We start from the raw sequence: 144,179 nt of genomic DNA on the forward strand, positions 1-144,179 counted from the left end.
CGAAATAAAAAAGTTGTTTGTAAATAGTTAAAGCCATATCTAAGCTACTTTTAAAACCGTGTATTTATTATATTCTGCAAGTTCGAAATTCAAAATTAGCTAAAATGGTAACTTTTAGCAGTAATTAAATCTGTAACTTGCTGCAAATATCTAATGAATTCAAACAAATTATTTTAAAAAATAGCTTCGATACATATTATACATTTTTCAAACCACTTTTTTAATTTCGGTCTATAACAAAAGTAATCAAGAAAAAATATGGTGGCGCTGGTTAGCTAGGGTACAACCCTTAATAATATTAAGCACATATGTTATTCCTTCTAAGTTCAATGAGCACTATAGAGTGTGAGTCACGTTAAAGTGTACATATGAAAATAGATGAAACTAGACCTATTTTTATCGACAAAAAAGAGGTCAAGAGGTTAGAAGAGGTTTTTTTTAATTTTTTATAGAATTTTTTTTCTTCCAATTACTTATTGTAAAGAAAACGTAATAACTTTTAAACTAAGCGGTATATCCTGATAAAATAAAAACAGTAATAATGCTAAATAACAGGCGATACTAAAAAATACATAAAATACACAAAAAAGGCCAACAAATAATAAAAAAATTATACTTTTTTTAAAAATCTGCTTTTAAATTCGTGTTTTTTTTTGGTTATATGATAAATTTCTCCAAAAAATGCCCCTATAACCGGTGGTTTTTATTACTTTGTATTATTTTCTATCATATTATCTTCGTAAAACCAAAAATCGCATGTCTCTATCCCGATCACAACGTTTGCAATGATCGTTTGAACTAAGCCTCTCCGGGCGCGCCATTCAACGCTTCGTTAACAACAAAACTGAAAATGGCTCTAGATTTGTAATTTTGATAAAGATAAGTTAGATTTCAAATAAAAACAAAAGATTTCGAAGTAAAATAAGCATTTTAGTTAAAATTAAAATTGTCTCTACCTGTAGCGGAGAATAATGTTGTGGCAGGCCTTTGTTCAAACGATCATAGCAAATGTTGTGATAGGGATAGAGACATGCGATTTTTGGTTTTACAAAGATGATACGATAGAGAATAATACAAAGTAATAAAAACCGCCTGTTATAGGGGAATTTTTTGGAGAAATTTATCAAATAACCAAAAAAACATGAATTTAAAAGCAGATTTTTTTCAAAAAGTATCATTTTTTATTATTTGTTGGCATTTTTTGTGTATTTTATGTATTTTTTAGGGTTCCGTACCTCAAAAGGAAAAAACGGAACCCTTATAGGATCACTTTGTTGTCCGTCCGTCCGTCTGTCAAGACCCTTTATCTCAAGAACGCGTGAACGTATCAAGCTGAAATTCACATGAAATACTCAGGTCTATTGTCCCTTTAAGCTGTGAAAATATCAAACTTCTAAGCCAAGCCAATCAAAAGATACAGCCGATTATGTCGATATTTTCAACAAATTTTCGACACTCGCAAAGGAATCAAAACCTACAGGATACTTCCCGTAAACTCAGAATCTTGAAATTTGGCATAAAGCATTGTCATATAATGCAAATATAGGAAAAATTGCGAAAATTACATTTTTTTAGTTATATAATATAATAAAAATATTTTAATAAAATGAAACTTACTACCTTATTTCTCACGAACGAATAAAGGTATCAAATTGAAATTTATACCAAATACCTAGATCTATTGTCCCTTTAAGAAGTAAAAAAATCAAACTTCTAAGTTAACGCGATCAAAAGATACAGCAGTTTATACCGACACCTTAGACGAATTTCCGTCACACGCTAGGGAATCAAAACCTACAAGGTACTTCCTGTGGACTCAGAATCTTGAAATTCGGCACGAAGCAACGTTATATAGTATAGATAAAGGAAAAATTGCGAAAATGATAAATTTGAAGTTATATAAAATTTAAAATATTATTTTTGCTTACATGACATAAAATATTTTTTTAATAATTATAAACTTACTACCTACCCTTTTTCACATGAACGCGTAGAGATATTAAAGTTGAAATTCATATCAAACACTTCTTAAATCTAATTGCCTCTAAACTGTGAGAAATTCTAAATCAACGCAAAAATTCAAAACGCTGAGGTAGGTACCTACCTATAATGCAAATATAGGAAAAATAAATAAATAAAAAATAATCATACCGCATATTTTGAAATTCGCCACTACTCGCAACGGAATCAAGTAAGTAATTTGATTTAATACGTCATAAATTGTAAACCGCTACGTTTGTACGGCGGAACCCTCGGTGTGCGAGCCCGACTCGCACTTGGCCGGTTTTTTAGTATCACCTGTTATTTAGCATTATTACTGTTTTTATTTTATCAGGATATACCGCTTAGTTTAAAAGTTATTACGTTTTCTTTACAATAAGTAATTGGAAGAAAAAAAATTCTGTAAAAAATTAAAAAAAAATCTCAAAAAAATTTTGACCTCTTTTTTGTCGATAAAAATAGGTCCTAGTTTCACCTATTTTCATATGTACACTTTAACGTGACTCACACTGTATATATTTTAAGACAATATTTACTCTCAATTGACAAATAAATACTTTAATACTTGTTATTATTGTTTATTGTTATACACCTAGTGTTACATAATAAAGCTGAGCTATTTAAGAAAATCAAACTTCCTGTGGGTTTCAAGCAATTGCTTCTCTTTAATGTATTTTCCTTCTGAAGCAGTGCGCGGTAGTTTATTTTGACTTTCAACAAATAAGGTGAATAGTGTACCTGAAGTTCATTCAATATAATATTTAAACTTTAAAATATTTATAATTAAAATAAAGGGCGGCGGATTTCCGGACGGCCCCGGGCGGCGAAAAGCCACGCTACGCCACTGGAAATATTAATGAAGGCTTGAGGTGACAAAGAAGACATTCAGCAATTTAGAGTAGTGCGTTTATTTTCGAATGTTTTCGTCCTAATTGTGATTCGACCCAAAAAATACTGCAGCCGGAGTCTATTTCGATGCGCATTTGTATAAGAATCTCCGGATTTAAACCTATTATCAAGCTTCGAGGCAGCGAGCCAACATTCGTGTGCATTCTGTGTGAACGCTCTAATAATTGTCGCGTTATGTCGTCAACAAACGCTTTACATCTGATCGATGGTCGTTGACCGACCGCAAATATGTGTGCCTAATCTTGGGGATATGATTATTAAGGAGGACATTATTTTGGAAGTGAATTTGCACTATTATGTGTTACACTTTCATAAATCATTATGGGTTGTAATATCAATTAAAGTCCTCTTCAGATCATCAAGGTCGTCAGTTGACAAAGTTATACAAATGTAAACAAACTTTGAGATATTAAGGAAAATCCTGAAAAAGTTTCATGGCAGTCACTGCCGTCATAACGTAAAAACATTTTATAGAGCTTGATAGCTTGCAAACACTCTTATTTGTTTTATCCACCTTACTAATAAAGCGTATTTGCCAGCTCTAATTTATTTATTTATTTATTTATGGTAAAATTAAAATCAAAATCCATGGAGTGCCTAAGTTTTTGCGTGAAAAATATCCATCCTCAAACTATTGCGGTTATAATGTGTATCGATATTAGTTATGGTAATTTAATGTCTAAGTTGGCATGTGAGTTACCTACTATAAAACTTTGACGGGAAAATTATACTTTAGGAAATAACAAAACGTTCCTTGTGCCTTTATTTATCAAAGTTGCAGATTAGGTTCAAAGCCAAACGCGTTTTATAGAGCTTTTTTCACAAACGAAAAACGTTCTTGTCTTATGTGAGTACATAAGAGTACAGTACATTTCTTAACGTCATACAAAACAAACAATTAATTAACAAAACATCGGCATAAGTGCACATTTGTGACGTTATAATAACCTAAATTCGTTATCAATTCTTTGAAGTACAGCTGCTAGTATAGGGACGAATCGCTCGTTAATTTGTTAAGACAATAGAATAGGCATATTTAAAATCAATGTGGAATTACAACGGTTTTCGTATTTACGTTATTATTTTCCTTAATAATTCTATACCTTTCAAACTTGCAGACAAAAGAGTTCGAGTTCTACAGTTTAGGATCCTTTGTCCAAAAAGTTGAAAACACAACCTTATACCAATTGCATCAAAGACGTGTTACGAACTTTTTAGCTACTTTGGGTGTCACGAACTAATTGACGCTGACTGTACTAAAAACGTTGAGCCTAGGTATAATTAAGGATCCTTAGTAGATCTAAATCAGTCTTTCCCAAAGTGGGCGATAACGCCCCCTTGTGGGCGCTGCAGGTTTAAAGACGGGGCGGTAAGAGACCCAGAAAAAAAAATCGGGACGTTGTGTAGAGGCTTGGGAGGCGTCATCTACTAGACAACTCTTAGACATCGACTCTTGACTACAAAAATGGGGGGCACTAAAAATAATTTATTCTCTAAGTGGGCAGTAGACTAAATAAGTTTGGGAACCACTGATCTAAATGATGCTACTTAACAACAAAAATTAGCAGCTTTTGCACGGTCTTAAGTAAGTCTAAGGAATTAATCTGGGGGCACGGCAGTGCCCCCGCCAAGTCGAGCGCGAAGCAAACACTGCCGTACCATCCTTTACTGGAACCAGTTCGCCGCATTTTCAGGCCCCTATTTGAGAACCTCTGGATAAGATTAGAACGCAGAAATTTTCGTCATCTAGTAAGCTATAATCACATACTTAAAATCCAAAATTTCAAGTCTGTAGGTCATTTAGTTCCGAAGTTAAGCGAAAGCAAAGTTTCGCATTTATGACACTCACTCACTCACTCACTGATGATCATCAAAATAGAACTAGTACTTCCCATAAACTCAGAGAGCTGAAATTTGGTACAGAGTTAGGGTTTAATGGCCAAATAAAGGGAAAACTATAAAAACTAGGAAAATCGAAGATCTGGAGTAACACCATATTCATTATCAATACTACTAGCGCCACACCGGCACCGTGGTGTTCACCTGTACCGCTCACCGCTAGATGGCGCTAGCACTTTGAGCGTCGATTTGCTGCACCGCGGTGTCCAGATTTTTTTTCCTTTCTAGACCCCCCCGTCCATTAAGTTGAATGTTGTGTAATTTGAATTTTGTTGATTGCGTTTATTATATCGTGACGTGAGGTTCGCTAAGGTTAAGTTATTATTAAAACAATTCTGATTCGTTGTCCGATTTAAAGGTCGCTGTGTTTAATATCGTAAAAAAAATGTCGATAATATTACAGGACGACGACGTTAAAGAATTATGCCACATTCTACAAAAAGAAGTGAAATCCCACCAAAAACATTCTGTAAAAAACTAGCCAAGTCTCGATGGAGCTGCTTGTTTATCTCTAAAAAGTAATGAAATCTAGACAAAGTCGTGCCAAGTCTATGGTTCTTTACTGCGATTTCTTTATTATTATAGTTAATGTTGTGTGTTAATACTATTACTCTTATCTCCTCGATACTGAATACTTGTATTAGGTACAATGGACAGCATCAGACTATAATTTTATTGCAATATAACCCCAATTGCATTAACATAAGATACACAATGTTTAGTTTGACATGGCCGTCTTGTATACCCGCATCTTTGTTAGCCCATACATTATCAGCGGTGATAAGGACATTCCCGCGGCCATTGTCCATTAAGGAATTAACTAACTCGATGTTAATTTATGTGTTATGTTAAACATATTAGTGGTGATTGCTATTAATTATGGAAACCGATGTATCTCAAATCTTATCTTTAGATTCGACTTTAAACAAAGATGAAGATGAAATTAATGTTTACTGGTTCATCCATTTAAATTAATTTGATCAAAACTTTGATGTTTTGGTAGATAGAATAGAACAGACTTTATTGTACACTACATAAGACAAGAAAAGAAACGACTACACAAAAGAAACGGCACAATTCAGGTCTTATCGCTATAAAGTGACCTCTTCCAGACAACCTACAGGACAGTTGTTTAGACTAGAAAGGAATTTGATCTTAAACTTCTCGATACTTAGGGAAAAACATTGTTATTATTCTGTATAGAACCATAATGTGCTATAAAGATGGCAGCTATCTGTAATGCAATATGTGCGTGAGTTTATATTTGTACAAAAACGAATGGGTGACTGATAAAAATATTCCTTTGCCGTCCACGATGAATGAAATTTAATGTAACCCCGATTTCTAGTAGATATCCAATCTAAGATTCTTAATTAACTCCATGGGAATTGATTATACTGTAAGATAGAGCTCAATTGTATACAATAAAGGAAAAGAAAAGAGTAGATATCAACTTTTTATACTCAGGTATCCTTCAAAGGTACACATCAACCACATCAAAATGTATGTAGGCAAGACTTTAAAACTTACAAAACAGTTATGGCAGGTATTGCTGAATTTAAATTTAAGGTAAAAGTTTCAAATTAATCAATGTCCTGTCATAGGTACTTCGAGCTGGCATTATGTAGGTAGAGCAAGTTCTCCTATGCATGCATGCATATATTACTGCATATTCTAAAAACATGAAAAGTATCAAAGAAAGATTATTATTTCTTATTAGATCTTTATTTTAAATTAGGTAAATTATTTCGAAAATTTTGCTTTTCAACATTAAAAAAAATCCCATATTTTTCATTCACTGGCTTAAAAGTTAAAACAGTATTTTGGCGTTTAAGAGTTCAAAGTAAGCAACAAAACTTTTTTTACATAGACAAGCAGGTAATATTTCTGAAACTTTCGTCTACAGTCTGCTTTAAAGCGACTCCCGCATTTCGCATTCTAGTCAAAACAATGTTCCAACGAAAAAGTCCCAAAACTCCACACAATCGGGAGCGTAGTTCAAATCGGCAGTGTAGTGTGCCTCCAGCCAACATGTGGACGTGCGCAGGAGTTCTGGCGCTACTTGCGAGCGCGGCGGCGATCACGCGCGACCAGTTTTACCCGTACGGACATGGATTGGACCAGAGATTGCCCCGGGGCGATCAGGTGGCCTCCCCGGAATTGCCCCTGAATGTACCCGTCGTGTTCTACGGGGAAACGTACGAGTCTGTCTTTGTGAGTAGCTGTGTTTTCCTTTGTAACAAATGCATGTGGTTACGCTAAGTTTTGGTTTAAAACCCTTCTTAAAGGATTTTTAATTGTGTTGTGATCATACTCATTATTCCCTGAGTGGCACATACTACGCTACATTTAATTTCCCGGAAATATAATTTCAAAGAGATCCTTGAGATTAATTTCTTAGACGAGTAAAAGTTCACAAAAGCTCACATTGCAAATGCAAAAGTGTATTTCTAAGGGTTTCTTATAATTTCTTCGGTCAGAAATTGTGTTCCACGCATTTCTCTCTATAATTCTTTATTGGCTGGACTATAACACAATACTTTGAAAATGTAGTTATTGTTTTCTAAAAACTGAAACCCAAACTATTCTAAAGCTATTCGAATATTAGTTAATAATGATTTAGCCTTAATTATAAATTATTTAGTTGACATTTACTTGTACTATTTAAAATAAATACATTTATCAGCAAGACTACATACTTTGTTAATAACTTATTTAAGGAAAACATATTTGATTTTGCGTCTGTAGAAAATGTAACATACGATTACAAGTTTCGAACTCGCGATCGCTACGCCAAGTTACCGAAATTTAATGAACTGTAACCGACATGACATATTAGTCATTGAAAAACGGAATTTTAAAAATTGCATTGTTGTCCTGTAAACACGTAAACACCAATCACATTTTCTATTTATTAGCCAAGGGTTAAAAGCTAAACGAAAGCTCTCATGAAACTTCAGGGATTCCATCTTCGACCCGAATAGATCGCGCTTATTTCGTGATAAGTAGTTTTAAAACATTAACAGAGTTCCTTGAGCTCTTTTTATCTCCACAAAACGATATACTTACCTATCCCGAATTGATAGAGCCGTTATAGCAAGCTATATTTACCTAACTATAATGCAAATTATAACTAAATAAGCCCTGAAAGGGCTTACAGGCCGTAAGAAATTAATTAAAATTAGACGCCGATAAGCGACATGACACTTTCCTGGTAATTATGAATGAATAGAATACTTTTAAAGTTTCTAATCTTTTTCCCGAAAATACTGTGTATAAAGTGGGCATAATGTGCTTACAAAGAGACACTATAATTTTTCTCATATACAAAAATATTTTTGCTTAGTAACTACATAGTACCTACTCATATACCTAAAATGTATTTAAACTGCCCAATCATTGCATGCATAATATATTATTTCAACTATTCCTTTTTTTACTTTTCAGGAAGTATTGTATAACTTTCGCATAGTTTTGCACAGTGAATAGATAATAATTTAACATTGTAATCAAATGAATGTCAATATATTCAACCCGAAACCGATAGGCATTAGAGAAACAATAGTATGTTGTTTTACATATTATTTTGTATTGTTTCCATGTTGTTACAGTAACCTATATTGCCACATTTTATTGTAGTGCTTAATTTGAAATATTGTAATTTTAAATGAGTTAGAACTTGAACTGTGTATATTAGAATGAAGTTGTAAATAAATTCAAGGTTAAGTTCACACAGTACCTATTTACGAGTAGGTACGTACATACTAGTACTTGCAATGACGATTTCACTTTTTAAACCTTTACTTTTAATACAGCGTCACTAAGCAACTATAACGATATTTAAAACCAAGTTATTAAAATACAAACCTTTTTCAAACTTTTTGAACCTGGTTCTAGACTAGTGAGCATTACAGAAGATCGATCCTAGTACAAAATATGTGTGTGTGCTTTCCTACCTGTAACATGTGCCATGAATTATTTTATAGCTTTCGGTTTGTATAGTCTGGGTGTCTTCTGTACTTATTCATATAATAAACTAGCTGACCCGGCGAACTTTGTTCCGCCTTAATGGCAATAAATAAGCAGACTTTTTTTTATTTCGAACGGGATAAAAAGTATCCTATGTCCTTCTCCTGGCTCTAAACTACCTCCCTGACAATTTTCAGCTAAATCGGTTCAGCCGTTCTTGAGTTATAAGTGGAGTAACTAACACGACTTTCTTTTATATATATAGATATGTATTTAAAGAACATGTAGGTCTTGTAGGTAATCCGTGGTTTGGTAGTTAGAAGCTTTGCTTAGGTACTTTCTGACGGCGCTCTGGTGCGGATCCATTTTATGCTATCAAAGATACGGCTACATAGGGAGAAAATTATACCCATCAAACTGTTTTAATACCAGAAGGCTTAAATACCCAACAAAGAACTAACTAGCTAGCCCTTTCAGAACTGCCCTTTGAAAGTTCGTTTTAATTTATTGCGTCCGAACCTCTACATCTAAATATATGTATATAACTCAAAGGTGACTGACTGACTGACATAGTGATATATCAACGCACAGCCCAAACCACTGGACGGATCGGAAATTTGGCATGCAGGTAGATGTTATGACGTAGGCATCCGCTAAGAAAAGATTTTACGAAACTCCACCCCTAAGGGGGTAAAACGGGATCCACGCGAACGAAGTCGCGGGCGGCCGCTAGTTAACTCATAATTCTAATCCTTTGTTAATGTCAAAGGTTAATGCCATACATGTTTTCGACGTTTTATTTGTTTTGTGTCCCAAAAGCTGCATATTCGCGAACGGCAGATAGCGCGGCGGAAGCGCGGGCGCAGTGGGCGGACGGACGGTCACTGCACTGCGCCTGCGGTTACGCTGAAATGCGCTGGACGCATGCGCTGTGTTGCGAAATTACTTTAGGTAACTCATTGCTCAGTGTTACTAATGTAAGTAAGGTGGACAGGAAATTATGAATGGCCCATTTAGATGTAAACTGAAGCTTTGAGGTAAAGTAAAGGTATATGACTATGACTATGACTATTTAAAGTTCATTGTAGTCAGCGTCAAATAGTTCGTGACACCCAAAGTAACCAAAGAGTTCGAAACACTTCTTAACAAGTTTTTTTTTTTCAACTTTTTGGCCACTTTGGGTGTCACTATTTGACGCTGACTGTGCAAAGAAGATAAAAGAGAAATTAGGTAGTATTCAAAATTGTAACAATAAACGAAAAACGCAAACATTGGTTAGTCCAACATTGATAAATTAAACCTAGGTTTGAAAGAATCATGTGATGATCATGTTTCAGATTGAATCGAGTGTTAAAATTTTAAACACATCCGGTTTCATGTCTTACAGCATGTAGCTATATTATGTCATGCTTAGATGATGCTAATGATAGACAGTAACTCAGAACTAAAATAAATCTGAGCATGGTACTGAAACATGAACATTAAACCGTTTCAGATGCTCATTGCGGCTCATAAAGTTTCAGACATCAGGTTGATCCCGATTCAATACCCATACGAAAAAAACAGTGTGCTTACCATGAGTTTACGTTAGGTGTACTCGCTAGCGAGTAAAAGTAGCAAAAAAATGAAGAAAACATTAATCAATTAAGAATCATTATGTACTCGAAAGTCTTCCCTTATTAGTCGTGCAATAATTTCTAATCATGTAGGTAGGTACGCGTTCGAAAGTAAACTCAATATCGCATGCGAAACGAAGGGGCCTTAAAAACTTTGGGACCTTATCGTATGGTTAGACAAGAGTCGGGACCTTTCGGAAGACATTATCATGGCCGGGTCACACGCAAGTTTACATAACTTAATCACGCCGATACGGGCTATTGTTTAAAATAGCGACCCACTATCGCCAGCAATAGATATTCTAATAGTTTGTCACGTCTATTAGATTTAGAAGGAAAAAATTTGGTAAATATCTGCGGTCGGTATACGCGGCCGCCCGCGAATTCGTACGCGTGGACTCGTGGTTGCATTTAGCAAAACCGTCTTAATGATCACCTACGTTCTAAAAGGAACCCCCATGCAAAAGCACTTGTAGTGTCTGAGATGTCGTGATGAGTGAGTGAGCCAGTCAGTCAGTCAATCAGTCAGTGACCTTTCGCTTTTAAAGATAAATATGTTTAACATCACCTACCTACCTTGAGGTGGGCCAAATTCCAAGGTCATTAAACATTAAACTTTCGGTGAACACTGCACTATATTTTCACTACACGTAAACGATCACAGTTAAAAAAACACATTTATTAAAGGAGTTTAATAAAAATCAATGGGTTTTAGATCCGAAAATCCCGAAATAAATCGAAATCCATCGCGCGTCCGCGGCACGGTGCCGTGCACCAAGACATTTGACTGATACTATTATGCAAAAATAATAACTACCTCCCAAAAATTTATAACGTGCAAATCATGTAGGAATTAATTGTATCGATGTGATGCGATGTAACGAAACACCGAATTAACGGTATTTTCTAAATAGCAAATTAATGATGGCCTACAATTTCAATGAATGTCTGTGACGTGACAGAAGCAGTAAAAGCGCTGTTTCTTTACTCTTCACAGAGGATTTATGAAAATAGGCCTTACGTTTGACGTCACTATAAGATTTCTATTTCAAAGTCAATCCATTAGGAATTGAAATCGAATAAAAAAGTCCGCTGATTGATTCAAAGGTTAACTGTTCATTCCTATTTATTACAATAACTGCACGTGTAATATACTTATAGCCTGGCCAGGAACATAAAAACCCTCGCCATGTTGCGGAAAACTAATGGTACTAATTTCTTTTAATGGCAACAGTAACTGAAAACTTCATTGATATGTCACCTTGCATGTCAGTCTATTGCTGTCAAAGTGTAAACAAACTTTATATTAAATGTGCGCAATTGATTTTGTGAATTAAATTGCTAAAATCTTTTTATAGTCGTGAAAGAAAAGTGGTTCACAATGTGTTAAAGTATTTGTCGAAGAGAAATACTAAGGATTCGGAGAATATTTTCATTGATTAATGTTTCCGACAAAGGTTGTCAAATTGACTGACATGTTTATTGTATAGTACAGTCCACTATGAAAATTTGCTGTGGTTTGTTTCAACTACCTATTTTAAAATTTTTTGTCACTTACTAAGTGTTGAATTTTATGGAATTGGGAAAGAAGTACCGAGTTTGAAGTGTTCATGAGCAGACATTGCAGTTGAATATTCAAGTTCTGAATTTGATTATTGATGAATAATAAAATAAATCCTACTAGCTCGATTGATGGTTTCATTTAATTTATTTAAACCAGGTTACCTATAATAATATTTTTTCGTTAATTTATGAAAATATAAAATTAGCCCGTAATCCTGAATCCTGATACATAAAGTTAGCCTATTAATTTAACACAGGTACGACTGTACTCAGTGTTGCACTATCAAATGCAATTGACGCGCCTCTATGCCAGGGTTTTTATGTTCCTGGTCAGGCTATACTTAGATAAATCGACTTTTATTATGATGGTATGACATAATTACACAGACAGCCGTGTGGTGACGGCAGAGTAGAATACATTTGTCACCAACCCCTACTCTTCCCGCGGGTGTCGTAAGAGGCGACTTAGGGACTACACATCAAACAGAGAATGGGCAGCAGCGCTCTCTGAAAAACATCAATCTTTTAAACTGCGATCTCCAACCCGCCTGCCAAGCGTGGAGATTATGGCAAAACCCTCCACCATAGTGGAGGAGGCTCATAGTCCAGCAGTGGACTGTAAAGGGCTGTTGATGATGACATAATTATACGCGATAAGACTCATTGAACTCCTTTGCTGCAGGTTAGATCACAGTCGGGTCAATTTAGAAAACTATCTTCTGTTTAATTGACTGCATAACATACAGTATATGCCTGATCTTAGTTGAACCCGGTGGTCTGCGTACTAACTATGCTTTAGGTTTTATTTACCTAAATAATTTACTGTATTCATTAAGATCTATTTATGTCAATCCGTAATCTAAGTAGTTGCAATAGCACTCTATGTGCATAGTTTACGGGATTAGTTGCAGGACTTTTAAAAATATTGTTTCTTTTTTACAGGTAAACAACTTCGGCGTCCTATCATTCAGAGCTGACATCCCTCAGTTCCTCAACTCGGAGTTCCCGCTGCCATACCCGTCAATAGCAGCGTTCTACACCAACGTTGACACCACCGAGTCTGGTGCCGTCTACTACAGAGAGACCAACGAGACCTACGTCCTCGTCAAGGCCGAAGAGAGCGTCCAGAACAACTTCCACGATTACTTCGACTTCAAACCGAGCAGCGTCTTCATAGCCACTTGGGTCGACGTTACTTACAGCTCCCCCCAAAAACACAACCGCAAGAACACCTTCCAAATCGCCATCATCAGCAATGGGACAGAGAGCTTCGTTGAATTACTGTATCCTGAAAGGGAGATACAGTGGATACAAAGGGACACGCAAATATCAAGCCTTCCTGATGCGAAGGCACAGGCTGGTTTCAATGCTGAAGATGGAAGAGTATTTACTCTAAGAGGCTCTGGCAGTCATCAAATCCGGAATATAGTGACGTAAGTTACATTCAAAAGCATTTTTCCGTGTTTTGTATTTCGATATTTTAATATGAGTCTACTAACAAATCAAATATCAGTATCAATTACCTGACTTTGTTTGTATTTGTAATATACATTAATATGACGTTATTTTCATAATGCGATCCGACGATTTTAGCATGTTCATTTTTCAATACATTAGGTCTCGTATCTCAAAGGGGCCTACAGTCTCCTATAGGTACTTAATTATTTATAGAACTAAGTAGTAAAACAGGACTGCGTTTGTTTATTTCATGGATTAATTCACTTACTTCTAGATGGTCGAACATCCACGAGCCTGGAAAATACGTGTTCCGTGTGGGGAACATACCGTACGAGGGCAACATCGCAGTGCCCGACCAGTACAACCAGAACGAGGTGGAAGTGGAAGAGGAGTCGAAGACCTGCGCGCAGACCGGGCCCAGCGTGTGCCACGTGCAGGCGCGCTGCGTCGACTACCAGGCCGGCATCTGCTGCAAGTGTATCGAAGGCTTCTACGGAAACGGCAAGTCCTGCATAAAAAACGACGTGCCTCTCAGGGTACACGGCAAAATTAACGGCATCATCAACACCGTACACCTAAACGACGTCGACATACAAGCTTACGTCGTCGTATCAGACGGAAGATCATACACGGCACTCTCCCTGGCTCCTCCTAATCTCGGCAGCAGTCTGCAGTTGCTCAATGTCCTCGGTGGCGTCATAGGCTGGCTTTTCGCCAAACCTTCAGGCACAGCTAAAAACGGCTATGAACTGACCGGATCACTATTTAATCATACCGCTGATATATTCTTCCCTGCCACGGGAGACAGAGTTGTGATAAACCAAGAGTTTTTGGGGCACGATGTATTCGATCAAATTGCATTAGACTCTGACATTCGGGGTACAGTGCCATTTTTAGTGACTGGAACAAAACTTGAAATATCAGAATTCCAAGAAACCTTATCTTTTGTAGAGGCAGGTGTTATCCGGTCAGAATCCACACGTACGTTTGTCAATAAGGCCACTGGCGAGAAATACGAACAAGTTGTAAGGCAAACATTCATGTTTAACCCTTGTCGGTATGCCCCCAGATCAGAGGAAGAAGCTGCTCCTGTAACATTGAAAGTGTCAAAGAACTACTTGGGTTATGAGACCAAAGATAACATCGTAAGATATGGATCTAGTAACAAAGTCGCGCCACTGGGTCAAGATAACCCCTGTGTAGAGGGGCGCAACACTTGCGGCCCGTATAGCACGTGTGTTGTTGAAGGTAGTTCTTTTTCGTGCGTGTGCCAAACAGGATTCACCAGCATCTACCACAACGACGCGTCCATTTGCGTAGACATAGACGAGTGTGCTGCCGGGACACACAACTGTGACAACAATGCCGAATGTCTCAACAACGAAGGAGGATTCGATTGTAGATGCAGGCCCGGATTCGCTGGCAATGGAATAAGCTGTCGTAATTTAATTGTCGGATGCAGAAGTGATACCTGTGACCCTAACGCACAATGTATAGAATCAAATACTAATACTGAACCGAATTGTATTTGTAATCCTGGTTTTACGGGCAATGGGAAACAATGCGTGGAAGACTATTCTAGGGAAAATGATAAATATAAAAGATGCTCAGAGTGTTCTCCTTATGCTTCTTGCATGTATTCAGATCAGCAAGCTAGATATGTGTGTGAATGTCTACAGGGATTCGTAGGTGATGGATATCAGTGTGTGCAGGGAACGCCAGCAACAGAGAGACAAAGCACTGATGTTGCTTCGGACTTTTATAAACAGCCGGGTTCTTACCCACCATACTACTCAAATACTCCTTCTACTTACGTCCCACCCGTATCATCGACCCCGTACTACCCACCAGTCACCTCCACTGAGAGTACCACAAGCGAAGCAGAGTACAATGAGACATACGTATTGCCACAATGCGACGACGCATACGGTTGTGTTTGCCCTCCTGGATACTCAAGCTATAGAGATGAAAGAAATAACGATTTGTGCCGTTACGATGGTTTTGTTTTTGCAGCTCCAGCTCAAGATAATAATGATACTTTAAGTGAGAAGCTTTTATTTATGCAATACAATAACTGAATAAATTATGTAGCTCTGAACTTAAAAATAATTTGTCCTTTTTCTTTTTTCAGTTAGATGTTACAGCGACTCCGATTGCCCTCCTAATGCCATCTGCACGGTCACAGAACCACAACCACATCTGTATTATCATCGTCAGCAAGGAAACTGCGTTTGTCCAGAAGGTTACGAAGGAGATGCGTTTGAATGCATCGAACGAACAGGGCTCGAATGCTCCTGTGGCGCTAACGCTCACTGCATTGACACAGCAGCGGCTGAGGTCATCTGCGTATGTGATTCAGGATATCACGGCGACGGTTACGTTTGCCGACCCAACTTCAGTTGTACGAACAACTCAGACTGCGAATACAATGCTGAATGCAGGCTCGACCCTGGCCGCAACGAATACGTATGTCAATGTATAGAAGGATACATAAAGGATGAAAATGACGCATGCATTTTTGACGGTCAGCTGTGTAACGGAGCAGTTTGCGCCGACCATGCGTCGTGCCTATACGATGAGACTGAGCAGGTCAGCTACTGCCAATGTGACCCGAACTTTGAAGGGGACGGCATTTTGCAGTGTGTACCACAAGGACGCACTTGTGACGTGACTCACGACTGCAGCGTCGACGCTTTGTGCCAGCCTTACGATAACACGTATCAGTGCATTTGCAAAGAAGGGTTCACTGGTGATGGTTACACTTGCAAGCCAGAGGTGAACTGTAGAACGAACCCGTATATGTGCGACGCGCACGCGTCTTGTCTGAAACGAAGCGATGGATTCGTCTGCGAGTGCAACACCGGGTACAATGGCAATGGAAGCTACTGCGATCTCAATCCCAGAAGGGCTGGCAACTTCTTAGTGGCCAGTGACGGTGCGTCCGTATACCGCGTGCCCTTCAGAACGACTCCTTGGGAATTCGCCACGCCTTTAAACAGTGCCGTTTACCAGATTGCAGTGGGAATTGATGTAGACTGTCTTACAGGAAGAATTTACTGGGGTGATGTCGTTGGAAACGGGATCAAGAGGGCTGCTTATGACGGATCTGCGTTTGAACAATTCCTATCAAATGGTTAGTATTCAAGATATACCATACCTCTTGATTCATTCAATAGTTAAATCTAATCTAAACCTATTTTTTGCAGATGTAAAATCACCTGAAGGCTTAGCAGTGGACTGGGCGGGACGAAACGTATTTTGGACTGATTCGAAGAAATTCACAATCGAAGTAGCCAATATCGACACGAAAGTCAGAAAAGTTTTGTTTCAAGGCAACGGAATTCAGAATCCTAGGGGTATCGCAGTTCATCCACAGAGAGGGTGAGTAGAGGCACATACTCTTCCATCAAAGAAACTCTTACCTTTGAGTCATCATCACATAATGGCAGTATAGATATAAGAATTATAAATGTGTATACGCCTGAAAGGGTAGGATCAAGTGATACTCTGTAATTAATTTAAGATCTTTCTGTAACCTTGTTTCTATACACAACTAGCTTTCCGCCCGCGGCTTCGCCCGCGTGGAATTTCGTTTGTTAAATTTTCCTGAATTTTCTTTGCTATAAACCTAACGGAGCCCGAGACCTTTCCAACGAATGCAAAACCGTGGAAATCGGTTCGTGCGTTCTGGAGTTATAGCGTCAGGGAGGAAAACCCGACTTATTTATATATAGTAGATAAAGAACTTACTTACTTACTTACAGTGAGATCATAAGATTTTTCAAACAACTCCAAGATGACTGCCTTGCATTTTACTTCTTCGTCATCGTTCTTCAATCATTCGCTACCGCTATCGTACCGTAAGTAATACTCAACTTATCCTTTCAGGAAAATCTTCTGGTCGGACTGGAACCGCAACGGTCCGAAGATCGAATGGGCGAACATGGACGGCTCACAGCGCGGGGTCTTCCTAGACGATTCCGACGTCCAGCTGCCCAACTCGCTGGCCATCGACTGGGCGCGCGACCGCCTGTGCTACGCCGACGCTGGCTTGCACAGCATCAAGTGCGTCAGCATCGACACCCAGGATCGGGAGACCATCGCTGCTAACTGCTCCCATCCGTTTGGCCTCGCTATCAACGGCGATAGGTTCTACTGGTCGGATTGGAAAACGTGAGTTTTTTAACGCTCTGTTTTGTCATCCAGATTTATATCATCATCATCATCATTTCAGCCACAGGACGTCCACTGCTGAACATAGGCCTCCCCCAATGCTTTCCATGTTGATCGATTGGTAGCGGCCTGCGTCCAGCGCTTCCCTGCTACCTTTACGATGTCGTCGGTCCACCTTGTAGGTGGACGTCCCACGCTGCATTTTCCGGTACGCGGCCTCCATTCCAGAACCTTTCTGCCCCATCGGCCGTCAGTTCTGCGTACTATGTGCCCTGCCCATTGCCACTTCAGCTTGCTAATCCGTCGGGCTATGTCAGCGACTTTGGTTCGTTTACGGATCTCCTCGGAGATTTATATCGTACTCCTTTTACTGTAAATTGGTTGTTTGGTTTCAAAGTTTCTTCAAAATTAATATTAAATTATACCTCATAAAGGTAGCAAGGAAGGCACTGGATTCAGGTCGCTATCAACCGGTCAAAATGGACATCATTTGGGGGAGGCCTATGTCCAGTGGACGCCCTATGGCTGAAATGATGATGAGTAAGAGTATGTCAGAGGTATCTTTTCTCGGGGACTAACCTGTTCTTTACTGGTTGCGATTTTAAACGCTACATTCCTGATACTGCCTAACAACAATAACATCAGCATAGTAACCTAGCTGTGTCCTTCCAGGCTGAAGATCGAGTACATAGACACGGTTTCGAAACAGCAAGGCCAGGTGCCAGTGTCGACGGCTTCCCGCCGGTTATACGGGGTGACGGTGGCCCCGGACGGTTGTCCGGCACTTAACAACGTGTGCGAGTACCGGAATGGCAACTGCGGTACCGCGCAGTTATGTCTGCCGGACGGCCGCGGCGGCCGGACGTGTGTGGACGGCGTTAGCGGATACTGAGCGTGAACTGAGAGACACGACGAAGCGCAAAGCAGAACTTGACTTTATATGGCTCAAGATATTGCCACCACAATTTGAACGTTATTCATTCAAAAGTTTGTCACACTAGATCCGTTATGTGGTCTGTGGTCAGGTCAAAGTGAACGCAGCCATAATCATAGAACGCGTCCAATGTGACAAATATTTGTCAAAAGGTCAAAAAGCAATGAAACTTTTTAACATGCCGTGCACTTTATAGGATTAAGATAAAATAATGTTTCTGCTTACAACTGCGTCGTTTTCATTCAGTTCACGCAACCCTAGTGGGTGTAGGTTAGGTTAAGACTGGGTGCAGTTTGCTGTGTACAGTTCACATTGGTAATGGATCCGAATATCTGAGGCATGTCTGTGTTTAACTTGTTCTGAATACTGTGAATATCCGTTTTTTGGGAAATGTATATAAATAATATTGCCTACAGCACAGCTAGAATATAATTGAAATAAGTTAATATAAGAGTATTTCTCAAAAAAAATGTACGTAACGAAACGGTAGTAACGAAATAGTAAGGCCATAAGGCTTGTTATACATTGGCGAAATATTGTGAATGCTCTTCATTTATTCAATTCGAAATATTTGTAAGTATGCACCCAAATACGGGGTAATATTAAGGGGTTAGAAATAAAATAAGGGAGTAATCATTCATACTATTTTAATAAAATTATTTTTGTTCCATCATGTTTATCCATTTTGAGTCGTTCTCTGTAAGCTTTTTGCCTTTCGGCATTGGTTTTTGGCGGCATTCCTAAAAAAACAAAAGAAGTAATCACATAAAAACGTAATCTAAATGATTTAATAATTTTTTGCTGGCGGCACTTCTGTAAAGCAGATAGTATCCAATCCTTTTCAACCGACTTCAAAAAAGGAGGAGGTTCTCAATTCAACCCGTATGTTTTTTTTTTTTTTCTATGTTTGTTACGCGATAACTCCGCCAATTATGAACCGATTTGAACAAATCTTTTTTCGGCGTATAGGTAATACCTCAAGGGTGGTCCCATTTAAATTTAATAATAGAAAAAACAACCCCCAAGGGTGGAAAATTGGGGATGAACTTTTTTATACGCAATATCTCCGCCGATTATAAATCAATTTGAACGATTATTTTTTTGTTGAATAGGTATTATCAAAAGGGTGGTTTAATGCGAATTTGAAGAAAATATTTCACCCCCAAGGGTGGAAAATTGGGGATGAACTTTTTTATACGCAATATTTTTAATTTTTAGTTTTTTTTTGTGTTCACGCATTTGAAGTCGGTTTTATTTTTTTAAAAAGTTAATTATGTTATTAACGCTCTATATTTTTTGAAATAAATTAAGTAGTGAATATTACTATGCTTAGTCAGGTAATAACAGTATACACTCAGCATTATGTTGTACTTTTTCGTAACGTAACGAAATTCGTAAAAAACGTAACGAAATATTAGACAAAATGAGATCAGAAACAAGTATTTTTTTGATAAAATTTGTTACAGCAAATATAAAAGCTTACTAAATGTTCGTACCACACGTATTACAAAAAATGGTTAAATGAAAACTTACCGTTCTATATAAAATCGCTGATTTTACTGCCTGTTACGAAAAAGTAATCCCACAAAACACACACGTTTTCACTAATTTTCGCGATAGATGTTATGGCGGAGACGTCAGGCCAACAGCCATTCAGAGTGCAGCTATTGTTGTCCGTGTAAAATAAATACGGAATTGTTCAGAAACCATGGGAAAGTAGAAATAAATCGTAACTAAAGAGTAAATAACGAAATAGTAAATGAGAGCGACTCATTTTGTTTTTTTGCTTTAAATTGCCAATTCATTATGACACCCCATAGAAAATCAATTTGATACAGAAACTGCGATTACTGTAGAACGATAATACAAAGAAATTTACAATAATTTAGTTACGTATCGCATTTTATGAAACAAAAATACATGAAAAAGCTAGGGTGGCAAACAGGTTTTTGTATGAAAGGTAAAAAAGGACTATTTTTAAAATATCTAAATATTTGGTAATAAGTAGGATTATAGCTATAATTCTTCGTTATCTTAAAGATTAATATTCATCCTTCAAAATTGTGTGTGTGTTTTTTTTGTGTGATGATTTATAAATATAAAACTTTTGACCTGTTTCAAAGCACACTTTTTTTTTTCAAAATGTACATTTTTTTTGAGAAATACACATAAGTTACTACAACCAAAGCAAATATCCAAAGACTCTGTCTTTCAATCAATGTAATTTATTGATACCAAAATAATAAAGTTATTTATTTCTACATCGTTAATTTTAATTCCTATGGAATATTAAAGAATGTTAAAACAATACTAATATAAAAGTGAATAATATTTGATAGTATAAATTATAATATACTTGTAATAAACAATACATTAATATGATTAATACTTAAATAAAATCATTTATATACAAAATACTTTACCCAATTCCTCTCCCAAAATTTTTGTCAAAGAAAAAAGATCTTTATAATAATTCAGTGTTATATTTTGAGATTTACTAGTGAAACTATAATAACAATAAATCATGAAACTATTTATAAGTAATATTATAAGAAAATTACTTTCAACAAAATTGGTTTAGCGAACCAACTCAATATTTGGCTAATGTATAAAATGATGCATATTTAAAATATCAGCGATGTTTGTATCATTCTTCTTGCAAGCAAAAATCTTTTATCATATTTTACAATTTTTTTACTATAAAAAGGGCACTATCTAGCCTCCCATTCAAACCTTACATCCAATATCATTAACTATTTTGAAATAATAACATTACTTTAAAATAAAAGTGTAGCTAATGATGACATGTTAAATAATGGTTATTGTGACCAATAAAATGGTGTCTTACTTTATAAGCCTTATCTATCTATAAACAGGCCTGATTCTGAAATTTTCTGTACCTCTGCAACTTGGTTACGTATTTCTCCATTATGAGTTTACTGGTTGAAGAATCAAAATATATTTTAACCATAACAATGGAGAAAGCAATATACAAATGTATATTTAGTTTATAGTACGATCGTAGTCATGAGTATTGTGTTGTAGAAAATAAAAAAGAATAGAAAAAAAATAAGAAAAAAAGTTATACTAACTTCATGCTGAATCAGGCCCATTATTTACTTAGTATAATCAATTGATCTCTAGCCCCAGAGATCCTCAGTGCGGGCAAACTTGAAGATCAAAGATCCAGCAAATATGAGTGCGTTTTGCAGGAACAGGCAGACACCTGGCCAGGTCTCGTTGTCTCCTTTAGCTGAAATTTTAATTAGAATTAAAATTACAAAACTGCAGACAAATACAGATAAGATTCAATGTAAACAAACAATCTTCTTTGTCTTAAAACTTTCTAGATGACCTAGTTAATAATTCCAAGACTTATTATTGTATAATAGTGGCTTTCAATTTACCATTGACATAATTGGCGAACAGAATCCAGCATGACGCAATAAGGGATCCAAATCCGATGACGAAACCGAAGAACAACCAGAGGCGAGCTCCACGGGGTCCCATGCAGCCCCCAGTGTATGTCTCACCACGGACCTGTAATTACATAAAGTTTTTCATGTACCTTTCTTACATTAGATGCTCAAAGATGTTACCGCCTGAAAATCTCAACTTGTCTAATATTGGAGGTCCTCTAAGCATTCAATTCTAAGGACCAAGTAGCTGGTAAGTCAGAGATACTAATAAATCAAATAATATAGAGTTCATAAAGTACCTGAGCGTTAGAGACTGAGTTGATCATGATCAGTGATAAAGTCGCCATCACGCCACACACGTGAGCCGCCTTCAAATGGTTGGGCCTCGTCACCTCTGCGTCGATCATAAACCACCATCCTGCGAAGAACTGGATACACGAAACTACATCAATATTCACGTTAACCCCTGAAGTTTCAAGCCAAGTTTGACACAGACACTTAAACAATGGCACACAGTCTTAAGACAGTAAGATTACACCTATGACGGAAATAAAACAATGAAATAATATGACCTTAAGGCCCATGATTGAGGATTTTATGAGGCAAATATATACGTCAAATTCATACCAAAACCCTTAAATATTTCATCCATCATGTAGACTGATATAATAAAAGCCATAAATAAACAATAAAGCTAGTTTTTTGGATTCGTAAACAATGATTCATCGACACTTACAAGTAACCCAGCGAATATGGATGCGATGATGTTCTGCTTCTCTCCACTCTCGAACCACACGCAACTGGGCATCGTGATATTTTGGCAGCAATTCATCGTGGATTGGGAATTTTAATGCGGATTCTAATGTGATAATTATAAGAATTAATAAGAAAGTATTTTGTTTTTACAAGCAAATATTGAAAATCACGAAGACAGCTGACAAATTTGACAGGTGACACTTGTCAGTTATCAATATTTTTTTTGGTTTGATTCTTTCAAAAATGACAAAAGCATTATGCTATACAGCCAAGTTTTCAGTTTTTTTTTTAGAAACTTTTGCAAACTACCCGCAATTTTCGCGACGTGTAAATGCAACATTTTCTTTCTTAAAATAAAAGTGCTTTTTAAAAGCCTACATGCAAAAGTTTAATATAGTTCCAAAATACTGAACTGTCCTATCGATGACATTGACAGCGGGGCGCCACCGTCAATACCGAATCGCTGGTTCCGATTTTTGCCATGTTGGAAACCATAAAGTTGAACGATGGTAGCGCCCCCCTGTCATTGAGTTTGGCGGGACAGTTCAGCGTGGGTCATCTATAACAGGAGTTTTAATGAGTGAGTTTTTTAATTCACTGGTGTAATAATACAGGGTGGAGGAGGAGATTACAGGGTTTAAGAATTACCTAACAGTAGGCAGTGGGTTTTTACTTATCCTTGGAGCCATCGCGGCATCAGTATTCAAACTTATTGAACTGTTAAGGCTATTTAAATACGACGTCAAAAAATAGTCTTGCTTGTTCTAACTTTCATAAATATTCATTAGCCTTTTTACGATACTTTGTTAAAAAATACGATTCATTTAATACCTGCACCTGGCGGGAATCTTCTTCAGCTAACTAAGGTTCCAGGTCGATAAATGAGCAAGACTTATTGAAGTTTAAAACGATTTATTACAAAAAATATGATTTATGAGTTGGCTATGTATTTACTTGCGCAGCGTTTTGAGGAGAGTGGGGCTGAGGGCGTTTTCGTCGAGAAACCAGTTTCTAGCGCCGTTCACAGTACCTTAAAATATGGATAAAGAGGTAACACATAAAAATACATTTGCGTACTTTTTAATCATTTTATTTATCAATAAAAGTATTTATTGCAAAACATCACATTTAAATTGGAACGTATAAGTTTTATATCTAGTAACTTACATAATATCTAATTAATAGAAGTGCACCAAATTGACAAAATACATTTAATAGTACAAGCTTAGCGTAATCAATCACAGTGACATAATTTGCTTAAGAATACTATTTTGTTGTTCCGGGCGGCGCAGGACCGTTCGTTATGGCAATCCATAAGGGAGGCCTTTGTCCAGCAGTGGACGTTATTTGGCTGAAACGAACTATTTTGTTGTACCTAAAGTCTGTTCGCCGAGAGTTGATAAATATTATGAAATGTCTTGCAATAGCGACTGTCTTCTGTATGGCGGGCGTCGTTTGTCACAACGCGCACTGAGTACCATGGTACGAGCCACGCAGCTGTCGTCAAGCGCTCGGGCCGGCGGGCCGCAATGTGTGAAACGCAATGTGTGAAACGGAATAGATTTATTTTACATAAGACCGAAATGAATGGTATGACAGTGGGTAGGGCTTTGCCCAGCATTGGGATACACTATAAGCCACTTGATAGTAATGAAATACTTTTTATCCAACACATGGACGCCACGTGTTTGATCCGTATCCCCACGTATGCCCTAACCGGAATAATTCCCGTAAATTTAAAAGATAATCTACCAACTTTTTCATTATATCGACAAAAATAATTAGCGGGCCGCAATTTACAATGAGTTTAGAACCTCTGATATTTAATTTTTTTTATCAACTCTCGGCGAACAGACTTTAGGTATAATACCTGGGCAAGTAATGATCGAGGCAAAAGAGTATTTTCATGTAGCATTAATGAACCTTCTACTTACTTCAATTTAATTAAAGTATCGTCGTCCGCTGTCAACTGTTCCAAGCCATAAGTAAAAGAAAAAGAAAACATGTTTGTTCATTTGAGTCAATAAAAAACTCTACGTGGACTTCTAGAAAAGCCCCGTTGCTGTTGCCTCTAGCCCGGGCGAACGCAGACGAATCTGGTGAGGCTAGCGTTGAGATTACGAGTAACAGTACCCCTCGTTTTGGTAGCACCATTCGGGTTGCAGGGACTCCGCCTGGATGCCCATACGGACTAAGCGCTCCCTGGAAAAGTAGAATAACATATTATTCGTTGCAGATTGAAAGACAAGCTATCCCTCGGTACTACTGAATCTTCACTTGTTGGATATTATTGGAGAACTGTTATGTTAGGTCTTGTTTTTTAATGAGTTAGTAATTTGTTTCACAAATTAGTATCTTAGCAATAGTGTGAACGAAAGGTGTATTTTTTAAGTCTCGCTAACCGTCGCGGTAAGCTTAATAAATGCTTTACGAGTAGTTTCATCAAAATAGACCAGGGATGGCGGGGTCGAATCAGCGTTCCTCAGATCTCGAGTCCGACCGACGCTTTCACTATTGGCACAGAATAATAATAAGTATTGGGCTGTCGTGACTTTATTGGTCCCGTTTAGTGAGGTTACCATAAGCCTACGTTGCCTTATTAAAATTCCTTAGCGATTAGAGTCTCTTCAAAAACTACATTTTAAACAAACATCTTGAAAATATCGAACTGCCTAATTTTTTTTTTTATGTGACAGGAGGCAAACGAGCAGACGGATCACCTGATGGTAAGTGATTACCGTCGCCCATAGACACCCGCAGACCCAGGGGCGTTACAGGTGCGTTGCCGGCCTTTAAGGTGAAGATACGCTCTCTTCTTGAAAGCTTGCAGGTCGTATCTGTCCGGAAACACCGCAGACGACAGTCCATTCCACAGTTTGGTTGTACGGGGCAGGAAGTTTTCTAATGCGGGAATCGAACCCACGACCTTTCGCTTGCCGGGCGACTGCTCTTCCAACTGAGCTACTTAGCTGGATGAACCCGTTGTCGTCGAGGGTTCGATATTTAAAACCTAGGTTACCTGATGTGCAGCATGCGGTACTCGGCGTCCTGCCACGAGGTGGCGGGTTCGGCCCACAGCCGCTCGGCCAGCGCGGCGGCGCGCGGCCACAGCCGCCCGTCCAGGGTCGACGTGTCTGACTGCTCTGACCATAGCGCTGCTTCACCACCTAGGTAGAGGAAGACATTGGCAGTTATACATAATAGCATGCATATAGTTCCAAAATACTGAACTGTCCTATCCATGACATTGACAGTGGGGCGCCACCGTCAATACCGGATCGCTGCTTCCGATTTTTGCCATGTTGGAAACCATATAGTTAAACGATGGTAGCGCCCCCCTGTCATTGAGTTTGGTGGGACAGTTCAGCGTGGGTCATCTATAATAGGGTATTTGACACCACCAATCAATTGACGTACTTTTTAAAACTGTCAAAACGACACTCTCCCATAGATTTTGTAAAAAAGTTCTTTCTCTTTATCTTTTTAAAAAAGTTGTGCTTTAGAATTATTGGGAAATGGTGTCAAATACCCAATTGCCACGCGCTGGCCATATGAAAGACCGAGGGCTTAGTGTGAGTTTACATCAAACGTCGTCACTGGCGAGCGAGCGCGTTAAAAAATATAAATGAAGATTTTAGTTCTTGAAAGTTTCCGCTAGTGGCGCTGTAAAATCCGTCATACATTTAATGTCACTTCCAGTCGACATCGAATGCGTTTGACGTATACCTACTCACACTACACCCCCTGATGTTCGCACATTTCACAATGATTTAGCTTCTTACGACATCAACGACAGTGGAAATGGTATTATAAAAATCTCTTCAATATGTTTTAAGGGCAACTTAGTAGGGCAACCTAGCCCCTTTTAATGTATGCCAAAGTTCATATAATATGGCATATAACTTTTACTGACCTAAAACCTGATCTCTGTGTTCAAGAGCGATAACTGCTGGACTGTTGTCATATACTTTCTGCCATCCGATGTAAGGAGAACACCAGTTGTTACCTGAGACAAAAATAAACATCATGTTTAAACACCAATAGATAATTAATACTAATCCAAAAACACTAATGTGTGACAGACATGGTTCTTTCTTTACAGTCTGCATTTGCTGAAGGTACTGCTGATGTACAACAGACATAGTCCTATACACCCTGTATAAAGGTAAAGTACTAATGTGCGACAGACATGGCCCTTTACTTACACCCTGTATAAGCTAAAAGTATTGCTGACTTACCAGCGCCGACCCACGCTCCGTAGCCGCAGTCGAAGTAAAGCGCATCGTAGTTGGACATGATGAGTCGGTAGCCCTTTTCCAGGAGACCTTTGATTTGAGGATCGACGCCGGTGGTCCATACCTGCAAGCAAACAATATGTCATAATCAGTATAACTTACTTTAATTCGAATGCTGTGCCTATGTTGTACCAGGGAGGAATAGTCCCAAGCAATAAGCTCTACCGTATTTGCCCAGATCAATAAGTTGAAGTCACTGGCTTGTGACAGAAAGACCGTACTTACTCGCTAAATGGCGTCAACTGGTGAGTACAAAATAATAACTCTCTATAACTTTCTATTACGTCATTTTGAAACGTAGGTAATCCTGACACTACTGTTTTGGATCGAAAGGATTCAATGCGAAAATTACTCACTTGGATAATGTAGTCGTCCTTGTTCAAGTAATCGTCAATGTGCTTATAGTTTGTCAAAGTGCTAGTCCACAGGATGAGAGGAAGTTTCTTCCCAAATGCCTGAAAAAAATCACAACTTTATTCAAAAACTGCCAATCAGAAAAAATATTTGGACTGGTAGTAAGTCATATTACAGACTTAAACTCTGATTGCTAGAGAATAGAACACATTTTACCTTATAAGCCTTATCCTGTGCCTTCTGCTGGAAGTAGTTCCAGAGCTTGAGGAAGCTCTCCTTGTCGAGGTCCCAGCGGTTTTGCATCATGAAGTTCTGGATGGATTCCGAGGAATTCCAGCACGCTTCGCTCACCTCGTCACCTCCCATGTGGAAAATGTCGGTGGTATCGAACACCTCTGCAAGAATATGGTCATGATAAGTATCAAACTATATGTTTAACTACCTACATACACCGACATAATAATATTATTATCTGTGCCCCGACTAAGTTTTTGTTTTTATTGTTTGAAACTGCCAGACATAAAAACAAAACGATGTCGTCAAGATAAGAAAAAAGTCGAAAGTTTTTCCGATTTTCAAATGTTTTGGAAAACAATCGAGCTCTCTTTCGTCACTTACCAGCCATATCAGAGTAGATGTCCTCCAGATACTGGTAGAGCTCGTCTTTGGTGGGGTTGAGCTGACCGCATGGGGGCTCCACGCAGTATGACTTCCATGGTTCGGCCTGTGAAATTAATTTATAAACTTAGTACGAGTAGTCTCGTTAACCCCTCAATGCTTGTGGAATTCAGAAGCTGATAAAGGTGACTGAGTTTCAGTACCAGCGATATGTTGTCATGAAGACCATTTCGGGACAACATATTGCTATTGCTACTACCAAATAGGCCAAGCAATAATTTGGGCCGTGGCTGTGTGAATTATCAGCATAATATCTAAAACATAAGCCTAGCCACAGCTACAGACAGACTTTTTATCGGCCGATATTGGCAGTATGGACAATATGAACATGTCATTATGTCGACATTCGGCATCCAAAAGTTGCTGGATTGAGGCGTAGGTTTCTGCCTGTAAAAAGTAAAAGGTGTATGTTTGTACTACACCTACGAGCACCAGGTACAAAGCCTAGCCACATACTAACAGACTTTTTGTCCGCCGATATTTGCAGTGCAGATCTTAACATCAGGTGCGATTGTGGTCAAATGCCTGCCTTGTTATGCATATAAAAAAAAAGTATGGACATGTCATTCAATCGCTGGATGGAAGCGTAGTTTGCCTGTAAAAAGTTTCTCGCCAGTCATCTCGGGGCTCGTACCTTGAAGCAGACGGTGAGGTCGGTGTCCTGCCATCCCTCGCCCACGTGCGCCGGCGCATCGAACTCGGGCAGCACGCGCACGCCGCGCTCGAGCCCGAAGCGGACCACCTCGCGAATGGCTGCCTTGGTGTACACCTGGGCAAACAAAGTGGACGTCAGATCAGAGGGCTGAGTGTAGGTACTTTAGGTAGGTACTTTAGTAGGTAGGTACTTAAATCTTTTTTAGACAATTTCACACATCGCCAGCTAGCCCCAAAGTAAGCAACTTAATGCTTGTGTTATGGGTGCTAGCTTAACGGATATACTACTTATATACTTTTTTTTTTTAAATACATACATTATACATAGTAACACCCAGACCCGTCACAGAAATTAAAATTCATCATTTCAATTTCTGCCCGGCCGGGAATCGAACCCGGGACCTCTTGGCATAGTAGCACGTTCTGAACCACTACACCAAACGGCCGACAGTGTGGGTTTACATCTAACGTACTCACTACACTAGTGGGCGCGTAAAAAAAATGAAAATTTTAGTTCTTGAAAGTTTCCGCTAGGGGCGCTGTATAATCCGTCATACATTTAATGAAATTTTTTTACGCGCTCGTTCGAGGACGTTTGATGTAACAAACTCACACTAAGCCCTCAGGGCCTGGGAAACAAAGATAAGTAGATGTCACATCAGGGTGAACACTGGGACATCTTATGTGATTGTATTATGTGCTAGTTTGCAGCTAAAATGTAAAGTCTGATGTGCTATCCACTATACAAAGTAGATTTAGGAAAAGTCGCCCGCAGGATCTAATCGAGACGTCAATCGTCTTATTATTCATGTTGATTTCCGTGAAAATCCAAAAGATAAAAAAAAAGCTGCATACTTAAACTACTTAAGTATTAAATTTAAAATGTCCAGAGAAATTATAAACCTGAATCTATACCTTGATTTTTTAGAATCCAGCAGAGATGTAAACAAACACTTTCATACACAATTACACCATAATCACTTACGTGTTCATAATTGTTTAAGTTTCTGCTGAATTCTAAAAAATTCGACTTATACGTGGGACACTATTTAAGTTGTGAGCCTAACTATGAAAACAAAGTAACGTAAGTGCGCCTATTAACGACCCCCCAAAATTTGTATTCTATTACCGCCCTATTTTTCTTTCTTTCATAAAAGACATAATAACAGGTTCCAGAAAACACGTTACCTAAAAAATATCTAGATATGTTTATTGACTATCAAATTGATTAAAGTTTGTGTTCGTAAATAACCAGTAAACGGAGTTATTTGATATTAAATGGGACGCGCCCGCAACGGACGCACTTTTCATACTGACGCGCTCCCAGCTACTTAAGGTGCACCTTGTTATTAATTAGCGATTTTAACACATTTAAAATGAGTATACCAACATAATTTTGCATAACAATATTATTTCGTACTTTAGTTTCCTTAATAAACCCTCAATATAGCCCTCTCGCTGTATTTTTGTGGCTTAAATACAATTTTAAATAAGGGCGGTAATAGAAACACTTTTAATAATTTGGTTCCTAATAACGACCCATGGCGTTGTTAGAATTTTGATAACGTTTTTTACTTTTAGTGTTTATATCTTTAATTACGCATTTAACCTCCATTTTGTTATTTTGATCGATTCATAAAAATATTTCACATAATAAAATCAATTAACGCCATACGTTAATTGTCATAGGTTTGGCATAAAACTGCAATGAACATTAAAGAATATCTCTAATAATGTATGACAATAGATTTTATAAAAACCTGTTTAATTCTAATTAGTACCTATTTGATGTAAAATAAAACCTAATAAATATGATACTTCACTGATCATGTCTTCATTAAAGTAGATATTTTAGCTGGTTACTATTTTTTTTTACGGTCGCTAATAGAATAAAGTAATATTCATACTTAATTCTATTACCGCCTCATAACTATAACGCCACCTGCGAAGACTTATAAGCCTGTATTTTGTATATAACTAACATTTATGACATGACACCAAACCAATCATGCGTTATCACAACTACCATGTAACTTTTTAAGATCTTTTGAATAATAAAAAAATAATATAAAATAATTATACAGACAGTGTCCAATTGTCCATAGTTTAAATTAAAATACACAATTAAAATCAATCAAAAACTAATTAAAAATTATAGTCAAATTAAAAATAAAATATTAAATGAAAATTAAATTTTATTAAAACTCAAATACAGTTTAAATAATGACCCCCACTACTCACTAGAACACCGGGTACCGCGTAATCAAGTATAATAGAGGAATTTATTATTGTACTATTTCTACTTGATTATTTATTTATTTTCGAGAAGCGTGCCTTCTCTTTTAATAATAAAAAAAAATAACTTGAAAAAAATAACAAATTTAACTAAAACTAAAAGCAAAACAAATTTAACTTGAAAAAATCAAGTGGTTCCTGAGCCTCTAAGCGGGAATCGAACCCGTGCCTCTTGGAATATACCCAATTGAAGAGCAATATTTTTAGCGGTCGGTAATAGAAACAGAAAAAACGTTAATAGAAACACACCTCGTCTATAGGTCGGTAATAGAAACAACTGCTTTTTCAGATTAAATTGCTATTTATTAATTATTGTGTGATTGTATACTCATTGTTACTACTTGAATTCAAAGATTACTTCATCATTGTTATAAATAAATTAAAGTGTCTTTTCTATCACCACGTCTTATATCTAATTTTCTAACGTTTATCCGAAGTCAGCTTAAACTGGCGGTAATAGGCGCATTTACGTTAGTTTATTATTAAAATGGTATTAATTGCGTTTATTGGTATTGTCTTTCATGATTTATGTACTTTTTAATGTGTCCGAAACACTTTTCATAGCATTTTTCCACTCAACTTGAGGCACCTCCAAAGCATGGTTTTTGACCGCACTGACAGTTGCTTCTGGCTACATAAATCGCTGTTCACGCATTTAATTTTAATAAGTATATGGGTACCAAAAGAAATGTTTAGATTCCAAGCAAGAATTTTGTAGCGTTGGACCTATTTATTTCATATTTTAAGTGTTCAAATAGTCAGTTGTTTGACGAGACGCGTAAAAGCTCACATTTTCGTCACGAATGGCGATTCGACTATGCCGGTCAGTTTCCCTTATTAAACTGAAGACTTTTGGAAAAAAAGTGGCTGTTTACTATTAAGAATTAACGATTCTAAATTTCTCTAATGACGTTTCTGTCATTAATCGAATATTTCGGAAAAATAGGCAATCGTAAGATTCAAAGTGTTCCGAGCGCATGGGACTTTTCTTGGAATTGGTTCATCTTAAAACACCCCCATAGTCGATAGCTGTTTATTTTCAGGATCATTATGCATAGATCCTTAATTCGTCAACTGTCACAATTTTAAAAACGGCTTTGAAAGCTTTTTAAACGTATTTATCAAACATTTCCAAGGACTAAACGACATAAGCGTCCTATTGAGCGTTTGAAAAATTTTGTGACATCCAGCGAGAAAAAAACTTATTCACCATAATATGGTCATACAATATTTTATTACTGCTAGTGGAATTAATGCCTAGGATTATCTCAATCCTACGATATATCACATAACGAGGTTTCTCTTCCATTTTTCTAACAACATCAATGTTTTCCGCCACTATTAGTCATTTTGGACGACTTTCGCAAAGTTCACTGGTGAGCTAATGACATACAATATTATACTTCTTAAACTAGCGTTTTACAATGGTAAAGGACAGATCTTTATCACCAAAAGTTAAATTTAGCTGACCGCTTCAGTTTTGTATTGATTACCTAACCACGTCGAAAGTCATAATAAATCTTCGCGCGAAAATTTCCGCAAGTCAATTCCATGTTTTTGTAGTCAAGATAATTTTCAATTCAATGTTAATAATACAAAACGTGCTCAAATGATAAAAAGTTTTGAATAAGGTTGTAGTCAAAAATGTCAAACTTTTCATTAAAAGTATCAGATGTCGTCTAACACACGTTATGTTGTCGAGGCTCACAACTTAAATAGTGCCCTAGTACGCAAGTGCAGTTTTTAGATTACGAAATTATACAGAGTCTCCCAGAATTGTATACTGTTATGGGAGGTAACTAGATCTCTTACCTACCTACCCCTAATATGAAATTCTGGAACATCCTGTAGAAGAACAGAATAATAGAAGACTCTACCAAATTGATGAAATTATACAAAATGTCCCAGAATTGTATAACTGTTATGGGAGGTATCTTGACCTTTTATCTACCCTTAATATGAAATTCTGGAACACCCTGTAGAAGAATACAATAATTATAGAAGAATCTACCAAATTCATGAATGTTTTTATTTCATCGGTTTTGCGTGAATGAGAGAGTAAAGAGACTGACCTTCTGCGGGCTCAGGGCGCCAAACTTGTAAAGGTTGGGCCGCTTGGTGGTGACGAAGGGGAAGCTCTGGCTGTCCGTGATGTGCCAGTGGAAGGTATTCAGCTTCACCGCCGCCATCGCCTCTGGAAACCATAGCATTGAATAGAGCAGTGGTTCTTAACCTTTAAGTCATGAGGGACCATTTTACCAAATTTCTGTCTTGTCAGGGACCACGAAAGGTTAGACAAACTTCGTGGGTGTATAGGTAAGGTCATTTTGAGAATAAGAATGAATTTCTAGCCCACTGTGCGCCGTTTGCGTTGTTTTGACTGGACTCATCACGTCACATCACTTGTTTCTTACGATGTCTTCGCGGACCACTTGGAATGCCTCCAGGGACAACCAGTGGTCCGCGGACCACCGGTTAAGAACCACTGGAATAGAGAAATCTTCTAAGGAACTGGATATCATATTATGATCCTGTATACCAGCTAAACTAGCTTTTTTTGTTTCTTAAGACCTTTTGAATTCATTACAAAGCAGCAGCAATATAACATCAATGGATGCGTTTGGCAGAAAATAGCGCTTGTTAGAAATTGTTAGCAAAATGGCGATCACCATGGCCAACTTTAGCATGTTTTCGGCGAGGACACGTTTGTTAACTTCAAAACGGACTAAACATTTTTTTTTAGGAAACAAGTCTACTTATTCTCAAAAACATCAGAGGTGAAACAAGACTAAATAGCATTTCTTATCTTACCAATAGTCCTCTTGATGGATTCGATGGAGTAGTAGTTGCGAGCGGTGTCGAGCAGGATACCTCTGTATGGGTACACGGGTTTGTCGCTGATGTTCACGTCGCGAACCATCTGCAACAATAAAATAAAATAAAATCATCATCATCATCATCATTATCATTATAATGATTGCAGTCTACTGCTAAACGTAAGCCTTTCTATTTTTTTCCTCAAAGAATAAATACAGTTCTTTTGCCCCCTGTGGGATTGAAACCAGAAAATGCAGTTGGCATTGGATTCAGGTTATACAGGAACGACTACAAATAGCCAGGTTGTGACAGAAATAAAACACACTCTCGCTCGACTTCTACACATTCTTTCGCTTTATCCTTTAAAATCCCATGATGGTCCTGGTAAAATTACGTCATCAATAAATATCCACGGATAAACCATGTCTTTTTTATCGTCGTCCTTCGTGATTGAACTCCTGGTGAAATCAGTCTACCATTGATACCTACGTAACTTACATGTCGTAATCAAAAGTAGGCCATCAAGTAACAAATGTCATTTTTGAGTCATGCAATAAAACTTTCATCTGGCTTGGCTTTTAGAAATGGTCGTATACATTGTGTGCTAATAGAATTAAGTAATTTTGAAAATAAAACAGATAGGTCTACAACTCTACATCTATGACAGTGATCGCAAACCGTCATTTTGTTTTGCAATCAAAGATAAGTTTATTGACACCACTTGGGGCCTTGGGGCATTATCGACAGGGCCGAATTTATCTTCTTTGGGTAGGTATTCTCTCTAATCTGCGAAAATATCTCCAAGATAGTCAGATAGATCCCTGCATTTTAACCTAGGCATGATAAGGCGAGACAAGCTAGCTGACGTCTTCCATTGTTATATTATATCCAGCCGTTAACATCTGAGAACCGGTCTGAGGCCGATGACTTGTATCTTGTATTCTCTCGATTTCCATAACGAAGCGACATTTAAATCTGCGATTGGGATCCCTAATCTGCATAAAAAAAACATTTGAATTTATCTTCCAGTGCTCGGCCGAATACATTTAGGATTAAAAAAGAATCTTAACTGTATTTTATCACCGTAAGTGATATTGCAAAATTTTGAGTGTGAGTCCATAATCGTAAACATTTTCGCGTTGATACTGGCCGGAGCGAGTTTATGTCTAATTTATTCAAATCGCCATTTAGCGAGTTTAAATAAAGTTTAATAAAAACAAAAGAGAATCACCAGCAATCTTGGGAAGGCATTGCTTACAAGCTTATTTATTTAAAAATGTACTTTAATGGATCCAGCCGCGGCAATTAAAATCATCGTGTAACCAGGCCTGTTCATCTCCGCGAGTTCACATCGAAAACAAAACACGCACGATAGCCCACCTACAGGAGGCGATTCGACAAGGCGTCACATACGAGATACGAGCGATCATTGACACACGCACGCGTACTCTTGTATTATGGAAAAAAATAAAAAAATACTGTGTAAAAAATACTGTGCAGTATTTTACTGCCTAAATAATAATAAAAACACACAATGTACTTTTTTAAGTTGCCTGAAGACACTGAGAGGTAAATAAGTGGTTATTGTTATTCATGATAATTCATGCAAATTCATGTATTTCTTCCGACATTTTCCGCGATTTGGCACTTCACGTCACACATTAGTTTGCCAAAGTTCGCCGAGCTAGCTATTGTCAATTATTATAGGTGTCAAACAGGATAGGGTCTTTGCGCTGGTTTTCGTCCAACTATCGGAGTTGCCAACTTTGTGATCTTAAAATACCCTTACATAAATGTATCATATTATTTTATGTCGTTCGAGTGCTCATAAAGGCAGTCAATAAAGTCCATACTGCAACGCACACACAATCCGCACCGTAACGTAAACGCCTTGCCTCGCCGATGACAGTGCGCGAAGGGCAATGACAGCTCGCAAAACACTGACGTATATCAATGTCTCATGGACTTGGCGTAACTTTAAAATAAACGTACTCGGTACATTACGCACACATTTACACGCATTATAAATACATACACGATTTAAGAAAACAACATGGCCGCAATATAGGCAATCAGCTGACAGGTATTTGTGTGTGTGTGTGTGTGCGTGTAGTTGTCAGCTGATTGCCTATAAATATGTTGTTTTCTTAAATCTTGTATGTAGGTACCTACTCGGCACAAGTCAGGTAGTTAGTGACGTCACATGAAAATGTTGCCAGAATGAGTACTGACCAAACATTATCTATTTCTTTTTTTTATACATCACCAGGGGTAAGTTAGAAAGAGATAAACAGCTGTTTGTCATTAATTTGTCGAATTTTTGTATAGATCTATATTTCCTCTCCACTATTACCTCCATGCCACAAAAGGCGATACGTTGTTGATCCCTTTCCGAGTTGATTTGCCTGCTATATGACCTGAGCTATGCTTTAAAAAAATGACCCTTAGTCATCTAAGATTTAATTTTGTATGAAGAAGTTTAATAAACACTTAAAATTGTGTTTATAATGCTATCAATTAGACATACGTGCCAAAAACTTTCCTGTCAGCACGTTTTTTTTCTAGCGCGATGATTTCTGCAATGTACCGGTGACCGGTGTATGGCCGCGCATTTACGTAATTTTTTGGAACTCACTACTTTTTAAATTACATTTTCATTTAGGTAGAACTGTTGCTTAGGCATTATAGATTGCAACAAAACTAGCGCGGGATGGCTACTGCCTTCTGTGAATACAATACTTTGTATTCAAATTTTACGCATGTGTTTATGGCAGCTCAGTGAAATGGACGAAAACCGAAGTTATAGCCTGACCAGGAACATAAAAACCCTCGCCATGTTGCGGAAAACTAATGGTACTAATTTCTTTTAATGGCAACAGTAACTGAAAACTTCATTGACATGTCACCTTGCATGTCAGTCTATTGCTGTCAAAGTGTAAACAAACTTTATTTTAAATGTGCGCAATTGATTTTGTGAATTAAATTGCTAAAATCTTTTTATAGTCGTGAAAGAAAAGTGGTTCACAATGTGTTAAAGTATTTATCGAAGAGAAATACTAAGGGTTCGGACAATATTTTCATTGAATAATGTTTCCGACAAAGTTTGTCAAATTGACTGACATGTTTATCGTATAGTACAGTCCACTATGAAAATATTAGCTGTGGTTTGTTTCAAATACCTATTTTAAAGTTTTTTGTCACTTTCTAAGTGTTGAATTTTATGGAATTGGGAAAGAAGTACCGAATTTGAAGCGTTCATGAGCAGACATTGCAGTTGAATATTCAAGTTCTGAATTTGATTATTGATGAATAATAAAATAAATCCTACTAACTCGATTGATGGTTTCATTTAATTTATTTAAACCAGGTTACCTATAATAATATTTTTTCGTTAATTTATGAAAATATCAAATTAGCCCGTAATCCTGAATCCTGATACATAAAGTTAGCCTATTAATTTAACACAGGTACGACTGTACTCAGTGTTGCACTATCAAATGCAATTGACGCGACTCTATGCCAGGGTTTTTATGTTCCTGGTCAGGCTATAGATAGAAAACCAGCACAATGACCCTACTTTCAAAAATTAATATTGCGATTTTATAAATCACTTAAACAACTTTATATTAATTTGCGGTACGAAGTACGCCGGGACAGCTCGTAAAACAAATTCATTATTTACATTTTACTAATTTATCAACTTTGTTCATTGTTAGTTCATTAGTTGTTCGTGTTTCGTTTGGGTTAGACCAAGAGCCGAATGCAAAAAATAAATGTTACTTAATTATATTAATCCTACAAAAAACGGACGGACGTGTGCAAGTCTAATAGCCATATACTTAGTTAACTCATTTTAAAAAGTGCACATATAAAATGATGTTAGAAACCTTAATATCATTTTTAAAGACCTATCCATAGATACCCCACACGTATGGGTTTAATGAAAACCAAAATGTATTGCTTTTTTCTATATTAATTTGTGTGAAAATCTTAATGCTGTTCACAGAATACATCTACATACCAAGTTTCATTCTTATAGTTTCGGAAAAAAATGGCTGTTTCATACGGACGGACAGACAGACTATATGACGAATCTATAAGGGTTCCGTTTTTGCCATTTGGCTACGGAACCCTAAATACCGTATCAAAATCTGTTGCATAGTTTTAAAGATCTAAGCATACATAGGGACAGACAGACAGGAAAGCGACTTTTTTTTATAATTATTACGTAGTGATGATGGGCATATAGACCAAATAAAGACATTTTGATGTAAGGGGGGGACATCGTAAGAGCCATTCACATTTTTATCAGAAACTTAATAAATTAATATAATTATTTAGGTTTTTGAAATCTAAAACAGCCAGGAAATCAAAGAGGCAAACATGATACCTTTGTGATTTTATAGGAATTTTATTGTAAAACACGGTCATATTAAACTTTTATAAAAAAATCCAGAGGTAAATGTTTTTTTTTCGAGAAAATTTTTTTCTAATCGTGTTTTCGAAAATATCATCCCATCACACATACGTTCTGTAATACATAATATTGAAAATAGTGCGAAATATCGTCAATTGCAGTTTTCACATACTAAGGCCCATAATGAAATTAGTATAATGTTTGTTTATGTAATAAAATTTGGTTTGAAATACCTACTGAATTGAATTTTTATTTCTTACTAGCTTTTTGGCTTCGCCCACATGAAATAAATTGTCACAGTTATGTGTGTTATAAAATATTTAGGTGCTAGCTCTTACACTATATAACTGGCGGCCGCATGTAGCTGCGCGTTGCCGCGAAGAGCAGTGAATGCAAGTGTGGTGCGCTAGATGGCGACACAGTAGCTTCTTGTAGCAGTCAGCCCTATGGCATCAAGACAGTACCGATCACTGACGTATGTCAACAAAACGGTGCTCGACTCTTAAGACAAGCTAAATTACACCATATTGTTGATGACATTGAGCATACATTTTTTTGAATACCTTCGCGAAGAAAAACTTCTGTACGTAGTACTTATTATTATTCTGTGGTGTAACCAAATAACCACATACCAGCAGGTGATCCCTGATGTCGTCAAAGACGAAGAGTTGTGACAGCGTCTCCAGCCCGTGACGCATCCCGAAGAAGGAGTTTGCCGTGATGGTGGCGTTCACGCGATCAGCTCCCGACGGGGACACGCGGAGGCCGTAGCTCTCGTCCATCTCCAGGGAAAATGCTGTGGGAGAATATGCGTGTTTTACTCCAGGGCCTTGAGCTGGCATGAATCTAGGAGGGGGTAAGCCGGGGCGCCTGCCCCGGGCAGTCCAAGGGCCCCAATGGAAAGAAGTCATGAGCGCGTGAGGGGGCGCCACAATATTTTTTTCCTGATTATAAAAAATCATAGAGCCGTAGCTGCTCCAGGCTTACTGCTGTGCTGTTAAAAGTTGATGGATAAAGTTACAAAGTTATGTACCAAGGTAAAGTTGAAGTTGGCGTCAAACTTCTGGAAACTTTCAAACTAATTAATATCCATCGACAAATATTTACTCCGAGTTGTCGTTGACCTGAGGATAATTTTTAATGTCTTGTTTAGCTGCTTACTTTTTTTTTATCAATTGTATTTTTTTTTTTCGAAATATTTTTATTAAGTTGCGAACTCTTCATTCATGCTAATCGAGTTGATTATCAACATAAACAGCCCAAGGCTCATTGCATAATGAACGAGAAGATTCATATTACGGCTTGCTTTATCGAAAGGTTTTTCTAAAACGAAAGCCTTTGGGATTTATATAAAAAGTAATTTAAAATCTCATAAACATTGCAGTTAATGGTACCAAATAAATATTTTTTATTTCTTTCTTTCAATAACCATTAGGAGCCATTAGGTATCCAAAAAGCTTTACAAGTTATTCGAAACCGCAAAAATCCAATCCAAATGTAACGTGTAAAGTCCCAAGGGAAAAAATCGCGCCAATAAACGAAAAAAAAAAGGATTTGTAACCAATACATTTTAACGAAAACAGCCATTAACCCCACGATACTCGTTTTCGCATAACCTGAGGATAACGAACTCGGAGTGAGGTCCAAGATCTTCGAATTACTAAGGTTCTTTACTACAGGGTCTGTCCAAATTGGATATACATGTAAAAGCAATAAGCAATTTATATCGATGGCTTCATCTGAAGAATTAACTACTCCACTTCCTGAAAATCTTGAACAGGGAAATCAGGGCATTAAAGATCACATGAACATTAGAGGTTACGAGGTAACGTAAGGAAAATGTAGGTAGCGAATAAATAAATAAATAATGTAATCAACCTATATTAATCATTTGACCATGGAACATGTAGGTACTTGTACTATGTATTGAAAAACTTACCTTTTTCATTAGGATTCTCGTTGACTAAGTAGACGTCCACCGCCTTGCCGGTCAGTTTGGGGGTAGACCCTCTGGGGATTGCCAAGGAGACTTGCTCCTTGAATCTCTGCGAACAAAAATATAGCATTTTAGTCTCTACATCAGTAATGGCCAAGAGGTCGACCGCGAAGACGATTTTGGTAGCCCGCGAGAGTTAAATAAACTGAACAGAATGATTTAAAATGAAAAAGGTTTCATTTCACTCTTCTAAACTGTACCTTGCAGTCGACCGCAAGAAATATTTTCGAGCTTTTGTAGACCTCACATCCCAAGTAACATTTTACTCCATTTAAGAGTTCACATTTAGTTCCAATGTGTACTTAAAGCATTAGTACAGTTCACTCGTGATGTATAAGCTGTATTATTGCAATTAATTACACCTATACCTGTCTAAGGGACTTATAGGAGTGTAGACTAGTGTAGAGTTATACTTTTATACGATTGTTGGTGTTATAATACTCTAACAACTATCCTTTAGTCAGCCATCTGACTAAGAGCATTATAGGAGGGTAGAGATACGGCAACCGCTGTTTAACGGCCTACTTGTACGATGTTATAGAGCTAGCATTTTAATAGAACACACGTGGTCATTTATAAAGCCAAAGGCTGTTATGTTTACTTGTTTTAGACTGTTATACAGCTAGTAGCTGTAGTAGGACTTGTTTGTGATAATTAAAATAACCTTTTTTTACTATCTGTACAAAAGTGTTTCAATGGTTCGCATGTACACTGTAGGCTGTTAAAAGGACTATATGTGTTGTCCATTAACATCAATAGCAGTTTATTTGTCCACAAGTACTACTCTTATTTGCTTTAAGCTGAACACGAATGTGAATGTGATATTCTATTACACATTTCCCCAAGCCTGTTTTTAGTTGTTCATGGTGGTTCTGTACATGATGCAGAGGAAAATATTATGCCTGAACCTGAAATTTCCCTTCAAAATATACCAGATATCAGAGTGTGATGATTGCAGTTCTTGTGATAGTGAATACCATTTTGATTTGGACAATTATTTAACCTTTCGCAAAAAAAAATAAGAACATGGGCTATTGAAAATCGTATTCCTCATTCCGCTTTGAATAAATTATCAAGCATAATAAACGAATTTAAACCGGGAACACTACCGTCTGATGCTTTAGGTATTCATACTTGACTATTAGTACCTGGGCTAGGCGATTTAACGGACATTAATAATTTTTATTGCGGATCTCAAAAATTTCAGTATTTGAAAGAATTAAAGATACACAATTGACCTGAACTAGGTACATCTTAAAGCTGTACATAAGTTCACATTAGAATAAATTTATAGACATTAGCGCTGTAGTGGTACAAATGTGGAACTTCATATAGATAACAGCATTCTAACAGAACACATGTGAACCTAATATACGCTCACCGCATTAAATTGGAGTTATAACAGTTCACATAGCCGTATTTCATTTCCACCATTTTGTTCTACATAACCTAAAATATTTACCAAATAAATCTCCAAAATTAATGCAGATTTATCACAAAATTCGCAGATAGAGCGATTAAGTTTTGGTTTCATGTTATAATTAATTACCGTAATATAATTATAATGCCAATCCAATATCAAAAACTGAAAATTGTAGATTTCCTCTCAGCCAGTTTTAAATATTTTAAAATGAATATCGCGTTTTTACAGAGGCGCGTAAATATTTTAGCTGTAAATATGTATACATTTCACGATAAAGTTGCATTCCCAATGGCATTAACATTATTAAGTATTTAAAACCCGTGTTATTATTTGCATAAATGATTATCCGCCCGAGTTGTTTCCCTCTTGGCACTCACGTACAAATACCAAACTAATATTAAAATGTGGAAATAATTTAAGACACACGTGAACTTTAGGTAGCATTGGAGTACTTTTGTCGGACTTTATAACTTTGAAAGCTGTGCATTTAGCCACTTGTTACTCTTTATTGTCCTCACGTACGTTGTATGGTTCACACTGCGTCCCATATAGTGCCGTAAGTCAGCCTTAAGTACGATGTTACTACTTAAACTGCTATTATAATGCTATTATACTGCTAATGTACAGCCATAGTGAACTTAAAGCTGTCTAATTTGTGCCCAAACTGGTTCTATAAAAGCATTATAGCAAGCTATACAGCTCGTATACAGCTGACATACACAGCTTGTGGAGTACATGTGAACGACTATTGAACTCTTAAATGGAGTAAAATGTTACTTGGGATGTCAAAAGTTTGGCCACCCCTGCTCTACATGATGAATACTTTTAATCAGATGAAAAACCTTTTTCAGCTGAGTATAGTCTTATCGACACGGTTTTTAAACTATACCTAATCCTGAAAAGAGTATTAGGATATTATTAGCTTGCTAAAGCTAATTGCTAAGAAACAGAAGACTGTTTCTTCTAACTACTATTGATTTAGATCTTAAACTTATCTATAATCTCTTCACACCCTATTCAAAACCCCATTGATATGGCAATAATGTTAATTGTACCTATGTTAAATTAATGGCGTCTGCGAATTTACCAACTTCTTTACTACGTAAGATTCAATAATGATTATGAGAAAGATAAATCGATCTACAACTTAGTCTCTACGCGATGTAAAGTTTAAAAAAAAAAAACAGATTGTGCACCTCCTCCTTTTTTTGAAGTCGGTTAAAAGACACTAAGTTACCTTAGCAGCGGCCTCCATCAGGTCGTCCGTGGCTCCTTTCTTCAGGATCTTCACTTCGATGCTGTTCAGGTTGATCTTCGAGAGGAAGTTGCCCAGATCCGCCTCCCCGGTAGGTCGTGGCCATAACAGTCCTGGAAATTGCCTTCAATATAAGTCCAACATAGCCCGCAGTATTGCCAAACATAAATGGCAGTGGGCAGGGCATATAGCTCGTAGAGCCGATGGCCGTTGGGGGCTGGTGCAGAAAAGTCCAAGGCGACCAAGGGCCAAGACCTTAAGTGGACGTTCCATTGAGTGACCTTCGATCTGGTGAAGTGAAGGCCACTGGAAATACTTGGAAGCGAGCAGCGCAGCACCCATACTTGTGGAAATCCTTAGTTGGGGGCGCCCTTTGTTCAGCAGTGTTACGTCATTTAGTTAAAACGAAAACCATAAGATTATGGAAACACGGAAGTGTTGTGGTCATCTATGTTCTGTGGTTGGGGTTGTTTGTTTAGTTTTCAGGAGATTGAAATGACCTCCCCCTTATATGCGAGTATGTACAGATTAAGTACCTATAAATCAGCTAGGCTGTGCTCGACTACCTACACTAGTAGAATTACTAAAGATTCTAGGCCTCTACAACAGAATAAATTATGTTACTTTGCATTTGTGATTCTATGAGGATAAAATGTGCATGACACATTTTACAATATCTATTTATGACTTGTTATGCAGATAAGTATGTAATAATGGTTTTTATTCCTACCAAATCGTTACTACAATTTGTTTGTTAAATTGCTTTTTCCTGTTAGATGTTTTCTAGGTAAGTAAGTATTGCATTTCTACATTGTTTCTTACTTATTTATGTGAAGATTAGCGTTGTAGTCGTTCTAAGACATGTTACTATTAAAAAGGTATTAATTAACTTTAACTAGACAAACTAATTAGACAAACTATACCTCGCTTTCATAACAGATCGACGATCGCGATACTAATTTCACTTTTACCGATCGTGAATCGAATTACAATCAAAGATTTTTTGGTTTGGTTTGGACTGATGAATTAATTACGGAATTACCACTTATAAATCGTCAATCCTTTAAATAAGAAATTTTAAAAATCCTAGGACTTTGACTTTTTAATAATAACCTTTTTCCAAACGAATATTTTGGCAAGTGCTGAAAAGAATGTTTAACTAAATTGTAACTGGAATTTTAAGAATAGATAAGTATTTTAAGTGCATCATTACAAGGTGCTCATGTTCATCGGTTCAATAAGATTACTAACGTACTAGAGCTTTATCTTATCATTAAGTAAATTTTTCGTATACTTAACCAAATTACAATAGAGAATCAGTAATGACTTAGGTATTGCGCAAAGCACTGCGTAGGTACTCTCAAATTAGTATCGGTGGTTGTTTTTAATCGTGTGTGGGCGATACAGGATAGCCTAGTTGATTGTTGCGCATTCGCTGTTATCTACGGCACTGATTACAAACCAACTAACGGTATTCCTAACACTAACATGCATTCTTCGGTGCAATAAAGGCGCGTGCGCACGGGTGACAGGTCTATAAAATATTATTTGTAAAATAATAAAGTAACGTAGTCTAAAATGAAAGATCTAAAAGCCTAACAATTTGTGATGTTATTCTGTATCAGTACCTCTAGCATGAACTACTTTCGACTTCGAATCGTTCGCGTATTCGACAAAATTCGATACTCAACCTTCGAATTAAATGATAACGTGACAAAGATTCTCAAAATAAGTTTCCCAGTGGGGGCATAATTTTCTGTTCGGTTTGGTTGGTGGTAGGGCTTGTTCCAACTCCGCCTGGCTAGCTACTGCCATCTTACCTAATTCTGTAGCCATAACAACAATGTTAACAGCATTGTTGTCTTCCGGCAGTTAGAGGTTAGATAGCCAGTTCCTCTGTGGTTAGGGATTCCGGGTGAAGCTCGCTTCCACCTTCGGCCTGATCATCACTTACTATCAGGTGAGATACAGGCCAAGAGCTTCCTCGTTGTGGATAAAAAAAAATACGCAAACGATTCGAACTCGAAAGTTTTTCTGCTAGCTGTACAGTACCTCTAGCATGAACAACTTTCGTCTTCGAATCGTTTGGTACTCGATAAAATTCGATACTCAATCTTCGAATTAAACGATAACGTGACAATTTTGATTCTCAAAATAAGTTTCGTGCAACCACATCTCATACTAAGTTCACTTTACGACACGTTCACAAGGGCGCTGATGTAGTTTTCTTACTAAATCTTTTGATGGCGATTCGAGTACGCAAACGATTTGAACTCGAAAGTTTTCGTGCTAGCTGTACAGAAAACAACACCATTTTCACCATTTTACTAACGCCAGACAAAAGTCTACAGACACAAATGAGTAGAAACCACAATGTCTCACAGTCTGGCGTTTTTGTTATCTTAATACTTAATCACATTCACAATATTCATTTTCAAACACAATAGAAATGTCGGGTGCGAATGGCAAGGCTAACTTGTGCTTGATAATGTTTTGTGAAAGTAAATCGGTCTATTTATTTGTTTCACGGGGAGTGTTAATTGACTGATAGTAATGAATAAACAACGACTTGCATGCATCAAGTTGTATGGATATTTTAGGCTGAATTACTTAGTAGGTTTTTTTACAGGCTTTTCTGAAAAGGAATTGATCCCATTCTTCAGATGGCACGTAAAGTCGCCACAGTCGTCTGACTGTAACGACTACACGGCAGCAGATTTTCCAGTTTTTAACTCAATAAATTACAGAAAGCTAGAAGAATTACATTTTCTAAAATGAAATCAGCCTTTACGGTGAGTGGATGTCGAAAAGAAAGGTTGGCAGCACGTCGTCTGCTGCCACGCTGCAAAGGCCCTGCTTCTATCGACTCGACTCACCGTACTCGTTGCAGAACATCTTGCAAGCCACCAGGCTGAGCGCGGGTCGTTTGTCAGCTTGACGCACTTGCCGTCGCACGACCAGCGCAATACCACGTCTGCTGTCACGCTCCGAAGGTCTGCTTCCATCGACTCGACTCACCGTACTCGTTGCAGAACATCTTGCAGGCCTCCAGGCTGAGCGCGGGCTCCGAGCTGCGCGGGTCGTTCTTCAGCTTGACGCACTTGCCGTTGTCGCACGACCAGCGCCATACTACGTCCTCTGCTGTCACGCTGCAAAAAGGTTCTGCTTTACACTTGGCATAAGAAATAAATCCCTTTCGCTCAGCTTCGGTTCGGCTTAAATCTGATTGTTTTTATTTATTGTGAAAAGCGGTTATTCTAGTTCTATAAAGTAGTGCGACCGGTATCGATCTATTGTGATCGCCACTGTTTTCCTTACAATCGGATTGGTTAATCAATCACATCTCCTATCTGGTGGAAACCGGGCCTAAATACGCAACATTCCATTAAAAATGGCTGGCTATGGTCATAGGCATAGCCATGTTACTTTGACTGTGAGACTGAAAAGATCATTTCGGTAAAAGACTAAGGAAAATAAACATCAACGATTAGGTTATTTCCCTAGTCTCAAAACAAACGAAGTCATAAACTCATTGTATGGTCATCAATAAACACTCTTTCAATTTGCAGTTAAGGATTGGTAACGATCGCTACCAATCAGCCTAAACGTTTAATTGCCCTAACGATTACGATTACCCAGTATGAATAGTAGATGAGGACGTTTGTTCAAAGACCTAGGTAGCACGTAACAGAGCACTATGACGCAAACATACTTAATTAAGAGACGGTACGTACTACTCCTAAGTACCTATAACTACATCTTCGTCACGTACTCTGGGATACTAGACTGAAATAGGTAAATCAAGTATTAACCGAAGTAGAGCATGATATTAGGAGTTCTAATCCCAATTAACCCCATCGCTCAAGGATAGATGCTGAAGTCTACAATGTGGTCAATACTTATCACAGCAAAATCTTACGGCCTACTCTTTGTTCACAGGCAAAAGCCACTCAGTAACTAAATAAATCGATATTTTATATCAATCTACAGTAACTCTACATTCAACCAAACTCACAATGAAAGCACACGAGTAATTTATGTGATTAAAGCTTTCATTTAAAAGCTTTTGTAGTGTACCTTTCCTGTTTTTCTACTAATCCAAAACCAGAAGGGAGCAGCAAGTCCATAAAAATGAAGTTTCTAAAGAAGACCTTTAGAAACTTCAGTTAATGTTATTTAAAATAAAAGATAGACTTTACTTACCTTAGTATTAAAACTAAAACGCCAAAAATAAACGGGGGAATCCTACGGGACCACATTGTAACCTGAAACAAAATGTCGGAAATTAGCAATCTGAAAAACAGGCATTTATTGGTCAGTTTAAAAAACACCCCAGTCCACTACAAAATATATCGAAATAGTGCCTATACCAAGACCTAGACAGCGTAATAGGGATGTTCCCTGGGTAAAAAAGCAAGAGTTTTAATTAGTCCCTCAGTTAGCTTATCAAAAACTACTCGACACCTATTTTTCACTTTTTAAAACTAATGAAAATGTAAAGAGATAAAGCGTGCCAAAGTTCTAAAGAAAAGGCCCGTGACGTCAGTGAGTGCGTTAGGCCTCAGCCTCGAACTTAGCGGGCAGCGGGGCGGCGGCGGCGGCGGCGCGGGAGCGGCAGGATCTTATGCGTAAAATCAAATGGACCGGTTCTCGAAAACAGCGGCGCGGCAGCGGCGCCGGAGCGGGCAACGAGCGGGCAGCGCACTCCTTCTTTTGCCCACAATAAATCGAGCGTTAGGAATAAATTTGAATCGAAATAAAATTGTCGCCGTTGTTCAGACATTTCGTTTGCGAATAAAAACAAATATCTCGACAACACAACCCCGATCACAACACTTCGCCGCTAAAGCGCCGCGCGCGCGAGCTGCCCGCTTGTTTCGAGAACGGGTCTGCGTTGCCCGCCCCGCTCCCGCGCCGCCGCCGCTCCCGCCCCGCTGCCCGCTAAGTTCGAGGCTGAGGCCTAAAAGTGCAGCACTTTGTGACGTCGCGCGGAACTTCAACGCACTATAACTTTATAATTATTTGTTTGATTGACAATTAAAAATATACGTGTTCAATATTTTTTTATATTAAAATTGACAGACTAAAAAAAATTTTTTAGGGAACTAGCCTATTAGTAGTAGCTTTTCTCCTATTACTAGGAAAATAACATAAACTGTGCAAGTCTTAACCGAGCTAATAAGAAAAACCCTATTTAATTTTACTTATTTGCCGTATATCTTGGTATTTTGATAGGCTTTCTAACAAGCCATGTTGTTTACCGCAAAAGTCATAATATCTTGAAATAGGTCAGGATCTTATAAGGATAATAAAAAGACCCAATCAAGAGGCTAGAAGTGTGATCTTAACTAGTGTCGGTAAACTTAGATAATATATGGTCTTCGGCGAATGCCTGAAAATCACCTAAAAATTCGTAGAATCGTCATGAATCATTATTTTTGATATTGTTGAAATTCATAAAATGTGTTGAAATCGATGAATGTATCAAAGACAATTTTTTTCTTACCCAGTAGGTTACGTTCAATTCACACACCCTTAGAAATTTTTGAGTCACTTTGAAAAAATTACAGATAGAGATACTATAGTTATCTATCTCATCTTTAGATAATGTTAAATACGAGTTGTAGGACCACAAGTAGATAGGACTGAGAAAGCAATACAGTAAGCAAATTAAATAGGTATTAGTCTGACGGAGCACATATAATATATTACAACGGTATTGTTATCGTCAAGTAAGTAATGTAACAATCGAAAAAATACTAGTTATAACACTGTAAGATACCAACTTTAGCTACACCTAGCAACGTCTGCGCTTTTTAATTTGCGGATAATTTTATGCGTTGCTTGCACGCGGTATTAATTCAGAATGAATCACACTCGCAGAACACACGTGCATTGAGAAAGAAAACTGTAGGACTGAACGTTTTCCCGTAAGATAAGAAAGATGTATTTAACAATATTTTGAGCGCTTAGCTCTCAAAAGTTTTTGTAATTAAAATAATGTTAGCGCACATGACGTATAGTTTAAGTACTCGAATATATTCAAAATTTTGAACGGCTTGTTGACAATTTCAGATGAAACAAACCCTTTCATAAATTACGAAGCTTTGTCGAATTGATCCATCTTTACATAAGTTACGATGTTATCAATATTTTCTTCGTTTACAAAAGCCCGTTACGATGTGAATTTAATATTAAAAAATCATTTTTGTGTCTGGTGTAACCCACCGCGTAACAAATAGGTCCGAAGGGATGTGGCTAGTGTAAACCCAACTTCATTATTCACGCGTGTTTCAGCTTCAGAATGTCTGGCAGAATTTTTCAGGTCTGTGCGGAAGTAAATTGGATTTTTTGGACACAAATCTTTGAAAAAATTATGAAGTTTTTGGATCCGTATTTACATTAAGTGTCAACCTTTTTTCTACCAACATTTTTTTGTTTGCTTTGTTATTTCCTGCCTATATAACAATCGCGTTTGTATTAATTAATCGGTAGGTACACGAGGTTATTATCACCTTCGTTTACGGTTTACGGTTTAAGACATTTAATGTTATGTTTTTTGTTCTTTTAATAGAATTATTGTAATAAGTTTTGTTCCTCCAAATAAAATAATTCAATACCTGTAAGTTCCTCTGACCTATCATCTGCGTCCTTCGCTCATCTGCTTATCGGACGAAGTGTTTTTATCAAATTAAAGTGGGTTATAACAAGATTACCAACAAGACTTTTGTTTGTTTTAGTCAATAAGGAACATAAAGTTTAATATAGGTACCTAGGAAAGAACTTTTCATTGTTACTAAGAAGCAACGTTATCTTAGGTGTAGGTGGTAAGTACATAAAGTTTTCCTATTTATTCACCTACAGGAGAAATCACACAGTTAAAATACATTTTATGGACATTATTTTAATTGTTTATCGTAAATAATACCTATTACGTTATTAACATAATAAAAATTAGATTAAACACATACCTAACTTAAGTTATGAACCAGTTTTGTACGATTTTACGAAATAGATAGATAACTAAATAGTACATTATTATTAGTAGATCGTGCCACTTTATTGTTATCCTTTGGCGTTACTAATTACTTGATTATGTGTTCAACAACATCAAAACAATGGGATCTGTGTGTAGTTACTATTTTTGTTAATAAAAAAACAGACTTTGTTTTTAAAACCTATCTAGCTTGTTTTAACCAATACGATAAATACTATCGATCAGTGGCGGATTTACCAATAGGCCAAGTAGGCCAGTGCCTAGGGCGGCAGATTTAGAGGGGCGGCAAATTTAGCAAATTTTTTTACAGGAAAAAAAATATAATTATACGTATACCTACACAATCCATATATAAATAAACGATTAATAAACGCACTGTAATATATACTTAGGTACTTATTTGATCATGAATTTTAAAATATTCCAATACCGTTTCAATAAAAATAAAATAAAAAACTCTTAAGTAACACATGATCTTCGGAGCCTAGCACGAGCACCATAATCTCCACAACTTCGTGTAAGTATTGTTTTACAGGGTAGCCCAGAAGAAAATTTACTTTTGAAAATTCAAGGAAACGAAAACTGTACATTTTTGTAGAACTTAAGCTATTGCAATTTCAAGGAATTTAGTGCAATTTATTTTAAAATTTACTATCTTTTATGTGATTCCCTTGACATTTACAACATTCGGTCAACATACATCAACATTTTGGAAAACTTCCGTAAGCGCTCCTGCACACGACGCCGCTACCGCGCCGCCGCCGCGCCGTCGCCGCGCTCTGCACTGTTTAGGCCTCAGCCTCGAGTTTAGCGGGCAGCGGGGCGGGAGCGGCGGCGGCGCGGGAGCGGCAGGATCTTATGCGTAAAATCAAATAGACCGGTTCTCGAAAACAGCGGCGCGGGAGGGGGCAACGAGCGGGCAGCGGCGCGGGAGCGGGCAACGAGCGGGCAGCACACTCCTTCTTTTGCCCACAATAAATCGAGCGTTAGGAATAAATTTGAATCGAAATAAAATTGTCGCCGTTGTTCAGACATTTCGTTTGCGAATAAAAACAAATATCTCGACAACACAACCCCGATCACAACACTTCGCCGCTAAAGCGCCGCGCGCGCGAGCTGCCCGCTTGTTTCGAGAACGGGTCTGCGTTGCCCGCCCCGCTCCCGCGCCGCCGCCGCTCCCGCCCCGCTGCCCGCTAAGTTCGAGGCTGAGGCCTAAAAGTGCAGCACTTTGTGACGTCGCGCGGAACTTCAACGCACTATAACTTTATAATTATTTGTTTGATTGACAATTAAAAATATACGTGTTCAATATTTTTTTATATTAAAATTGACAGACTAAAAAAATTTTTTTAGGGAACTAGCCTATTAGTAGTAGCTTTTCTCCTATTACTAGGAAAATAACATAAACTGTGCAAGTCTTAACCGAGCTAATAAGAAAAACCCTATTTAATTTTACTTATTTGCCGTATATCTTGGTATTTTGATAGGCTTTCTAACAAGCCATGTTGTTTACCGCAAAAGTCATAATATCTTGAAATAGGTCAGGATCTTATAAGGATAATAAAAAGACCCAATCAAGAGGCTAGAAGTGTGATCTTAACTAGTGTCGGTAAACTTAGATAATATATGGTCTTCGGCGAATGCCTGAAAATCACCTAAAAATTCGTAGAATCGTCATGAATCATTATTTTTGATATTGTTGAAATTCATAAAATGTGTTGAAATCGATGAATGTATCAAAGACAATTTTTTTCTTACCCAGTAGGTTACGTTCAATTCACACACCCTTAGAAATTTTTGAGTCACTTTGAAAAAATTACAGATAGAGATACTATAGTTATCTATCTCATCTTTAGATAATGTTAAATACGAGTTGTAGGACCACAAGTAGATAGGACTGAGAAAGCAATACAGTAAGCAAATTAAATAGGTATTAGTCTGACGGAGCACATATAATATATTACAACGGTATTGTTATCGTCAAGTAAGTAATGTAACAATCGAAAAAATACTAGTTATAACACTGTAAGATACCAACTTTAGCTACACCTAGCAACGTCTGCGCTTTTTAATTTGCGGATAATTTTATGCGTTGCTTGCACGCGGTATTAATTCAGAATGAATCACACTCGCAGAACACACGTGCATTGAGAAAGAAAACTGTAGGACTGAACGTTTTCCCGTAAGATAAGAAAGATGTATTTAACAATATTTTGAGCGCTTAGCTCTCAAAAGTTTTTGTAATTAAAATAATGTTAGCGCACATGACGTATAGTTTAAGTACTCGAATATATTCAAAATTTTGAACGGCTTGTTGACAATTTCAGATGAAACAAACCCTTTCATAAATTACGAAGCTTTGTCGAATTGATCCATCTTTACATAAGTTACGATGTTATCAATATTTTCTTCGTTTACAAAAGCCCGTTACGATGTGAATTTAATATTAAAAAATCATTTTTGTGTCTGGTGTAACCCACCGCGTAACAAATAGGTCCGAAGGGATGTGGCTAGTGTAAACCCAACTTCATTATTCACGCGTGTTTCAGCTTCAGAATGTCTGGCAGAATTTTTCAGGTCTGTGCGGAAGTAAATTGGATTTTTTGGACACAAATCTTTGAAAAAATTATGAAGTTTTTGGATCCGTATTTACATTAAGTGTCAACCTTTTTTCTACCAACATTTTTTTGTTTGCTTTGTTATTTCCTGCCTATATAACAATCGCGTTTGTATTAATTAATCGGTAGGTACACGAGGTTATTATCACCTTCGTTTACGGTTTACGGTTTAAGACATTTAATGTTATGTTTTTTGTTCTTTTAATAGAATTATTGTAATAAGTTTTGTTCCTCCAAATAAAATAATTCAATACCTGTAAGTTCCTCTGACCTATCATCTGCGTCCTTCGCTCATCTGCTTATCGGACGAAGTGTTTTTATCAAATTAAAGTGGGTTATAACAAGATTACCAACAAGACTTTTGTTTGTTTTAGTCAATAAGGAACATAAAGTTTAATATAGGTACCTAGGAAAGAACTTTTCATTGTTACTAAGAAGCAACGTTATCTTAGGTGTAGGTGGTAAGTACATAAAGTTTTCCTATTTATTCACCTACAGGAGAAATCACACAGTTAAAATACATTTTATGGACATTATTTTAATTGTTTATCGTAAATAATACCTATTACGTTATTAACATAATAAAAATTAGATTAAACACATACCTAACTTAAGTTATGAACCAGTTTTGTACGATTTTACGAAATAGATAGATAACTAAATAGTACATTATTATTAGTAGATCGTGCCACTTTATTGTTATCCTTTGGCGTTACTAATTACTTGATTATGTGTTCAACAACATCAAAACAATGGGATCTGTGTGTAGTTACTATTTTTGTTAATAAAAAAACAGACTTTGTTTTTAAAACCTATCTAGCTTGTTTTAACCAATACGATAAATACTATCGATCAGTGGCGGATTTACCAATAGGCCAAGTAGGCCAGTGCCTAGGGCGGCAGATTTAGAGGGGCGGCAAATTTAGCAAATTTTTTTACAGGAAAAAAAATATAATTATACGTATACCTACACAATCCATATATAAATAAACGATTAATAAACGCACTGTAATATATACTTAGGTACTTATTTGATCATGAATTTTAAAATATTCCAATACCGTTTCAATAAAAATAAAATAAAAAACTCTTAAGTAACACATGATCTTCGGAGCCTAGCACGAGCACCATAATCTCCACAACTTCGTGTAAGTATTGTTTTACAGGGTAGCCCAGAAGAAAATTTACTTTTGAAAATTCAAGGAAACGAAAACTGTACATTTTTGTAGAACTTAAGCTATTGCAATTTCAAGGAATTTAGTGCAATTTATTTTAAAATTTACTATCTTTTATGTGATTCCCTTGACATTTACAACATTCGGTCAACATACATCAACATTTTGGAAAACTTCCGTAAGCGCTCCTGCACACGACGCCGCTACCGCGCCGCCGCCGCGCCGTCGCCGCGCTCTGCACTGTTTAGGCCTCAGCCTCGAGTTTAGCGGGCAGCGGGGCGGGAGCGGCGGCGGCGCGGGAGCGGCAGGATCTTATGCGTAAAATCAAATAGACCGGTTCTCGAAAACAGCGGCGCGGGAGGGGGCAACGAGCGGGCAGCGGCGCGGGAGCGGGCAACGAGCGGGCAGCACACTCCTTCTTTTGCCCACAATAAATCGAGCGTTAGGAATAAATTTGAATCGAAATAAAATTGTCGCCGTTGTTCAGACATTTCGTTTGCGAATAAAAACAAATATCTCGACAACACAACCCCGAACACAACACTTCGCCGCTAAAGCGCCGCGCGAGCTGCCCGCTTGTTTCGAGAACGGGTCTGCGTTGCCCGCCCCGCTCCCGCGCCGCCGCCGCTACCGCCCCGCAGCCCGCTAAACTCGAGGCTGAGGCCTTATTATACGCGCCGCGTGAACACCGCTGCCGCGCAGCCGCCGCGCCGCCGCGCGCGAAATTATGCTTTGTTGGCGCGGTGGCGGCGCGGCGGAGGTTTTACTCGCTGCGTATAAACAGTGTAGCGGCGCGGCGACGGCGCGGCGGCAGCGCGGTGGCAACGTCGTGTGCAGGAGCCCTTAGAGTTACCTCAAAATGGATTCAGGATGGATGAATGCTGCAGAGTTTTTGGATTATTAGAGTATACTCTGCTCATAAGGTAACATTAAATAAGACCAAATTCATATGTTTTGAACAAACCGTTCTCGTGCAAATGTTCGGCAAAGTAGAAAATATGTGTATAATTAATGACCCTCTCCACGTCCAATGGCTCGTTACCCGCAAGCTTCCAAGTCTTGAAAAGGAGCGCCTCAACCTGTGTAACCCTATCAAGGCTTACGAGCTGGATGCGCCTATTCCTTGTTCGTCCCAGCCGTTCCTTAACTACTGTTGCTGCACCTCTTCCTGGCACTCACCTGAACGACTCTGTGTTACCTACTGTGGCACCTCTTCCTTGTATCCTCCTGCAGGACTACGTTGCCTAGCCGTATGCCTGGTCTAAGGTTCGACGCCAAAAATCAACTACAACAAGTTCATATTAAAACGCTGAAGAGTTTTTTGTTTGTTTGTTTGAACGCGCTAATCTCAAGAATTACTAGTTTGATTGAAATAATTATTTTTGTGTTGAATAGCTCATAAATTGAGGAAGGCTATAGGATATATACAATTACTCTACGACTAATAGAGGCGAAGCAGTAAAGAAAAATGTTGCAAGCACGGAAAATAGTATTTAAACTATTTTCACGCGTACGAAGTTGATTTTGTGGCGTCGAACCTTGGATCAGGCATATGACTAAGCAATGCAATCGTACAGGAGGGTACAAGGAAGAGGGGCAGCCACATTAGGTAACACAGAGTCGTTTAGGAGAGTGCAAGGAAGAGGTGCAGCAACCGCAGTTAAGGAACGGCTGGGACGAACAAGGATAAGCGAATCCAACTCGTGAGCCTTGACAGGGATACGCTGGTTAAGGCGACCCTTTACAAGGCATGGGAGCCTACGGGTAACGAGCCATTGGTCGTGGAGAGGGTCATTAATTATACACATATTTTCTACTTTGCCGAACATTTGCACGAGAACGGTTTGTCCAAAACATATGAATTTTGTCTTATTTAATGCAAGATTAAATGCCCTTCAACCGTCAGGAAGACCACTTTTGGATAGGGTAAGTCCTTTACGCGGTATAACTGGAAAACCTAAAAAGCGCCCCTTTCGGGGGCCCCCACCACTTAAGCACAACTCCGTCGAAGTCGAAAACCTAGGAGAGTCTTAATGGGCAACCAATGAAGCCATTAAAGCAATAAAATCTTTTGTAGGAATTATTTCCGATTTAAAATCTAATTGTTCTAGCCTATCTAGCTTTATCTCTTTTGTGCATAGAGTCAGAACTTATGAAAAAGATTTCATACGTCGATATAATTAATGATTTTGCAAATTTAAAATCTCGCAAGAAAATAATGTAAAACTTATTTGATCTCATTGTCTGTCACCATTAATTTAACTGAAACTGTTAAGTCCAATAAAAATATTTACCAAAAACAATGTTTACTGACCACACATTATTTTGTCTGTGTTCATATAGTGTAGGTACTTTTAAGTCATGACTTTGCCCACCTTAGGATTAGTACATACTGCTGTTTTTAGGTCAACATTAAACTCTTCATTACATAGCGGGTTGCAATAATAATCTAGTATCTGACAGAAACATCATTAAGTTCACAATCATACTAATAACGGGATTAAACTAACGTATTGAATTTCAAAAGTCAGTAGGTAGGGGCGGCAAAAATTGAATGGCCTACTAGCGGCAAATTTGTAAATCCGCCACTGCTATCGATTCATACGCGGATAAAAGTGGTATTTATTCACTGTTTAACTCACCTGACACGTCCGCCGCGCTAAGCAGAGGTCACAGCATTAAGGCTGCAGCATTTGCGGCTGAGGCGACCAAACTTGTTTCGTTGTTTGCTTCTTGACATTTTTATTAGCGCCGATAATGCCAGTGACACCGGCGATAATGACCGGTGGTTATCGAAGCAATATCGAGATATTCCCACCTCATAACGGGACATGAGGAAAAACCGCGAACAACACTATCTTTAGACTAGCTAGCCATCTCACAGACAGGTGGAAACTTTAAAACTAGTATTAAGTATTTGTAAGTAACGAGAAAGAGCTAACAAATACATTTTGCAAAACCGTGTCAGAAGAACGATGTTATTGAGGGCCATGAAAGTTTCGCGAATTTATGAAAGAGTTGCTTCCAAGACTGCGTGTGGTTTTCTTAAATTTTTCCTCCTTTTTAACACGAATAAGTATATCTAGGCAATGATTCTTGAAATTATTTTCAGTAGTTTTCAATAGTTCAACACTTTGCTCCATGTGTAAAGTATGAGACCAGGAGCGTCTACCTTTGAATTTTTTGACGTTTTAGGACTTAAATCAAGTGCCAATATTTTATTCAACATTGAATAAAGATAATGAAGTAATCACACACATCACACCCGTCGAGTGTCGAACTAATTATCATATGCTAATTACTTATTTTGATGATTGTTTTCGCAAAATCCGTCCGATTTTAGTGTTTTCCATCATATCATCACAAAAGTTAAGGTCTCTCGTGGAATTATTACTTAATCGGAAGACATGTGAAGGGGAAGGTGAATACCGCACTGGAGAATCCCATGAAAATTCTAGATAATGTCCTTCTTACGTTAGGTAGGTAGGTATACCTACATTATTGCAACATTCGTTGCTTTTCTTTTCTCAAAGGCGATTTCTTCCAGACAACCCACAGAGCAGTAACGTACTATACATGGGCTACATTTAAAAATGTGTGTCTATGTATCAACAAAGTAGCATTGCATTGTAACTTTGCACAAAGTGTAGGAAGGGACCTAAATATTATCGTGGCCGCCTATCGTAATTTGTGGCTCGGCCCTAACTTCCTGATACAATGTTTATCAGCAGGATATTTGACGGTTGCCCACACAGTTCCACAGTCCTTTCCTAGAAATTATTTAGCAAGCCTAAGGGTATTCTTCCTAAGTCTGTTTTTGTATTGTTAGATCAACTACATTTTCACACGTATTCAGGTGTACCTAGTTGAAATCCTGCATTGACTTTTTACAATCCATTCAATGTAGTTATTAATACTTAGAAAGTATCATTATGTAGGTACAGCGACCTCAGCGACGGCACCTCAAGATAAATATTGATGTATTTAGGTACCTAGTTGTAAACTTGTAATACTTAGTTGCGATAACAAAACCTGCCTATACTGCTTCATAACGTCTTTAAATTGGTTGGTCACTGTTACATTATTGTCTATTAGTCACGCTAAAGTAGGCTAAACGACACCGTCCGAATACATATTACGGAACATAGTAAACGGTCTAATATATTCATCCACTTCCATCCTTCGCGGTAGCTTTACAATAAAGACGAACGAACGAGTTTTGATGTCGTGTAACGTGTTTAGGACATTTTAGGGAAGCAACTTTTATGTAAACTACTGTGTACACAGTGTACAAGTCACACCAAAGACTACTATTATATAGTCACACTGTCACAGTGTTTATTAAATACCTACTTTATCACAAAGATTAAGAAACAAAACCGAGTAAAGTGTGAAAATTTCCAATACATTTAGCTGTCCCCTAACAAAAAACCACATAAATCATTAAAGTCGATATTCGTCGAACCCGGGACACATTTCGCACAAGGACTTACTGCGCCACTGCGCTATGCCAGTTTGGTATCAACAAACACTGAATAAATACTTCGCTTACCGAATTAAAAATTAAACAAACAAACAAAGATAGCTAGCAGACACGAACTTACTTTTTGTTTGTTCAGTTCTGAATGTGTATTTCGACTTGCCAATGGATGATGAATCATGCATGCATGCCCGGTTTCGGTTAGATTCATCTGTGGTTAGATTGGCCCATCGGCTCTTAAAATTATAGGGAATGCAGGTTAGTTTATAAAGGAAACCTAAATATTTTTATTTTCACTGTTTTCAATTAATATTTAATAAAATACTATTCTGATACCAAACAAACAAAATGATAAAATAAGCTTAAATGCCTTTGCTACTACTCCGAATAAAAAAAGCAAACATACGTCAACGTCACATCGTGAATGTCAATGTCAAAGTTGTCAAATTTATTGAGCATTGATTTTGATCGGAAGTGTGAGACAAAAACAATGAATTGAAAATAAATAAATAAACTTTTATAATTCTCACCTTTTGTGACTTGTGTGTTTGTTTAAAACAATGGATCCGGCTCTGCTGCGGGAACGGGAGGCGTTTAAGAAGAAGGCACTTGCGACACCGAGGTACGATACTACATCGTTCTGTCACCAATGGAACACTGCCGCGACTGGTGGCTTTGTTGGGCCCAATTATGTACTTTCTCTCGCTCTAACATACGACACCCTCGAATGGAACTACTCCAGTGGATTTCACCAAGAATGGATTGGATAATACCATCCTGTTGTACCTACTTCTACAATCTTAATTGTATTTTTAATGATGTATGAAGTAATAAACACTTGAATATTGGTATTTGACTGTTCATGATGCACTTAAATAATACTTAATTGAATCTGCCTACCTGATCATTAAAGTTGAAAAGTATTGGAAATTCTTATTTCTCTTAGATGTATGTAGTTTATTTTCCAATAAAATCTCTGCTTAAATCTCAAACAAATAATTGTAGTCATTCTACATTATGATATTACAAAGAAGTAATCAAATTCAATTTCACACTGTATACTGACAGACCTACTTAAAAATTAATGTTTTTTTCAGCATTGAAAAGAAGAAAAGAGATGACTCCCAATTCAAAGATGACAGCAAAAAGAAGTCAAAGTCTTCATCATCCAGCTCAGCCAGCGCAGGGCCCAAGCTGGATGCGTCAAAGTAAGTCAAAAAGAAATTTTATATAAATCTAAACAGTCAATGATGCATTTTCTATAATAAATCTAAACCAACATAGATTTTCATAATCTTCTTGTTTTAACACTGCTCGTGCTCAGTCCTTTTCTTTTGCTTTTCCTATAACAGTACCTATATGAGTTCTACCACCAACATACAGAGCAATAAATCTCCTGTTGTAATTATAAAGTTGTATAATTTTTACATAAGTTTCACCTAAAACTTTTATATTTCCAGCTACAAAACAATGGCTGGCAGTTCATCGTACAGATTTGGTGTACTTGCTCGGATAGTCAGGCACATGAGGTCACGGCACCAAGAAGGGGATGACCACCCGCTCACATTGGACGACATACTCGACGAAACCAACCAGTTGGACGTTGGTAACAAAGTCAAACAGGTAATTATTGTTTGCCTTTAACGGGCATAAGAAGTCCAAATTTTTCATTGTTTTTGGAGCTTGATACAAGGGAATAAAGTTCAAAATATGGTGGGAACTTTATTCCCACTGCCATATTAAGGTTGATAAGAAATTGATGATTGTGTACTCCACTATACCTCTATTCTTGTTGATAATGATTTTAAATGTTATTTTTTCAGTGGTTACAAACAGAGGCACTTCAAAATAATCCAAAAATAGAATGCACACCTGATGGGAAGTACAACTTTAAGCCTGTGTATAAAATTAAGGACAAAAAGTCCTTATTGAGGTAATAATACACATTTATCCTTTATTATTTTAAATTACATTACATTATTCCTAAAAACTTGTTATATTTATGGGATCCTTCCTATACCTTTCAGATTACTAAAACAGCAAGACTTAAAAGGACTTGGAGGCATCTTACTAGAGGATGTCCAGGAGTCTCTGCCTCACTGTGAGAGGGCCCTCAAAAGCTTAGCTCAAGAAATTTTGTACATAACCAGACCTACTGATAAGAAGAAAATACTTTTCTACAATGATAAGACTGCAACTTTAGATGTGAGTATTTAATCTTTTGTCAAAAATATTTTACTTTTTACAAACAAACTAGAGCTGGATTATTTTTGTAAATGAGGTGGTTGTCCTTTAATGACTAATGGTTGGTTATTAAGATAATTAAAAACCAATTAAAAGTTGATATAGATAATGCTTTATTAACATGGTATATCAATCATGACACGTTTGACCTATTAAAAGTACCTACTGTACAAAATTATCTTTAACATTAATATAAAATCAGTCTTACTTTTTACTTAGGTTGACGAAGAATTCGTCAAACTCTGGCGTGCTACAGCCGTCGATGCTATGGACGACGCGAAAATCGAGGAGTATCTCGAGAAACAAGGCATCAAAAGTATGCAGGACCACGGGCCTAGGAAACCAGCTGTACCGAAAAGGAAGAAGGTCTCACAAAAACGCCGGCAGTTCAAGAAACCCAGGGACAATGAGCATTTGGCTGACGTACTTGAAACATACGAAGATAATACCTTGACGCAGAAGGGGGTTTCTATTAAATAAAATGTATTTTAAATAGTAATATTTTGATTTTTTTAACCTAAATTAAAATACATACTGCATACTGATCTGAAAAATTTTAGTTCAAAACCCGATGACTGATGGTTAAATTTTCGCGCTATTTACCAATAGGCTAGGTCCAGCTATCCATTTCCGTTTTTTTATTCGCTCTCACCAAATGCTAATTCTTTGCGATAGAACGAGATGACATGACCGGAAATAGATACCTGGAACTGTGGCCCAGTAGCAGTTACAATTTTGACTATAATTTACTTGATTGATCCCTTAGATATTGATCCCCTTTTGAAACCTCTGGATGATGCATGACCTGTTTTACTGTTTTCTCACCATCCCAACTAATATTATAAATGCGAAAGTAACTCTGTCTGTCTGTCTGTCTGTCTGTCTGTTACGCTTTCCCGCTTAAACCTCGCAACCGATTTTGATGAAATTTGGCATAGAGATAGTTTGAGTCCCGGGAAAGAACATAGGATAGTTTTTATCCCGGTTTTTGAAACAGGGACGCGCGCGATAAAGTTTTTCTGTGACAGACAAAATAACACGCGGGCGAAGCCGCGGGCGGAAAGCTAGTAATAAATAGTAATGCAGTAAGCCTAACCCTTAGTATTGTCTATGGTTTAATAGATTATCTGTTAGCGTCATAGAGACCATGAAGCTAAAGATAAAAATGGAGGGCAGAGTTTGAACAAAAACTTGAGTCAAATACCTACTTATATCTATCTCGCTCTCTGCGGCCCTACCTCTCTTTTTAGTGTGAACTGTAGTATTGCTATCTTCTGATTTAAATCTCCTTGTAAATTCTTCGAAATAGCCAATTCACTAACCAAATCAGAAGTTAAACAAATAAATAATTAATATTTGAAACTAAGATTACCTAGTTAAATAAAAAATCACAAAATTGTCGGCCATTTAGGCTTAATGTGTTGGCGAATCAGGGAATTACAATCCCAATTCCTGGGTAATCGGTATCATGTGGCAACATCGGCCCAATCCGGCCCATCATGGCGGTTGTTTACTATTTTGTTTATTAAGCAGTTAATTTCGTTTGAGATTGTTTACAGGAAATAATCATTGTTTTATCACAAGAATTGGTGCAAAATTTTGTAGTGCGTGGTTGCGGTAGTACGTGGTGTCCTGGAAGTGACATAAGATTCCACGCGTAAGTGTTTATTTCGTGATTTCCGACATTGGATCATTGTAAACATTTTTCACATTTTTTACAGTAATTTCTTCCTAAAACGTTTTACCAGTAATTACACTTATCATTTTTAATGATACCTATGTCAAGAAATAAAGATTTTACATTGGTTTCATTGAATTTAAGCAATTTTATATTTTTTGTTTATTTAGAAAGAGCGAGTCTGCCCACAGAGAGCGAGATAGTGATACTTAGTTTGTGCTTCAAGTAGGTATTCGGAGTGTGGCCTCCATTTTTATCTGTAGCTTCATGATAGAGACGCGGTGTCAATTTTTTGACAGATTTGACGTTTGCTTGCATTGTTTTCCTATGTATTCAGGGTTGCCAACTCTACGTATTTTTACGTAGATCTACGTATTTTAAGCCTTCCTTGCAAACCTACGAACTTTAGTCCCAGAATCTACGTATTTTCTATCAAATTTGCAAAATAGGCTGAATGGGCATCGTTTCCTTTACTTTCGCGAAAAAGTTCGATCATGGTTCCGATCACGGTTATTTGGCATGTGGCAAAAGTCGGAACTAATGTTATTTTGACATTTCCCCATAGAAAAAATGCTGTACAGCGCCCCCCTGTAAATGTCACTGACACTATAAAAATATTTCGAACTAAGATTGTGCTAAGATTTCGAAGGTGTTGTTGTATTTCGATATTTTTCAACTTCCTTCCTTCTTTCTAACAAATATAATTATGTATAAATTTAATTTGTCTGAAAATGATACACAATAAAAGTGTACTTTACTACTTTTAGGGTAATATAAATTGTCGTTTTATTACTTTTACCTACCCCTACTCTCTTCATTTCACTCAGAAAAAAAAGTACGTAGATCTACGTATACCTTGATTTTTTAGAATCCAGCAGAGATGTAAACAAACACTTTCATACACAATTACACCATAATCACTTACGTGTTCATAATATCATACACATTATTTAACAAGCCCATGAAACCAACTTTATTTTCACGTTTATACAAGTTTGAAATCAATCTTTGAAACAAATTATTTTAGCAAAATACGTGGACGATGAAAATTTGTGAGACTTGTCAAATTGACTTGACGTTTAAAATCATGTGTTATCTCCATATTGTCTATGACTTGTCTCTGACACATCAGAGCTGTAACCTGTGAGTCATAGACAATAATCTGTAAATTTAATCGATATTTCTTTAAGTATTCACTTATTCCGATTACTGATTAATTTTAAATAAAAAGTATACGATACTTTGTTAAGTTTTCCAGCGATAACTTCGACAATATTGGAGATAACGTAAAATTATTTTTCTACTTTTAGTGTATACTTTTTCGCAGTTTAATTTTTAGTCGGTTTTATTTAAACGAAATTATTTTCCTTTTTTATGCAATTATGCTTACGTATTGTTCCATTGCTTATTAATAAAAGAAAAAAAAATCTTCTTTTAATTGATAGCATCAGCGCGACAGCAACATAATTACGCGCGAGCGATAAGGATGGGTAGCTTGGGGTCATTGGACAAAATTCTACGTGCTCGCAGACCAGGCTTATTACCTCCCTAGCGGAATAGAGCAACAAAGGACTGAGCGAGCGAGATGTCACTAGTAGCAACACTGTCAAACAGAACTTTTTGCAACAATTCGAAGTTTAATAACTTTACGGATATCATTGATTGTTTTACTGTCCACAGTGTGTTTTTTGATTACATCTGAGCCCCGATTACGGTAACTTTTATAACGTCTACAATCCAGAGGCGTTTCTGATTCTGCGATACGATTGGTCAAAACAGCTGACGTACGCTGTTGAACGACCAATCGTATCGCAGAATCGAGAAGCGTGTCTGGATTGTTGACGTTAAAAATTACCGTAATCGGGGCTCTGTGCATACAGTTTGTTTCCTGTTCTCGAAAATTTCATAATCAGTTCACATTCAATGTTGCGACTTTGTTGCATATTTTTAGTATTTTGACGATCACCCGGCGATGATACGCAAGTACTACAATAATTTCACTTCGCGATTAACGAGAGGTTTTGTCGCATCACTAGTTCACAGACTAAAAATATTTTTATGTCAGTTGGCCATGTTTGATGACATTTCTGCTGATTTCTAAAAAATTTGACTGTATTTTCTATATGGAAATTGTACCATTTCTACGTAATTTTCTAATCTGTCCTACGACTTTTTCAAAATCCGAGTTGGCAACACTGTATGTATTACTTTTCTCTATGGTTTTCCTCAGTGGGTAGACACTTCTCATTCAAAAACTAGTCTCTATATGTAGCAATTGATATACAACCTTATCCCTTAAGCAATAAAGTGCATTTTGGATTGATTTCACTACAGCAGGGGAACCCGCGGATCAATACCACCATACTAAAAATAATTGTTAGTGTCCTTATGTTGGTAGTATTGTTAGTTTGACAAATGAAAAAAAGAAAAAAAAAAAAAGGCGGGAAACTTCGAAGTGGAAAGACGCGCTTCCGAAAGTTTTAAATTAATTAAACTAAATCTGTTAGATTTTTGTTGTTAGGAAAGTTTATTAAGACGATGGGGAGGGGTAGCAAAAAAAGGAAAAAAGTGGAGGTCACCGGTTTGGATCCGGGCGATCGCAGCAACGGCGATACCAGTTCATCAGATTCCGAGGTGGAGGATGGTCAGGGAAGTGTCCTTGTTCCGTATTATGTTACTGACTACACCAGGTTATACCCAGAGGACTCTGCAGCTTTTGAATTCGTAGTCTTCATAGAGTCATCTGATAGCCAGAGGCCCATTGGTAACAGAGATTTATTATCTCTTTCCAACGTTCTGAGAAGGTACAATAAAGGCGTTAAGTATTTGAAAGCACTCAACAAGTACAAAATAGGAGTCTACTTTGAAAAGCCAGGTCTAGCCAATGCACTACTGAATAATAAAACCTTTTTAAGTGATAATCAGTTCAAAGCCAGCATTCCAGCTTCATCCACCGAAACCACGGGGATAATTCGAAATGTGCCTATAAAGTACAATAACAAAAAAATCTTTACCATGTTGAGCAGTAGTAAGAAGATTATCAGCGTTCGCAGATTCTTCCGCAAAGACACCACAACTGAAGGTTTCTCCCGTCAGCCCACAGGGACAGTCGCCATCACTTTTGCGGCCACGACCCTGCCAGACTTCGTGGAGCTGGGCGGCTGGAGGCACAGCATCTCCCAGTACATCCCTCCAGTTAAGCAATGTTACCGCTGCCAGAGGTATGGTCACATTTCCAAGTATTGTAAGAACGAGGAACGGTGCTCAATTTGCAGTAATGGACACAATTATAAAGATTGTCCAACTCCTAAAGAAAATGCAGTATGCTCTCATTGCAAAGGAAACCATGTTAGTATTTCAGCACAATGTCCAATAAAACAAAAGAAAATACAAGAAAATAGAGTGAAATTTGTTAAAGCTCCCACTTATGCAGACATATCTAGTAAACAAACCTTTCCAGAATTGAGAACAAATAATAAATACTTACCAAAGCCTGAAAACAACTTAATGTCTATATTGAACTCTGATGCAACGGTAATGAATCTTTTAATAGAGTCAATAGTTAAAATTATAACATTAAATAAAAGCAACAACACAACTATTTCATCCAAAAACATTTTAGATATTCTTACAGACACTTTCAGTAAAAATTTTAATTCATCAAATTCGAAGAGCAAATAAATATAGTTCAATGGAATGCTCAGAGCTTTCTGTGCAATCGTAATTTATTTACTAAGTTTATTTATGATAATTGTATAGATATTGCTGTAATATCTGAGACTTGGCTAAAGCCTATTCACAAATTTAAGGTAAAAGGTTATAAAATAGAGCGAAATGACTGTGGAAATGATCATAATGGAGTAGCCATTCTGATTCATGAAAGAATTCAATATTGTAGACTTCAAACTTATTTTGATAACTCATTACAAAATTTAGCAGTTCAAATCACAATCAATAATAAATCATACACAATAGTTTCAGTTTATTGTCCTACTAATAGTTCACCTAGATTTCATATAAAGAAATTTTCAGATTTAATTGTAAGTTTGCCAAAGCCAGTTATTGTAGCTGGAGATTTTAACGCCCATCATACCATATGGGGCTGTAACACTGTAGACAGTCGAGGACGAGATATTTTAGATAGTTTAGATGATTGTGATTTAGTTTTATTAAATGATAAACAGGTTACGACTGTGGGAACACATGTCTGGAGACCGAACGGACTCGACTTGACTATGGTGAGCCCCTGTTTAGCTTTATGCTGTGACTGGAAAGTGCACGATGATCCACTTGGTAGTTATCATTTACCCACAATAACCTCAATACAACTATTAACAACTGCATCGCAACCACGTCTAACATACATGCCAGCAGGTACTGATATCCCTGATCATCCTAATCTTAAACTAGTTAATTGGAAACATTACTCAAAGTTAGTCAATGAAATGTTGTATGATTTTACAGTGTCTAATAGCAATGTTTTGGAATTGTACAACAACTTTTGTGACATCATCAAGTCAGCTGTAAATATGTCAATGCCAAACTCAAATAAAAAAAGTCAATCTCAACGTTTCGTTCCACACAGATCGTCAGTTAAAAAATCTAAACGTCTTTCGGTTCCTTGGTGGAATGATCGCTGTGCTAGTGCTGTACAAAACTCGAAAGAAGCTTACGTGCAATTCAAAAATGACCCTACTCTTGAAAATTATATACATTTTAAAAAATTACAAGCCCTAAAAAAGCGTGTTATTAATACAGAGAAAATTGAGAGTTGGAAAGAATTTTGTTCAAATTTAAGTAGATTTACTCCCATATCTCTTATTTGGAATACTTTACGTAAATTTAATAAAAGTAATAATTGCAAGTTTTCGCAGAATGATTCTTGTCCGCTTTGGGTTCATGATTTTCTTACGAAATACACTCCAGACCATGCAGAATCGCCACCATTAGATTTCACTAATTGTACAGCAAGTAATGCAAATTCTTATCTGTTAAGCATGTTTACGTTTACTGAGCTTATATCAGCGATCAAATCACGAAAGGACACCGCTTGCGGCTTGGATTTTATCTCTTATAAAATGTTAAAAAAATTAAATAAAGAAAACCTATTAAAATTTCTATTTATCATTAATAGTTTGTGGAAGGAAAATCTGATTCCAGGTCAATGGAAGACTGACTGCTTAGTTCCCATATTAAAACCGAATAAAGATAAAAATAGTCCAGACTCATATCGTCCGATAGCTTTAACATCGTGTGTAGGTAAAATTTTTGAACAATTGATAAAACAGCGTCTGGAGTTTTACATAGAAAGTAATAATTTGCTTCCAAGCAATCAATTTGGGTTCAGACGTGGGCGTTCCGCTCGTGAAAGTTTAGGTTGTTTATACACAGACATACAAAAGGCTTTAAAAGAAAATAACTATCTAATCTGCGTTTTCTTTGATATTGTCGGTGCCTTTAACAATGTCAATCTTACTGTGTTATCCTCGATTCTCTCTTCATTAGGTCTTCCAACTAAAATTGTGGCCTGGTTACATAATTTTTTAAATAATCGCTTAGTACATGTTAAACTTAATAATAAATTATATGGTCCAAGACTCTCTTTCAAAGGAGTTTGTCAAGGAGGTATTTTGAGCCCGTTGTTGTATATTATATACATTCATAGGCTAAATGAAATTTTGGGACCTGATCCCCAAATATGTAATTTACAATTTGCAGATGATTTAGCAATATATACTCAAGGCCCAAATTTGTCCACGTTAACAAGCAAAATAAATGTACTACTTAATAAACTGCATAATTATCTATCGTATTTGAATTTAGATGTTAATGCAAATAAAAGTAAAGTTGTTGTTTTTAAGAAACGCTGCATACATTTATTAAGTTCGGGTATTAAATATAACCATCAAGAACTACCACTGGAATCAGGTGCAAAATTCTTAGGTGTTACTTTCCAACAAAACTTCTCTTGGAAACCCTATGTTGATTGCCTTATAGAAAGATCTCTACGTGCTACAAATATTCTTAAATCTCTTACTGGAACCAATTGGGGTGCAGATCCTAAAATACTTTTATTATTATATAAATCTTTGGTAAGAAGCCATTTTGAATATGCATTTTTTTGTTTTGCCTCTGATAAGAAACTTGTAGAGAAACTTGAAAAAATCCAAAATAAGAATTTGCGACTTATATTAGGAGCAATGAACACCTCACCAATTAATTCAATGCAAATCGAGTGCAACTTACCTCCTTTATTCATTAGATTTGATTATCTTAGACAAACGTTTTTGATGAGATTGTTGTCTGTAAATAATAGTTTATTAACGACTAAGTTATTACAAATTAATTTTCCTTCTTATTTGAGTACTGTGCTATCGGATATCAGAAGGTTAAAAGATGATAATAATGTACATACTAGCGATTTATTACCGTGTTATGGAGGTGAATATGACAGTAAGTTTTGTTTTATAAATGTAATAATTAATAAAAAACTTTCTTGTAAATATGTTGTAAATAATGAACTTAATTCTTGGGAAGGCTATAGACAAATATACACTGATGGTTCAAAAACCGAAGATAAGGTTTCTATGGCATTTTATGACTTAAATGTCAAGATTGGTCATGGGATAAAATTACCATCTGCAGCAAGTATTTATACTGCCGAGGCATGCGCAGTGCTGGCTGCTCTGGAGTACATTGAGCATTCAAACATTGAAAAATGGATAATAGTTTCCGACAGCATGAGTGTTTTAGAAGCTTTGTCGAACCCGTGTCATAACGCAAAAACAAACTATATTATTTTTCAAATAAAAGAAAAATATCACAAACTATGTAACATGGGCAGAGATATTATTTTTTTCTGGACACCTTCACATGTGGGCGTGGTGGGCAATGAAGAGGCAGACACTTTAGCTAAGCTTATAACAAACACATCAGATGTAGTACCTGTTAAAAAGATCAAAATATCATATACAGACTGTTCAACCCTTTTAAAAGAACTAATGAAGAATAAATGGCTAGACCACTGGCAAGAAAGTATTCAAACTAAAGGAAAATGGTACCACCAGATTAACCATGGAATAGGAAAGCCCTGGTTTACAAAAGGAACCTATAAGAACAGAAAGTTTTATTCTTACATATCAAGATTAAGAATTGGACATGGCCGTTTTAATGAACATCTCCACCGGATGAACATGATCACCTCCCCATCATGCTCATTCTGCAATCAAGCTAATCAATCCCTCCATCACATATTCTTCGAGTGTTCTATATTTTCACTCCAAAGACTCATTTTGATAGAAGACTTATTACAAGTTTATAAAGAACCAGAAGTCATCCCGCGCTCTCTACCTGATCTTCTCAAAAATGAAAACTGTTTCGTAGCATTATACAAGTTCTTAGTTACCACTAAAGAAGAAATTTGAAGAAATTCAAAGCCGAAGTTGAAGGGAAAAAAATAATATTGAAGGGAAATTACTCAGTCGGCTTCAAAATGAAAATGTTTCCTCTCTCTCGCGCCGTCTCCGTGAATACAAACTGAAGACTTGGCTGTATGGCGAATGCCTTTGCCTTTTCCTGCAAGAGGAAAGAACGAAACCAAAAAAAAAAAAAAAAATGAAAAAAAATGTCTGTCAATTGAGTTTGAGTTTTTAACCGGCGAATTGATTCGTGTGAAGTTATTTTCTCAGATTTGGTGCAATATTACTGTAAATAAACTTTTCTGTCGTTTACGTTGAGTTGATTAAGTTCCTCCGTATCGGGCGTGATAAAGTTTGCTGTTCAGTGTTATGTTTTTTGTGAGATAGAGACTCTTTTAAATAAGCTGTGTTTCAACTTCTACAGAAGTTTAAACTCTTATTTACTTTTCTGTTTAATGGGTATGTTATCTACTTACTTGAAATATTAGATCTATTACAAATCTATTATTCATTAAAAACAACCCTATGTGATGAAAATGTAAATGTACTTTCAAAACTGGTAAATGCATGAACCGGGGCATTGACACTGGTTGGAGAGAAATTATAGGCTTTGTTTAATTAATACCTATTTCATTTTAGGCTTCTACTGATAATGGAGAGTAGAAACAACAAGAAGTGCGTTATTTGTAATAAGAGGCGAAGTCGTGGTGGATCACCCTTACTTTTGAGTAGGTTTCCTCTGGATTCTGACCGGTAAGTTTCTAATAACACTCATTTATTACAAGATAATTTTACTGATTGTGTAAACTTAAAGGCTGGGATTAATATTTTTAATCATACAGTAAATAACCATAACCAATTTTTAATTTCAGTATTTTGTTTCATACTCTGTAAATGAATTGCATAACAATACTAAAAGAAATTAGTTGATGAATAAATTTCAGTTTGTTATTCTTTTTCTTTTCTAATAGGTATTTCTTATTTCAGTTGTCGAATGTGGGTTAAAAATGCTGGCATAGAAGACTTAGCATATGTACCTATTGAAAAGTTACACCAACTGAAGTTTGTTTGTGGTGGGCACTTCACTCCTGAATCCTTCAATGCCAAAGGAACTCGGCTGAAGAACTCAGCTATTCCAACACTGGAATTGAGCAATCCCATCTTGCCAGATGAAGTTTTGACAGAGTTTCCTCTTCATGTAAAAGATTCCAATAAAGAAAACCTCAAGACAGGTATGATGATGACTTCAATTATTTTTTTTAAATTTAATTTACTATCAATTTTTCTGAATTATTTAGATGTCTTAATTAATTTTCTTTGGTTTCCAAAACAAACCAACCGAATGCAATTTAACAAGGTTCTTTCTTTGTAACCACAAACATGTGTTGTATGCTTATCAATAAATAATATATAATTTCAATTATTAATTATATCTATACTTTGTTACAGTTCTTTATGATCATTCATATTGCATTCCAAAGAAGTCAAATCCAGTTGAACGAGGTATGTTTATCTAAAATTATACTAATAATATAAAAAGGAAATATTTAATTGTTTGTTTGTATTTGATCGGCTCCGTAACTCGAAGCCAAGATAGCCTAAAGTGCGGGTTAGAACCCCACAGCTTGAATATTGTAGTAAACCCACTCGTAACACAATTTAGCTTAGAATGTGTGTTGAGTTAGAGGGACTTTAGTAATTTGTGTAATACAAATTCTTCAAAAAAAGTACCGGACCAATTTGAAAAATTTTAGGCAATCTACATTAATTAGCCAGGTCAGCTAGTTTAATAATATTTATAAGCTAGTAATTTTTAATGTGAGCAAGACATGTACTAGACTGATTGTACCCTAAAGTTGGGTAAGAACATGACATTTTATTACCCAATTCACATTTCATTATCTGCTTTCAGTTCCCCTTACAACTACAACCAAACAACTAAATTCAACATGTTTGGGAGCTGTGGATATACCAGATTCTGGTATTTCTGCGAAAACAACTTTTGAACCTCTTCCTTCTACTTCCAATGCACCAGAACATATGACCTATAAACCCATTACTCATGGTAAGTGTACAAACTAATTATTTACCTTCTAAAATATGCCTTCCCTCAAACTAAAGAATGCCACCCTGGATGCGTTCTGCAGTCTGCAGTCAGGTCAAAATGAACTTATATGTACAACATTCTAGGTTTCTGTACATTTTATATTAATGCTATTTGACCGTGCGGATACGAACAAAGAACGCAAAGCACACGTGACTGATTGCCTTATCACGACCACTTACAGATTGTCTTGACATACCCGCAGACCGCATCCAGAATGCAGAACATTAAAACCTCTAAATGCCTTTAATTTAATATTATGTCATTGTTATTGAAGGTGGGCCCACGCTTCATATTTTATGAGAAGAGCTATCATTATCCTGTCTTTGCATTTTTTTAAAACTTGATAATGATTGATTGATTTGGAAATAATATGTTTCATAAAACAACAAAATAAATTTTAAACTAATTTGCATATTTATAATATTTCAGATGATAAAAACATTTGCCATCAAGATGCACAGGCAGAAATATTAGTCCACAGTTATAAAAGACCTAAGAAAAACATTGAAATGAAAGGTAAGATAAAACATCCTAATTTAAAAAACTAAGTAAAATTGCTGATTAATTAACCAATATTCAATTCAATTTGCTTTAATGTTGTTTTTTTTACTAATGGAAATGTTTTTATTACAGACACTTCATCAACATTTACAATTAAAGAGAAGAGGCTTTGGCGACAGTTACAAAATGCAAAAAAAACAATAAGGAATATAGCGAAGTCAAGAGTGAATTTAGACAAGTTAGATTCGGAAGTGCTGACATCGTTAGTAAAGGATGTAGTGCAGAATAACAAAAAAAAGTCACAAGGAAAAAGGTGGACTTTAGCCAACAAAATATATGCTTTGGCTATATTTAAACGGTCCCCTAAAGCATACCGCTATATGCAAAAGCTGTTTACGCTACCAAGCACTAAAACGCTCCAAAGGATTTTAAAAAATATACCAATGGAGCCTGGTATAAATAAAAATATAATTGATATGTTAGAGGCAAAAGCATCAAGTATGCCAAAGGAAAATAAATATTGCTCGTTAATATTTGACGAGATGGCGTTAAAGAAACGGATAATTTATAACGAAATTGCTGATAAAGTGGATGGCTACGTGGATTATGGAGAGGGCGAGAACATGGGACGAGAAAAGAAAATTGCAGACCATGCGTTAGTGTTTATGATACAGGGTGCTAAACATAAATACAAACAATATATTGCGCACTATTTTGTGGAAGGCACAATATCAACAGCAAAACTGGCAAAAATTATATCGGACATCATCAAAAAATTAAAAGAAATCGGATTTATGGTTCTAACAACAGTTTGTGATCAGGGATCTACAAATATAGGAGCTCTTAACATGTTAAAAAGAAACTGTGGACAAGGCATAGATAGCAACTTTTTCTCTGTAAATAATGACAAAATTTTTATAATCTATGACATCCCTCACTTGTTCAAATCATTACGAAACAATTTCTTTAAAAGTGGAAATATGTCTTTCGATGGAAAAATTGCACAATGGAGGCATTTGGTAGTTGCAGAAGAACACAACAGAAATTTTTTAAATTTTAAAAAACTGAATAGTACCATTGTAAATCCAACATTCAAAACTAAGATGAGGGTGAAGTATGCTGCGCATGCTCTGAGTAATACCGTGGCAGCTATTTTAAAAATGATGGCATGGAAAGAAGTTTCTGATTGCAATGATACAGCATTTGTGATTGAACAGTTAGATAAACTATTTGATTGTACAAATGGTCCATCATCTTTAAATGACGTAAAGAAAGGGATCCGGGAAAATGTTTCCACATCAAGTAATCACATTGAGTCTTGGACCTTTTATACTGATAAGTTAAAAACCATAAAATTTATAACAGCAGAAAACACGATACTAAAAAATGTTAAATGCGTAAAGGGATATCAAATATCTATCAAATCCTTAAACGATATTTGGGAAAAGTTAAAGAATGAAGGGTTTAAATATATGAACCTTAGACAGTTTAACCAAGACTCTCTGGAAAACTTATTTGGAATCATTAGGCAACACAGTGTAACCAATAGAAATCCCACTATCACGCACTTTACTGCAGCGCTTAAAACAAGCATGGTTACTGGGCTGAAAGTGCCTCATAGCAGAAGTGCTAATTGTGAAGCAGACAACAATAAACATATGCTGGAATATAAAGACATTTTAAAAACTAATTTAAAAACAACAGAAATAAAAATTAATGTTCAAGATTCCACAGACACTGAATTTTATCCTGTGTTGTCTATCCCGGACCCTGAAAACTTAGAACAGCCCATTGAAAATTTGTGTAGCCTTGAAAACCAACCAGTAGTATATGTAAGCGGGTATTTAGCTGCCAAACTATTACAGAACAGTTCTTGTTTAATTTGTGAAGAGTGTTTGAGCGTGAAAACTCCTGTTGACAATGATTTGTATGCATATATATCTCTTCGCGAATGGTGGCATGATAAAAAAAGTCTCGTTTATCCAACAATTCAATTATGTACCACCGTAAATGAAGCTAAACAATTTTATCATGACCATATTGCCGACCAGATATATATGGAAAATGTTGGAAAATTCATTTTCTTAATGTTGAGTACAAATTGTAATTTTAGTTGGTTTAAATGTCAACAACATAATAAAGAAATTTATGATAAGATGTTTAAAATATTAAGTTACCTTTTTCTAAGAAAAAGTTGTAAAATCATTAATGACAGCTTCATAAAAAGTGAAAACAATTTTGCTGACAAAAGTAAAAAAGCACAGCAACAAAGCATTGAAAAGTAATCTTGAGGCTGAGGTTCGATCAGCTGATAAGAAAATTAAAGATGTTTATAAATAAAAATCCTATTTTTTCTTAGAAAAAGTTGTGAAAATAAAAGTTTACAAAATTATCATTTCTGTACTTTGTTATAATTTTCAATAATTCCTCATGCCTACAACTGCTATGTCATGTTCAATACTTATTGTATAGCCTGACCAGGAACATAAAAACCCTCGCCATGTTGCGGAAAACTAATGGTACTAATTTCTTTTAATGGCAACAGTAACTAAAAACTTCATTGTCATGTCACCTTGCATGTCAGTCTATTGCTGTCAAAGTGTAAACAAACTTTATTTTAAATGTGCGCAATTGATTTTGTGAATTAAATTGCTAAAATCTTTTCATAGTCGTGAAAGAAAAGTGGTTCACAATGTGTTAAAGTATTTGTCGAAGAGAAATACTAAGGGTTCGGACAATATTTTCATTGAATAATTTTTCCGACAAGGGTGTCAAATTGACTGACATGTTTATCGTATAGTACAGTCCACTATGAAAATTAGCTGTGGTTTGTTTCAACTACCTATTTTAAAGTTTTTTGTCACTTTCTAAGTGTTGAATTTTATGGAATTGGGAAAGAAGTACCGAGTTTGAAGCGTTCATGAGCAGACATTGCAGTTGAATATTCAAGTTCTGAATTTGATTATTGATGAATAATAAAATAAATCCTACTAGCTCGATTGATGTTTTCATTTAATTTATTTAAATCAGGTTACCTATAATAATATTTTTTCGTTAATTCATGAAAATATCAAATTAGCCCGTAATCCTGAATCCTGATACATAAAGTTAGCCTATTAATTTAACACAGGTACGACTGTACTCAGTGTTGCACTATCAAATGCAATTGACGCGCCTCTATGCCAGGGTTTTTATGTTCCTGGTCAGGCTATAATATACCTATTTTATTTCGAAATAAATAATTTACGTTACAAAACTTCGTTTTACTTACACATAGTATAAAATAAAAATAGTAATCATTAAAATATTGAAGGTTCCTATACTAGATATCGATATGCAATTACAACCCTAGCAAAGTATCGATAATCGATAAGTTATTACGAACGTCACTAATACTGTCAGAAAATAAGGCATTATGTTGGTAGCTCCGCCTGTAGTTTGTGCGGTTGGTAAAGATTTGCGGGTCGTTCTCTAAAATGCATATGTGTGCGTGAGCTCAAAAAATATCTATGGAGTGCCGTCTCTTACTCTTTTATGCTCTTTGGTTTTCCTTGCAATTTGTGCAGAATTTTACAATTTTTAAACCAAAAAAGAAGAAGAAATCTTCATAATAAGATTTTTAACAACAAAACAACACTTATTGTTTAAAAAACTTTCGTTCTTGTAGAAAGCACTTGAGTTATTGGCACTAAAAATAAATAGTAATGAGATACTAGATTTGTAGAATCAAAAATAAATTTAATAATGGCACAGCAGTCCCAGTTTTCCTTGGCTTGGGATGAATACAGAAGAAATATTTGTAATGGTTTGAGCTCTCTACAGCAGGTACACTTATATTACCTAGAATAATCCTCCATACATTTACTGCTGTTTAGAAAATGGATCTTTTAGAATTAAAATCGTTTTGATATTTGATTCATTAGAGAATGCTTTATAGCAGAAATATAAACTTAGAGATAGTACATAATGTAATTATTTTATTTTATTTGTAGAATGGGGAGTTTGTTGATATGACATTGGCTGCAGATGGTCACTTTGTCAAGGTGCACCAGGTTATTGTGGCACTGGCGAGTCCTTACCTCAAAGAGCTTATTGCGTCCATACAGTGTCCTCATCCAGTGGTATTTTTGAATGTAAGTTTCTTTTTATATCCTTCGGTTTATGTCAATTTGTCCTAGGTTTATATGCATTTGTAGAGAAAATGCTAATTTCTGTAAATTGTTTATTTCAGAAAATATCCTACACAACTTTGTGCTCAGTGCTGGAATACATTTACACAGGTGAAGTCCTGGTTTCCGTTGACCACCTCAATGAGCTCATAGACGCTGGCCGAGAACTTCACATCAGGGGCTTGGAGGACATGGTAATTTTAGTTTAGCTATCAAAAACTAGTTTGGGACAGACATAACTTCATAAATTATACAATAGCACTAATAAAAAAGTGTCACAAGAAAAGTAAAACTTCCACTTAATTTTCAATAACTTTCGTGAAAGTCAAAAACACGGGTAAAACTGTGTTAAATGAAGGGCTTGCAGTGGAAAACTTCCAATGGAACCATTAATTCTTGGAAGTAGCAGGTGTGATAGTTCCCATTTAATTTTAGGCTGACATGAAATGACTATGAAAATGCCTATTTTTTATTTTCAGAAACTACAGCAACAGCTGCCAAAATCACAAGAACTGTATGCAAACTCTCAAACAAGCAACAATGTGGGGGAATATGACGAAGAAGTGTGTTATTTTGAAATATCCAACCAGAGGAGTGAAGATGACCAATCACAGCTAGAGTTACAAACTTCAATGTGAGTGTGTAACTGTGAAAGAATGAAGACCTGTTGCTTTGAATTTGGCCTAGCCTAGAGACACCTTATCCTTTTTTATTTAAAAAATTAATAAGAAATAGAGTGTGACATTAGATGTTATATCACACGTGGTTTTTATATAAACCTATATTACTGTGAAGCTATATTCCAGAATAATCAGGATGTCTGACAACAATCGCCTTACCTTATTGGTAAAATTTTGTAAAAAAAAGTGTATAAAGAGTGCATTTTGTACCCAAATTCAGAAACACTGAGTTTATTTTATTTGAAAACTAGCAACTCGCCTCAGCTTCGCATGAGTGCTAAGTATACATACCTACATATAAACCTTCCTCTTGAATCACTATCTATTAAAAAAACCGCATCAAAATCCGTTGCGTAGTTTTAAAGATCTAAGCATACATAGGGATAGACAGCGGAAAGCGACTTTGTTTTATACTACACTCGGCATCAAATAAATCGCACCTTCTGCAACAAGCACTTCTCAAACGTATGCATCCCCACTTCCCACTAACAATGGTTCCATTTGAAAGCCTAGTTCTAAACTTCATTTCATTAAAAGAAAGGTTTTTACCCCAAAAATGTGTTTTTAGAAGGATCCAGAGTCACTTCTTCAAAAAATAGGTAGTAACTGTTAAATTGTGATTAATCGCTATCCATTTGTTAAAAAGGACACGTAAGATCATTATTTGGTTTTATAACCACAAAAATTGGTCTAATTGGTCCCAGAGGTGAGCCCCAAGTGAGGCCTATTTTCAAATCACATTAAATGGTACCTGTTCATTGTTTATAAAACAATTAAATGTGTTTTTCTTTAAGTTTATTTATTGGGCATTCAAATAACACCAATATTGTTGGGGCATTATGATTGTGTCAGAAGAAAATTGCGAATAAAGAAGAAGAAAAGAACAGAAGAAAGGTGCGATTTATTTGATGTTGAGTATTATGTGGTGATAAGGTCCTTCTGTATCATCATATTTTTTTTTTATGAAGAAGAAGAAAAGAACAGAAGAAAGGTGCGATTTATTTGATGTTGAGTATTATGTGGTGATAAGGTCCTTCTGTATCATCATATTTTTTTTTATTCTGCTAACAGGTATCCCGAGGTGTACGACTCAGACATGAAGCCTGAAATAACTGAGAAGTACGACAACACCATGCTGCACAACTTTGAGCAGGAGTTCGTGGACGACGGCGTGGCTGAGGAGATCACCCCTGACAGCCCCATGACCCCCAGCAGTGAGATATCACAGAAAAACCCAGGTTAATAAATATCCTTGGACATTTTTTACACTGCGCCTCTAGTCCCAAAATAAGCAGAGCTTGTACTATGGGTAGTACAACAGATTAAACACACTTAAATACTTTTTTAAAATATTATGATAGAAAACACCCAGTCCAACACAAACAAATGTGTTCATTCACACAAATGTTTGTACTGTTCGGGAATCGAACCCGCGACCTCTTGGCATAGAAGTGCGTTACGAACCACTACAGCAAACCGCCGTATTTCTTTACTTGTTGCCGCCACCAGTTATTACAACTAGGCAACAATAGGGAATTCAAAAATTTTAATTGCCATTTTCTTTAGCTATTATTTTTCAGAAATAAAACGATGATTATACTATTAGTACGAGAGCCCACGACCAAAACCATGTCTCATAGCAATACGGCAAAAACCCTATAAAATCGTTAGATTGTATGATTCTGAACCCGACTAGGTGTGTAGTAACGGTCGAAAGTGTAGCAACTGCGTGGGAGGCCATTTCTGCTGTGTCAAAAAAAAAAGACAGTCGGTATTATAGCAATACGTCTGATAGTGAAAATGTACATAGATTTTATAATTGTATTACGAAAAAGTTTGTTTTCAGACATTTTGCGCGTAGCATATAGCCTGTGCGCATTTTTGAAAATGTCAACAAATTTAGCCGACCTGTATCATAGCAATACGGATAATTTTTTTTTTCACCTTTTCGTATTGCTGCCATGATTACCAAAAACCTGTTTTCAGACACTTTAAGTGTATCAAAAAGTTGTATGACAGAGAAGGTGCTACACTTAATTTGTCTGATATACATTTTTTGCACATGTGGACAACTTATTTTATCATGTCCAACAATTTTCAGACATATTGCTATGATACCGATCGGTAAAATTTGTTAACATTTTCAAAACGGTCTCAAAATTTAATGTGTTCACATTTCCGTCTGAAAATTGTTTTGTTCGCATCAAATAACCAAAATTTACTAATAAAAAAGATTTTCAGACGTATTGCTATGAGACATTTTTTTTGTCTCATTTTTAATTTTTTTAAGTGATTTTACGGGTTTGCGCTACACCACTAACGTCTGAAAATAATGTTTCCGGTATCTCAGAACTATCATTCAACTACAGTCTGCAAATCAGACATATTGCTATGATGCAGTTCGGTAAAATTCTTTGACAATTTTGAAAATTTGGTCAGATCAAACGCTACGCGGAAAATGTCTGATATTGGTATTTTCGAGTTCAGGATAATCGTATCTATCGATTTGATGCGGTTTTGGCCGTATTGCTATGAGACAAAAATTTTGGTCGTGGGCTCTCGTACTATATTAGTAATATCAGAAAGCCATTAGCATTTATTTTTCGGAAATAAAACGATTATACTAATAATATCAGAAAATAGTTTGCTGTGTGAGACGCACCAATCTAAATCGTGCCCGACAGCGTTTCACCGTTTCACTAGTGTTTTTCGTTATGCTTTCGCCATTTATTCGCTGGAGTGTGCTAAAGGCTAAACGCGAAAGCGATACGACAGCGAGTGTGCGCTAAAGGCGTTACTACGTAAAAGTGATGTGAAAGCAAACCGACTACTATCCGTTTTGGCTTCGCTTTCGCGTTTCTGTGTCGACCGACGATTGCACATAGTTTTCCAAATTTTTAATACAACGCTTTATTGCAGGTGTGAGCATAATGCAGTACACAGTATCGAACCAGGGCTCGCTGCAGATGATACTGAACCGATTTGTGTACTACCTGAAGCACAGCAACGCAAGTGGCACGCGGCAGTGGCGCTGCGTGGACTATGTTAGCGCCGTCAAGTGTCCTGCGCATATCGTCACGAAAGCTGATATGGTGCTACAGAGGTCAGACTCTCATTATCATTATTTCAGTCACAAATCGTTCGATTCGTGTACTACCTGAAGCACAGCAACGCCAGGCAGTGGCGCTGCGTGGACTATGTCAGCACCATCAAGTGTCCTGCGCATATCGTCACGAAAGCTGATATGGTGCTGCAGAGGTCAGACTCATTATCATTATTTCAGTCACAAAGCGTTCGATTCGTGTACTACCTGAAGGACAGCAACGCCAGGCAGTGGCGCTGCGTGGACTACGTCAGCGCCGTCAAGTGTCCTGCGCACGTCGTCACGAAAGCTGATATGGTGTTGCAGATGTATGGCCCTCATCATCATCAATTTAGCTACAGGACGTTCGGTTCGACGGATTAGCAAGCTGAAGTGGCAATGGGCAGGACACATAGTACGCAAAACTGACGGTCGATGGGGCAGCAAGGTTCTGGAATCTAGGCCGCGTACCGGAAAACGCAGCGTGGGACGTCCACCCACAAGGTAGACCAACGACATCATAAAGGTAGCAGAGAAGCGCTGGACGCAAGCCGCTACCAATCAATCAACATGGAAAGCATTGGGGGAGGCCTATGTTCAGCAGTGGATGTCCTATGACTGAAATGATGATGATGACGTTCGGTTTGTGTACTGCCTGAAGCACAGCATCGGGCATCCACTGCCTTACATAGGAATACCCATATTAACCTACAGAATGACCGGCTGGATATAAAATATCTTTGGACAATCTCACACAGCGCCATCTAGCCCCAAAGTAAGCAATTAATATGCTTGTGTTATGGGTGCTAGCTTAACGGATATACTACTTATATACTTTTTTTTTAAATACATACATATTATACATAGTAACACCCAGACCCGTCACAGAAATTAAAATTCATCATTTCAATTTCTGCCCGGCCGGGAATCGAACCCGGGACCTCTCGGCATAGTAGTCCGTTCTGAACCACTACACCAAACGGCCGTCAAATATTGCGACCTATCGGCACTTCTGTCCCTTTAGCAATATGTTGTCATAACGTCTTAAATTATATTTTCTTTTTCAAGTGTATTTTTGTCACAAATTATGTTTGCTTTTTCACTGGTACTTTTGGAAATGATAATTCTATCAATTATCTCGTAACAAAATCCATCAAAATGGGTTCTGCCTGACCAAATTATTAAGTTTAAACTTTGTTACAGAATCCATGCGCATACGCACCCGTTTCACGATAAGAGGATTTTGAAGAAAGTCAGAGCCGGCTCCATTTTCTCCGCTATACAAGAGGCAGAAAACCAAGGGAAGGCCTTCAAAAGAAAACGAATGAACTCGCCTGCTGAATCTAGTATAAATAGTGCCGATATAAATCCTGCTGATATAGAATAAATCAAATTTTAGCCATCGCTGTTGTTTTATTGCAGTTCCTACCTATTTGTAGTTACGCCAGCCATTTCAGTAGTCGCGCGGCGGAACTAAACTCTTCACAAGGGTTCAGTAAGTTAAGGAGTTAACCTATAAATAGCTCACTCACGAGTCTTTACGTCGTGTTGCATCTTAGTTTAGTTGCACGCACAGCTCCGTGAATACGTGCCGTTGTGATAATGCATTACTGGCCATTACTTTTGCTGACGTGGGTCGAGTTATGTCTCGGATATAATATACTTGCCCTCCTGCCGTACCCGGGGAAAAGTCACCACATGGTTTTCGAACCATTGCTTCAAGAGTTGGCTAATCGAGGCCATCGTCTCACCGTAGTGTCGTTCTTCCCCTCAAAGAATCCTCATCCGAACCGTCGGGAAGTCAGCTTAGTAGGCCTGGCTCCACTCAATGTCGAAGTGATAAACATGACCGACTTCGATCGCTCATACTTCGGCTTCGCTCGGTATTTCGAGCATATCCCGGTTGTGACCAAATTGGCCGAAATGAACTTGGAACTTTGTGAAAAGCTGCTAGACGCGGAAGTGTTCAAAGAGTTCGTGAACGCCGAAGGGAACTACGATTTGATACTGGTGGAGCACTTCAACAGCGATTGCATGCTTGGACTGGTCCACAACTATGGAGTCCCATCGGTGGGCTTGATGTCATGCGCGATAATGCAGTTCACGCCTTCAAGGGTTGGGAGCCCTGATAACCCGGCATACGTTCCCAATATGGTATTACCGATGACGGACACCATGTCCTTTCTGGAGCGATTTGAGAATGCTCTGGTGCTATTCGGCTACGAGTTGTGGTACGAACTCGCAATAAGATGGAAGGAGCAAAGAGTTTTGGAGAAAAAGTTCGGACGTTTACCCCGATTGGAAGAGATCGGCAAAAACGCGAGTGTGATATTGGTGAACACCCACCACAGTTTAAATGGAGTGAGGGAACTTCCGCCGTCAGTCGTTGAGGTTGGAGGTATCCATCTTCATAATCGGACTATGCAGCCTTTACCAAGGGTAAGCTGAATTAGTAAAAATGTAAGGACCTACTTAATATAACAACTGTACATAATAAAGTTTCTTTGTTTGTGTGCATTTAATAAAAAATATTGCATTTTTATAGATTAAGTTGATCATTAACCTACTTATTAATTGATGCATTGTAATAATTATGCTAAGCACTTTTCTTCCTTTAACGAGACAATAGTTTATCAGTTCAAGTTATTATGAAAACAAAAGAGTAAATAATAAAGTAAGTTAATTTACTTTAATTAGAAATTATTTTATTGTTACAAAACAAGCCTAAAAGTGAGTATTAAAATCTCGATTATGTAGGTACTTATTTCTTCTAAACCTATTTTTTAAAAGCCAAAAGGTGACCGACAGACCTACTTACTTCTCACTTGCATGTTATTTTGTTTTAAGGAATTAAAGCAATGGATAGAAGAGGCACAAGATGGGTTCATCGTGTTCAGTTTCGGCTCCTTGATCAAAGGATCCACGCTGCCAGCGAGTTGCGCGCGCGCCATTTTGAAAGTTTTCGCGCGCTTGCCGCAGAGAGTGCTGTGGAAATGGGAGGCGGAAGGCATGGAACTGCCGGAGAACGTGAGGCTGATGAAGTGGCTGCCGCAATATGAGTTGCTGAGTAAGTTATATCAAAAACTTAGGCTAAGAAAAGCTTCCGATGCAGTTGCTTGATAACTTTCTTAAACACATTGACACGCAATCGAAGGCTCTCCCGATCCGCTCCTATAATTCTTAGTTTTTGGGACAATAAAAGAAAATCCACATACTTAGTGGTGTATTACCTATCTACTGATCTACTTCTACTTACCTACTTATCTACACTAATATTATAAAGAGGAAAACTTTGTTTGTTTGGTTGTAATGAATAGGCTTAAAAACTACTGGGCCGTTTTTAAAAATTCTTTCACCATTCGAAAGCTACATTATCCACGAGTAACATAGGCTAAATATTTTGGAAAAAATAGGGTTCCGTAAAATATTTGGGTTTTTCGTTTTCGTCCACGCGGGCGAAGCTGCGGGCGGAAAGCTATCTACATACTAAAATATTAGGTATATCAGTTTTGTGGAGCTGACAAAATAGATCTGCGAGCGAACTTAGTAGACGCACGTAGGAGCATTGCATTCGAGCCAGTGCCGTAACTAGCCTTTTATGCGCCCGGTGCGAGAAATAAAATGTAAAAATGTAACCTTTTTGAATAAAAAGTAACCTTCTACGGGGGGGGGTGCGGAGCGATTGTGTAAGGTTGTTCATGGATGGAAAATGAATACAATTGATCATCAATCATTTTCATGGATTTGCGTTTCACTATCGAAAAACATTGGCTAAAACTCATTTTTTATAACAAATAATAAATCAAATTCATGTTTAAATGCAGTTTATGACATAATTTTTAAATTGTCACTATTAATATTTTTTACTGAATAACCTGTAAAAGTTAATTCTACAATTTCTGAAAAATCACCTAAAAGTAACCTTTTCATTAGTGTAACCTTAAAGTAACCAAAACCTTAAAGTACAAAAGTAACCGGCTATCTGAATGCGTGATTCTCGATGTATCGGGGAATCCCCGAACAATTGGGTGGGACGGCGCGGCAGAATGGAACGTTTGTGAATCGTTTAGTTTTGTAAGTCATCCTTTTCACTCTTGTCGAACGATGAATTTTCTATCTATCTCTCGCACGCTAGTGCGTCAGTAACGCCGCACGTAGTTAATGAATAAAATCAAAGATAAAGGGAGGACCAATGAATGTGGCTGACAGCAATGACAGCGTAACGTGAACTATATGTACAGTCGCGGAATGAAAAGGTTCGTCACCTTAGTGTCGGTTTTCGCTTGCAGTAGGTATTGTAAGAGTCAAACCTGCCAACATAACCGTGCAAAAAACAGTGCTCCTAACATTTAAATAAATATGACGTTTGCTAACGAATAAGGTTTTGCTTGTTTATTTTTCTATCCCATCAGTGCAATGTTACAAAATGTAGTTTTTTTAATTTAATAGATAATGGCAGGTTGAACCAACAAGAAGGTTTTAGTTTATCAATCATAATAATCTTCTTGACAAATTAAATCGTCAAACAACTTTGATCTGAATAATTTTGAACTTTACTGACGAACAGTTAAAGATTATTTTCTCTAACTCGAGATTATTCTCTAACTTAGTTTCAAAAGGTAATATGTGCTCGCGATTCGTTGAAGGAATCAATTTGAAAACTGACGAACCTTTTCATTCCGTGACTGTACATCTCCTCAGCTAGATTGACAGATTTGCTTAGAACTTCTAAGTTAGAAGTGGCGCCCTCCAAATGAATATAGACAGAAATTGTCTCATATAGATGACCCACGCTGAACTGTCCCGCCAAACTCAATGACAGGGGGGCGCTACCATCGTTCAACTATATGGTTTCCAACATGGCAAAAATCTGAACCAGCGATCCGGTATTGACGGTGGCGCCCCACTGTCAATGTCATCGACAGGACAGTCCAGTATTTTGGAACTATAGTTACGGTATAGGTACTTTTGTTTGTGTATGTAATATTGCGAGCAAGACAAGGTGGATTTATATTTGTCTGATGTGTCGTGACGTGACGCGTCAGAACTGTATCGGTTCCATACATAAGCCATCACAACACAACACGTTACGCACTAGTGTGAACGTTACCATCCTACTAATATTATAAACGCGAAAGTTTGTATGGATGATGGATGGATGTTTGTTACTCTTTCACGCAAAAACTACTGAATGGATTTCAATGAAACTTTACAATAATATAGCTTATACATCAGAATAACACATAGGCTACAATTTATAAACATATTGTTCGAAATACTAATCCTGCGCAGACGAAGTCGCGGGCACCAGCTAGTACTAAATGTATGAAACTGATACCGTTCTGACGCGTCACGTCACGACACATCAGACAAATATAAAACCACCTTTACAGGTGTTGTTGTTTCAAAATCGCTTGAAAAATGCCATATAGATATAGTTAGTACAGAAGGCGCGTCTACACCATATTCGCAATAAAACAAAATGTACCTATTAACTACCATGCATGAAACAAAACTAGATACTGGTCTGGTCATTTCTGCGCCCCTCCAGGGCACAGTCTTTTATTTTGCCTTAGAAGCGGACATCCCTGTTTTATTAATTCAATCGTACTATTATGTATAAAATTGATGAAGGAACTAGTAGTTGTATTTGCTTAGTTTCGAAGAAATATTCGATATTGTGATTTTATAAAAAAAACAGTTTTAGAAGCATATTTTCTAAAAAAATTACATTAAGTCAGAATTTTGTAAATAAATTTACCTATCACTATAACGTCTACCTTTATGCAAAAATAAATGGTTATTGCTGCAGTAATTTAGGAATTATTTAATAATTTATGATTTTCAGAAAACATTTTTTTCTCCGTTGTCCTAGAAAAATGGCAGCTATATTTACTTTATATTGATGCATGATATAATTATCTATAATACCTGAAAATATTACTTGCCTATCCCGTGGAAGTTCGATGATACGACTAGAAAAATTTGTCAAAAGTAATATTGACTAAGGCCATCAGTCAAAACCACTATTAACTGAAATTTGCAGTCAAAAGTGGTTTTGATCGATTATGGGTTTTGACTGCAACATACAGGGTGGAAACGTTAAGTGATCTCACTCGATTATTTCTAAACTATACAAGATATTGAAAAACTGGTTACTGATCCTGAAAGTGCTTCATGAGCTCTTTCAAACGGTACCAATAAAAGGTTACAGAATAAACTGGATCTATCTGAAAATTCAATGTTTCCAGCTTCCATACTAAATGTATGCCAGACACACAATATTAGAAGTGTATTTTTTTTATTGAATAATAAACTCTTAAAATAAACTCGTAAATTGTATTCTTCTTTAAAAATATTCATAAAAACATTAGTTTTAGGCTTTACTTGTTATAATATTGTCAAGAGATGAGTATCATGACTGTGGTAGTACTAAATGTATGGAAGAAGGAAACATTGAATTTTTGGATAGATCCCGTTTATTCTGTAACCTAATATTGATACCATTGGATAGAGCTTATGAAGCACTCTTAGAATCAGTAATCAGTTTTACGATATCATGTGTAGTTTTTAAAATAATGTGACTTTACCAAATGTATGGAAGCTGGAAACATTGAATTTTCGGATAGATCCAGTTTATTCTGTAACCTATTATTAATACCATTTGATAGAGCTAATGAAGCACTTTCAGGATCAGTCACTAGTTTTTTGATATCATGTATAGTTTAGAAATAATCGAGTGAGATCACTTATCGTTTCCACCCTGTATATATCGATGTTTCGAAAACGATAGGATTTCCAATAAGCCGCCACAGGGCCAACTCTATAATTATCAAACTCGACCAGACAAATTAATAATGGTAAAAGCAATGAATTTCAATAGTTATCTAACAAAGGCATTAAAACCGTATTGTTACGGACGGCATTTAAAAAACTAAAAAATATTTAGATGACAACCCTATTTACATATAAATCTTCTAAACTCATAGAAATTAAAATATCTTCGAACTTCCACGGGATAGGCAAGTAATATTTTCAGGTATTATAGATAATTATATCATGCATCAATATAAAGTAAATATAGCTGCCATTTTTCTAGGACAACGGAGAAAAAAATGTTTTCTGAAAATCATAAATTATTAAATAATTCCTAAATTACTGCAGCAATAACCATTTATTTTTGCATAAAGGTAGACGTTATAGTGATAGGTAAATGTATTTACAAAATTCTGACTTAATGTAATTTTTTTAGAAAATATGCTTCTAAAACTGTTTTTTTTATAAAATCACAAAATCCAATATTTCTTCGAAACTAAACAAATACAACTACTAGTTCCTTCATCAATTGTATACATAATAGTAATATCTAACGATTGAATTAATAAAACAGGGATGTCCGCTTCTAAGCCAAAATAAAACACTGTGCAGGGTCTGCGCCCTGTGCCTGGGCACCGCTGGCACCGCCCTAGTTACGGCACTGATTCGAGCACGTACTTACCCACAGTGTAGATTACTTACTCGTACCTAAGTAGGTAGGTAAGCAAAAAGACGTTTTGCTTTAAGCACGTTACTAGGTACCTACGTAGTGTTTTTTTCGTAGAGATTGTTACTTAGCAATAAGATCGCCTAAATGAAACGATAATTTTGCCCGAATCGAGATCCGAGGAACACGGGTTCGAACCCCGCCTCCGCACGATATTGGTTGGGGTAAACTCACTCGTAGATAATCTAATACTACACAAGTATATTATTTACCAAAATTAGTGCAAGGTATTACTTTAAAAAAAGCGTTCAATTTTTTACTTTGACAGCATTTATGTGGTGTGCAAAAGAGTTTTTCTATGTTTTTCACAGCTCATAGGAACTGCGTCGCATTCATCAGCCACGCAGGAGCCTTGAGCCTCACAGAAGCGGTCTCGGCCGGTGTGCCTCTCCTAGCCATCCCGATCCTGGGCGACCAGTTCGGGAACGCAGCGCACGCCAAGAGGGCCGGCTTGGCAGAGGTCCTACCTTTGAGAGAATTGACTGAGGAGGCGTTTGAGGCTGCGCTGAGAAAGGTTTTGGACGAAAGGTAAGAACATTCATCAGCCACGCTGGGGCCCTGAGCCTTACAGAAGCGGTCTCTGCCGGTGTGCCTTTACTGACTATACCGATCCTGGGCGACCAGTTCGGGAACGCAGCGCACGCCAAGAGAACCGGCTTTGCAGAGGTCCTCCCGTTGAGACAGTAGCGGCGTAAGGGGGGGGCGGTGGGGGCGGTCCGCCCCGGGTGCCAAGCATCAGGGGGTGACAAAGTCGCGCAGATTAGTACTGACGCATCTGCATGGCAAGGACGGTCGTGATGTCATGACAGGGGGGGTGCCATTCTGGGGTGCCTTAGGCTATAATTTATATTATGTGGGGGGGGGGGGGGGGTTCCGCCCCGGGTGCCAACCTATGCTACGCCGCCACTGCGTTGAGAGACTTGACTGAGGAGGCGTTTGAGGCTGCGCTGAGAAAGGTTTTGGACGAAAGGTAAGAACATTCATCAGCCACGCTGGGGCCCTGAGCCTTACAGAAGCGGTCTCTGCCGGTGTGCCTTTCCTGACTATACCGATCCTGGGCGACCAGTTCGGGAACGCAGCGCACGCCAAGAGGGCCGGCTTGGCAGAGGTCCTGCCGTTGAGAGACTTGACCGAGGAGGCGTTTGAGGCTGCGCTAAGAAAGATTCTGGACGAAAGGTAAGAACATTCATCAGCCACACTGGGGCTTGAGCCTCACAGAAGCGGTCTCGGCCGGTGTTCCTCTCCTGGCCATCCCGATCCTGGGCGACCAGTTCGGAACGCAGCGCACGCCAAGAGGGAGGCTTGGCAGAGGTCCTGCCTTTGAGAGACTTGACTGAGGAGGCGTTTGAGGCTGCCCTCAGAAAGGTTCTGGACGAAAGGTAAGAACATTCATCAGCCACACTGGGGCCTTGAGCCTCACAGAAGCGGTCTCTGCCGGTGTACCTCTCCTGGCCATCCCGATCCTGGGCGACCAGTTCGGGAACACAGCGCACGCTAAGAGGGCCCGCTTTGCAGACGTGCTGCCATTGAGAGCCTTGACTGAGGAAGCGTTTGAAGCTGCTTTGATAAAGGTTCTGGACGAAAGGTAAGAACATTCATCAGCCACGCTGGGGCCTTGAGCCTCACAGAAGCGGTCTCAGCCGGTGTGCCTTTACTGACTATACCGATCCTGGGCGACCAGTTCGGGAACGCAGCGCACGCCAAGAGGGCCGACTTGGCAGAGTTGCTGCCTCTGAGAGACTTAACTGAGGGGCGTTTGAAGCTGCGCTAAGAAAGATTCTGGACGAAAGGTAAGAACATTCATCAGCCACGCTGGGGCCCTGAGCCTCACAGAAGCGGTCTTAGCCGGTGTGCCGTTACTGGCCATCCCTATCCTGGGCGACCAGTTCGGGAACGCAGCGCACGCTAAGAGGGCCGGCTTGGCAGAGGTCCTGCCTCTGAAAGACTTGACTGAGGAAGCGTTTAAAGCTGCACTGATAAAGGTTCTGGACGAAAGGTAAGAACATTCTTCAGCCACGCTGGGGCCTTGAGCCTTACAGAAGCGGTTTCGGCCGGTGTACCTCTCCTGGCCATCCCAATCCTGGGCGACCAGTTCGGGAACGCAGCGCACGCTAAGAGGGCCGGCTTGGCAGAGGTCCTGCCGTTGAGAGACTTGACTGAGGAGGCGTTTGAAGCTGCTTTGATAAAGGTTCTGGACGAAAGGTAAGAACATTCATCAGCCACGCTGGGGCCTTGAGTCTCACGGAAGCGGTCTTGGCCGATGTACCTCTCCTGCCATCCCGATCCTGGGCGACCAGTTCGGGCAGCGCACGCCAAGAGGGCCGGCTTGGCAGAGGTCCTGCCTTTGAGAGACTTGACTGAGGAGGGTTTGAAGCTGCGCTGAGAAAAGTTTTGGACGAAAGGTAAGAACATTCATCAGCCACGCTGGGGCCTTGAGCCTCACAGAAGCGGTCTCAGCCGGTGTGCCTTTACTGACTATACCGATCCTGGGCGACCAGTTCGGGAACGCAGCGCACGCCAAGAGGGCCGACTTGGCAGAGTTGCTGCCTCTGAGAGACTTAACTGAGGGGCGTTTGAAGCTGCGCTAAGAAAGATTCTGGACGAAAGGTAAGAACATTCATCAGCCACGCTGGGGCCCTGAGCCTCACAGAAGCGGTCTTAGCCGGTGTGCCGTTACTGGCCATCCCTATCCTGGGCGACCAGTTCGGGAACGCAGCGCACGCCAAAAGGGCCGGCTTGGCAGAGGTGCTGCCGTTGAGAGACTTGACTGAGGCGTTTGAAGCTGCTCTGATAAAGGTTCTGGACGAAAGGTAAGAACATTCATCAGCCACACTGGGGCTTGAGCCTCACAGAAGCGGTCTCGGCCGGTGTTCCTCTCCTTGCCATCCCGATCCTGGGCGACCAGTTCGGAACGCAGCGCACGCCAAGAGGGAGGCTTGGCAGAGGTCCTGCCTTTGAGAGACTTGACTGAGGAGGCGTTTGAAGCTGCACTGAGAAAGGTTTTGGACGAAAGGTAAGAACATTCATGAGCAATATTTACGATGGGGCCTTGAGCCTCACAGAAGCGGTCTCAGCCGGTGTGCCTTTACTGACTGTACCGGTCCTGGTGACCACTTCGGGAACGCAACCTCAGCGCAACGTACTGACAGCTTTCTTTATTTTAGAAAAAATATTACTTATTTAAGAGCCATTTTACATTTTCGTGCGAATTTCTAAGATTTTGGAAGCATGAATTACTATCTTAAGCAACACCCAGAGATTATTTAATAACTGCGAAAGATAGGTCAATCCTTGGCGTTGACCATTAATGAAACGGATTTACTAAAACTCTTTTGCTTAATTCACAGTGCCCCATCTCCCACAACCATTTTACGGAAAAATTGCCGCAGACTCATTTTCAAAGTCCTGTATCTATTATTTATGCTCGTATAATAAGCTTAAAAATATATAGTAATCATCGGACATATATTCTTGTAGTTCATTAATGAAATAGATTCTTGAATTTCATTACCATTATTGAGTAAAATCTAAAAATAATTTGGCAAATTTGAAGATTAACGTCACATTTTGATCGTGGTTTTTGGTTTAAAAACACAGCAATAACTGCAATAAAAGTATCCCAAAATAAAGAATATTCATTGTAGAATTGATTTCTACAGTTATTGTTTATATATTAGTAACCACTTTGTCAAAATATTGATGTGAATATCAGTATAAATTACAATGCGCAAGCCGACATCGATTAGTATGGCGCGAGCGCCCGTCAAGGCAGGACCTGTGTCATTTTTCCCGCCGTGACGTTTACGTGCGTTCGTGTCGTGAAGCGCTGATTTGTACGGCGACCAAATACATTTGATACTATGCCGAGAGGCTGTTTCGAGTCGGCCGGTCGAGCAGAAATTGAAATGATGAATTTTAATTTTTTTGACGGATCTGGGTGTAACTATGTATAATATGTAGGTACCATGTATTTAATTTAATAAATAAATTATAAAAAAAGTATATCCATTATGCTAGCACCCTTAACACAAGCATATTGGTTGCCTACTTTTGGACTAGATGGCGCTGTGAAATTGTCCAAAGATTTGTTTATTTATTTAACCGCTTTGAGTTTTGTTTCGTGAAGAAGAAAAAGAAGCGTTTTGTTGTTAAATCTATACTAATAAAAGAGGAAAGATTTAATTGTTTGTTTGGTTTGTTTGGAGGCAATAGGCTCCGAAAAAATTCTTTCACGATTTAGAATCCTAATTTTTTTCTATGTAGGCTATAAAATATTTTCAAAAACTTTAGTCCAAAATCTTTGATAAAATTCGACGTTTAATAAATAAATTAGATAACATTATTATTAATACTTTTTTATTCAGTACGGTTTTAGTACTTGTTTTTCAGAAATTCTACGATTTAACTAAACTTCTAAAGTGTTTATATTTTATGCATAATTTATTAACTTCTAAAATATACATATATCCTATTGATAGATGACGTGCTTCGTATTTTATTAAAATTATTACCTGACTAGGTTAAAAAGGTGTGGAATGTTATTTTGGAGATAACTTGGTTCCATAGAAATATAGAGAGATGCTAAGTAATGCGCTGAGTTCGAAACTCAATGTCGTATTAGAAATTCACACACACAAAGAAATCAAATTATGTGCTCATTATCCACTGCAGTATCAGTATTCAACGTCCGAATAATCTTTAGTACTATTCAAGCAATATAAACTGTTTACATAATGACGTCGCTACTGTCATCATTGCTTTCACAAGCAATATGTTCCAATTGGTCCCTTGTCACATTTCCCTTTAGTTTCTGTAATCTGTGCTTGTTTCTAAGTTGATATCAATGAAATATTCCTAAGTACTTTTGATTTAAATTATTTTTTTTATTTTGACACGTGTTTGAAAAATCAAGGTCAGATTACAATAAAATAACAAGTGAAAACGTAACATTGCATTGCAACTCGCAATTTCGCAATATTGATGAGGAGATTCCATTGGAAAGTATGTATTCATTCCTAGGATTCCCCTAACACCATCAAATTCAAGAGAATTCAAGAGAGTGCAGTTTCCCATCTCATGCTTAGGGACCACGGTTTAAAATAGTGTGGTTGCATAGAGCCTGCAACGGGCAACCGCGTGCGCAGCTGCTCATACTAATTTTCGATACAAAAGCAAGTGTTGGCGCCCTCACGAGTTTTAGCGGAGTGCCATAAGGTAGCGGGAGTAGACTTAATGGAAATCTATGCTTCTCCGACGACCAGTTGTATGTGGAATACTCCAGAGTATGCGCACACAATAGCCTGGTGATTTTAGCACCTGAAGGAAAAACAAAAAAGAAATCTGCGGCAGGTGTAGTGTTTTAATTTTGTTTTAGAAAGATCTCATAATTTTGTAAGTATTCAAATATTTAAACATAATAATTTGTAGATTTTATATCAAAAAATATAATCATTTAACAAAATTAATTTTCTTAGAATATTTTAATTCTATTAGAACCATTTTCCACTTCATCGCAGAAGAAGTCGCGGGCAAAAAGCTAGTATGAAATATGTAGTTTGTCACAGATCGTCATAAATTATAGCCTATACATTGTTATTCTGGTCGACGCCAGGGATGAATGAGCGTCGCTGTCGCAGGCGACATGGTCTTCTGGTTCAGGGTTCATGGCGTAGGTCTCAGGCAAAATGAAATCCACTCGTAGAAATTAATAAACTCAGTGTATTCACGAAAATAATTACACACAGCACTAAAGTCGTATCGGAACTGAGTGAACAAAAGTTCTTGCGATAGGAACGTCCGACCCGAGTGATAGTTTTTTTTTTTTTTTTTTGTTAGTGAGTGTTATTGAGATACACATGCAATGGTAGCTAGTGGAGTACTCCAATTGCAGTGCAGTGATTCAGTTTGTGAATTATGATGATTGTAATTTGTTAGTTCCTTAAGTTTGGTTAAATTCTTTTAGGTGATCGACTATATGGGTAATGTAGGCTTTGAAGCTTTTTGCTGTATCTTCTTTTCTAATTATGTCTGGTAGATTATATGGGTTGATATTTAGCAAGCGGGATGTCATTTCATGGTTATATCGGGCTGAAGCAAATCTAGGGCACTGTGTTAAGAGGTGTTTCCAAGTCCGAGTGATAGTTGAACACAGACTGCCTAGTACTGCTGTACTGTACTGTAAAGTTTCATCAAAATCTGTTCAGTAGTTTTTGCGTGAAAGTGTAACAAACATCCAGACATCCACACAAACTTTCGTATTTATAATATTAGTAAGACTAGTAAGAAGTAAGATAGTAAGATGAATTATTTTAGTTATTTGTTTACTTATAATAATATTTATTTATTTATTTCTTAGCTCTGTCTGATAATGGATCTGGAGGAGATGCAATGGCCACCTCCGTAACAAAACAATAGAACCCTATGGAGTTTGGGCTTGTGCCTATTCGTGTTTCATTATGAATCGAATTAAAAAAGACTTAATAAACTCTATTAAAAAGTTAAATTAATTTATCAAGTTTGAATACCTCATTCTACCTTAAAATTAATAACTTAAATCAAGTCTTAATACGGTCACGGCTCAAGATTTTTTTGTCCATATCAGCGTTCTTTTTACTCTTTTGACGTTGCGTTGACAGCTTTTACCTAAATTCGCGCGGAATATTTTTGTGAAATGGCTCTTAAATGCCCGTATGAATAAAATTTGACTACTTTTCAACTACCTACTTACTTTCAGAATGCGCACCCAAGCAAAGCGCCTCAGTGAGATATGGAAGGACAAACCGATGGATCCCATGGACCGAGCCGTTTTCTACGTAGAGAAGACCGCACGATACAAAGGCCTCAACATGTCAACTGACGCCCGATACCTAAATCGGATTCAGTTGGCAATGCTGGATATTGCTGCTTTCCTACTTGCCGTAGTAGTTATACTTGGATGGTCGATTGTTTGGGTTTTCCGAAAATGTAAGAGGAAGATATTATGGCTTGTGTATAAATGAGATACACGATATTAATAAGATAAGTATTTAAATTGAGCAATATTAGAGAGTGCACAATATCCTTAGCGCCGAATCCTACTTGACTAATTTTGGTTACCAATCAATTACCCCCGGCCACTTTAAAATTGAATTTACATAATGCTGGGTAAATAGCTAAACAAACATAATTTCGTAAAATTAGAACTTTATTATGTATAAAAATATATTTATAATCCTTGATTTAACATTTCTTTAAAGCATACAAAAACTGTACAAAAATATGATAACATTTTCGATTAGCAATACAGCCTATATTTTAAATATTAAATTCTGTATTGAGGATTGACTAATAAATTAATAACTTATACCCTCTCTTTAAAGAGTATTCTGTTTCTTCTTATAGTTTTTAGATTACATTTACCTTATGTAAGTAAGTACCTATTTTAGTACAAATAAATAATCTTGAGCATACATTCAGGAATGTTATGGAATGCTTTGATATGTTTAAATTACAAAATAAGGCACTTTGATTATATGTAAAAATTTAAAATATCATATAAAACTATCATACACATTTTTAACACTTACATCTAATTTGTAACATACAACAAAAATATAATGCAAATAGAAGTTTGACTAATTATTTTTATTATTGCCTTTTCAGTATAGTACCTCTAGTTTCTGAGTTTTAATTTTAATTGCAATGATATAACAAGCTTTATATTCTTATTACACAGCACTTTGTAAGGGAAGCACGAGATTCCTTCATTTAAAATATCTAATTCAAATAACAATATTCTTACAATTCACCGAAAATTATTTCAGTAAATAAATGCATAATATTATTTTGTAACAATTGAATATGACACTACAGTACACAGTGTAACAATCGCATTAATTAGTATCATTTCACAGTTATTGTGCTTAAATAAGGACTTAACATTACAGAATGTAACTTGTCGAGACAGAGAACAGTTGATTTAAATTAAATGCACATTAAGTACACGTTTGCTTGGGGACAATAAGTTTACGCGAGCTGATATTTCACATGCGTCGGTAAAACAAACGCCGCCTTATGAATATCGCTGTTGTAGTACCTAAGGTTCATCGCTTTCTCGTCTTCGGGCGACAGCACCAGTTGGGGCTGGTCGAACTTGATGTCTTTGTCGAGAGAACCTATAACGAACCCTATCTGGCCTGACGGGTACGATGGCACGGACGTGTATCCGTAGGTCGCCACTGGAAACTGATTTTTACAGTACCTTAGAGTGCTCTTAACTAGTTCTAGGTCGTACCAGACGGTGCCGGCTTGGGAGCAGACGATGCCGTTGGGTTTTAGAGCTGCCTTCATGAGCGAGAAGTAATTTTCTTCGAAGAGACTAACTGCAGGACCTACGGGGTCGCTGCTGTCGGTGATGATGACGTCGAACTCTTGCTTGTGGTTCTTGAGGAAGGCGAAGCCGTCTCCGACGTGAAGCGTCAGCTTCGGGCTGTCGAAGCCCACGGCCATGAATGGCAGGTACTTCTTTGAAACTTCAATCACTTTCGCGTCGATTTCCACCTGAAAGATCGGTCAAATACTAATTAAAGTACGAAATTTTAAATGACGGGTACGATCCGTCATATTTATTGCACCGCCTTAGTCTCTCTACAGTGGCGGCGTAGCATGGGTTAGCACCCGGGGCGATCATAAGTCCTAAGGAACCCCATGGTACCCTCCAAGATATTGGGGTTACCTACCGATTCGAAGATTGAAAGACAATCGCACCACCCACCGTATCAGGACATAGACCGCAGATTTGCCATGCAGATGCGCCAGTGAGTACTAATCTGCGCGACTTGTGTCACCCCCTGATGCTTGGCAACCGGGGCTTAATTAGCGAGGAAGTTCTCCAAGACATAGGCTAATTTTACAAAACTAAAAAAGCAAGTAGTAAGTTATTTTTAGTTGTCGCGATAAATTAATCATAGCCTATCTTTGTTTACCTGAATTTAACAACATATGAATCAAAGATAAGTCTCACAGTGAATATTTACGATTGTTTGACATTTGGCATTATGGAAGAATATGAACCACTGGTCCAGGAAGAGTTTACATTTTTGTAACTAAGTAAAGATAAGACAGCAAAGTTTAAAAGTCAACAAATCAGTAAAGTGATAAGATTAGGAGTTGAATGTCAATACTTATTAAAATGTTAGTTTAACTAATGGTCATACTTAGATAGATAAAAATGAATACTTATCAAATGGAAACAATTATTCCTTTCTCTCTCTCACCTTATAATGTAAAAGTGAAAAAGATAGTTTGAGTTTTTTGTAGTTTTGAGTCTTTGACTAAGGTTACAACATAAATATACTGGTCAGCAAAAAAATCGGCCCACCTACGTTTTACAGGAAAACTCGTTTCTACTGACACAATCATGGTGCCCCAACAATATTGGTGTTATTTGAAAGCCCAATAAATATCCTTAAAGAAAAACACATTTAATTTCTTAATAAACGATTAACATAAACGCGATAGACTGAATGTGTGTGATGTGACTGAAATAGACCTCACTTTGGGCTCACCTCTGGGATCAATTAGACCAATTTTTATGGTTATAAAACCAAATAATGATCTCACGTGTCCTCTTTAACAGATTGATAGCGATTAATCCCAACTTAACAGTTTTATAGCCATAAAAGTTGGCTCAAGCGTAACTACCTATTTTTTGAAGAAGTGACTCTGGATTCTTCTACAGACAAATTTTTAGGGATGCATACGTTTGAAAGTGCTTGTCGCGGGAGGGTCGATTTTTGTGATGACCAGTGTAGTTGGTTATAATTAATTAATTATTATTACCTGAACAATTTCTTTGACACTGGGGTGCTTGGCCACTTCTCTGGCCACTCCCCCGTCCCCTCCCCCCACTATAAGTACTTTTTCGGGGTTCTTGTGGCAGCATAGGGGTAGGAATGAAATCATTTCCTGAAAATTAAAACACCAATGGATATCAGGATTTTTAATTGTTTTTATTTTATTAATGTTAAAAAAAAAGGTTTGAAATAGGAATGTTATGGATATGTAGTTTTGGTTATGGATACGGTTATGGATATAGGAATAATATTATACCGGTTTCGGTTACGGATATTTTTTATTTCGGATATCCGAAAGTTTCGGTTACGGTTACAGATATCCATAGCATCTCTGGTTTGAAATCAACTGAAAATATTGTAATACTGTGGTACATCAAACGTACTGGCAATTTACAACCACAACATATTGAATGATAAAAATATGATATTTTACATTTTAAATGTGCACTGTTTCACAACAATTGCATGATATCTGATAAGGCAAATGCATTTGCAGGAAAAAACAGAATATAACTATCACTAAGCAGTTATCATTTTTCCTCAAAGCAAGCTGGCTGGTTCAAAGATAAGGAAAATCTTTACACAAAATTATCCTGTTTCTTTGATTTTACACAAATTGGTACACATTATGGAGTACTTTTTGTATTCAAGTGCTTTATAAGCAAAGGACAATAGAATTGAAAAGAAAATACAACAGAAAAATTGTGGGAAGAAAATATCGCTAAATTATAATTTCAAAGACTTGTACATCTTACCTGATATGAGAATTCATCTTTCTGTGTGCACTGTATGATCCCATCCAGCACCAGGACTCTTCCGAGGCTTCTGGTGTCGAAGACCTGGACCTTCTGGAACTGCGACTGCTCTTCATGCAGCACCTCCGTCACCTCGAACGAGAATGTAGCTCCCGGCCACATCTCACATGACTCGGAAAACCAGTTGTTCTTCAGTTTATTCATTTTGATATCGTTTTAGACCTGCTAGAGAAACAGAACAGTTGCAACCAAAAACTACTTTTAGATAGTGATAAAACACACAGCACTGAAGTTAATTAAATATAAAATAAAGTATTATATCAACAAAAAGATAATTGTTGAGGTTCTGCGGTCGTAGGGCATGAGATAACAGACAACTTACTTGTGATAAAATTAGTATGTTGGGACGCCGACAAGGCCGCGCGGTTTACAATAGCGAGAAATACTACACGTGTCCCTCAACAGGCAGACAGTAAATAAGTAATGGCAGTCTCTAATAACACAAAATATGCTGAGAAGATAATTTCCAAGTTTGACAATGCGCTCCACACAAACATGTTTTTCCGGTCAGCTGTCAGTTTTATGTCATGTCACATTTGGAGGCGTTTGGCCGAAAATAGCGCTAGGAAGAAAAATGGCGATCTTTTAGCGGTAAATGCTTTAACTGCTTTATCTTTAGCTTCATGTTATAACTGCTACAAAACGTATAGGAAAACATCATTTTTGAAGTAAGCAAACGTATCCTCGCTGAAAACATCCTTAAGTTTTCGGCGGTTTCCATGGCGATCGCCATTTTGCTAACAAGTGTTATTTTTGGCCAAACGCCCCTCTTAAAGCTAAGTGCTGCAAAGCAAATATTATCATAGTTTTTTGACTAATTCGCAAATCGATTATCAATCAAACAATAATTGATTTTATGTGTATTTTATAGCATGTGTTATTAATTTTATAGTGTAAACAGAAAAAGGAGGAATAAATTCCATGTGCGATACGTTGTATATAGGTATGTGTCGGACTGTCGGATTAGCCGGGGGTCTACTCCCTGTCTCTTCTGTGGTCTACTGTACATATTTTCAACCGACTTCAAAAAAGGAGGAGGTTCTCAATTCGACCCGTACGTTTTTTTTTTCTATGTTTGTTACGCGATAACTCCGCCAATTATGAACCGATTTGAACAAATCTTTTTTCGGCGTATAGGTAATACTTCAAGAGTGGTCCCATTTAAATTTAATAATAAAAAAAACAACCCCCAAGGGTGGAAAATTGGGGATGAACTTTTTTATACGCAATATCTCCGCCGATTATAAACCAATTTGAACGATTACTTTTTTGTTGAATAGGTATTATCAAAAGGGTGGTTTCATGCGAATTTGAAGAAAATATTTCACCCCCAAGGGTGGAAAATTGGGGATGAACTTTTTTATACGCAATATCTCCGCCAACTATGAACCAATTTTTTTTGGTCTCAGTGTACTGCCTACCTTCAGTGGTAACATCAAGGTAATAATTAGTTAACTAAAAAGCAAGAAATAAGTAAAATTTTATAAAAAAAAAACCGACTCCATAAACCTACACTAAAACGTAGAAAAATAATTACTAATTAATTACCTACTTATTTATTAGGACGAATTATTAATATAAAGGCACTGGGTCTCTATCAGAAGGAACTCTAGGGGTGGAATCTCCATAGGCGTGGGTTAGCGGGCAAGGAGATAATATCTTGGATGGTTGACAATCACTTTTCCTACAATTTAACGTTCCACCAAACTCAATACGCTCTCAAAGATAACCTCGCAGCCGCCTGCTCACACTTGACATGACACAACTGATTGACAGTTATCTTTTTCTGCGCATCAGTCGGGTGTTACGTTTAGGAATCACAAACCTTCTGCTCTACAGATTTATACAGATAACATAATATTAAGATTGGTACTATTAATCATCAATAATAATTTGCAGCATCTGTGTCCGGCGCCGACAAATATTTATGTAGGTATACCATGATTGATACTTCTGGAGTCGGTGCCAGCCAAGATTATGAAACATGTAAAGTTTGCCTGCACCGACTCCAAAAGTATCAATCATGGTATACCTACATAAAGTAGGTAATTAATTAGTAATTATTTTTCTACGTTTTAGTGTAGGTTTTTTGGAGTCGGTTTTTTTTTATAAAATTTTTTCATATTAGGTGACTTCATTTTTTGATGATACCAATGAAATTTTGAAATAAGAACCAAATATTTTTTTACAATCGATGAATCATGATGAAATAGTCCATTGTTATAATCGATGTAGAGTGCGATGTAGATGATTGTCGGCAACCGGCAACACTATTGATGTCAGCTGATATCTGTCACAGATTAGAGAGTATGATATCTGTCATGTTCACCAAACAAACAAAAAGATTTGAAAAAAGAGCTGGTCTGTGGGAGTGTTAGTTTCTACACGTGTTCTGAGAAATATTTTGTGTTATCGTAATTGTTTTTCCAAATTTATCATATTTTCGTTAAGTTAACCTTAGTTATAGTCTTAATTAAGGTGGTGGTCGATTGTTTTACGGGTAAGTACCGTTCTTAGGAATGGAACCTTGCCCCCCTGATCCTCCTGATCCTCCTGATAGGGCCGCAACCCCTATGGAGCTCTCCCCTCCTCTTTTTACCCAAACGGGGACAAAAAGACGATCGGAAGTGGAATCCACTTCGGACGTAGAACCTGCCAAGAGACCTAGCACAACTCCAACTATGCTAACCTCTTCTAGCCAACCAATATACACACATCCATCTTTGGTAATTGCCCCCAAAATTTATGACGACCAGGACAAAGGTCCCTTCATTGTACATGTCTCCAGATTGGAATCTGAAACCTCCCAGGGATCTTACATACACCCAATGAGATTCGGTCAATTCCTTGTGAAAAATAAAATTCCTAACATAATGAATGATGGCGTTAAAAAGGTAGGTAGGAACCGTATTTCCGTGGAATTTAAATCCGCTAATGAAGCCAACAACTTTTTAAACAACAATTTATTAAACCTCCACAACTACGTTGCAACCATCCCAACATTTAACATCACCCGTATGGGTTTAATAAAAAATATACCAACTGATTGGACAATGGAGGAGTTGGCCGAGTCTATGGAGATTCCGGATGGCTGTGGAATCCTTCTCAAGGCCAGACGACTTAATAGGAAAATTACCATAGACGGTAAACCATCATGGACCCCAACACAGTCGGTGGTTGTCACTTTTAGGGGGCAAGTTCTTCCCCTAAGAGTGTACTGCTATCACACCTCCCTTCCTGTTGAATCCTATCAACTTCCCACCATACAATGCCTGAATTGCTGCCGTTTTGGACACGTAAAAGCCCAATGTAGATCAAAACCCCGTTGTTACAAATGCTCTCAACCTCACTCGGGTGATTCTTGCGAGGTGATTGAAGGCAAATCAACATGCATCCATTGCTCAGGTCCCCATACCGCCCTAAATAAATCTTGTCCGGAGTACTCTAGACAAAAATCAATTAAACTTGTCATGTCTCAAGACAATATATCATATTCTGAAGCCTCTTCCCATTTCCCGTCTGTACGGCTTTCATACTCGGACACTACCAAGATGTCCCCACCTCCCTCAACTAGGCCTACCCAATTGACCTCCAATACCTTCCCAACCGTCTCTTACAAAAAGACTGTTACACGTCAACCCTCCCCTCGGGCCCCTTTAGGTAAAGGCTATGACAGACAGGCACATCAATCCATCATTGGAAGTTGCCCTTCCTCTCTTCCCAATGGATGTGCCCTTATTAATAACTGCAATGCAGATGAGGAAAACCAACCTTTTTCACCCTCGACAGAAAACCTACTAGACTATATTTTGTCTATGTTATTATGCCTCCTCACAAGTCATACTAGCTCCCTACCGTCCAACGTTGCCCAAAAACTAACCCAAATTGGTAACTTAGCTGTTAACATTCAATCCGTCAACGGTAGTTCAATGGAACTGCCAAAGTATTAGAAGAAAGAAACATGAACTTATGTTTATTATCAGAAAACACTCGCCATCTATCCTAGCCATCTCGGAGACTTGGTTAATCCCTGATTCACATTTTCGTGTAGCAGGATTCTCTTGTCTCCGAGAGGATAGAAATGATGGCTATGCAGGAACAGCCTTACTCATAAGGCGTTCTCTTTCTTTTCACCAACTTCCTCTTCCACCTCACAGCCAAGGCATCAACGCCGTGGCAATTCGCTCTTACAATATCTCCTTCCTTTCCGTTTATATCCCTCATCCTAATTCAACTGTATTTTCAGAACTTCGATCTATTATTTCTTCTCTTCCCCCTCCGGTCCTCGTAATGGGCGACTTTAACGCTCATCACGTTTCCTGGGGTTCTTACCACTCGGATTCATCAGGGTCATTAATGTTAGATTTGATAGATGATATCAATCTTTGTATTTTAAATAACGGCCGTCCCACGAGAAGATGTTCTCCTTCACAAAATCCTGCCTCTGCTGTTGATCTGTCTTTTTGCTCACCTAATTTATCCTCCCTTCTGTCATGGAATGTACTTAGGAGTACTTTTGGAAGCGACCACTACCCAATATTAATTTCTTTCCCCACTGAATCCGTAGCAACTTGCTCCCCTCCTCCACTTCTGAAGTACAATCTTAACAAAGCAGATTGGTCAGCTTTTTCGACTGCGGTAGATACAGAATTAAACTCTCTTCCAGCTGTTAACCCTCACGATCCTTCGCTGAGCTATAAAAAATTTGTTGACATTCTGTCATCATCTGCTGATTCTCACATCCCTTTAAAAAACCCTTTTTGTAAAAACCCTTCTACTCCATGGTGGGATGCTGAATGCTCAGCCGCTATTCGTAGACGCAAAGAAGCTGAAAGACGTTACAATAACTCAATGACCATGGATAACTTTTTGCAATATCAGCAAATAGCAGCCCAAACTAAAAAAACTCTGAAACAAAAAAAGAAACAGGGTTGGTTAAAATTTTGCGAGACTATGTCCCCAAGAACGCCTTCTGCTATCGTTTGGAAACAAATAAAACGGTTTCGCAAATCAACTAATACTGTTAACATAACTTCCAACGACCCGACCAGTTGGTTAACTGAATTCACTGACAAATTAGCTCCACCTTTCGCCCCTTACATCGACTGTTTCCCCTCAGACATTGACATCCCCATTTCTTCCTCCAGTAATTTAGACAACACTTTCTCTTTTAACGAACTTCTTTGTGCTTTGAGTGGATTAAGGGACTCCACTCCTGGATTGGATGGTATCCCCTATTCTTTTCTCTGCAAATCCTCCAATGCAGCTAAATTGTATTTCCTTAACCTAGTTAATTGCTTCTTCGACAAGGGTTTTATTCCAGATTCCTGGAAACAGCAAACTGTCATCCCAATCTTAAAGCCTGGCAAGGATCCTCTGGACCATAATTCATATAGACCAATTGCCCTATCATCCGTTTTACTGAAAATTACCGAGCATATGATAAGGAACCGCCTCGAGTGGTTTTTGGAATCAAAAAACACCCTTGCTAAATCTCAATTTGGTTTTCGGAAAGGTTTCAGCACCCTCGACAGTCTGAGCATACTAACCACAGATATTCGCACAGCATTCAAAAACAAGGAATACCTGGTAGGAGTATTCCTAGACATTGCCTCTGCTTATGACAACGTTCTTCTTCCAACACTCAGGCAAAAATTGCTTCAGCTGAGTGGCTCGCCGAAGATGGTCCGCTTTATCTGCAATTCTCTAATGTCTAGATCGATTGTAGTAAAATTCCAAAACAACTGCTCCTCACCAAGTTTAGTATGGAAAGGCTTACCACAAGGATCTGTGCTCAGTCCGCTTTTATACAGCATCTACACCTACGATCTAGAACGAACGGTCCTCCCGTTCGTTAATATCTTACAATATGCAGATGACATAGCTCTTTATGTCGTTGTAAAGTCTATTCCAGAAGCCTCTTCCCGCATGAATTCCGCTCTAAGATACTTGGATGACTGGCTGTCGGACCATGGTCTCTCAGTTTCGGTTCCCAAGTGCTCAGCCGTTGTATTTACAAGAAAACATACAATTCCTGATCCGAATATCTACATTAATGGCCAACTGATTGAACCAAAAAATCAGGTTAAGTTTTTGGGGTTGATATTGGACGGCAGATTATCTGGAATCCCTCACTTTAATTACATCACTGAGAAAGCTGAGAAAGGAGTAAACATTCTACGTTCTCTCTCTGGAGTTAGTTGGGGTGCCCATCCTTTTTCCCAAAAACTCCTCTACAATGCTATCGTCCGTAGCCACCTGGACTATGCCTCCTTTCTCCTTGACCCGTGTAATAAATCAGCTTTAGATAAAATCAAAAAAATTCAATCTAAATGTTTACGTATTATTTTGGGAGCCATGAAGTCTTCTCCAATCAACGGTCTGCAAGTCGAATGCGTCGATCCTCCTCTCTATTTACGCAGACAATTTCTCAGCGACCGCTTCCTTGCGAAGACTATCCAAAATCGCGGTCACCCCCTCATTGAAAAACTTCGTCATTTATCGAGTCTGTGTGACTCAGCCAGTTCCACTCAAAAACGTTCTTGTATTCATCATTCTTTTTCTAAATTTTCTCGCCTCCCGGCTCCTATCGAAGAGATGGAAATAAACCCTTTGTACTCTATAAGCTTCGAATCATTAATTTTTAATCCATCCATCATTTTAAATTTGGGAATAGATAAAGACTGCCCCGGTGCTCCCAAAATTTTTTTAAATATTGTAGCCAAACACTGGCCGGACTGGCAGTACATGTATACAGACTCTTCTAAACTTGATATAAATGGCTGCGTTGGCTCTGCGGTCTGGATACCTGCCTTTAAAATCGCATTATCATTTAAATTACCTCCTTTCTCTTCTGTTTTCACAGGCGAATCTCTAGCCATTCTTGAAGCCATTCTTTACGCTGAATCCCACAATTTCTCCAAAACGGTAATCTTCTCAGACTCTTTAAGTTGCCTCCAAGGTGTTTCCTCCAACCCGTTCAAATCTAAAACCAAATATCCCATTTTATTTAAAATTAGAGAAGCCCTTTACAGGTGCAATCAAAAAGGTCTCAATATTATTTTAGCATGGATTCCTAGCCATTGTGGTATCCCTGGTAACGAGACAGTGGACTCCTGTGCAAAGAATGCAATCGCTTCAGGTTCAATGGAGCATTACAAAATTCTCTCCCATGATCTCTCCTGCCTGGCTCTTAACCATTTATCTACATCATGGTGCACTGATTGGCAAAACTCGAGGAGACTAGCGGGCAAATATTATTTCGATATCCAAAGAGAAATCCCTAGCCGTCCATGGTTTTTTAAACACCATCACTTACCTAAAAAAGTAGTTTCTATTATTTGTCGTCTCCGTTTGGGTCATGCATGTACTCCTGTTCACTTAAACAAAATCCGAGTGAAAGATAGTTCGCTTTGCGAATGCGGCTTGGACGAAGGCTCTGCTGACCACATATTTTTTAACTGTCCCAGGGTAGGCGCGTCGTTATACGACTCCCTACCTCAAGACTTTCCCCGTCCTTGCAATCTTAAATCAATCCTCGGTCTTGTTCACTCCCCTATTTTAGACATTCTATCAAAATTCATCCTAATTAATAAAATAAAACTCTAATAAATGTTCACGTCTCCCCCTCTCCACTAACTCTATTTTATTTCCCTTCCTCCCTCCTACTACCCACTTACTTGTTGTCTGTTCTCGTGCCTTTTTTTTGTGATTTTATTATGTATATTACTAACTGTGTTGTCTTATTTGTGCCGTTGTGTTTGTCTGTTTTAGGTGTGCACGCTAGACTATACCTAATAGCACTCAACCCCAAGGTTTATAACTTCATATACCGTGTAATGGCTATGCTCACGTGACATTGGCAAACGTGGAAACACAGTAGCCATAGAGGAGAAGAAGAAGAAGAAGATTTGAAAATTTGTTATTTGAAAATAATTCCTAATAATTTTAGATGTGTTTACGTTAACGTGATTATTTGATCAGCAATGAATGATTTGTCAATTACAATTGAAGATTTCGTAGAAGCAGCTACGAATTTCTGCGAAATATCAAATCGCATTGGAGACAGCTGGAAACTTATAAAACATGAAGAAGAAGTCCACAAAACTTGCTTACGAAAACAATCGTTCATTAATATTGATCTCGATGGCGCCCAATCTTTACTGAAGGCTGAATTTGTAATATTTTACAACTTAAGTTACGGTGTTCCATCATTCAGCTTCAATATTTGGAAGTCATCTGGCGTCCTTCTTACTCTTGAAGAAATAAGGCAAATGTCGTTGATAACGTAAGTTAAGAATTAATTTTAATGAAATTGTAATCTTTTACTTTTCTATAGGCTGCAAAATACAAATTGCTTTGCTTTTATGTGTGTAATAAACTCAGCCAGAAAAAGGCAATTTCTAGTGTCTATTTATGTTTCTGAATTCATAAAATTGAAATCACAAAGTCTCAAGTGAAATAGGAAACTTTTAGATACAAAAACGTCTTGAATGATACCAAAATTTTGTTTCTCTACTTTCAGAATCGACCAAAAAGATTTCTACTCCGTGATAACACAGCAAGAGCATCCAATATATCTCCGACCATACTTCATTATACATCCTTGTCACACCGCAGAATTGCTGTCGGCACTGAGACAAGGTTGTAAGAACATCATCGTCGCATTCCTCGGTTTGATCACACCTCTACTAGACCTCAAGTTGTCGATGGAATATGGACTCTAGTAGTTAGTAAAGCCCTAGAAACATGGCTAAAAGGAATGAATTGCTATAAAAATGATCATAAAGTATAATACTGTTATGGATGGTGATTTTAAGTTTAATGCTGAAATGCTTTGTTTAATAACTTTTTTTTAAACAATGTGTACAGCAGACCATCAAGTGGAAAGTTTACTTGATTGTACAAAGAGGCAAAAGAAGCCACTAAAGAAAATAATATGAATGTGTGTACACAAGTATATGATTTTGATTCAGCCAAAGGGATAAAAGAAGAGTTTTCTTCTCAGTTGGGTAAGATATTTTTTATTTAGTTTTAGCAGAGCACCAAATAAAATATTGAAACACTTAATATTTACTTAAGTTTGTATTTGTGTATATCTTCACTAAATCCTGAAATTAAGTGTAATTTTATTATTGTTGCATTGCTAAATCCAAGACTAATAAATATTATGACACTAATGAAGACTGTTTACATGCCCAGTAATCCATGATCTTAGTAATTCATGATCATTCATATAATATTAATTTGATGTTTGTACATATTAAAACGTTTTGGTTTACTGCTCATGGTCATGATGGGGAGAAGAAGTTTTTGATGCTTATGAAAATATGTTACTTCCTAGGACTCCCATTTCGACCCATACACTAATTAAAATTATCATATCTATACATTTTCGTAAGCATGATACGGGTACGTTAGTTTTCGTCATCTTATTAAGTTTGTTCAACTTTATTACACGCGGATTATCTACTTTAAACTCGAACTAAGCATGATTTGGCATTCATACGTCATTATTGTTGTGTTGTTCGCGCCTTCTCCTTGTTCGTTACGGCTATTTAAAATAGTATTAAAAAGCAGTAGGTATTTATTTCAGCGCGCGTAAATGTTATCTTGCAGCAATGAATATTCAATTACCAAAATTCAGCTCACTTTCAAGCCAAGTGGCTTTTGATAGTGGGCATAGTTTACGAAATCACCTGCGCTTGATATCAGCGTAAAGGTCTAGGGCCGACGTCGCGAGATTCGTTCTTTATTGATACCATATAGAGCGTTGATAAGATAGTATTTGCTATCAACATGCCGTACCGACATTGTCGTTTTAGTCAAGTTTGCAGGGTCACGTATATTTTTTGTGTGAAATGTTGTCGTGAGTGTTGAGAAGTGTGCCGTGTAACGATGCGGCAGTGTGGGAATATAGTTCTGGGCTGTACACAAGGCCTGTGCAGGGCCTTTCAGTGGTTGTCCTGCCTGCTATGCTGTTGGTACACTGTAAGTGCTCTATGGATTCAAATCGCTTTAATATTTCATAGTATCGTTATGAGAACGTTTGCACATTGCGTCTGGTGTAATGAAAGACGTGTCTAATTGTAGGTTTCTGTGTGAACTTCATGTTAAGTTGTTATTATGGATGATAGTTTCTACTTAATATTTTACGGCGTACTTTTTAGGGATCCGCAAAACTTTCGAACAACAAACCGATCGATAGATTTACTCATTCATCTAGCTAGGTACGAGTAGATTTTATTGCCAGAAGTGGTATAGTAATAGGGGGCCATACACTTGACCAAAAAATACTTAAACATTTTGAAATGAGCTTGTGTCGTAATTTTTAATCGTATTCTATTGCCTACCTACCACATTTACCGCCCTCACCATCATATAAAGTCAAAGAAAGAAACATTATGTTTATGAAGTGTAAACTAAGTGCTATAAATGCTCTTACTCAGGCTTCAGGTTTCTTCCAGTACAAGTGTGGATAAGAGCACTATCGCAAAAGTCCTGTAACATTTTCAGGTCTAATAAGTGATGAAAAAGTACGGAAACGTCACGAACTCACACTTGCTCGGTTTCATTAAAACCTTCATTTTCGACGACTCTTTCAACACTACTACGACTAATATTTTCGTCGTCGATTTCGTCATACTTACACTATCTAAGTACGACCAGCTCTACTGGTAGAGGCCTATCAAGGTACCTACGCCCATAGATAGGTCTTTGATACGATTAAGATGTGAATGACAATGTTTATATTTATCATTATGTAAGGTATTATCAGTTATAAAGCTATTACAGCCTTCAATTAGAGGTTAATTGACTGAATATGAAGGACATTACGATTTACTAAACTAAAATAGAGATTACGTCTTTCTTCGTAATTTAGCTGTCAGAAAATTGGAGCATTTTCCTTTTTTTAATTTAAAATTAACTATATGGCTTCATAAAATTAAATGGCTTCTGCTTGCTATGACCCTATAAACACCGAATCAGTTCATTCTCTGTTTCAGTAGATTTTTAAAACAACAACTCAGTAGCTATTGCCCGCGGCTTCCTCAGCGTGGATTTATTTTATCAAATTCATCACCCCTTCAAGTTTTAATTTTCCGAAAAATTGTCTGTCTGTATCTACTATCTATTAGCTTATGTCCTTCTCCTAGGTCTCTACATTATAGGTACTACAATTTTTTAAAAGTTTAGTTTTACGAAATAACAATTTGTTTTGTTTTAATCATTTTAACAGCATGGAAATCTGAGTGTTATTTTTACAATGCTTGACATCTGACCTTCAACAGACTATTGTTGTTAACCAACAGTAACAAGCAACCTTCTTGTAGTTCCTTATGTTTTTGTTGGTGTTTACTGAAATCTTTAACATTCTCTTTTCATTATTTACTCCACATTTGCCTGCCCTTGTCCCAAGACAGTTAAACTTTCCCCATCCACCCATTCACTATATTTAGATTTTTTTTTCTTATCAGACCTATCGCTATTTTTTCGTGCAAAAGTTCAGTCAAGCTAGTAGTTCCTAGAATGGTAGTGCAAGGTTATCTATCGATATTAGGAATCGATAAGATTCAAGGCGTCACAAACCCATGACGCTGACGTCTTTAATGCTGTCGCAATTTTTAAATACATTTGCTTAAAAAAGTGAGGTCATCTTCACTAACTTTCCTTATTTTTAACATAAAGTCTTCTTCACCATGTCGTTTGTCTCAAGCTGTGTAACGTTACACAGGAGATGTAGTGGTATTCATACTCCTTTTCCTCAGACGCGGACGAATGATGGCTGCAATCGCCGATAGTGAAGTCCCGCATTCCAAGTTCCAACTCATATGGATTACTAAAGGTAGAGTTTGGTGGTCTCTTCTTCTGGCAAAAACATCCCACTTTTCGTGGCGTTATCCATTCCCATTCTTCATATTTTTTCACTTCACTTTACTAGTTGCGTCTGACTGCCAGAGTTTCTTCTTTTTAGGTCAGTTCTGTTATTTTTAACGAAGAGTGCAGTGTTTTGTTTTTTGGGTAAGCACTTACTCCTAACAGAAGGTGCCAACTAGCATCTTTAGAGGTGCGAGATGACGAATAACTCCATCTACGCTCCGCTGTCCTATAGAGATAGATCATTGCAGCACAGTCAGAAAAGGAGTTCTCATTCTGACATTTATTGTGAAACAAATGAGTCAGCTGGATGGTAGAGGCTCCGCGCTTCATAGTTTGCAGTTCGAAGCATGTACGTGTGCCTAACCCGTAATTAGCAATTATCCGTGACCTCGCCTGAATAAGGAATGAATAGAAAGGAATGAACGTCGATATTCAAGGAATTGATACCTAATAAAGTTGCCATCTTATCAGCCTAAAGAAAGGGCTGCTCTTGGAAGTCCCACTTTATCGTTTTTCAGCTAAATGACGTCCACTGCTGGACAAAGGCCCCCAAGGATTTCCATAACGATCGGTCTTGCTGCACATCTATTTGAAGTCTCTGAATGCTTTCTCTTCTATTTTACGTGCTCAGCGCCAAGCCAAAAAACACGCCCATTATTGCTCTACCAAGTAGTAACTTGGCTGAAAACCACTTAGGTGCTTATTCTGGAAAGCCTTCCGAAATTCGATTGCTTGAGTTTCAATATTTAGACCCAATATTTAGATCATAGGCTAGTTATTTTCTTGAGTTATATGTAGGTAGACTCATAGTAAGTTGTAAGTCATAGGTACGTATCACAGTGTTGCATTTTAATCGGGACCTCAGCCCGTGATTATCTAACGTCTGGTTCCCTTATCTCATAAAATTAAGCCTGAAATCCCAAGGGTATATCCTGATTATGATAATCTGTGCAAAAATATGTTTATCAATGTCCAAGGAAAGAGAACATAATTAAAAAGACTTATTGACAAGTTCATATTAAAGATCATCATATTAAAGGCATAAAATTAGTGATAAAGATTTGCTTGACAAACATTTTCATTTGATATCTTTTATAACCTAATAAATATGTAAAATATGAAATAAAAGTTAATAAAGCAGGAAGTCAAATTCACTATTGATAAAATCATACATCATCGTTCATCATCTATTGTGTTTATCTTTCGGACGGCCTCACTCAGAGTTGTCCAAAATAGAATATTCACCTAGGACTGGTTACTTGATGTGGCCCTTCGGTTAGTCAACAATCACAAACGTGCTCTTGCTATTGCGAATATAGTAAAATGTCGCGTACAGTCGCTTGGTCTTCATTGCAGCTACGCTATTTTGTGGTCACAGGCAGTAGCGAAAGCGGATTGCTCGTGACAGTCGTAGCGGTCTTTATAGATTCCAAATATAAGGACCTGTTCCCACTAAGACATACCTTTTTCTCGGTCCGTCTAAGTGGGAACAGGTCTTATCTCAATCAAAACCTTTTTTACGTGGATGATGTAGGGTTTTCTGTGGATTGGTAGAGCTATCTACTTTCAATCGCCAAGGCGTACAATATGTATGCAAGACTACCGAGAAATCCCCCAGGGAATCCCCCCAAAGACATTTCCCACTCCTACCGCCTCAGGCGTCCTCTCGCCTCCTCCGCTTAGCTGGCAAAATACGTTCGACTCCGGATTTCCAATAATACCATCCTAACAAATGGTATAATTGAAAAATGAGTTCTATCTACCTGCTGTAAGTATGCAAGATATTATTAAGAGACCAAGGATTATCGAGGAATCCCGCTTGTCTAGCAAAGAGCGTTCCAACTCCTATCGCCTCCTGGTCTACCAGTTGGCAGTAAGAGGTTTGTCTTCTCCAGAATAAGCTCCTCATCATCATCAACAGCCCTTTACAGTCCACTGCTGGACTATGAGTCTCCTCCACTATAGTGAAGAATAAGCTAACAAATGGTAGAACTGAAAAAAAAAACGAACAATATTAAACGTTCATTCGTAAGCACGCATTAGCAGGGGCACTAGCCCTCTACCTTATTATGCAGAAAGCATTAATTTGCGGCGCACGTGGCGCCCTTCTCACGGCCGCCACACGGCGCCGATGGCTGACTGCAGTGATGACGATAGGAGCTGCGAAATGCCTCGCGTAGGCGACTGAGGCACAGATGCGGGTAAAGTTTTCGTATTCTCACATTTCATCAATCAAATAGGTTCATCGATTTAAAAGATTTAACGGGAACGGCTGCGAAGCCAAGATAGCTATTAGAATTGGTATTTTTATTTGGTTGTGTTTTTTCAGTATCATTTTACTACGCGCATTAATTCGAATTCAAACTCAAACATGAAAAATTCTTCTGATTAATCACATACAAAATATGACTTGTTCTACCTCCACTTTGGCACGACATTGGCCTATGAAATGAAGAAAACTTTTTTCTTCTTTTATCATCTCTTGTCAATCGCCAGGCGATAGATTTTATTTCCCAAACCGGAAATTTAATAGATGCATCATGCACGTACCTATTATTTTATTGGTCAATGGACCAAACATTTCCCAGTTTGATATTCAATGGTTATCAACGAAAAAGTTAGCAATTTGCTTTACCAGCAGTTCTTTTTATTAATGCAACTTTTAATTATCATCTAAATAAGGCGCAGAATAATTCACGATGTTTGTTGTAGAAAACCTGACATTCAAAAGCGAAAACTGCCATGCGAAATCTTTTGTAATTTATCACACAGTCCTAAAATCGAAAAGCCAGTGGAAGGCTCACGATCTACATTAACATCTCTATAACAGGACTGACTAAAATGCGAACGCACTAGTTTCGAATTAGTTTCCGTACATTTTTACAATGACCTGAATAGCAGAAATGCCATAAACGCGTACTCTTTAAAATACTGTCCAAATAGTCAAATAAATAAAAGCCTGTGTTGTAAATATGGATGGTTGAATCGCGACAGCAGCCGTAAATGTGAATGTAATGACTGCACAATGCATATTGGTGCAGGCTACTGCATATCTTCATACATTCATAACATAAGAAAGAATAGATCAACAAATCAACATCTATCCTTAAAACTCAGCAAAAATGTTGCTCAACTAAACACAGCGAATTCCTTAATGGTCCTATTTAAATTCCAGAATATTATTAGCCTAGTTTTCCATTGTATTCAATGAGGTCTGAAATATTGACTCTTACGTATTATCATTATTGGACCCTCATTTTTCTCAGAAACAATTTTCCTTGCAGTTACTGGTTGACATAAACCGCTTTTGGTACTGTACGGCTAGCACGAAAAACTTTCGAGTTCGAATCGTTTGCGTATTCGAATCGCCATCAAGACATTTAGTACGAAAACCATAACAGCGCCCTTGTGAACGTGTCGTAAAGTGAACTTAGTATCAAAAATGGTTGCACGAAACTTATTTTGAGAATCAAAATTGTCACGTTATCGTTTAATTCGAAGGATGAGTATTGAATTTTATCGAATACGCAAACGATTCGAAGACGAAAGTTGTTCATGCTAGAGGTACCGGTCTGTCTTTCGTTCCTCGTTTCAGCCAAATGACGTCCACTGCTGGACAAAGGCCTCCCCCAAGGATTTCCATGACGTCTGTCGTTCCTGCGCCGCCCACTTTCAGGCACCTTTCACGTACTGGTCTAATCGAAAAATATTTTCCAGGGGAACAAAGTATCAGCAGCGTCAGAGACGCTCCGCATAGAAGTGGGTGTGGTCGACGAGTCTGACAAGAAGAAGCACAACCGGATCAAGACCTCCAAGTATACCCTCCTTACCTTCCTGCCGAAGAACTTGGCGGGGCAGTTCCGACGTGTGGCCAACTTTTATTTCCTCGTCGTCACGTTCATCTCCATCGTCATAGGTGAGTGATAACTGCTTGTTTTTGATGTTTTAATAGCAGCATATTATACAGGGTGTATCCTTATTATCAAATTAAGAATCTTCGGTTTAAGAATTAGGCATTTTAAAAAAATGGGTGCTGAGCAATCCGGTCCGCAATACGCTACTCGCTTAATTATTCATTCGGATGGAAAGGATTCTTCTTCACTCATATTGCTGCTCCTGTGATGAAGAATTGAACACCAATAGCATAATAAAATACAGTGCTATTAGATTGTTTTATGTAGAAGCGCTGTGAGCAGTCCGAATTATCCTCCAAAGTATGGTATCTTCTCTCATAGCCTAAAACCAGGTTGGTCCATACTGAAAAACATATTCCGAAGCTATATTTGGCCAACTTCAGTTTATTGTTCAGGATTTTTTTTTACTAAGGGAAACTTTTTATTTATCTACTTTCACCTGTAGGTAGGGTTGCCAGGTCCAAAATCACAAAAGCCGGACTTTGGGCTTCATTTGGCCGGACATGTGACGGGGGGGGGTTGCAATTAGTGAATTAGTGTCCGCTCATGAGTGAGTACTATCATCATCGGTTGCTAACCAACATCCTGATGCGTGCGCTTCATATGATTCTGTGGCTCGACTTTCGCCTGGCGCGGCAACCAAATAAAAAGCCTAACAAAAGCCGGACAAGGCAATATTTGGCCGGACAAGTCCCTAAAAAGCCGGACGCCTGGCAACCCTAACCCTAGGGTGCCTAAAATTTTAAGAAAAAGACGCTATTATTACTTAATAGATAAACAGTAGATTCTAAATCAATTGTAGCTGCCTACACCCTCGTACCGTGGCATTGACGCTAATAACAGATATAAAAATGACAGCATTTTCAAATCTACATTTATCTTATCGTAATATAGTTCTGTGAACCGTGGCTAAAATCATGGTGATGACTGAATAAACTTATTTAATCTTGAATCTAAGTTTCTCGAGTTGTATCTCTATATCTATTTATCATCTCACTAAAATTTGTGGAAATAGGGCCAAGTTCGACATAAACGAAGATTGCAAGATTGATCGTCGATAAAGAATTAGCGCGTGAGTTCCCAAAGCATAGAACAGAAGAACTATAAAATGGTGGTGGCATATTTGTACACGTAGTTCTATACATTACTTTTTATTATCTTTATTAAGTTTTGCTCTGCATAGTTACTCTATTGAGGCATGAAACTAGTGAGTGCGATTACGATTGGATAAGTAAACCCGAAAATACTGAAATAGTGTTAGGGAGTAGTTTATCTTAGTATACGCTCACCCTTAGTAATATACGGCGCGGTCAATGTTTTGAGCAACTTTTGGATAAATCCCAGCAGCTTTATGCAAAGTTGCTTCAAAATGCAAAAACTTTTGATTGAAAAATTTCAGCGATTTTTTTGTACATGTAGATAACTCTCAACCGCATCACTGTCATAAACTGTTCAGTTGCTGTTGTTAAAATATTTTATAATACTTTTGCGAAACTTAATACAGGGTGTAAGAATTACACATAGACACAGTTGCGGGCTGTATATGCGCTATCTGTAAGTAGTAATTTATAATACATCTAATAAACATTTCACTGCGTGTGTGTGTGAACAAACGGTAATTGCCTGTCCACACAGCCTGCTGATTGCACAGTAATCAATATGGAATTGACACCTGTTCTATTTACCACGTCTTTAACATTCACAAGTTCACAGAGCAATGTTATTTATTTATCAACGCATTTGTCAGTAATGTGACCTTTATTGAGCCGTATTTAAGTCCATGATGCAGCCTATACAAAAGTACTTGAATAAGTTAGTATAACATTTTTGTCAATGAAGCGATTTCCACGTGTATGAATAATAGATTATATTATTTGATAAAAGGAGGAATTCTACGGCTAATCTCTCAAACCGATAGTATCTGGTCTTAGTTATACTTTTTGTTATACGAGTAAGTATAGAATTTCTAACACCCGAATTCTAGGTTTCTGTGCTCCGGACAACTCGGCCCTTGCGAGGGCCATATCAAGTTTTATCAGCCTATCTTAAAATACACCCGGGCTATTCCGATAGATCTTCACATCTTATTTTATGTTGTTTCAACCACACGCCGTCTACTGCTGGGCAAAGGTTTCTCACAACGACTGATCCTGCGCTGCCCGTATCCAGGTGCTTCCCGCGACCACAAAATATAACAGAAGAGAAAAAACCATACCACAGTATATATATGAGCTAAAGCAGTACGGAAACTAAGCCCTTTCGGCGAGTTAAATACCTACACTTCAACCGAGTGTTAGGGTTGGCACTCTTAATCTTTATAAAATTAATAAGGTTCTTACTTATTTATTTATTAAAACGTTTATTTAGGTTTTATCAAATAACTAATGGAATAAATTAATTGACTAAGTAGTTAACAAAAAAATAAAACGTTAATTAGGTTCTCTAATATAATCGAATAAATTGATTAAGTACTATTAGAGGCCGGTAGAAGATCTATTCTCATAAATAAAATACCGGATACTTACTTTCACATACCTATTGCCTCATTTTAAATACAGTTCATCACTTAGTACAAAAACGTGGTGCGGAGCAAATTACTTTATCAAATAGAACACATAAATTGTTAAAAAGCGTAATTACGTAATTTAAAAAGAACTATTACAAAATCAGATGTAAGCACTTTATTTAAAAAGTAATATTTAATCATTTTTACAATTCAGAATTATTACGAAGTTTAAAAAATAAAAGTTCTGGTTTTGAAGATGCCGAGTTCAAGCAGCCGTATACTACGCAATACACTCGTGGCATGTTTTTAAAAATACAGCGGACAGCGCATGCAATAAAATTATTATTAAAAACACAACGCGCGCGACACTCGCGACGGATGGACTGCGAGGTTCGCTTAGAGCTCGTGTAAAGCGTGCGTCTGTGTGCGTGAGTCTGATTTCGAGCGTTTGTATGAAGCTTCCGTACTGTTTGATTTATCTACTGTGACCATACTAAGCGCGCTCGGGCTACGCACACATAGACACCGCTCACGTACGCGTGTACCGCGACCTTCACCACCTTATTTTACAATATTGATGTACCATCATACATATCATCATCAGTTCAAAATGTTACTTTAAGCTGGTTTTATTTCAGACAGTCCGGTGTCCCCACTCACGAGCATAGCCCCGCTGAGTTTTATGGTGCTGGTGACCGCTGCAAAGCAGGGATACGAGGACTGGCTGCGGCATAAGGAGGACAACAAGGTCAACAACCAAGTTGGTGAGATTCCAGCTATTTTATATACAGGGTGTAAATAATGCGCTACGACATCTGAAACTTACTCAAGCATGATACACACCCAGCCGAGTATAATATACAGGGTGTTAGGTAAATGGTTATATGAGCCGACACTAGCCCATGTTAATATGGGCATATAAATGGTATGGTGAAGTCAGAAAATTGATATCTTCATTTCAATTATTTAAATTTTCATACAAATCGGATTTTATAAAGGAGAATGCCCAAAAGTGGTATCGCTCGAAATCTAATTGTACATTGAGGGTACCACACCGTAAATTCCTTTCTTCATTTGTAATGATTTGCGAAAGTAGTAAGAAATTGTAAAACCTCCGGAATAAAATCCGATTTTAATAAAAAGTATTGTAACAATGAGCTGCAATCAGCAACACCTATCACCGAGCAACGACACTACGTAGTTCGCACGGTTGTCAATAGATGGCGCTGTTCGTAGTTAGCTCGCGGTATCATTTGATTTTTTCCTGTCCTTAAGTAGTCAGGGCTAACCACAAAACCCTTTCCCCTTGCAAAATGGTATAAATAACATTGGTATGCACGCAAGATTATTTTGTGTTTATATCTGATCCTTATCAAATAACGCTAGCTTTGGCGTAGCTAGGGTTTTTTTTAGGCAGGGTAACTATCCACAAATGTAAAACAAGTATTCTAAGGTAAAACCTGTAGCTATGCCAATGGACACCATTCATTTCACTTAAACCAAAATTACGTCAAAGTCCGGAGTTTTATATAAAAAAAAATAACTGTGCCAAATAGTCCTGTATGCATACTATAAATTAAGCTTTATTCGATTAATGTACAATGAATTTGATAGCGATACCAACTCCCATAGTCACTTGGGCATTCTCCTTTATTTTGTATGAAAATTAAAAAAACACCCTGTAGATTTATCGCTAGTGCATAACTGAGTCAGTGCCTGAGGTATGGGAGCGGCACGGGAGGGGTGATTTTGACATTTATGACGTGACGAAGCATACAAATCTGAAGTATCGCTGACACTTGATGTATCACATAACAAAAACACCCTCCCGTGCCGGCTCAGTTAAGTCTACAAAATAAGATTCACTCATGGAGATATCACTTCATTGGAGCTTAATAAATATTAATTCATGGTTCTGAAGAAAATAATAAGATTTGGAGAATACCTACTTTTCCTTCGTGAAGACTCGTTTCATTCAGGATTCCAAAGTATCGAAGTAGGTTTAAACCCTGTGTCATTAAAGTAACTACCGATAAGATAACGCAAGGAATCAAACAAAGGCGGGTATTGAATGATAATTGTATTGATGACTGTCGTAGTGACTGGTATTTCGCGTTTTCATGCTATGTACAGTCGCGGAATGAAAAGGTTCGTCACCTTAGTGTCGGTTTTCGCTTGCACTAGGTACTGTAAGAGTCAAACCTGCCAACATAACAGTGCAAGAAACAGTGCTGCTAACATTTAAATAAATATGACGTTTGCTAACGAATGAGGTTTTGCTTGTTTATTTTTCTATCCCATCTGAGCCCCGATTACGGTAATTTTTAACGTCTACAATCCAGACACGCTTCTCGATTCTGCGATACGATTGGTCGTTCAACAGCGTACGTCAGCTGTTTTGACCAATCGTATCGCAGAATCGAGAAGCGTGTCTGGATTGTAGACGTTAAAAGTTACCGTAATCGGGGCTCAGTGCAATGCAATGATGACATTGACCAATTGACAATAGTTTTTTTTATTTTATAAGAAATAATAATGGCAGGTTGAACCAACAAGAAGGTTTTAGTTTATCAATCATTATAATCTTCTTGACAAAATAAATCGTCAAACAACTTTGATCTGAATAATTTTGAACTTTACTGACGAACAGTTAAAGATTATTTTCTCTAACTCGAGATTATTCTGTAACATAGTTTCAAAAGGTAATATGTGCTCGCGATTCGTTGAAGGAATCAATTTGAAAACTGACGAACCTTTTCATTCCGTGACTGTACAACCCCGTCGAAGTTAACTGCGCACCTAGCAGCCGTGACGTCACATCGACGCTCTGATACGAACGCGGGTAGGTGTGCAAGTGAGTGCGAGGGAGAGTCGCATTCCAGCGAGGTGAGCAGTTAACTCGATCGGCCTGTTATAACTATATGATGACATTTTATGTCAGTTATATGATCACAAGCCTGTAATACCTGAATATGTGGCCTAGGATTCGTGTATTTATTTGATTTACTTATGAATTTTAGTACCTAACCGTTATCTAATGACTATAATAGGTGTTAAACTGGGTGCGTTAATTAAATATTTTATTGGACACTTTCATATAATAATAATAGGCGACATAATGTACTTAATATTATCAGGATAATCATTAGATAATTTTCCTCAACCGTTTACTAATCTTTAGGCACGCGAATTCGTTTTAAAATTCCGTTAGTGTACGTCATACGTGAAGGGGTGTGACGTTCGTTCCTGGTATCACATGAAACAAAATTAGCAGTATCTATAAACTATGCATTCATACAAGTTTTTTGACTACCACAGAAAACATTGTTGTTTAAAAAACTTCACTCGCTGCTTTGCTTTTGGTAATTGAAAAGTTGCCGTATGATCTATCTATCTACATATAGCAGCCTTTTTTTATCCACAACAAGGAAGCTCTTGGCCTGTATGTATCTCACCTGATGGAAAGAGATGATCAGGCCGAAGGTGGAAGCTTCACCCGGAATCTTCAACCACGGAGGAACGGGCTATCTTACCTCTAACTGCCGGAACACAACAATGCTGTTAACATTGTGGTTATGGGGATCTTTGGGGATGGTCTTCGAACAAAGGCCTTCTCCTTCAACCTTCCACCTACTTCTGTCCCTGGCCACATGCATCCAGTTTATTCCAGCTTGTTGCCGGATGTCATCTGTCCACCTTGTAGGCGGTCTTTCTCTGCCGCGGTTGTTACGCGACACCTAAACTATATTAGTTTTAAAGCCATAATTAATGATGATTATTGTAATAAGTTACGTTATACATTTAATCACTTGATGCCATATTTGCTAATAGTGGCATTAATCTTCGATGATTTATGTTCATGAACACAGATGTAATCATATCGAATATTTACGAGTATATTCAGATTCGTTATCTTTGTTTACGATAAATTAAATCATATAAGGCGATTATATCCGCGAAAGTACATGAGTTATTATTATTATTGTTTATACAACTTTATTTAACCTCCGCACACAATTGGTTTCAAAAATGATTTATTTTAAGAGGTTTTTCCTCTACGATTTTGAATTCAAATCAAATTATGTATCAATCAATATACCAGTAAATTACTCTAGACAAAGAATACTGTTTTCTCATTTTGAGTCATTAGTCATTGAGTCATGAACTCATAATCAAGTCTAATATATTTTTTTTAGTTCCAAGCATAATAAGTATCAGCAGTTTTAATTAACTTGAGTTGAATCTAATAAAGATAAAACCATTCACGTGTTAATTAAGTGCTGTGAAGGTGAAAGAGGAAACCATCGAAGGCTTGTTGTTAAATACAGGTTACTTTGGAATTTCCAATCGTCAATAATGTCCATCCTACTAGTAGTACAGAGTAGATACCTAAGAAATACTTTTCATCTCAGATATAATCCGGGAATTTTGGTTATTTTTCATATTTTCTGATTAGGGCGGTTGACATTGTCAGACGAAGACATATCAAGCTAAATACTGGTGTCTTATGCCGTTGTATTAGGTGTGATTTTGCAAGAAAAGTGTATAGTTTAACTGACGTTGTGGCTTTAAGGCAGCTAACATTAAAACCAAGTATTTTCACAGTGGAGATAGTCCACAAAGGGGTGATCAAGAATGTGCGTAACTGCCTCATCGCCCCCGGGACGCTCGTCCGGGTCAAGCGAGGGAAGGAGGTGCCAGCTGACCTGGTGCTTCTATGCTCGGCGCAGGAGAAGGGGAAATGCTACGTCACTACCGCCAACCTGGATGGAGAGACCAACCTGAAGACCCTGAGGGTGCCGACGCCGCTTGTAGGATTCACTCCAGGTGAGTTAGATTGACGTCAGGGTCAAGCGAGGAAAGGAGGTGCATAAGACCTGGTGCTTCTATGCTCAGCGCAGGATAAGGGGTAATGCTATGTCACCACGGCCAACCTGGATGGGGAGACCAACCTGAAGACCCTGAGGGTGCCGACGCCGCTTGTAGGATTCACTCCAGGTGAGTCAGATCAACGCTCGTCGGAGTTAAGTGAGGAAAGGTGCAGACCTGGTGCTTGCTCGGTGCAGAAGGGGAAGTGCTACGTCACCACGGCCAACCTGGATGGAGAGACTAACCTGAAGACCCTGAGGGTGCCGAAGCCGCTCGTTGGATTCACTCCAGGTGAGTTAGATTGACGTCAGGGTCAAGCGAGGGAAGGAGGTGCCAGCTGACCTGGTGCTTCTGTGTTCGGCGCAAGAGAAAGGGAAGTGCTACGTCACCACGGCCAACCTGGATGGGGAGACCAACCTGAAGACCCTGAGGGTGCCGACGCCGCTTGTAGGATTCACTCCAGGTTAGTGAGCCAATAGAAGGTCGCGGATAGCAACTGGATGTGAGCAGCGCAAGACCGTTGGTTGTCGAAATCATTGGAGAGGCGTTTGTTTGAGTTTTACATGGTTAGATCGGACCGGCTAAACGTGCCCTTTGAAGCACAGAACTATTCTTTTAAGGCATAATATTCAGGACGTTGAATATTCTGTAGATTCAACTAAACTTGCAATGTGCTTATCAAACTACATAGAACTCATTTTTCTATGCATGTGTTAAGATCAGAGTCAAAAATGTCTGGTTCTTTAACTGTCACTTACCAAACAATCCATTCCACAGATATCCTGCCTCAAGGCATGCGCATAGAGATCCCGCACAACATCGCGGACTTATACACGTTTTACGGCCGCCTGGACATCCCGGGACTCGACAGCATCCCGCTCGGGACCGACAACCTCATGCTGCGCGGCTCCCGCGTCAAGAACACCGAGTGGGCCATCGGCTGTGCCGTCTACACGGGTGAGTGTGACCTCCCTGTATAGTGGTAACAAGACAAGGATCTATCTATACTCGTTCTATGGGCGCCTGGACATCCCGGGCCTATACAGTAATACCACTCGGGACCGACAACCTCATGTTGCGCGGTTACGTTCCCGCATCAAGAACACAGAGTGGGCCATCGGCTGTGCTGTTTATACGGGTGAGTAGCATACTCGTAACATCTACCACATAGGGTGGTAACAACTGCAATGTCACTACCATAAACGTTTCATAATTACACTCTCCTGACTCCCACTCTTATAAATGATCGAATGTACAGTCAATAGTACCTATACACTTTTGTAGCAAATTGGGACCTATTACAACTACACAAGATGTCACAGTGTGACATGCTTATTACTCTCACTCTAAACCCTTCTTGACGCTATATTGTTTTAAACTTTCATGGTCACTAACATACATAATTATTATTACTTAGCTTCTTGACCCATCTTATGTCAAGAATGTTGAGTGAGTCATGTGCTGTCTGTCTAATGGAATCCCATCCAATTTTGACGTAAGGTGTTGATAACTCTATCGTCCATCCTATTTTTTTGTAAATCTGTGTACTGATATTTCCTATAAAGCATTTTTATGAGTATTTGTCTTTTTTTCTTAACAGGTGAACAAACAAAACTAGCTCTAAACTCGAAGTACACTGGAAACAAGTTCTCATCGTGCGAGCTGGCTACAAACGCGTTCCTCGGTTTCTACATTCTGCTCCTCATCCTGGAGATCACGGGTTCCACCGTAGCCAAGATCATGGTAGAAGAAAGGAACCGGGGCATGGAACTGTACCTGGGGCCTCTGCCGTCCTTCCCGCCGCCTATAGGCAGCTTAGTCCAGGATATCTGCTCGTTTCTGCTGCTGTACTACTATATTATACCCATGTCGCTGTATGTGACCATTGAGCTTAATAAGTTTCTCGGTGAGTTGCACTATGCGTTATTTAAATTCAAATATCATAGACAATTTTAAATAGCTACAGTCTAGAATAACAATGCTGTAATATTCTTCGCTACAATCTTGACAGAGTGGTCGTATTCGTCACAACTGGTTTGGTGGCAAGCTTCATAATTTGTTGTCATATCTGTGTGCTTAGTGCGAGTTTACACCAAACGTCATCATTAGCGGGTGAGTCAAAAAAGTCGTATGAAGATTTCGGTTCTTGAAGGTATCCGCTGGGGACGCTTAAGTTCAATATGTCGTACTTTTCATGTATTTTTTTTACTCAACTCGCACTTAGCACACTGTAATACACTCGACGTCAAATAAATCGCACCTCCCGCGACAAGCATCTTCAAACGTATGCATCCCCCCTTCCCACCAATATTGGTAGTATTGGTACCATTTAAAAGCCTAGTTCTAACCTTCATTTAATTAAAGGAAAGGTTTTTACCCCAAAAATGTGTCTTTAGGAGGATCCGGAGTCACTTCTTCAAAAAATAGGTAGTTACGCTAGAGCCAACTTTTATGGCTATAAAACTGTTAAGTTGGGTTTAATTGCTACCCATCTGTTAAAGAGGACACGTGAAATCATTATTTGGTTTTATAACCATAAAAATTGGTCTAATTGATCCCATAGGTGGGCCCAAAGTGAGGTATTTTTTCAAGTCACATTTATTTATGGTATATGTTAATAATTTATTAAGAAATTAAATGTGTTTTTCTTTAAGGATATTTATTGGGCTTTCAAATAACACCAATATTGTTGGGGTACCATGTTTGTGTCAGAAGAAAATCGTTAAAGTTCGCGTCGCGGAAGGTGCGGTTTATTTGATGTTGAGTATATTAGATGCTTATTCACTCCAACGCATGATGATAAGTTGATTTTCCATCAAGTGGGATACAGGCCAAAACCTTCCCTATTGTAATTAAAAAAAAAAACAATTTTGTATCCCCCAAGGCACATACTTCATCGGCTGGGACGAGGAGCTCCGCTGCGAGGAAACAGGCCGACCAGCGCTAGCCAATACCTCCGATCTCAACGAAGACTTAGGCCAGGTGGAAGTACTGTTCTCAGACAAGACTGGCACTCTCACTAAGAATCTTATGGTGTTCAAAGCGTGTACTATACGGGGACACGTATATGAGGAGAGAGAGAGCCGGCTGTATGACACGGAGCGGTTTGAGGAGCCTGTGTGCTGCAATAATGTGAGTTATGATACTTGTAACAGGGTAGGGGGCACTCTAGTGCTGTTCTAGGACAAGACAGGCACTCTCACCAAGAACCTCATGGTGTTCAAGACGTGTACCATACGGGGACACGTGTTCGAGGAGAGAGAGAGCCGGCTGTATGACACGGAGCGGTTTGAGGAGCCCGTGTGCTGCAATAATGTGAGTTATGATACATTTAACAGGGTAGGGGGTACTCTAGTGTTGGTCTAGGACAAGACAAGAGCCTTATGGTGTTCAAGGCGTGTACCATACGGGGACACGTGTTCGAGGAGAGAGAGAGCCGGCTGTATGACACGGAGCGGTTTGAGGAGCCCGTGTGCTGCAATAATGTGAGTTATGATACATGTAACAGGGTAGGAGGTACTCTAATGCTGTTCTAGGACAAGACAGGCACTCTCACTAAGAATCTTATGGTGTTCAAGGCGTGTACCATATGGGGACACGTGTTCGAGGAGAGACAGAGCCGGCTGTATGACACGGAGCGGTTTGAGGAGCCCCTGTGCTGCAATAATGTGAGTGATGATACTTGTAACAGGGTAGGGGGCACTCTAGTGCTGTTCTAGGACAAGACAGGCACTCTCACCAAGAACCTCATGGTGTTCAAGGCGTGTACCATACGGGGACACGTGTACGAAGAGAGAGAGAGCCGGCTGTATGACACGGAGCGGTTTGAGGAGCCCCTGTGCTGCAATAATGTGAGTGATGATACTTGTAACAGGGTAGGGGGCACTCTAGTGCTGTTCTAGGACAAGACAGGCACTCTCACCAAGAACCTTATGGTGTTCAAGGCGTGTACCATACGGGGACACGTGTTCGAGGAGAGAGAGAGCCGGCTGTATGACACGGAGCGGTTTGAGGAGCCTGTGTGCTGCAATAATGTGAGTTATGATACTTGTAACAGGGTAGGGGTACTCTATAGTCCGATTTTTAATTCGACGGAATTCTGACAGCTGTCATTTTTTGACAATTCAGATATAATAAGCCTTTTTTGCTTTGAATTATTAATAAATAATATGAAATGAAATTTCATCAACTACAACTTACAAGAATGAACTATTGTTTGTTTCGTGAATTCAATGTACACTAATTATTATGTACATTTTAGAGATTAAATAGAAAAAAACGTGTTTTTAACGCAGTAAAACAACATATTAACATAAACGAAAATATGTATTGATCATCAATCATCATTATCGTCATCATAATCAACTTGGATTATAAAATCGGCATCTTGCTAAATTGATTATTTTATGAAGCTAAGATTTTATTAACAAAATAATTTTCATAAAAAAGGTTTGTAACCCATGGATTATTGGCCAGGGAGTCCAGTAATAGAAAAATAATTTCCCAATTTTTTTTGTAACTTCTAAAATATGATAATAAAAATTCAAATAACCATTTTGAAATGATCAGCACATTTTTAAACCTTAGTTTTTTAAGTGAAACCTTAAATTCAAGAAAGGATTATTTTTTAATTTGTGAAAATGCTCTCCATCCTTAGTGGGAATGTTTCAATGTTGGAAACACTTCTGAAATGTCAAAATTCCGTCGAATTAAAAATCAGAGTTTAGTGCTGGTCTAGGACAAGACAAGAGCCTTATGGTGTTCAAGACGTGTACCATACGGGGACACGTATATGAGGAGAGAGAGAGCCGGCTGTATGACACGGAGCGGTTTGAGGAGCCCGTGTGCTGCAATAATGTGTGATTTTTTTTTTATTCATAACAAGGCAGGTATTTGACCACAATCGCACCTGATGTTAAGTGGGATGCAGTCTAGGATGGTACATATCTGCCCTGTGATACTTGTAACAGGGTAGGGGGCACTCTAGTGCTGGTCTAGGACAAGACAGGCACTCTCACCATGAACCTTATGGTGTTCAAGACGTGTACCATACGGGGACACGTGTACGAGGAGAGAGAGAGCCGGCTGTATGACACGGAGCGGTTTGAGGAGCCTGTGTGCTGCAATAATGTGAGTTATGATACATGTAACAGAATAGGGGTACTCTAGTGCTGTTCTAGGACAAGATAGGCACTCTCACCATGAACCTTATGGTGTTCAAGACGTGTACCATACGGGGACACGTGTACGAGGAGAGAGAGAGCCGGCTGTATGACACGGAGCGGTTTGAGGAGCCTGTGTGCTGCAATAATGTGAGTTATGATACATGTAACAGGGTAGGGGTACTCTAGTGCTGGTCTAGGACAAGACAGGCACTCTCACCATGAACCTTATGGTGTTCAAGACGTGTACCATACGGGGACACGTGTACGAGGAGAGAGAGAGCCGGCTGTATGACACGGAGCGGTTTGAGGAGCCCGTGTGCTGCAATAATGTGAGTTATGATACATGTAACAGAGTAGGGGGCACTCTAGTGCTGGTCTAGGACAAGACAAGAGCCTTATGGTGTTCAAAGCGTGTACTATACGGGGACACGTGTACGAGGAGAGAGAGAGCCGGCTGTATGACACGGAGCGGTTTGAGGAGCCTGTGTGCTGCAATGTGAGTGATATAAGGTTTAACCCTATAAATATCAAAATCTCGACCTTGATACAAGGTAGTAAAGTTTAAAGAACCCTTAAAACAAGTCCTATAAGCCTAGCTCTTGGTTGGGTCAATTTGTATAAACTAAACTAAAGTAAAGAAATACATACATAATAAAATGATTATGTGTACTTAACAGGTTCACTAGCATTATAAAATTAGTCACTTAACGATATCTATCAATACTTCCAACGATTCATCAAAAATATAAACTGTGACTTTCTACAGCATAATTCGCATAAAATCATTTTGTGTGACTAACTTATTTACGAAACTGTATCTAGTTTTATTCATTTAATACAACACTGCATTGATTTTGTTCCAGATTGACGTAAAATTCTTCTTCACAATCCTAGCTCTCTGCCACACGGTGCAAATATCAAACGAAGACATGAAACGGCTCAGCGCCCGTCTCTCTCTCACCTTCGACAATCCCCTGAAATTCATGAGACGGAAAAAGTCGAGTAAAATACCGAATGGTAACGGTAACGGAGCAGGCGACAATATATCTTGGGACGCTCTTTTAGGAGATAATTTGGGAAAAATGGAGTATCAGGGTAGCAGCCCTGACGAGAAAGCTTTAGTTGAGGCCGCAGATAGAATCGGGGTCTCGTTTCTGGGAGAAGACGGCAATAATATGCTGGTGAAGATTGGCGATCACACGGAAATGTACGAACGGCTCCAGTTAATAGAGTTCACTTCGGAACGCAAGAGGATGTCGATTATCTTACGCGATAAAGATGGGAAGGTGGGTAGAAATAGCTTTTTACCTTCTTTTATTTTTGTCGTTATAACGCTTACATATTTCCTACTGTATATTTTGACTTTCTTTGCATTCATACTTCATGTCATTGCCATAGTTTTAAAATTGTATAAAGCTTTACATATTGTACAGACAACAGCACATCGAGTTAGACAATATGGAATCCTATGTGGTTGTAATAGATGATATTTTGCAACAATAAATCTACTCTCTTGATATCGGGGAATAATATTCTGATGATTCAAATTTTATGACGCTCTCTCGTTTATGTTTACTTTATCATATCAGTATTGCTGATTTGGCACCGATAATATTTGTTTCCTGTAGTTTACACTTCTCTTTTAAAAAACCCCATGTCGGCAGAATGAAAGGCATTAAAGAGATAGTTACTGTTTTTGATCAACATTTCAAGACGAATTCAAAAAGAGGTAACACCCATTTTTTAAGCCACGCCCTGAACCTAAAACCCCTACTTGAGATACGCGCTAAGCTCTGCTTATGTATGAACAATGAAAGATGCACTTATTTCTTTTATTTATTTATTAACACCAATTATGCCCAAGATATTTGAATTTTATTTGCTTGATGATCCTAGCATGCGCCCATCCATAGTATTTTGTTATTTTCTACCATTGATTGTCAAAAATAAGTATTAAAATAGCATTAAATATTACTAGTATAGAGTTAAAGTTCATATTGTTGATTTTCAGATATGGTTGTTCTGCAAAGGGGCAGAGAGTTCAGTTTTCCCCCTTTGCAAGGATTCGGCGTTGATAGAAGACACGGACAGTGACATCAATGTGTTTGCCAATAAAGGACTGAGGACGCTGGCGATAGCTTATAGAGAGATACCAGAAGAAGAATACAATAAGATCTCTGAATGTAAGTTCGAATAATATTTGCCCCTTAGACAAAGTTACATTCGTGATAGTTTTAATTTCGAAGTCGTTTCACATAGCGAAGCTACCGGCGCGATGTGATGTATGGAGCATTCCACGCGAAGCGGACAGGTAAAAAAAGTCGATGTTTCCGATTTCAGTAATATTTGAGTATGTTCTACCTATACATATTATTGATACGTGTACCAAATATTTTTGTAATATAATGACTAGTTTAAGAGTTATGGGTCTTCGAAGTTTTCGACAACCGGTTGGCATGCAGTGCTTCAAAGCCGATTATGGAGTCATAAAATTATATATTAAAATAATTAAACCACGGGATTTATTACTTCATTTACCGTGCTTTTTAACTGTATTTTTGGAAACGAAAAAAAAATTATTTTTTCCTAAAAAAAATGCAAATTAATTTTTTTTCCTTGATTTTCACAAAGTTCGACCCTTTCGATTTTTTTAAATTTTTTTATTTAAATAGCTAATATTGTGTAGAACATTCATGCCAACTTTCAAAGTGGGCGTGGAAGTGGATTCGGGGCTAGACTGAAAATACTGCCGAAGGGTGGCGTCCAGCGCCGCGCCGCCGCGCTGCCGCGCCTGAAGCCCGCCGCCTGTGCGCGTTTAGTGAAACTGACAAGCAAATAAAATCACTTTTGACGGAATGTTTTGTAGATTTTTAATAACTATTAAATACTAAAATACGTTATAAAATAAAGTAGTAGTAGTAAATAAAGTTGCGTTTTTCCGTATCGTGAAAAATAAATTACATTACTCGTAACTGTGAATATTTCCTAACAAAAATAGAATGAGCTGTTATTTTTATACCTTTCGAGTTACAAAAGGCGATTATGTGGGAGGCAGACGGTCGTCAGTGCTTTCATCCTATTCCTATGAAATTAAGTGGCTCATAATAATTTTTAGATATAATGAATACTAGACCTTTCATTCTATCTATTTTTTTGAAAGGTCGTAAATTATTGGTAATTAGAAGATATTGTGGACCGGATTAATAGATCCACCAGTTAATTTAAGTCAGGACTAATACCCAGAACCGAACCGAACCGGCCGTGCCGCCCGGCATGTGCGGATACGCCATAACTAGGCTTGTGTAGTACATGTACTATGTACTAATAGGAAGCAATTCCTTTAATTAAGTGAACGAGAACGAACTATTCCGTCTTGGTCGTTCAAATCGGTCTTTTAGTTCACTTTAGTACAGCCGATCACTAATGAATAGGTGTGAACGAGACGTGAAATTGGTGACAACCGCGCGCGAGCGAGATGGATTCAGCTCTGTGAGTGTGTAGCGAGTATTTTTCGATATTGGACCATAAATGCATATGAATAAAGACTTTTTTCGTTCGATCTACCTAATAGAATCAGTGTACTAAAATGTGCTAGTTAATAGTACTAGAAGACCGAACTAGTTCATTTGATCGATTTTCGGAGTTCGGAGCGATCCTTTCAGTGTCCGAGTAAGAACAAGCCTGGCCATAACGTATTTTTTAGTATTTAATAGGTACTAAAAATGTATTGGTGTTATTAAAAATCTAAAAAACATTCCGTCAAAAGTGATTTTATTTGCTTGTCAGTTTCACTAAACGCGCACAGGCGGCGGGCTTCAGGCGCGGCAGCGCGGCGGCGCGGCGCTGGACGCCACCCTTCGGCAGTATTTTCAGTCTAGCCCCGAATCCACTTCCACGCCCACTTTGAAAGTTGGCATGAATGTTCTACACAATATTAGCTATTTAAATAAAAAAATTTAAAAAAATCGAAAGGGTCGAACTTTGTGAAAATCAAGGAAAAAAAATTAATTTGCATTTTTTTTAGGAAAAAATAATTTTTTTTTCGTTTCCAAAAATACAGTTAAAAAGCACGGTAAATGAAGTAATAAATCCCGTGGTTTAATTATTTTAATATATAATTTTATGACTCCATAATCGGCTTTGAAGCACTGCATGCCAACCGGTTGTCGAAAACTTCGAAGACCCATAACTCTTAAACTAGTCATTATATTACAAAAATATTTGGTACACGTATCAATAATATGTATAGGTAGAACATACTCAAATATTACTGAAATCGGAAACATCGACTTTTTTTACCTGTCCGCTTCGCGTGGAATGCCCCGTATGTTACATTGTCGTAGAGAGTTAGGCCCAGAACAGACGGTGAAACGCAACTGCAACTCTGATGATTCTGATGAATGAAACTGAAACTGAAAGTTTCAAATTGGTCGCGTCACGTGTGGTCTCTCAACGGACGCTATGGCAGAAACTTAGATGCAACTCAAAAGTAACTAGCAGTTGCAGTTTCGTTGCAGTTGCGTTTCACCGTCTGTTCTAGGCCTTAATATTTTTTTTTATTTGAATTAACTGCAATTTTTCGTGGAATACTGTTAATCTTTTGTTAGTATCGGCAAAGATAGCGGCTTAAGACGGCTTAGCAAAAAATAACATGCCACTAATCATATAAGCGACTCGTGACACCGAACTAGTTGACTGATAAAACTTATCATACAAATAACCGTAATATCCGTAATGTGCTACTTGCGAATACTTTTCAGGGCAAATTTTTCATTCAACGATTATTTGACTTATTATTCTGTGCATTGGGGGAATACAATCAAAATCAAAGATATTAAAAACATTAAAAAGTTGATTTTACCCAATGAGGGTTTTCGCGATTGAAAAATCCGCCAGATGGCTATACGTAGACGCGAGGTCCAAATGCTGCATGATTGGTTATTTTTGACATGACATTGACAGATATGTCAAAATCCACCAATCATGCAGCATTTGGACCTCGCGTCTACGTATTGCCATCTGGCGGATTTTTCAATCGCGAAAACCCTCATTGAGTTAGCTGAATAAATTTTCACCAACTCAAAACTCAAATAAAGCCACTAAAAATCTAATTTTACAGCAAATTTTGATAACTCTGTTTCAGGGCTAGCATGAAGTGCTTTTTAAAAGTTGTAATCTTTGAATGAATGGTTAATGATGTCAGTTGTCAACTACTCAATTTTACTTTACTGTTCTTTTGATCGGAAAAATTGGGGATTTGTCATTTAATTGATGTTTTTTCTTCACCCAGCAATACAGAAGCTAGACACAACCAAAGTGGAGTCTCTCCAGCTAGTCACTCAGCAGTATCGCGTGTTAGAGCGTCAGCTGACTCTAATCGGGGCGACAGCGGTTGAGGACTGTCTACAAGACGACGTCGCTGACACACTCGCGGCGCTGCGCCGTGCTGCGATCAAGATATGGGTGCTGACAGGAGACAAGGTGCGTGCCTGACATTACTTCGGTAGACAACGTGACATTCGCTATCGATCTCGATTCGATAAATTGAGATTTTTTTTTAGATAACGCTTGTACCGACGGCACTACTGAAAACTATGTTTTTTGTTGCAAACTCAACCCTATTACAAGTACAAGACTCCACAGTGTTTAGCTTAATGTGCTGACGTCTGGCATCTTATGTAATTATAAATTGGCGTTTTTTAGCAACAAAAATATAAATATTGTAGTCTGATATACTGATGATCGTCGTTTTATCTTTCTAATATGTAAGTATTTCAGGTGCAGCAGACCGTATCACATTAAGCCACGCCCATTATGCTATGAATTTTGTTTTATCAGTAGTATCTATTCTATCACGTGTTTTCTGTAATATTTGCAAATTGCACGTGTCGCAAACCCTTATTTTACCCGCCTTAATGTATCCGAACAAGGAAGTTGATGTAATGGCATAGAATTGTACTTCGATAACAATATGTAATTACTGATAAATAATTTATAAAACAAAAGGGAACACCGTGATGACTTCATTTAGGTATTTCACGTAGATAAAACAATTATTAGAAAATAAGTACCAAGTTGATTCGATGATGTCTAACTAAAATATTCTGAAGTTTGTAAACACCCAGGGAAAGTCCTAGGGAAAACCCATTTCTCTTCTTATTGTAATTGTGTATGTATAATCGTGTAGTACTTAAGTAAGTGTATACCTAATACGCTATCGGTTAATCGATTTATTGCTTATCTGCTGATTAATCGCGTAGTTCCGATGTATTTCATTTGACGTATTCGAATGGTCCGATTGATATGGATATTTAAGGCCTTCTTTTCGAGTTATGACTAATGAAGTAACTAATCCCGACATAGGCTCAATCGCCAAGATGTAGTGGCGATGGGGTAGGCAATATTCGTTCACAGTCTCACAGAATTGTCAATCGTTAGAGAAGAAAAGTTCTTGAATGGCGAACTGAAAGACGTAGCATATTTAAACGATGATAGACTAAGAGCTAGTGAACGCCAGACCTACGTCATGTTATAAAAGCTGAAAGTTTGTCAACTTATGCTCCCAATATAGGATAAAATTTTGGCGAATTATGAAGCTTGGGTCATCGTGGCTTTGGCAGCTACCCTAAAAAAACTGTCTGGCAAGGAGTTGGAACTGTCAAAACTTTCTGGCTGATGGGGAATTGCCCTAATATTATACAAGTATAGATTATATCGTGTGTCAGAGTTAATGAACCACAAGGCGTCTGAAATGTGCTCTCTAGAACACAATGTCTATTTTTTTAAGCCTGCAATATCCTAGTCAAATACACAAAATGTGGGATCAACTTTTGAGATACTCTTAGAACTAATACTATTTCACTAACGATCCAATTGTCCTCAGGTAGAAACAGCGATCAACGTGGCTCAATCCTGCGCGCACATATCCGAGAACGATCGCCGCATGTTCCTCATAGGTGTCGAAGATGACGTCACCCTACAAGCTCACGTCACCGAATGCAGGAGGATAATATCCGAACCTAGTTATAGAGAGCTGACGTTGATCGTTGATGGGACGAGCATGAGTCAGATACTTGATACGGATTACGCGAAGCACTTTGTGGAGATATCGATGCAGTGTCACGCGGTTTTGTGCTGCAGACTGTCGCCTATACAGAAGGCTAAAGTGAGCTTTTTTAAACATATTTACTCTCGTTTCTCTCTCTTCGATTTCAGTATTAGTCTGTTTGAATCCCATAGATTTATTTACATATGAGGTCTCTAAAGAAATCTGCAAGCTCGCCTTCTATGTCTTTAAAGTTCCAAGTTTGAAGGTGATCGTGGACCGCAGTGCGATCATTTCATATTTCGGCCATATAAACTAATTAATTTCTAAAAATAATTGTTATATTCACTAGACAAGCTTTTTATTAAAAGAGCTGTCTGAAGTGTCGGCGGTGCCGAAATTATAGATTTAGATAAATCTGTGGCCGATATAGATTGCTGTACACCTGTACTGTCCACCAGAACTTTGAACTTACACCTGAACCAAGCAACAAAGCTAGTGCAAAATTTTCATTATGGACCTTCCTTAATCCTTCAAGGTCCGCAAATCTAGACGCAATAGATAATCAATTGTTATGACATTAATTAATGCCGTCTGGGACTCAAGGAGTTAACAAAAGGCAATAAAGTTGACACGTTAGCAAAGCTATTATGTACCTTAACCCAACGCAATAAACACTCAACTCCCTTGCAGATAGTGAAACTAATAAAGAACAGCAAGGACCGGCCGGTGACGGCGGCCATCGGCGACGGCGCCAACGACATCTCCATGATCCAGGAAGCGCACGTCGGCTTCGGCATCTTCGGCCGCGAGGGTCATCAGGCCGCCAGGTAATAAGTCTTCATCATCGTCATCATCATTTCAGCCACAGGACGCCAATCACAGGACAGGACATGGCCTCATAAAGGCACAGAATAATAATAAGTACTACGTACAGAAGTTTTACTTCGCGAAGGTATTTAAAAAAATGTATGCTTAATGTCATTAACAATATGGTGTAATTTAGCCTGTCTCAAGAGTCAAGCACCATTTTGTTGACAAACCTCAGTGATCGGCACTGCGCCGAAGCTATAGGGCTGACTTCGGTAAAATGATGTGACGTGAGATGCCAAACTGCGGAAAATGGCGGAGGAAATACATGATTTAGCATGAATTATCATGAATAATATTACCTACCTACTTATTTACCTCTCAGTGTCTTGAGGCAACTTAAAAAAGTACATTCTGTGTTTTATTATTATTTAGGCAGTTAAATACTGCACAGTATTTAGTACACCATTTTCTTTATTTTCTTCCATCATACACAAGAATACGCGTGCGTGAGTGAATGTTCGCTCGTATGTGAAGCCTTGTCGAATAGTATCCTGTAGGTGGGCCATGGTACGTGTTTTGTTTTCGATGTAAACTCGCGGAGATGAACAGGCCTGATAAAGGTAGGAGAAAGGCGCTGGATGTTGGCCGCTACCAGCGGAGCAATGTGGAAGTCATTGGCGGAGGCCTATGTTCAACAGTGGACGTCTTATGACTGAAATGATGGTGATTATTATTATTATTGATACCGTTTGATAAAGCTTCTAAAGCACTTTCAGGACCAGTAACCAGTTTTTCGATATCTCGTATAGTTTATAAATAATCGAGTGAGATCACTTATCGTTTCCACCTTGTATAAATAAATAAATACCAAGGTTACGCGCTATGCTGCGTTATGAGGAATGTATTTTTTAAGCTCTAATAGAATCATTTCATTTATCTATCTTCGCTTAGAGAACTTCTAGTGGAAACTACTACAAACTTCTCCTACATACAATTATCAAATCAACCATATCTTCTATTTGTTAAAAATTATTTGTTTCTAATTTCAGATCGGCCGATTTCGCATTTACAAAGTTCTCTATGATAAAGAAAGTACTCTTAGTTATAGGCCACTGGTATTACCAAAGATTAGCTACGTTAATACATTACTTCTTCTATAAGAATCTAGTCCTCGGAAATATAATGGTGAGTAAATAAAATACACAGCTATTTTGTCGCAAGAATACACCTTATTTCAAGTACATAAGAGCCTAAGCACACGGCGTTTTTTAACCGCACCGTCGACGCACGTTTGTAGCGATACATGCGAAAGTTGGAACTTGGACCCATCACCCAATATAGACATTTGTAGGATAAAAAATTGCGCGTTTAAAAAACGCTATATGCATAGGCTCTAAGATCGATATCCCGTTGCCCCTACGATTGTCAACTTCTTCTTCTTTTCGTGTCGACAACAAACCTACACAGTGTCAGCCCAAAACTCCGCCACAAGAGTGGCGTTGTCAGTAGCACTCATCAAATCCTCCTGAGTTGCTCGGGCACTCAGAGCATGACATTGTCAACTAACTGAGGTATTTTATTTGATTCCAGTTATTCTTTCAATTCCAATCGGCGTTCTCAACGCAGTCCATATACGACTCTCTATTCCTGACGATCTACAATCTCGTGCTGACGTCAGTTCCCGTCCTGCTGCTGTCCATCACGGAGCAGCGGTGGCCGTCCAACTTGTTACTCAAGTAAGTACTTTATAATAAACAGAATGATTCATATAATTGTCCTTTCGTTATAACTGTCATCTTACTAAGATTTGTCGGTCTACTTGTTGCCTATCATCATAATTATCATTTCAACCACAGGACGTCAACTGCTGAACATAGGCCTCCCCCAATGACTTCCACATCGTCCGGTTGGTAGCGGCCTGCATTCAGCGCCTTCCTAACTTAAACCTTTATCAGGTCGTCGCTCCACCTTCATTCCTCTTGCTGCCGGTGATTATGTCCAACACAGGAGCAATTCTAGTGCAAGAGAATCTCGATAAATCTCGAGTTCAAGCTCAATCATTCTCGAGTCTTATTGGTCATTAGAATTTATTGCTTGACTTGAATAATTTTTGAATTTGATCCATCATCTTTTACTATTCTGATGTAATCTACTTGTATTAGAATTTCCCTTTCTGTTGTTGGCGCATTATTTCTATAGCCGAGTTGCATTTTACCACTGAAAGTGTGATTCTGAGCATTGCAAAAGTACCTGTATCTCTTTAGACAGTGTATTTTAATTTAACAGATTGTTTGATGATAGCAAATTATCTGACTGAGAAGCTTAAGAGCCATTTTACATTTTCGTGCGAATTTTTAAGATTTTGGAAGCATGAATTACTATCTTAAGCAACACCCAGAGACTATTTAATAACTGCGAAAGATAGGTCAATCCTTGGTGTTGACCATTAATGAAACGGATTTACTAAAACTCTTTTGCTTAATTCACAGTGCCCCATCTCCCACAACCATTTTACGGAAAAATTGCCGCAGACTCATTTTCAAAGTCCTGTATCTATTATTTACGCTCATATAATAAGCTTAAAAATATATAGTAATCATCGGACATATATTCTTGTAGTCCATTAATGAAATAGATTCTTGAATTTCATTACCATTATTGAGTAAAATCTAAAAATAATTTGGCAAATTTGAAGATTAACGTCACATTTTGATCGTGGTTTTTGGTTTAAAAACACAGCAATAACTGCAATAAAAGTATCCCAAAATAAAGAATATTCATTGTAGAATTGATTTCTACAGTTATTGTTTAAATATTAGTAACCACTTTGTCAAAATATTGATGTGAATATCAGTATAAATTACAATGCGCAAGCCGACATCGATTAGTATGGCGCGAGCGCCCGTCAAGGCAGGACCTGTGTCATTTTTCCCGCCGTGACGTTTACGTGCGTTCGTGTCGTAAAGCGGTGATTTGTACGGCGACCAAATACATTTGATACTATGCCGAGAGGCTGTTTCGAGTCGGCCGGCCGAGCAGAAATTGAAATGATGAATTTTAATTTCTTTGACGGATCTGGGTGTAACTATGTATAATATGTAGGTACCATGTATTTAATTTAATAAATAAATTATAAAAAAAGTATATCCATTATGCTAGCACCCTTAACACAAGCATATTGGTTGCCTACTTTTGAACTAGATGGCGCTGTGAAATTGTCCAAAGATTTGTTTATTTATTTATCCGCTTTGAGTTTTGTTTCGTGAAGAAGAAAAAGAAGCGTTTTGTTTCGAGAGGGAAGCTTTGTTGTTAAATCTATTCTAATGAAAGAGGAAAGATTTAATTGTTTGTTTGGAGGCAATAGGCTCCGAAAAAAAATTATTTCACGATTTAGAATCCTTATTTTTTTCTTTGTAGGCTATAAAATATTTTCAAAAACTTTAGTCCAAAATCTTTGATAACATTCGACGTTTAATAAATAAATTAGATAACATATTAATACTTTTTTTTCAGTACGATTTTAGTACTTGTTTTTCAGAAAATCTACGATTTAACTAAACTTCTAAAGTGTTTATATTTTATGCATAATTTATTAACTTCTAAAATATACATATATCCTATTGATAGATGACGTGCTTCGTATTTAATTAAAATTATTACCTGACTAGGTTAAAAAGGTGTGGAATGTTATTTTGGAGATAACTTGGTTCCATAAATCTAAAACTCAGTAAAACTCATTTATTTTTGTAAGTAGGCTTTAAAAAAGCACTTTTACACGTCCCAGTATTAACCCTACCACTGCTTCAGGACAATAAATGGGCCAGTGCTGAGAAGAAGCAGCGCAAGAAAGTCAGACACTATTGTCAGCCTCTTTTTCAAATGTTTACAGGTTTTCAAAATACATCATCATCATCATCAACAGCCCTTTACTGTCCACTGCTGGACTATGAGCCTCCTCCACTATAGTGGAGGGTTTTGCCATAATCTCCACGCTAGGCAGGCGGGTTGGAGATCGCAGTTTAAAAGATTGATGTTTTTCAGAGAGCGCTGCTGCCCATTCTCTGTTTGATGTGTAGTCCCTAAGTCGCCTCTTACGACACCCGCGGGAAGAGTAGGGGTTGGTGACAAATGTATTCTACTCTGCCGTCACCACACGGCTTCAAAATACATAGTTATAAATATTTATGCGATCTAGGCAGTAACGCATCCCAAACATTTTTATCTTTTAAATAATTCATCGACTTTATAGTAGCCCTTTTTCATTAAGGTACTTTTAATATTATGTGCTTTGAAGTTATGAATGGGTAGTTCTACAACAGTTTGTGGTAATTTATTAAATAATTTAATACATTTCCCCATAGAAATATAGAGAGATGCTAAGTAATGCGCTGAGTTCGAAACTCAGTGTCGTATTAGAAATTCACACACACAAAGAAATCAAATTATGTGCTCATTATCCACTGCGGTATCAGTATTCAACGTTCGAATAATCTTTAGTACTATGCAAGCAATATAAACTGTTTACATAATGACGTCGCTACTGTCATCATTGCTTTCACAAGCAATATGTTCCAATTTGTCCCTTGTCACATTTCCCTTAGTTTCTGTGATCTGTGCTTGTTTCTTAGTTGATATCAATGAAATATTCCTTAGTACTTTTAATTTAAATTATTTTTTTTATTTTGACACGTGTTTGAAAAATCAAGGTCAGATTACAATAAAATAACAAGTGAAAACGTAACATTGCATTGCAACTCGCAATTTCGCTATATTGATGAGGAGATTCCATTGGAAAGTCTGTATTCATTCCTAGGATTCCCCTAACACCATCAAATTCAAGAGAATTCAAGAGAGTGCAGTTTCCCATCTCATGCTTAGGGACCACGGTTTAAAATAGTGTGGTTGCATAGAGCCTGCAACGAGCAACCGCGTGCGCAGCTGCTCATCCTAATTTTCGATACAAAAGCAAGTGTTGGCGCCCTCACGAGTTTTAGCGGAGTTCCATATGGTAGCGGGAGTAGACTTAATGGAAATCTATGCTTCTCCGACGATCAGTTGTATGTGGAATACTCCAGAGTATGCGCACACAATAGCCTGGTGATTTTAGCACCTGAAGGAAAAACAAAAAAACATTGTTTACAAAGAAATCTGCGGCAGGTGTAGTGTTTTAATTTTGTTTTAGAAAGATCTCATAATTTTGTAAGTATTCAAATATTTAAACATAATAATTTGTAGATTTTATATCAAAAAATATAATCATTTAACAAAATTAATTTTCTTAGAATATTTTAATTCTATTAGAACCATTTTCTAGTTCATCGCAGAAGAAGTCGCGGGCAAAAAGCTAGTATGAAATATGTAGTATTGCCCGCGGCTTCACCCGCTTGAAATTTAGTTTGTCACAGATCGTCATAAATTATAGCCTATACATTGTTATTCTGGTCGACGCCAAGGATGGATGAGCGTCGCTGTCGCTGGCGACAGGGTCTTCTGGTTCAGGGTTCATGGCGTAGGTCTCAGGCAAAATGAAATCCACTCGTAGAAATTAATAAACTCAGTATATTCACGAAAATAATTACACACAGCACTAGAGTCGTATCGGAACTAAGTGAACCAAAGGTTTTGCGATAGGAACGTTCGACCCGAGTGATAGTTGAACACAGACTGCCTAGTACTGCTGTACTGTACTTTAAAGTTTCATCAAAATCTGTTCAGTAGTTTTTGCGTGAAAGTGTAACAAATATCCAGACATCCACACAAACTTTCGTATTTATAATATTAGTAAGACTAGTAAGAAGTAAGATAGTAAGATGAATTATTTTAGTTATTTGTTTACTTATAATAATATTTATTTATTTATTTCTTAGCTCTGTCTGATAATGGATCTGGAGGAGATGCAATGGCCACCTCCATAACAAAACAATAGAACCCTATGGAGTTTGGGCTTGTGTGATTCGCCTTGACGAATATTTCGTATCCAGGGTCCGATGATGGAGCTGTAAGGGGGCAGATTATTTTTTCACTATGTGACTGTCTTTATTTTGTACTTAATATATATTTTACATATTATACCTATTCGTGTTTCATTATTCGTATCCAGGGTCCGATGATGGAGCTGTAAGGGGGCAGATTTTTTTTTCACTATGTGACTGTCTTTATTTTGTACTTAATATATATTTTACATATTATACCTATTCGTGTTTCATTATGAATCGAAATATAAAAGACTTAATAAACTCTATTAAAAATTTAAATTAATTTATCAAGTTTGAATACCTCATTCTACCTTAAAATAAATAACTTAAATCAAGTCTTAATACGGTCACGGCTCAAGATTTTTTTGTCCATTTCAGCGTTCTTTTTACTCTTTTGACGTTGCGTTGACAGCTTTTACCTAAATTCGCGCGGAATATTTTTGTGAAATGGCTCCTAAGCGCAACTATGTCGATTCCCCATATTTCGAGTCTTTGTCACTGTCTCTCATATCATCATCTTCTTCTTTTTTGATGTTGGCAATACACGTCGAGGCCAACTTGATTTGTGCCTTTTCAAGTTTCAAGTGAGACGAGTTACAAAATGGGACCAAGTGGGATGGGATGATAGATGATACTCCTTCCCACCCTTTGAGTCTCACGGCCGAATACTGAAACGCCATTTAAATATTTGACGGCTTAAGCAGCTCCTAAACTTACATTTCGCATACTCAAAACAATATCTGAGCAGTTCTCAATTTTTAAGCACCTCTCAAATTAAGTTGCAATCAAACGCCACATAAATGAATTTTCGCATACTGAAACGCCATTCAACGCTAAGCATTACTCAAACAACTGTCAAATCGTCTTAAGCAGCTGTTAAATTTGAGAGTGCTTGCGCGGTATCTTAAATCCTATTCTTATACCTAAATCGTCCTAAATAGTGCTAAATAATGTGTGTCATCGTTATCATTTCTTTCGAGCCTCGAGGAAATACCTAGATCTAATCGCAGGAACGCAATAAGGCTGAACGCTATTGAAAAATATTATTATAATGACATGCAATTCCGAGCGAGGCTCCGCGTCTCTAAAGAAACGGTGTTGTTTCTGGATTCATAATTTGGAAGCTCTTTGAAACCCCTGACCCAACGCCATACAACCAGTGGACCAAATACTTATTATAACCCTACTGTTCTACGCAACGGGAAGTTATGTGTACTAGGTGATATCTTCCACATCGAACAGCCAACTGTGCATCGTATAGTGCACGAAGTAACAACCAAAATAGCTGCTATGAAATCGCTTTACATAAACATGCCTATTTCTGAGGATTAAGGGGACATCGCATAGCAGCATTTCCAAGTTGTTGATTTGTCAATTTGATGCTCTGTCAACAATGATAAAATGTCAATTGTGGTTACGTTTCGGTCCACGATCGCCACTTAATAGATTTCAACAATAAAAAGTATCACCTTTAAAATTATTTTTTAATTAAATAAAAATGCAAGCATTAATTTTTTTATATGATAAAACGAGATTTATATATAATAGAAACTAAAAATAAACTGTTCTATGTTAAGTTGATTGAGTATATTTCCATAAAAGACAATACATAACCAAACGATGCTGCGTGTAATGGATAAAAAACGTAAAGTTATCATTTGTGTAAATGAAAACATACTTTTTTTGGTAAATGTTGCCATTATGTAAACATTTGAGAGCTGCTTAGCTGATCACGGCTTCAAATTCGTTGAGTGGCTTTTGAGAATACCATTTAAAATTGAAGGATACTTAAATTTAGGAGCCCGTCAGCTGAGTGACAGATTTGACTAGTGTTTCAGTATTCGGCCGTCAGTAAAGTTGTGGTGCTTTATTGAGACTTCATATATGGACTACATGAGAGAGCTGCACTGTTTTGTTTCATTTGCCCACACTCATACGTTCACGAACTCATAATGGTTAATAATCCACCATTATTACACATTAATAGTCGTCTAAATACGAATTTTAGAAAATAAAACAAAACTGCTAATATGACGCTTCACATTCGCGCCAAGTAGTCTACTACCATCTTATTTAGAGCGAGCGGGACGTATAGTCATCCTTTTTCTCCAGGAACCCAACACTATACCGGGAGATCGCCCGCAACCGGCTGATGTCGTGGTGGTACTTCAGCTCGTGGACGCTAGCAGCAGTATACCACTCGGTGGTCATCTACCTCGTGTCTTACTTCGTGTTCCGCATCCCTGTCATCAATGGGGACGCTAAGACTGTTGACCTGTGGTGAGTTATAAGATTTATTTATTTATTCATGAATAGAACGGTAGTACCAATTACACTATTCAAACAAGACGTAACAAAGATGATATAGTCTGGTCGCTGAGCACGTAGAATTTTGTCCATTGACCCCAAGCTACCCATCCTTATCGCTCGCGCGTAATTATATTGCTGTCGACGAGCGCCCGCAGTGAGTGTGCGAGCGCAACACCAACATAATTACGCGCGAGCGATAAGGATGGGTAGTTTCGGGTCATTGGACAAAATTCTACGTGTTCAGAGACCGGGCTTTAGAAGGTTATTTATTTCGCGACTGTGCGACGGGCGCCCGCAGTGAGTGTGCGAGCGCAACACCAACATAATTACGCGCGAGCGATAAGGATGGGTAGTTTCGGGACATTGGACAAAATTCTACGTGTTCAGAGACCGGGCTTTAGAAGGTTATTTATTTTTTGATTTTATAGTGCCTTCTAACTTTAGCTTTGCCAGTGCTTTTTGACATACTATCGATAATGAAATGTCTCTATTGCCACAGCTACAAAGATGCCATGGTATTTTGAGCCTTATCTATCGCTTTGTCTTAACATCTAAACAATTACCTTTTGAACCTGCCCATTAAGTGTCTATTCTACTCTGATCACCTGGATTTGATTACCCAGGTGATTAAAGTGGAATCAAAGGACATCAAGGCGTCGCCTAGAGTCTACTTTGATCACCCAGAAATATAATTAAAGGATACCAAAGTATCGCCTGGAGTCTACTATGATCACCCAGGTGATCAAAGTGGACTCAAAGGACACCAAAGTGTCGTCTGGAGTCCACTATAGACCCCATTAAGGGCTTATGCTAAAACTCGCGTGGGTGCACACACGCGTCTCTGTATAGAATAAGGCTGGTTTTAGTGTCACGCGGACCGTCCGGTGCGGACCCGCTCCGCACGGCCAATCTGTATGAACTTCTAGGGAGCGTTTTAGAGTAATGCGGTCCGGAGGAACCGCTCCGCTCCCTAGCAGTTTATACAGATCGGCTGACATTCCGCGTGAGACTAAAACCAGCCTAATAGTATGAGCAGGGAAGTGTGGCGCGGACGCGTGCGACGGGTTTACGCACGCGTGCGTTCGCAAATAGCGTAGGCCCCTAAGATTAATCGTGTGTTCTTTGCACCAGACTGTGGCAATAGTTGCTATCATATTTTGGACTCTATGACCTTGCATTAAAATCCAATTATATTTTCATCAGGTCGTTCGGCTCTCTGCTGTTCCACCTAAACGTGGTGATCGTGAACCTAAAGCTGTGGCTGCAAGCGCGCTACCATACTCTGATATTCGTGGCGTCGGTGCTGCTGTCCGTACTCGCGCACGTGGCCATCACCGCCGTCTACTCGCTGCTCAACCTGTGAGTCATCATCATCATCATCAACAGCCCTTTACAGTCCACTGCTGAACCATGAGCCTCCTCCACTTTAGTGAAGGGTTTTACTAGAATCTCCATGCATGGCAGGCGGATTTGAGATGCAT

General features: G+C 37.9%; 9 protein-coding genes across 14 annotated transcripts in view; 6 read left to right on the top strand and 3 right to left on the bottom strand.

Moving 5' to 3' along the window:
• Positions 1–6,800: 6,800 nt before the first annotated feature.
• On the top strand, positions 6,801–20,783 carry LOC135072386 (nidogen-like). Its single transcript, XM_063966294.1, has 7 exons — positions 6,801–7,023; positions 12,900–13,390; positions 13,690–15,458; positions 15,547–16,548; positions 16,622–16,796; positions 17,304–17,588; positions 18,261–20,783. The coding sequence occupies exons 1-7, from the start codon at positions 6,841–6,843 to the stop codon at positions 18,478–18,480; spliced, it is 4,125 nt and encodes a 1,374-aa protein (XP_063822364.1). The 5' UTR covers positions 6,801–6,840; the 3' UTR covers positions 18,481–20,783.
• On the bottom strand, positions 20,732–22,885 carry LOC135072391 (transmembrane protein 50A). Its single transcript, XM_063966305.1, has 4 exons — positions 22,678–22,885; positions 22,241–22,369; positions 21,930–22,062; positions 20,732–21,775 (listed from the first exon to the last, which is right to left on the bottom strand). Exons 1-4 carry the CDS (start codon positions 22,771–22,773, stop codon positions 21,663–21,665), a joined length of 471 nt encoding a protein of 156 aa, XP_063822375.1. The 5' UTR covers positions 22,774–22,885; the 3' UTR covers positions 20,732–21,662.
• Positions 22,886–23,771: 886 nt separating this feature from the next.
• Positions 23,772–58,765, bottom strand: LOC135072388 (chitooligosaccharidolytic beta-N-acetylglucosaminidase). 5 transcript variants are annotated; one of them, XM_063966298.1, is made up of 16 exons: positions 58,682–58,765; positions 47,085–47,146; positions 45,900–46,030; positions 42,864–42,994; positions 40,147–40,252; positions 38,840–39,003; positions 33,785–33,893; positions 33,046–33,167; positions 28,659–28,793; positions 27,965–28,070; positions 27,563–27,741; positions 27,349–27,447; positions 26,936–27,056; positions 26,611–26,703; positions 25,717–25,864; positions 23,772–24,899 (listed from the first exon to the last, which is right to left on the bottom strand). In XM_063966298.1, the coding sequence occupies exons 2-16, from the start codon at positions 47,138–47,140 to the stop codon at positions 24,815–24,817; spliced, it is 1,785 nt and encodes a 594-aa protein (XP_063822368.1). In that variant the 5' UTR covers positions 47,141–47,146; positions 58,682–58,765; the 3' UTR covers positions 23,772–24,814. The 5 variants fall into 5 exon arrangements, with proteins under 5 accessions (XP_063822368.1, XP_063822367.1, XP_063822370.1 ...); XM_063966297.1 differs by lacking the exon at positions 58,682–58,765 and adding an exon at positions 58,276–58,377; XM_063966300.1 differs by lacking the exon at positions 58,682–58,765 and adding an exon at positions 58,224–58,245.
• Positions 58,683–60,894, top strand: LOC135072390 (general transcription factor IIE subunit 2). The gene is made up of 6 exons (XM_063966304.1): positions 58,683–58,773; positions 59,249–59,359; positions 59,612–59,774; positions 59,975–60,084; positions 60,179–60,356; positions 60,615–60,894. Exons 1-6 carry the CDS (start codon positions 58,712–58,714, stop codon positions 60,873–60,875), a joined length of 885 nt encoding a protein of 294 aa, XP_063822374.1. The 5' UTR covers positions 58,683–58,711; the 3' UTR covers positions 60,876–60,894.
• Positions 60,895–75,689: 14,795 nt separating this feature from the next.
• LOC135072389 (uncharacterized) lies at positions 75,690–81,433 on the top strand. Its single transcript, XM_063966303.1, has 7 exons — positions 75,690–75,924; positions 76,092–76,232; positions 76,331–76,462; positions 76,748–76,902; positions 78,020–78,186; positions 79,868–80,051; positions 81,234–81,433. Exons 1-7 carry the CDS (start codon positions 75,844–75,846, stop codon positions 81,415–81,417), a joined length of 1,044 nt encoding a protein of 347 aa, XP_063822373.1. The 5' UTR covers positions 75,690–75,843; the 3' UTR covers positions 81,418–81,433.
• Positions 81,434–81,559: 126 nt separating this feature from the next.
• On the top strand, positions 81,560–94,653 carry LOC135072385 (UDP-glucosyltransferase 2-like). Its single transcript, XM_063966293.1, has 4 exons — positions 81,560–82,469; positions 82,878–83,097; positions 87,885–88,101; positions 94,307–94,653. The coding sequence occupies exons 1-4, from the start codon at positions 81,633–81,635 to the stop codon at positions 94,569–94,571; spliced, it is 1,539 nt and encodes a 512-aa protein (XP_063822363.1). The 5' UTR covers positions 81,560–81,632; the 3' UTR covers positions 94,572–94,653.
• An 85-nt stretch (positions 94,654–94,738) lies between these two features.
• On the bottom strand, positions 94,739–98,719 carry LOC135072384 (spermidine synthase). 2 transcript variants are annotated; one of them, XM_063966292.1, is made up of 4 exons: positions 98,544–98,719; positions 98,162–98,383; positions 97,393–97,518; positions 94,739–96,111 (listed from the first exon to the last, which is right to left on the bottom strand). In XM_063966292.1, exons 2-4 carry the CDS (start codon positions 98,363–98,365, stop codon positions 95,578–95,580), a joined length of 864 nt encoding a protein of 287 aa, XP_063822362.1. In that variant the 5' UTR covers positions 98,366–98,383; positions 98,544–98,719; the 3' UTR covers positions 94,739–95,577. The 2 variants fall into 2 exon arrangements, with proteins under 2 accessions (XP_063822362.1, XP_063822361.1); XM_063966291.1 differs by having other exon boundaries at positions 98,162–98,386; positions 98,544–98,718.
• A 9,121-nt stretch (positions 98,720–107,840) lies between these two features.
• On the top strand, positions 107,841–124,575 carry LOC135072783 (phospholipid-transporting ATPase IF-like). Its single transcript, XM_063966820.1, has 9 exons — positions 107,841–108,211; positions 113,819–114,017; positions 117,160–117,285; positions 121,127–121,348; positions 121,520–121,681; positions 121,713–121,853; positions 122,168–122,347; positions 122,991–123,296; positions 124,275–124,575. The coding sequence occupies exons 1-9, from the start codon at positions 108,119–108,121 to the stop codon at positions 124,571–124,573; spliced, it is 1,728 nt and encodes a 575-aa protein (XP_063822890.1). The 5' UTR covers positions 107,841–108,118; the 3' UTR covers positions 124,574–124,575.
• Positions 124,576–126,775: 2,200 nt separating this feature from the next.
• LOC135072387 (phospholipid-transporting ATPase IF-like) overlaps positions 126,776–144,179 on the top strand; it is an 18,677-nt gene continuing 1,273 nt past the window's right edge. The window contains exons 1-10 of the mRNA XM_063966296.1: positions 126,776–126,884; positions 127,419–127,841; positions 128,567–128,738; positions 131,846–132,036; positions 133,439–133,720; positions 134,294–134,430; positions 135,463–135,598; positions 136,004–136,149; positions 142,501–142,668; positions 143,902–144,057. Of these exons, the coding sequence (XP_063822366.1) occupies positions 126,783–126,884; positions 127,419–127,841; positions 128,567–128,738; positions 131,846–132,036; positions 133,439–133,720; positions 134,294–134,430; positions 135,463–135,598; positions 136,004–136,149; positions 142,501–142,668; positions 143,902–144,057 (1,913 nt within the window). The 5' untranslated portion in view covers positions 126,776–126,782. The remainder of the gene's footprint in view (positions 126,885–127,418; positions 127,842–128,566; positions 128,739–131,845; positions 132,037–133,438; positions 133,721–134,293; positions 134,431–135,462; positions 135,599–136,003; positions 136,150–142,500; positions 142,669–143,901; positions 144,058–144,179) is intronic.

This window comes from Ostrinia nubilalis, chromosome 6 (assembly GCF_963855985.1).
Source record: "Ostrinia nubilalis chromosome 6, ilOstNubi1.1, whole genome shotgun sequence".
Classification (NCBI taxonomy): domain Eukaryota; kingdom Metazoa; phylum Arthropoda; class Insecta; order Lepidoptera; family Crambidae; genus Ostrinia; species Ostrinia nubilalis.

Bases quoted from the DNA above. Each gene is read 5' to 3' on its own strand.
- LOC135072386 (XM_063966294.1), top strand. From the start codon at position 6,841: ATGTGGACGTGCGCAGGAGTTCTGGCGCTACTTGCGAGCGCGGCGGCG. The intron at 7,024-12,899 runs GTGAGTAGCTGT...TCTTTTTTACAG, and splicing joins AAACGTACGAGTCTGTCTTT to GTAAACAACTTCGGCGTCCT. The intron at 13,391-13,689 runs GTAAGTTACATT...ACTTACTTCTAG, and splicing joins CAAATCCGGAATATAGTGAC to ATGGTCGAACATCCACGAGC.
- LOC135072391 (XM_063966305.1), bottom strand. From the start codon at position 22,773: ATGAATTGCTGCCAAAATATCACGATGCCCAGTTGCGTGTGGTTCGAG. The intron at 22,370-22,677 runs GTAAGTGTCGAT...TCGTGTATCCAG, and splicing joins CCATATTCGCTGGGTTACTT to TTCTTCGCAGGATGGTGGTT. The intron at 22,063-22,240 runs GTACTTTATGAA...ATGTAATTACAG, and splicing joins ACTCAGTCTCTAACGCTCAG to GTCCGTGGTGAGACATACAC.
- LOC135072388 (XM_063966297.1), bottom strand. From the start codon at position 58,362: ATGAATCTAACCGAAACCGGGCATGCATGCATGATTCATCATCCATTG. The intron at 46,031-47,084 runs GTAAGTAAAGTC...ACCTTTTTGCAG, and splicing joins GTTTTAGTTTTAATACTAAG to CGTGACAGCAGAGGACGTAG. The intron at 28,071-28,658 runs GTACGAGCCCCG...TTAATTTCACAG, and splicing joins ACCTCACCGTCTGCTTCAAG to GCCGAACCATGGAAGTCATA.
- LOC135072390 (XM_063966304.1), top strand. From the start codon at position 58,712: ATGGATCCGGCTCTGCTGCGGGAACGGGAGGCGTTTAAGAAGAAGGCA. The intron at 59,360-59,611 runs GTAAGTCAAAAA...TTATATTTCCAG, and splicing joins CCCAAGCTGGATGCGTCAAA to CTACAAAACAATGGCTGGCA. The intron at 60,085-60,178 runs GTAATAATACAC...TATACCTTTCAG, and splicing joins GACAAAAAGTCCTTATTGAG to ATTACTAAAACAGCAAGACT.
- LOC135072389 (XM_063966303.1), top strand. From the start codon at position 75,844: ATGGCACAGCAGTCCCAGTTTTCCTTGGCTTGGGATGAATACAGAAGA. The intron at 76,463-76,747 runs GTAATTTTAGTT...TTTTATTTTCAG, and splicing joins TCAGGGGCTTGGAGGACATG to AAACTACAGCAACAGCTGCC. The intron at 76,903-78,019 runs GTGAGTGTGTAA...TTCTGCTAACAG, and splicing joins CTAGAGTTACAAACTTCAAT to GTATCCCGAGGTGTACGACT.
- LOC135072385 (XM_063966293.1), top strand. From the start codon at position 81,633: ATGCATTACTGGCCATTACTTTTGCTGACGTGGGTCGAGTTATGTCTC. The intron at 82,470-82,877 runs GTAAGCTGAATT...TTTTGTTTTAAG, and splicing joins CTATGCAGCCTTTACCAAGG to GAATTAAAGCAATGGATAGA. The intron at 83,098-87,884 runs GTAAGTTATATC...TGTTTTTCACAG, and splicing joins GCCGCAATATGAGTTGCTGA to CTCATAGGAACTGCGTCGCA.
- LOC135072384 (XM_063966292.1), bottom strand. From the start codon at position 98,365: ATGAATAAACTGAAGAACAACTGGTTTTCCGAGTCATGTGAGATGTGG. The intron at 97,519-98,161 runs GTAAGATGTACA...TTTAATTTTCAG, and splicing joins AAGATGAATTCTCATATCAG to GAAATGATTTCATTCCTACC. The intron at 96,112-97,392 runs GTAATAATAATT...CCGATCTTTCAG, and splicing joins GTGTCAAAGAAATTGTTCAG to GTGGAAATCGACGCGAAAGT.
- LOC135072783 (XM_063966820.1), top strand. From the start codon at position 108,119: ATGCGGCAGTGTGGGAATATAGTTCTGGGCTGTACACAAGGCCTGTGC. The intron at 114,018-117,159 runs GTGAGTGATAAC...GTTTTATTTCAG, and splicing joins GTTCATCTCCATCGTCATAG to ACAGTCCGGTGTCCCCACTC. The intron at 121,349-121,519 runs GTGAGTTAGATT...GATTCACTCCAG, and splicing joins GCTTGTAGGATTCACTCCAG to GTGAGTCAGATCAACGCTCG.